We start from the raw sequence: 137416 nt of genomic DNA, 5'->3' as shown, positions 1-137416 counted from the left end.
TGTCAATCACCTCATCATTCACACCCTTATAGTTATCATCAAAGAACTGGACAGCTGACCATCATACCCACACACAAAGTTGGAAGCACATAATTATACACAGTGTCTTTGTATAGTGTCATTTTGAGGTTTCCCTCCACTGGAAATAAGGGGCCCAAATCTGTTCCAGCATGACAATGCCTCTGTGTATAAAATTAGGTCAATGAAGACATGGTTTGCCAAGGTTAGTGTGAAAGAACTTGAGTGGCCTGAGCCCTCTGTTTACCTTTGGGAAGAACTGAAGTGCTAACTGTGCATCAAGTCTTCTCACTTTAGTGTCTGATCTCACTAATGTGAGATCTTGTGGCTGAATGAGCACAAATCCCCAGAGTCCCATTCCAAAATCTAGTGGAAAGCATTCCCAGATAAGTGGGATATACAGTGAATATATTTGCTATATATGCAGAGGCACTGCACTGGTTGACCTGAGTAAACCTTCAGTGAGGCAATTACTGTATGATTCACAGAAATGATGAATCAAGACAAAATGGAGCACCATTAAATCAATTACAGCAAAATGGAAAGAATATGGCACCACTATAAACCTGACAAGAGAAGGCCACCCACCAAAACTCACAGACCAGGCAAGGAGGGCATTAATCAGAGATACAACAAAGACACCAAAGATAACACTGAAGGAGCTGTAAAGATCCATGGCAGAGATGGGAGTATCTGTCCATTGGACCACTTTAAGCCATACACTCCAGAGAGTGGGGCTTTATGGAAGAGTGGCTAGAAAAAAAAGCCATTGCTTAAAGTAAAAATAAGAAAACATGTTTGGAGCTTGCCCAACAGCATGTGGCAGACTCCCCAAACACATGGAAGAAGATTCTCTGGTCAGATGAGACTAAAACTGATCTTTTTGGCCATCATGGGAAATGCCATGTGTGGCACAAACCCAACACCCTGAGAACACCATTCCTACAGTGAAGCATGGTGGTGGCAGCATCATGCTGTGGGGATGTCTTTCATCTGCAGGGATAGGAAAGCTGGTCATGACTGAAGGAAAGATGGATGGCACTAAATACAGGGCAGTTCTAGAGGAAAACCTTTGAGTCAGCCAGAGGTTTGAGACTAGGACGAAGGTTCACGTTCCAGCAGGACAATGACCCTAAACATACTGCTAAAGCTACACTGGAGTGGTTTAAAGGGAAACATTTAAATGTCTTGGAATGGCCTAATCAAAGCCCAGACCTCAATCCAATTGAGAATCTGTGGCGTAACTTGAAGATTGCTGTACACCAAAACAATCCATCTAACTTGAAGGAGTTGGAGCAGTTTTGCCTTGAGGAATGGGCGAAAATTCCGGTGGCTAGATGTGCTAAGCTAATAAAGACATACCCAAGAGACTTGCAGCTGTAATTGCAGCAAAGGGTGGCTCGACAAAGTATTGACTTTGGGGGGTGAATACCTATGCACATTCCAGATTTCTGTTTTTTTTATCTAAATTATTGTTTGTGTCACAATTAAAAAAAAAGGTTTGCACCTTTAAAGTTGTAGTCATGTTGTGTAAATCAAATGGTGCTAACCCCCCAAAAATCCATTTTAATTCCAGCTTGTAATGTAACAAAACAGGACAAATACCAAGAGGGATGAATACTTTCTGTATTCCCTTTCCTTCTTTTGTTTGAAATTTTATGTGTGTATCCTGTCTTACATACCAATGGATCAACTGCTAAACCTCATCATATAAAATGTTCCAGATAGACTAATTAATGAATAAAACATACTGAGCTGTCCAATGAAATCCCCCACTTGAGGAGCATTTTGTTTTGATGTGGGAGTGATGTACCTGTCTGTTGTGTGGGCCATCAGATCAGAAAGCTGCACATTGCATAAGCTTGTGTACAGGGCTTTTTTATGGTTTCTGGCACGTGCAAAATCTGTGAAACTAATAAAATAAACACAAATTATTAAAGACATCAAGAGTGACGTGTCCACATGGACAGGCTCATGACAGGATAAAAAGCATTGAGTTTTGTGTTCTATGCTGCTGATAATGCTGCTCTGTTTGGAGAAGAAAGAGCTAATAAGTCCCCATAGGCAAGTATCATCCATCCGCTTATCTAATGCTCTGTTTCCTCCTTGGGTAATACCACCACCAACACAGCTAAGCCCTGTGGGATATCGCATACAGATTCATTAGTGCTGCTTGCACAGAAGGAATTACATTCTCCACTGGAATTTAATTAATGTAAACAAAGGAAGAAACCATTTAGGGCAGATTAAAATCATAAATTCACATTGAAGCATAAAAACTAGTTATGTGTGAATAATATACAATGTTATAGCAGTGAATAATCTATTTCATTAAAATATAAATATAGAAACACAAAACCTAATCAACATAAGATGAATGTATTCCAACATTAAGAAAAGAATACTATAAAGAAATATCTGAACATTAGTTTGAAATCTACATTTAATGTGAAAGCAATTTTATATGATGGAAAGGTTGGCTGTTAGAATAACTAATAAATTAATAAGCTAGATTGCTTACACGTGAAAGAGTATTTAGCATGGCCTATAACTTGTCTACTAACCCAGTATAACTTAGATAATTAATCATAGGCTGTTTACATCACATCAAAATACAGTGCTAAGATTCAAAAGCCTTTCACAATTCCTGAAGAGAACTCACGGGTGTGTTTTTCTGTAGAGCTTTCCACAGGCTGAATTCAATACCTTTTCTGGTAAAAGAAGCAGAGAAAATAATTAGATGTTAATAGTATTCATGGTTTATTCTGTCCCCTACATTAGTGACAATTAAGCCAGGAGCCTGCCTCATCATGAGTGGACCCTCAGACATACTGGGTCATCTGCATCACAATATAATCTTTTAAACACTTGCAGGGGAAAACAAAAAAACCCTACAAATGTGCTATGTGGACATTAAATTTTTGCCTACAGATTTCTGACTGATTTTGAGGTTTATAACGATCATTTCCAGGAACTGCTCAGTTGAAGTATAAAAGGCGTGGGTCATGAAATGAAGACTAGAGTGCACTTTGCTAGCTGTATATTTTACATTAATCAACGAGACCATCAATGACAGCATAGCTCACTCCGGTCCCATCTAGTCCAGAACGAATGATCTAAAGTGCCACCTTGCACAATAAATGCTGCAAGCTATATACCCTATATACAAGCTACATAGAAGCTATATATAGAAGCTATATACACCCTAGGAATACCTACCTATTTGCCAAAAAGAATCCAAAATGGAAAGGAATTGACCAAGAAGAAGCAATTTTTGTTGAACTGCTCATTAAAGGCTTAATTAGTCCATAACTTCATAAGTAATTGTAATTAAGCAAATCTGGGTCGAAGTTATAAGCACCCGAGGTACCCCTACCTTCATGCCAGAAAGAATCAAAATCGATGAAGAATTGAGGGAGAAGAAGTGATTTGTGTGGAAACTGCTTGTTAGGGCTTACTTACTCCATATCTTCATTATTAATTGCAATTATGCAAATTTGGGTAGAAGCTATATGCACCCCAGCCAGACCTACCTTCCTGCCAAAAAGAATAAAAATCAGTGAAGAATTGAGAGAGAAGAAGCGATTTTCATGAAATGTGGACAACGCCAGACGGACGGACAATACGTGATGGCATAAGCTCATCGCCTGTCAGCCAGATGAGCTAATAATGGCCACTGCCACCTGATGTATTTACACTATAATATTATTTTCACTGTTGCTTAAACCTAATGTTTTTTTCATTCTTCAAAAGCAATGTTAGATGACAAAATGCTTGAAAACATTTCAATTCCAAGTTCCAAAATCAAACGGTGAACATAAATCTAATGGCATAACAATAATAATCAAATGTTTACAGTATGTCACTGAAAAAACAATCTTAGCTTTTCAGATTGGTTGAGACTTGGTGACAGTAAAGGCCACAGCATATGATTTACATCAATTTTCATCAAATCCTTCAGTGAGCCCTTGTGCCCTGAAGATGTGGCCATTATTATGGGGACAAATGGATCCAAATCATCCCAGCATAATGTCCGCCACTGCAAACAGAGACACTGTTTTTTCCTTTGACATTTTTATGCAGCATATATATATATATGCACCATTTGTAAGAAAACAACACTTGTATATGTTTATTGTGTAAAGAAATTGAAGAGATTGAGAGAGAGAGAGAGAGAGAGGGAGAGGGGAGTAGGGAGGGATGAGTGTAGACCTGCAGTAGTCATACAACTGATATAATAGATATTGTAAGCAAACAGTGAACAGTGTATCATCACTTTCTACAAAGAATAAGCATGTTATGTAACTCTAATTGATGTATAATACAGATCCATCACTCACTGTGTCAGTGGTATAGCATCGATCTATCAAGCCACATCTACCGCCTAAAGGGTATCATTCCTTTACCCAGTGAAGTATATAAATGAGACCTCTGGAAGAATGATCACATATCATTCTTAATAATAAACACAATTAGGTACTCTTCCACCAAGCCAGGGTCTTGGAGGCCAGCTGATCTTATGAATGCAGATAAAGGAAAATTTAAAACTGTCCTTAAATAATGTGTACTGACTGTAAACACATGTCGTTTAATTTAAAATTATGTTCCTTCTAGACATATACGTGTACAAAATATGCTACATTAAGTCCATGACATAACAAGTATGAATAATGGAAAATATTTGTTCAGTTACAGTTGTCATAGCTAAAAATGAACCTTGTCCTATGCAAAAGGTCAGAACCTAGATGACAGTGCTGTGTAATGCTTTGGGTGGAGCGCAAGTACTAAATAGGAAAAGAAATCTTCCACCCATAACAGAGCGAGTATCAAATCATGGTCTGATTTAATAATCATTATGGTCCTGCTTTCCCAGGCTTTTTCAGAAAATCACCTCATCATTGCAGTAAGTATTTTCAAATGCCAGTTTGTTTATAAGGTGTCAGTTTCATGGCTTTTTCTCCCCCAAGTAGGAACTATGCCTTATGCAAGAAACTAATAGTTTATACAATCAATCAGAATGATATATTTACAGCAGCACAGTGGTGCAGGGGTTAGCACTGTTGGCTCACAGCTAGCAGGTTCCAGGTTCAAACCTGCTGGTTGATTGGGGTCTTTCTGTGTGGAGTTTACATGTTCTCCCTGTGGGTGTGTTCTGGTTTCCATCCAGAGACATGTGGATTAGGTCAAGTGGCCACTCTGTCTGACTTTATGTGGTAGCCCCATGATACACCTGTCTGGTGTGTACCTCAAGTCACCTGAGATTGATTCCAACTCACTGATGACCTGCAATGGATAAATTGCATAAAAAAAATGAATGAATGAATATTAACAGCATAGAGTATTTGCCCTGGTGCTATAATCATACATTTCCTGATCAATTTAAAATAGATCATATTGACAGAGTGCATCTTTCTAGCTTTAGGTCAAATTGTTATAGAAACAACTCTTTAGTTCAATGTGTTAAAGGCTTTGGCATCGCTCACACCAGTGAAAGGACTCATGAATGTAATTTCTGCTGAGTGGCTAGAGCTTACATACATGCTTCAACAACACCTCCAGTGTTTGTGTTTAGCCCTCATTTACTGCTGAATGATGCATCTTGTACATTAAAGGAGGATTCAGAACCTTGAACCGTGGTTAATGCTGTGGTCAACATATCTCTCTCTATCTATCTATCCATCCATCCATCCATTATCTGTAGCCGCTTATCCTGTCCTACAGGGTTGCAGGCAAGCTGGAGCCTATCCCAGCTAACTATGGGTGAGAGGTGGGGTACACCCTGGACAAGTCACCAGGTCATCACAGGGCTGATCGATCGATCGATCGATCGATCGAACTATCTATCTATCTATCTATCTATCTATCTATCTATCTATCTATCTATCTATCTATCTATCTATCTATCTATCGACAGATAGTTGAATCCGATGTGTTAGAGCAGAGTAAATACTACAACCCCAAAACTGATATTGTATTCACAATAGAACATAGACAACATATCAAATGTCGAAAGTGAGACATTTTGAAATTTCATGCCAACTATTGGCTCTTTGAAATTTCATGACAGCAACACATCTCAAAAAAGTTGGGATGGGGCAATAAGAGGTTGGAAAAGTTAAAGGTACAAAAAAGGAACAGCTGGAAGACCAAATTGCAACTCATTAGGTCAAATGGCAAAAGGTCATTAACATGACTGGGTATAAAAAGAGCATCTTGGAGTGGCAGCGGCTCTCAGAAGTAAAGATGGGAAGAGGATCACCAATCCCCCTAATTCTGCGCCAACAAATAGTGGAGCAATATCAGAAAGGAGTTCGACAGTGTAAAATTGCAAAGAGTTTGAACATATCATCATCTACAGTGCATAATATCATCAAAAGATTCAGAGAATCTGGAAAAATCTCTGTGCGTAAGGGTCAAGGCCAGAAAACCATACTGGGTGCCCGTGGTCTTCGGGCCCTTAGACGGCACTGCATCACATACAGGCATGCTTCTGTATTGGAAATCACAAAATGGGCTCAGGAATATTTCCAGAGAACATTATCTGTGAACACAATTCACCGTGCCATCCGCCGTTGCCAGCTAAAACTCTATAGTTCAAAGAAGAAGCCGTATCTAAACATGATCCAGAAGCGCAGACGTCTTCTCTGGGCCAAGGCTCATTTAAAATGGACTGTGGCAAAGTGGAAAACTGTTCTGTGGTCAGACGAATCAAAATTTGAAGTTCTTTATGGAAATCAGGGACGCCGTGTCATTCGGACTAAAGAGGAGAAGGACGACCCAAGTTGTTATCAGCGCTCAGTTCAGAAGCCTGCATCTCTGATGGTATGGGGTTGCATTAGTGTGTGTGGCATGGGCAGTTTACACATCTGGAAAGACACCATCAATGCTGAAAGGTATATCCAGGTTCTAGAGCAACATATGCTCCCATCCAGACGACGGCTCTTTCAGGGAAGACCTTGCATTTTCCAACATGACAATGCCAAACCACATACTACATCAATTACAGCATCATGGCTGCGTAGAAGAAGGGTCCGGGTACTGAACTGGCCAGCCTGCAGTCCAGATCTTTCACCCATAAACATTTGGCGCATCATAAAACAGAAGATATGACAAAAAAGACCTAAGACAGTCAAGCAACTAGAATCCTACGTTAGACAAGAATGGGTTAACATTCCTATCCCTAAACTTGAGCAACTTGTCTCCTCAGTCCCCAGACGTTTACAGACTGTTGTAAAGAGAAAAGGGGATGTCTCACAGTGGTAAACATGGCCTTGTCCCAACTTTTTTAAGATTTGTTGTCATGAAATTTAAAAATCACCTAATTTTTCTCTTTAAATGATACATTTTCTCAGTTTAAACATTTGATATGTCATCTATGTTCTATTCTGAATAAAATATGGAATTTTGAAACTTCCACATCACTGCATTCCATTTTTATTTACAATTTGTACTTTGTCCCAACTTTTTTGGAATCGGGGTTGTATTACAATGATTCTTTTGGGACATATACTTTGAAAGCTACACAGCTCCTTGGTTTAAATTGAGAACTAGACTGCTCCTCTTTTCTATGATTGTCTCTGATTTAGATATCGGAGCATTTTGCCCAACATCAACACGTGAAGTCTTTCCTGTATATATCCATCCATCTATTATCTGTAGCCGCTTATCCTGTTCTACAGGGTCACAGGCAAGCTGGAGTCTATCCCAGCTGACTATGAGTGAGAGACGAGGTACAGCCTGGACAAGTTGCCAGGTTATTGCAGGGCTGACACAGACAAGCAACTATTCACACTCGCATTCCTGTGTATATTGAAAACTAAGAAGAAAAAAAAACCAACCCTAAAATATTAAGATTTTATACACACACACACACACACACTGATCACATAAACATGGCCTTGTCCCAACTTTTTTGAGATGTGTTGTTGTCATGAAATTTAAAATCACCTAATTTTTCTCTTTAAATGATACATTTTCTCAGTTTAAACATTTGATATGTCATCTATGTTCTAATCTGAATAAAATATGGAATTTTGAAACTTCCACATCATTGCATTCCGTTTTTATTTACAATTTGTACTTTGTCCCAACTTTTTTGGAATCGGGGTTGTAAAATGTGCAGTTCAGGGGGTATGATTCATTTTATTTCCTACTTATACAGGTGACATTGGGCATACCTAACAATCTGTGTTTTCTCCCCCCCCCCAAAAAAAAAAATCTGTCCCTCTGAGTTACATGTCAGTCTTGGGATCGAGATGCTGACCTCTTCTGCTCCTCAGACCTGCTTGATCCATCCTGGTGCCCTGTGTCTGGTTGGAGTCTCATGACATCACTCCTGTGGAGGGCAGCCCCATGTGGACAGTTGGGGGTCGCGTCTGGAGGACGCTCTGGACTCTTGCAGTGGTGTTTTTGTGGCTGGGGACTGCAGTTGTCTTGCTGACTTTGGGACTGCGGTTGTCGTGAACGGTTTTGCACTCAAGTTTCCGTCGGTGGGGGGTTTATAGCATCAATGAAGCTGACTTTATGTTAGGACTGTTAATGTTATAGTCATGTTGTCTGTTGTTTCCCAGATGGGGATGGGTTCCCTTTTGAGTCTGGTTCCTCTCGAGGTTTCTTCCTCATGTCGTCTGAGGGAGTTTTTCCTTGCCACCGTTGCCACAGGCTTGCTCATTGGGGATAGATTAGGGATAAAATTAGCTCATGTTTTAAGTCATTCAAATTCTGTAAAGCTGCTTTGCGACAATGTTTATTGTTAAAAGCGCTATAAAAATAGACTTGACTTGACTTGATTATCAGAGTTGGGAACCCTCCCAGTGGAATAAAATCTAGGACAAAGCCCTCATGTTTTGTTTTTAAAATTGCTATGATCTGACTTAAGGGATGATTCATGGTGATTCTGTGACTGCTTTGAGCTAATCAATAGTCTGCACTTCTTGCTCCACATATACCTTATTCAGTGCCCTGAGAACAAGTGTCAATCAACCCAATTTCAGCATGGGTATGACTGAATGGAAATAAATTGTATGAAACAGGATTTGTTGTTGTGGCACACTATCTGTGTTATTAAAAGGTACAAGCAGAGTTCACTGGTAATCTTTGGTAGTTAGAGTTATTTGGCAATGGGCTCATATTGTATATTTATGTTTTAGTGTACTGAACCAACACATTACCACAAGCTATACACCACAGGTTTCCAACACTGATCCTAGAGTACCTCCTGTCCCTCAGCTCAGGAAGGTTAATTAGCTGATAAACTGAATCTGGTTTGCTGGGATGAGGGAAAACACTAAAATGTGCAGGAAACTGTTCTGTGAGTTTGGTCCAAATTAAAAAAGCAGGATTGCTATGCACGAGGTTACCTAAAAATTTAAAAACACACTACCGGAACAGGTGGCACGGTGGTGTAGTGGTTAGCACTGTTGCCTCACAGCAAGAAGGTCCTGGGTTCAAGCCCAGTGGCTGGCGAGGGCCTTTCTGTGCGGAGTTTGCATGTTCTCCCCATGTCCGCGTGGGTTTCCTCCGGGTGCTCCGGTTTCCCCTACAGTCCAAAGACGTGCAGGTTAGGTTAACTGGTGACTCTAAACTGACTGTAGGTGTGAATGGTTGTTTGTCTCTCTCTATGCTCTAAATCAGCCTTTCTCAACTGGGGTGCTGTGGCACCCCTGGCTTCATTAGGGGTGCCATCAAAAAATTATATATTCTAACATTGAAATAAATAAAATGAATTAAAATTCCAAAAAACAATAGTTACACTAATGCAGATCATCGCTACCTCATGCATCATCAAAATTTGTCTCATGGCCCCCTTTCCCATGTCACTGCTGGGGTCAGCGTATGGTCAACGTGACTGCGTATATTTTATATGGGGGTGCCTTGAGAATTTGCATACTTCTGAAGGGTGCCGTGACTGAAAAAAGGTTGAGAAACGCTGCTCTAAATTGACTGTAGGGTGGTAAGGTGGTGTAAGTGGTTAGCATGGTCACCTCACAGCAAGAAGGTTCTGGGTTCGAGCCCAGTGGCTGGCGAGGGCCTTTCCGTGTGGAGTTTGCATGTTCTCTGCGTGGGTTTCCTCTGGGTGCTCCAGTTTCCCCCACAGTCCAAAGACATGCAGGTTAGGTTAACTGGTGGCTCTAAACTGACTGTAGGTGTGAAATAGTTGTTTGTCTCTCTCTCTCTATGCTCTAAATCAGTCTTTCTCTACCGGGGTGCCGTGGCATCCCTGGCTTCGTTAGGGGTGCCGTCAAAAATTATATATTCTAACATTGAAATAAATAAAATGAATTAAAATTCCAAAAAACGATAGTTACACTAATGCAGATCATCGCCGCCTCATGCATCATCAAAATTTGTCTCACGGCCCCAAGAGAGTAACTTTGATTTTGACATTGGTGGGGACACAAAAGTGATCCAAGGCAGAGCTTCTGAAAGGTGTTTTTTTTTCCATTAGCAATCATAATTTCATGTCATGCAGATCTTATAGGTTAACAAGGGCAGCTGTGGCCTAATGGTTAGAGAGTTGGTCTTTGGCTCTCAGGGTTGCAGGTTCAAATCCCACCCTTACATCTCCATCCATGGCCGTGTGAGATATGGGGGGTTGATGCGCAGGTAGTCATGGCTGCTGTGGGAAGTGTGCTGCTTTTACAGCAGATGGAGTGACAGCTGGGATAGCCAACCATGTAAGTTAGCGAGAAACAGGTAGCTAATCAGAGAATGATATCTACGTTAGAGGGGGGATTATTAGCAGTGTCATACATCATTGCTTGGGTTAGGACATTGGTTTTATTGATCGTGATTCCACAGTAGCGGCTGAATATTGGTAGGGACACGTCCCTACCCAAAATTACACCCTAGCACGGCCCCCTTTCCCATGTCATAACGTCACTGCCGGGCCGGGGTCAGCGTGACTGCGTATATTTTATATGGGGGTGCCTTGAGAATTTGCATACTTCTGAAGGGTGCCGTGACTGAAAAAAGGTTGAGAAACGCTGCTCTAAATTGGTGGTAAGGTGGTGTAAGTGGTTAGCACGGTCACCTCACAGCAAGAAGTTTCTGGGTTCGAGCCCAGCGGCTGGCGAGGGCCTTTCTGTGTGGAGTTTGCATGTTCTCCCCGTGTCTGCATAGGTTTCCTCTGGGTGCTCCACAGTTCAAAGACATGCAGTTAGGTTAACATGGTGCGGCCTTGAGCAAGGTGCTCCCCGGGCACTGTGGCCGCCCACTGCTCTGTGTGTGTTCACTGCTTCAGATGGGTTAAATGCAGAGGATGACTCTCACTGTGCTGGAAGTGTGCATGCGACAAATAAAGGCTTCTTCTTCTTAACAGTACCCGTAGTCAGCTGGGATAGGCTCCAGCTTGCCTGCGACCCTGTGGAACAGGATAAAGCGGCTAGAGATAATGGATGGATGACCGGAACAGTAACATTCTCCATGTGGAGCAGCAGAAAGCATTTCAGCGCTGTTGTTAATACAGTGCATGCTTTATTGTCAGACAGTTTCCTCGCGCGCACAAACGGAGCTCCTCCAAAGCGCGTGCACGTGGGCGCGTTACTGGGAGTGAACCCGTTGCTCGTGCACGTTGCGCGCGTCCTTCTGAATGACAGCCTCGGGGAAGCAGCGCGGATCATTTACTTCGCGCACAAGATTGCGGAATCTGTTGCATTTCAGTGTCGGAAGCGCTCAAGGAACGTCATGGATCCTCCAGCGGTGACCAGGAGCGCCTCTGATGACCGCTATACAGTCATGGCTTATGATGGTAACTTTTCGGAACCAACCAGACTTCCGCTGAACAGGAGCGCAGAGCAGAGCGCAGTGAGCGAGAGGACGCACATGATCATCGCCATCTCCATCACGGCGATTTACTCGGCGATCTGCGCTCTGGGACTGCTGGGAAACGTGCTGGTGTTGTACGGCGTGGTCAGGTACTACCTTTCTACTGCACCGCAAACAAACAAACAAACAAACAACATTTTCAGATGCTTTAAAACTAAAACTTGGAATACTAGCAGAACTGAGATGTTCAGTGTGGCCTCGTTCATACAGGCTGCTTTAAACCAAAACACTGTTATTATTCACAAGTATGCCATGAAGGGTTGGTGCTCTCCTAAAGCTGAGGGTCAAGGCACTTTTCAGTAAGCCCCAGTTGCTTTTAATCTCATCTCATCATCTGTAGCCGCTTTATCCTGTTCTACAGGGTCGCAGGCAAGCTGGAGCCTATCCCAGCTGACTACGGGTGAAAGGCAGGGTACACCCTGGACAAGTCGCCAGGTCATCACAGGGCTGACACATAGACACAGACAACCATTCACACTCACATTCACACCTACGGTCAATTTAGAGTCACCAGTTAACCTAACCTGCATGTCTTTGGACTGTGGGGGAAACCGGAGCACCCGGAGGAAACCCACGCGGACAACATGCAAACTCCACACAGAAAGGCCCTCGCCGGCCACGGGGCTCGAACCCGGACCTTCTTGCTGTGAGGCGACAGCACTAACCACTACACCACCATGCCACCCGGTTGCTTTTAATGATTTGTTTAATTCTCTTTGTTTCTCTGTGAATATGAATGGAACTGTAGAAGTTCTGTCTTTGAACCAGACCCAACCATAATGACCTACTTATAAAGCATCATCTCCCACTTCAGGGGTGTAGCTGGGGGCCCGTGACCCCCTCTTTGTCAGACCATACATTTTTTCAGTAGCCGCATAAGAATCTTATAAAAGCACCCACTGCAACTTTTTTTTAACTAGATTGTCACCTCGGGTGGCACGGTGGTGTAGTGGTTAGCACTGAAGGAAAGAAAGCACAACTTTATTCATCACACACTTGTGAAATTTCCTCTCTGGATTTAACCCATCTGAAGCAGTGAACACACACATGAGCAATGAGCACACACACATATCCAGAGCAGTGGGCAGCCATGCTAACAGCACCCGGGAGTTAGGTGCCTCGCTCAAGGCCGTCCCATATTAACCTAACCGCATGTCTTTGGACTGTGGGGGAAACCGGAGCACCCGGAGGAAACCCACACAGACATCGGGAGAACATGCAAATTCCGCACAGAAAGGCCCTTCCCAGCTGCTGGGTTCGAACCCAGAACCTTCGTGCTGTGAGGCGGCCGTGCTAACCACTACACCACAGCAAGAAGGTCCTTGGTTTGAGCCCAGCGGCTGACGAGGGCCTTTCTGTGCGGAGTTTGCATGCTCTCACTGTGTCTGTTTGGGGTTTCCTCCGGGTGCTCCAGTTTCCCCCACAGTCCAAAGACATGCAGGTTAGGTTAACTGGTGACTCTAAATTGGACCGTAGGTGTGAATGTGAGTGTGAATGGTTGTCTGTGTCTATGTGTCAGCCCTGTGATGACCTGGCAACTTGTCCAGGGTGTACCCCGCCTCTCGCCTGTAGTCAGCTGGGATAGGCTCCAGCTTGCTTGCGACCCTGTAGAACAGGATAAAGCGGCTACAGATAATGGATGGATGGATGGATGGATTGTCACCTCAGCCTCATTAGGGTTTCTATAACCTTGTATGGACTTCCTGTGGTTTGGGCACGAAAACCCAGTTCTGCGCAAGCGCAACACGATCGCACTAGAAAGCATGGTCAAGCTACCAGTGTAGCTGCAGTCTTTTTAGTTACGAATTACGAGTATTTCCTCATGTTAATAATTCGCCATGTCAAAACGAGCGAAACTTTCCTCCTTCTTTCAACGTGAAGAGAGGTAAGCAATTTATTATATATTTTTTTCCATCAAAGTTGCATTTTGTGGCTTCAAAGCTAAGTTTTAGTGTGCCGTTTCTACAACACAACATCAAGAAAATATGGAAGAAACAGCGATAATGGAAGAGCCGGTTTCTAAGCTACCTAAAACTAGCAATGGTAATCTTTTTTTGTTACATAATGCACTCAGGCTGCCAGTCAGTGTGTGACCCCCCCCCCTTTGAAAAATCCTACCTACGCCTCTGCGCTTACACAACATAAAACTCGGTTAGGCATCTGAGCTGGTAACCACAGGTGTGGACATTGCAATCATTATGGTAATATGACAAATGCCAGCAACTTTACTGACGTAACGTCAAGTCATATTTGAATATAATATAAAGTAATTTATAAGAAGAAGAAGCCTTTATTTGTCACATGCACACTTCAAGCACAATGAGATTCATCCTCTGCATTTAACCCATCTGAAGCAGTGAACGCACGCGCACACACACACACACACACACACACACAGAGCAGTGGGCGGCCATACTACAGCGCCCGGAGAGCAGTCAGGGGTTAGGCACCTTGCTCAAGGGCACCTCAGCCCAAGACCGCCCCATGTTAACCTAACTGCATGTCTTTGAACTGTGGGGGAAGCCGGAGCACCCGGAGGAAATCCACGCGGACACGGGGAGAGCATGCAAACTCCGCACAGAAAGGCCCCCGCCGGCTGCTGGGCTCGAACCTAGAACCTTCTTGCTGTGAGGCGACAGCGCTGACCACTACACGACCGTGCTGCCCAGGCAATACCTCGTATGTTTTTTACAAACTTAAGTGTCAAAAAAAAAAAAGGGGTGTTAACCATAGAGCAAACTCAGTAAGGGGTGGAAACAGATTAAAAAGCTACAACCCTGATTCCAAAAAAGTTGGGACAAAGTACAAATTGTAAATAAAAATGGAATGCAATAATTTACAAATCTCAGAAACTGATATTGTATTCACAATAGAACATAGACAACATATCAAATGTCGAAAGTGAGACATTTTGAAATTTCATGCCAAATATTAGCTCATTTGAAATTTCACGACAGCAACACATCTCAAAAAAGTTGGGACAGGGGCAATAAGAGGCTGGAAAAGTTAAAGGTACAAAAAAGGACCAGCTGGAGGACCAAATTGCAACTCATTAGGTCAAATGGCAAAAGGTCATTAACATGACTGGGTATAAAAAGAGCATCTTGGAGTGGCAGCGGCTCTCAGAAGTAAAGATGGGAAGAGGATCACCAATCCCCCTAATTCTGCGCCAACAAATAGTGGAGCAATATCAGAAAGGAGTTCGACAGTGTAAAATTGCAAAGAGTTTGAACATATCATCATGTACAGTGCATAATATCATCAAAAGATTCAGAGAATCTGGAAAAATCTCTGTGCGTAAGGGTCAAGGCCAGAAAACCATACTGGGTGCCCGTGGTCTTCGGGCCCTTAGACGGCACTGCATCACATACAGGCATGCTTCTGTATTGGAAATCACAAAATGGGCTCAGGAATATTTCCAGAGAACATTATCTGTGAACACAATTCACCGTGCCATCCGCCGTTGCCAGCTAAAACTCTATAGTTCAAAGAAGAAGCCGTATCTAAACATGATCCAGAAGTGCAGACGTCTTCTCTGGGCCAAGGCTCATTTAAAATGGACTGTGGCAAAGTGGAAAACTGTTCTGTGGTCAGACGAATCAAAATTTGAAGTTCTTTATGGAAATCAGGGACGCCGTGTCATTCGGACTAAAGAGGAGAAGGACGACCCAAGTTGTTATCAGCGCTCAGTTCAGAAGCCTGCATCTCTGATGGTATGGGGTTGCATTAGTGCGTGTGGCATGGGCAGCTTACACATCTGGAAAGACATCATCAATGCTGAAAGGTATATCCAGGTTCTAGAGCAACATATGCTCCCATCCAGACGACAGCTCTTTCAGGGAAGACCTTGCATTTTCTAACATGACAATGCCAAACCACATACTGCATCAATTACAGCATCATGGCTGCGTAGAAGAAGGGTCCGGGTACTGAACTGGCCCCTGCAGTCCAGATCTTTCACCCATAAACATTTGGCGCATCATAAAACGGAAGATACGGCAAAAAAGACCTAAGACAGTCAAGCAACTAGAATCCTACATTAGACAAGAATGGGTTAACATTCCTATCCCTAAACTTGAGCAACTTGTCTCCTCAGTCCCCAGACGTTTACAGACTGTTGTAAAGAGAAAAGGGGATGTCTCACAGTGGTAAACATGGCCTTGTCCCAACTTTTTTAAGATTTGTTGTCATGAAATTTAAAAATCACCTAATTTTTCTCTTTAAATGATACATTTTCTCAGTTTAAACATTTGATATGTCATCTATGTTCTATTCTGAATAAAATATGGAATTTTGAAACTTCCACATCATTGCATTCCATTTTTATTTACAATTTGTACTTTGTCCCAACTTTTTTGGAATCGGGGTTGTATTACAATGATTCTTTTGGGACATATACTTTGAAAGCTACACAGCTCCTTGGTTTAAATTGAGAACTAGACTGCTCCTCTTTTCTATGATTGTCTCTGATTTAGATATCGGAGCATTTTGCCCAACATCAACACGTGAAGTCTTTCCTGTATATATCCATCCATCTATTATCTGTAGCCGCTTATCCTGTTCTACAGGGTCACAGGCAAGCTGGAGTCTATCCCAGCTGACTATGAGCGAGAGACGAGGTACAGCCTGGACAAGTTGCCAGGTTATTGCAGGGCTGACACAGACAAACAACCATTCACACTCGCATTCCTGTGTATATTGAAAACTAAGAAGAAAAAAACAACAACCCTAAAATATTAAGATTTTATACACACACACACACACACACACACACACACTGATCAGCCATAAGGTGAATAACATTAATTCCATTGATTATCTCATTACAATGGTACCTGTCAAGGGGTGGGATATATTAGGCAGCAAGAGAACAGTCAGTTCTCGAAGTCAGTGTGTTGGAAGCAGGGAAAATGGGCAAGCATAAGGATCTTAGCGACTTTGACAAGGGCCACATTATGATGGCTCGATGACGGAGTCTGAGCATCTCCAAAACGGCACATCTTGTGGGGTGTTCCCAGTATGCAGTGGTTAGTACTTACCAAAAGTGGTCCACGGAAGGACAACTGGTGAACCAGCAACAGGGTCATGGGTGTTGAAGGCTCGTCCATATGGTCCAATCCCACAGAAGAGCTACTGGAGCACAAACTGCTGAAAAAGTTCATGCTGATGCCTTTTTGTTTTTGTTCAGTAGCGTTCTTCTGGCATCTGCAGATTCATCCATCAGACAGCCAATTAGTGAGGCATGTTCGTGAATCACTCCAGAGAATGTTTCCACTGCTGCAGAGTCCAGTGGTGGTTTATACCACTCCAATTGACCCTTGGCATTGTGCATAGTCATCTTAGTCATGAAGTTTCTGACACGGTTTTTGTGCTCATGTTAATTCCAGAGGCAGGTCACACCTAAACGCTTCCATTACACAATAATCACACTTGCAGTTGAGTGGGACAGATCTAGCAGCACAGAAATTTCATGAACTGATTTGTAGCATAGGTGCCGTCCTAAGACAGTACCATGTTTGAAATCACTGACCACTTTAGTACGATCTATTCTACTGCCGTTTATCTATGGAGGTTGCATGGTTATATGCTTGATTTTATGCACCTGTTAGCAGTGGGTGTGGCTGAAACACAAGAATTCAATAATTAGAAAAGGTGTCCACATAGACTCACCAAAAACTTTATCTGGAACACTGTGCTAATAATGGGTATGGCCTCCCCGTGATATCAGAGCAGCCTCAAAACTCATGGAATGGCTTCTGCAAGATGTTGGAACCATTCGTTTGCGCAGTATGCAGTTTCTGCAGATTTTTCAGGTGCACTTTCATGCTATGAGTCTTTCATTCTACCACATCCCAAAGGTGTTCTCTTAAATTCAGATCCAGTGACTGGGGAAGCCATTGAAGAACACTGAACTCATTATCATGTTCATTAAACCAGTAAGAGATGACGTTTACTTTGTCATGGTGCATTATCATGCTGGAAGCAGTCTGTAGAAGATGAGTAAATTATGGCCCTGAAGGGATGTACATGGCCATGCACATAGTCTGTGGCATTTAAGTGATGATTGATTGGTATGAACTGGCCCAAAGTATGCCAAGAAAACATTCTCCACACCATTACACCACCTCCACAAGCATGGTCTGTTGACACAAGGCAGATTGGGTCCATGGATTCATGCTGTTGGTGCCAAATTCTGACCCTACCATCTGTGTGCCTCAGGAGAAATCAAGAATCATGAGACCAGGCTACATTTTTCCAGCCTTCAACTGTCCAGTTTTGGTGAGTTTGTGCCTACTGCAGCCTCATCTTTCTGTTCTTGGCTGACAGAAGGAGAACCCAGAGTGGTCTTTTGCTGTTGTCACCAATCTGCCTCAAGGTTCAACATGCTGTGCATTCTACGATGCATTTCTGCTTACCACATTTGTACAGAGAGGTTATTTGAGTTACTGTAACCTTTCTGTCAATTTGAACCAGTCTGGCCATTCTCCATTGACTTGTCTCATTAACAAAGCATTTCCATCTGCCAAATTGAATTTTCCAAAAGCCTTCTGGCTTGTCCACATGATCTTTATCAAACTGCAGGCAAGCAGCAGTGTTCTTTTTGGAGAGCAGTGGCTTTCTCTTTGCAATCCTGCCAAGCACATCATTGTTGTTCAGTTAGTTTTTTTTTTTTTCTTTTTTATCAGACATCTAATTTTTGGGTTTGTTTACCTGACATGTTTCGACGTACAACTTCCGTCTTCCTCAGAGTGTCACCGGATGTTAATTGGTGACGCATCTTTTATCAGCTGCTGTTTCTGAAGGCGTGGCCTTCCTGTCTGGTTTGACAGGTCGGTCACGCCTTATACTGTCTGTTCGTCCCCTGCAAGATGTCACTCCAGGTATGGGAGAGCATGTATGCTCCCTCATCCCGGTTGATGGTCCTCGGGCTTCGCTTACGGATCTCTATGGCCTCCCTGATCCAGCGCTGATGTTTGTTATCTTCTGTGCGGATGACTCTGGCATTCCCCCAGTCCATAATGTGGTTTTCCCTTTTACAGTGATCTGTTATAGCTGACTTATAATTTTCCTGTTGTGCCTTTTCTTTTATTGTTCGGGTTTGTCTTGTAGCTGTCTCCTTTTCGCACTCTTTCTTATGTTCATGTTTTCTTGTGTTGAAACTCCTTCCTGTCTCCCCAATATAAGTTTTATTGCATAATTTACATGGAATCTCATATATGGTGTTGCATCTGTTGTCCGGATGTATTCTGTCTTTGGGATGCACCAGGATCTGACGGAGTGTTGTGTGTGGTTTGACAGGTGTGTTAACATTGTGTTTCCTCATTACTCTTTGAATGCGTTCAGTTATTCCCCTGATGTATGGTAATGTAACTACTCCCCTGTGTTCTTGTTTGTCAGTTAGTTTGTTAGTAAGCAGGATTACAATCATTTAGTACCCACAGCCAATGTCATCCCCAGGATTTACGGTACACCAAAAATACACAAACCAGGAACACCATTACGCCCCATAGTAGATAGCATTGGTTCAGTCACATACAACTTATCAAAAGCACTCACCGAAATAATTAAACCATTACTAGGACTCACAGACCAACACTGCAAAAACTCAAAACATCTGGCAGAAGAACTAAAAAACATCAAAATGCAGCAAGATGAAGTTTTCATTTCACATGATGTCATATCTCTTTTCACCAGAACACCCACGGAAGCCACCATACAGATAGTACAAGACAAATTAAAAACAGACAGGACGCTCAAGAAACGCACAAACCTCACCGTACAAGACATCACTCAGCTCCTTCAATTCATCGCCACATCCACATACTTTCAGTTCAGGAATACAATCTACAGACAGAAGGAAGGTTTTGCCATGGGAGACCCACTATCAGCCATCATGTGCGGCTTTTTCATGGAGGATCTGGAGCAGAAAGCACTCACTACAATACCAGCGGAATACAGACCAACACTCTGGAAACGGTATGTGGACGACATATTGGAAAAAGTAAAGAGGGGACACACTCAACAACTCACCGACCATCTCAACACCATAGACAATACCGGCAATATAAAATTCACACATGAAGAAGAAACGGAGCAGTCAATAGCATTTTTGGATTTAAAAATACAACACACAGAAGATGGGGACATCAAAATAAAAGTACACAGAAAACCCACACATACCGACCAATATTTAAACTGGACTTCCGAACACCCCATAATGCACAAAATATCCGTAGTTAGAACATTACATGAACGCACAGCAATAATTACAGATCCACAGGACAAAGAACAGGAGGAACAACATATACAACACGCACTGAAGGCATGTCAATATCCACAATGGGCAATATCCAAAGGGGTGGAACAGGTTAAGAACAACAAAACACAGAAGAAAGAGAAAAAACAAACTAACAAACAAGAACACAGGGGAGTAGTTACATTACCATACATCAGGGGAATAACTGAACGCATTCAAAGAGTAATGAGGAAACACAATGTTAACACACCTGTCAAACCACACACAACACTCCGTCAGATCCTGGTGCATCCCAAAGACAGAATACATCCGGACAACAGATGCAACACCATATATGAGATTCCATGTAAATTATGCAATAAAACTTATATTGGGGAGACAGGAAGGAGTTTCAACACAAGAAAACATGAACATAAGAAAGAGTGCGAAAAGGAGACAGCTACAAGACAAACCCGAACAATAAAAGAAAAGGCACAACAGGAAAATTATAAGTCAGCTATAACAGATCACTGTAAAAGGGAAAACCACATTATGGACTGGGGGAATGCCAGAGTCATCCGCACAGAAGATAACAAACATCAGCGCTGGATCAGGGAGGCCATAGAGATCCGTAAGCGAAGCCCGAGGACCATCAACCGGGATGAGGGAGCATACATGCTCTCCCATACCTGGAGTGACATCTTGCAGGGGACGAACAGACAGTATAAGGCGTGACCGACCTGTCAAACCAGACAGGAAGGCCACGCCTTCAGAAACAGCAGCTGATAAAAGATGCGTCACCAATTAACATCCGGTGACACTCTGAGGAAGACGGAAGTTGTACGTCGAAACATGTCAGGTAAACAAACCCAAAAATTAGATGTCTGATAAAAAAGAAAAAAAAAAAAAAAAACCTAACTATATTTAATATAAGACATAATGAACGTAATCGAAAGATTGTTGTTCAGTGTTCTCCTGATGGTGGACTCATGAACATTAACATTAGCCAATGTGAGAGAGGTCTTCAGTTGCTTAGAAGTTACCCTGGGGTCCTTTGTGACCTCGCTGACTATTACACACCTTGCTCTTGGAGTGATCTTTCTTGGTCGACCGCTGCTGGGGAGGGTAACAATGGTTGTGAATTTCGTCCATGTGTACACAATCTGTCTTACTGTGGATTGGTGGAGACCAAACTCTTTAGAGATGGTTTTGTAACCTTTTCCAGCCTGATGAGCATCAGCAACGCTTTTTCTGAGGTCCTCAGAAATCTCCTTTGTTCGTGCCATGATACACTTCCACAAACATGTGTTGTGAAGATCAGACTTTGATAGATCCCTGTTCTTTAAATAAAACAGGGTGCCCACTCACACCTGATTGTCATCCCACTGATTGAAAACACCTGACTCTAATTTCACCTTCAAATTAACTGCTAATCCTAGAGGTTCACATACTTTTGCCACTCACAGATCTGTAATATTGGATCATTTTCCTCAATAAATAAATGACCAAGTATAATATTTTTGTCTCATTTGTTTAACTGGGTTCTCTTTATCTACTTTTAGGACTTGTGTGAAAATCTGATGATGTTTTAGCTCATATTTATGCAGAAATATAGAAAATTCTAAAGGGTTCACAAACTTTCAAGCACCACTGTATGTTATGTATCTTTATTCAGTATTTTATGTTTTTCTTTATATATACACAATACATGAAAAGTCTGAGAACATTGAGGAGGCCTAGCTGTAAACAATAGGCCAGTATTTAGTTTGTAAACGAAGCCCTTGATTAAGACAAGCTTTCATCTGATTAATTAGACACTCATCCTCCATTGTGTGTCATTATGTAATGATTACATCTTAATGATCTAAGAGGAATCTTGGTGTCTTAACAAAGTGCAACAGCTATCAGTTAAACAGTCAGAAAAAAAGACTTGTGCTAGATGCTAATGGCAAAACAAAAATGATGTACAGTGGTGCTTGAAAGTTTGTGAACCCTTTAGAATTTTCTATATTTCTATAGCTTCATCTCACACTGAAAAAATGAGAAATTCCAACCTTTAACTGAAATAAATTTATTCAGAGAAAAACAAATCCCTCATGAAGAAATACAGTAATTATTTTCAACAAAATACATATGCTGATATTATTGGCACCCCTGTAAATTATAGTGAACATGATGTAACTGAAGCATTTAAATTGTACATTTCTGAGTTGATTGGAGTGTGTGGGAACTTTCAAGCTGTAATCCATGACTTTCTGATTAACTGGGGTACAAATGTGAGGTGACACCAAGGCCAAATTCCCTTAGTCATCCATCAACATGGGGAAAAATAAGAGATAAAACACAAACCAAATGAGGGAGAAGTGTGTTGACCTTCATAAGTCAGGGAATGGTTATAGAAAGAAATAGCTACTTGCCTGAAACTGTCCATTTCTACTTTTCGGGCAGTAATTTAAAAAAGTGGACACCAACTGGAACTGTTGCAGACTTACCTGGAAGAGGGCGCAAGTTTATTTTGCCCCCACATACAGTGAAGGGGTGGAAAGAGAGGCAAAAAAATCCCCAAGGGTCACTGTTGGTGAATTACAAGAAAAAGTAAAATTATCAAGTGTCCAAAACCACCATCAGATGCCACCTCCATGCCAACAGATTATTTGGAAGGTGTGCCAGAAACGCCACCCCCCAAAAAAACTTTTCTGTCAGTTAACCACAAACGTAAGCACCTGAAGTTTGCGAAACACTACTACAACTTTGACTGGAACTGTGTTCTCTGGTCTGATGAAACAAAAAGTGGGGGTTAATTTCCACTTTCCCCCTATTTTTGGAGTACTCTTTTTGGAAAACCATAGAATAGTTGTGAATTGCAACATAAAATGAAGATCACACATTGAGTTGAAGTTTGGTTATTGATTAAGTTTATTATTAAGTTTGGTTATTGGTTACTTTTTACTTGTAACGGACAATAACAATTGTATCCAAAATAGTTTTTCCTGCCTTAGTCAATTTATTTCCATTTCACATGCATGCAGCTGTTGTAAAGTTCAGTGTGCTTGTGTAGAACTCTCTGATTGTAGGTTCATTACTCAATAATGTAGAAATCATAAAATAGAAATCTATAGCAAAGTTTATATGAAGAAAACAATAGGGTGCCAATACTTTTGAACAGTATTGTGTTTGAAAATATTTATATATCGGGTTTTTTTGTTATATCATCCACCGCCAGGTTTAAAAAAAAAACCGCGCTGCGTCATGACAGACAGGATAATGTTTGAGTTTAAAATGATTGTTTAGTGTGTGGGTTGTGGGTGTTTTATACTGACCTGGCAACCTGTAACTGAATCAGTGCAGCTGGTCTGTCATAACACAGCGCGTTTTTTTTTTTTTAATAAACCTAGAGGTGGATGATTAAAAAAATATATATAAATATTTTGCACATGACTGTGTTCCTCTGATAACAGAAACAAAACTTCAGCTCTCTCTGCTCTGTTCTGTTCTTTCAGGTTTTATCACGCATGTCACTCCTTGTTGAGGTTTTTATGCCTAAGTTGTTTGAAACCAATCTGGGTTTTCTGTGTCGAATAAGGAAGCGGCTTCACCTGTAAGAAAATCAAACACTTTCATGAAGGCGCTAACTCGAATGTGAGCAGAAAAAAAATTAAACGAGATTCTTAAGCAAACTCTTCCGTCCTCACTTTGGACTTTCTATTTTTGTAAAATACATTTTAAATACAATCATGAATTTCTCTGGAGTTTTCAGGCTGAGCTCCTCTCTTCGTATTCTTTAACCATTCATTTCCTTGTTGTTCTTGAAGCATTTGCTTCTACTTGTTAACATTTTTCTTGATAGTGGGGAGACAGTAATGCCTCTCATCTATTTCTCTGTTTGAACAAGCAAAAACGGCGCAAAAATTAACCATATTTAAGACAGATTAAGTCTTGCTTGCATGAAAGACGGTGTCTGTTTCACCCCAGCTGTAATTATCACGTGATGCGTGACATCATGCACAAGGGGTTGATAAACAGTACGCGTACCATACTACAACAGCGGGGGTATATAAAATAACTCGCAAAGCAGTAAATGAAACCGAGACTAAGAAAACAGCCAAGACATAATGGCGGATACATAGTGAGGGACGCTTTTAGGAACTGAAATAAAAGATCAAAAAGCCTAATTTTTGTGGTGCTAGTTCGTAATATATGCTCATTCCAACTTGCCCGGTCAGGCATGTCGGGGACATATCCCACTTGCCTGAATGCATGTTTCACTTGCCCCGGGCAATCGGGCAGTCCTTAATGTCGAGCCCTGTGCTGTATGTTTCAGAGGCCAGGTCACCTGTAACTGCAAGATAAATGAACATCCTACATGACAAACTGTTTAATCAGTTAAAAAAAGAAAAGTGGACCATTCTGCACAAACAGTTATTGCCACAAATTTTTTTTTTTCTACTGAAGTACAGTTGAAATGGAGCAAGAAACTCGTAATGAATCAAGCTCCAATGAACTGATGTCCTCTATTCATCAATATTTGCTTCTCTTTACCAACCACTTATAATTGGACAATAATGGTACCCAAATCAACAATTTTATGGTATCTCAACAGGTACACAAAGATGAAGACTGCAACCAACATTTACATCTTCAATTTGGCTTTGGCAGATGCTTTGGCCACCAGCACACTGCCGTTCCAGAGTGCCAAGTATCTGATGAGGACCTGGCCTTTTGGGGAGCTGCTGTGTAAAATAATCATTGCTATTGACTACTACAACATGTTCACCAGTATCTTTACTCTGACAATGATGAGTGTAGACCGCTACATCGCTGTGTGCCATCCAGTGAGGGCTCTTGACTTCAGGACGCCTGTGAAAGCAAAGATCATCAACGTCTGCATCTGGATCTTGTCCTCTGCCATTGGTATTCCAATAATGATCACTGCTGTAACAAGAGTGAAAGACAATGGTAAGCTATTTCTGAAATTGAGCTGAATGTCAGTGACAAGTAATAAGAGCTTAGTGGTGATTTGTTTTTATCAGTAGAGCAGCAGAGATCATACTTGAAATGACTTGTAAAGAAAACTCGAGAAGAGCCAAGATATCATCTTAAAGCCAAACAAAACCCCCAAAATAATATCCTTTATACTGGCAAATTAATATCCATACAAGACCTGCTCGATTATTCTATCCATCCATTATCTGTAACCACTTATCCTGTGCAGGGTCACAGGCAAGCTGGAGTCTATCCCAGCTGACTATAGCTACACCATGGACAAGTCGCCAGGTCATTGCAGGGGTGACACATAGAGACAAACAACCATTCACACTCAGTCAATTTTGAGCCACCAATTAGCCTAACCTGCATGTCTTTGGACTGTGGGGGAAACCAACACAGACATGGGGAGAACATGCAAACTCCACACAGAAAGGCCCCTGTCAGCCACTGGGCTTGAACCCAGAACCTTCTTGTTGTGAGGCAACAGTGCTAACCACTACACCACCATGTTTGATTATTCATTTATTCATATTTGTACCTGTATACTGTGTACAGCTTATTTTTCTTTTTAAATAAAACTTCCCTGGGCGCTGCCATCTTATTTTCCGAGGTTCAAATATCATGCTCTGAGTGCAAATTCTGTGAGAGAATCCAACATTGTGACGCACCACATGACTTTACCTAGGCTTAGATCTAGTGGATAGATCACTTCTAAATTGTTGTAAACAACTCTGAAGATGCCATAGTGTCAAGCGTTTGGATGTAAAAATACACCCGAGCATCGCAAAGGGAAATCATTTTTTGTCATCCCCAACCCTACAAAGGATATTACTTTAAAGGAGCAAGCGGTGAAATGGCTGCACTTCACTTCTGGTATCTGGAGTCACTTTCACTGTTTGTTTATTTCTTCCTGCCTTTGCTCATATTCTGGTTCAAACATATCCAGTTGAACTGCTTTTTGTTCAGGCACATTTTCCATGTGTGCACAGCAAAAATACAAAATAAATAAATTACAGAATATTTCTGAGTCGATGGCTCTGTGTTACTAAGGCAAATGGTGTGCAAACTATGTCAAAAACTTTTAAAATGGATAAATTGGTTTTATAAAGTTTTATTTTTAATGAAAACATGATGGGGGGGCAGCACAGGGGTGGAGAGGTTAGAACTGTCACCTCACAGCAAGAAGGTTCTGGGTTCGAGCCCAGTGGTCGATGGGGGCCTTTCTGTGTGGAGTTTGCATGTTCTCCCCGTGTCTGTGTGGGTTTCCTCCGGGTGCTCCGGTTTCCCCCACAGTCCAAAGATATGCAGGTTAGATTAATTGGTGGCTCTAAATTGACCGTAGGTGTGAATGTGAATTGTTTGTCTCTATGTGTCAGCCCTGCAATGACCGGGCTATTTGTCCAGGGTGTAGCCATAGTCAACTGGGATAGGCTCCAACTTGCCCCCAACCCTGCACACGATAAGTGGTTACAGATAATGGATGGATGGATGGATGGATGGATGAAAACCAGGGGGGATACTTGCCATGATTGGCAAGCAGACTTTATTTCTTGGGTTTTGTTTGGCTTTAAAGGACATAAATAAGAACATGAGATATTGTAGTTCAATGTGGGTACAAGGACCAAGAAGCAAAAATTGGGAGTTCTTGTGGCAGATTTATAATATATCTGCCTGCTTTAGAGTTGCATTAACATTTTAAAATAATACCTATAACACTGACAAAGTCACTGTCTCATCACCTTAGCCATTTTGATAAGGAGTATGCACATAATTACAAATTAGGAAGGGTAAACTCACTTTACTCTTTAGGGCAGTAACCTTTTTTTTTTGCACGATAGTGTATTAAAACTGTATGATAATTATATTTTCCGGTTAGCTTTATTTGTGAAAAGTAATTTCATTTATGGGCGGCACGGTGGTGTAGTGGTTAGCGCTGTCGCCTCACAGCAAGAAGGTCCTGGGTTCGAGCCCCGGGGCCGGCGAGGGCCTTTCTGTGCGGAGTTTGCATGTTCTCCCCGTGTCCGTGTGGGTTTCCTCCGGGTGCTCCGGTTTCCCCCACAGTCCAAAGACATGCAGGTTAGGTTGACTGGTGACTCTAAATTGACCGTAGGTGTGAATGTGAGTGTGAATGGTTGTCTGTGTCTATGTGTCAGCCCTGTGATGACCTGGCGACTTGTCCAGGGTGTACCCCGCCTTTCGCCCGTAGTCAGCTGGGATAGGCTCCAGCTCGCCTGCGACCCTGTAGAACAGGATAAAGCGGCTACAGATAATGAGATGAGATGAGAATTTCATTTATCAGCTATACCTGTATATGGTGGCAGTGAAAATAGGTTAATGCATCATGCAAGTATTCTTTATTTTTCCTTGATAAAGGGATGAAACTTGTTCATGTACTCACCTATTTCCTACTAGTCATTGTGAAGTCTTGCTCTATGTGTTTTCCCCATTATAATAAAAAGGCTATAGGCTAAATAACAACAATAAATTACAATACCTCTCTACCATTAAGGATGGATTCCAACTTAACTGGTGAGGCCAGTTTTGTCTCAAAGTGAAGCAAATATGAACAAACTCTTAAATCTGTAAAAACATTGTTACTGAACTTCCAATCTTTCCTTAGGTACAACCATCTGTATGCTGAAATTTCCCAACCCTGAACCGTATTATGACAAGGTAACAAAGATCTGTGTATTCATCTTTGCCTTTGTGGTGCCTGTTTTGGTGATCTCAGCCTGCTATGGGCTGATGATCCTGCGGCTGAAGAGTGTACGCTTGCTCTCTGGTTCCAAGGAGAAGGACAAGAACCTGCGCCGCATTACACGTATGGTGCTGGTAGTGGTGGCAGCCTTTATTATCTGCTGGACTCCTATCCATATCTTCATCATAATCAAGGCCTTCATAGAGATCGACCAGAAGAACCCACTTGTGATCATCAGCTGGCACTTGTGCATTGCTCTGGGCTATATGAACAGTAGCCTAAACCCAGTCTTGTATGCTTTCCTGGATGAGAATTTCAAAAGATGCTTTCGAGAATTTTGCCTGCCCTTCCGAGCTCACATGGAGCAGAGCAGCTTTTCGCAAGGCCACAACACCACCAGGGAACCCACCTCAGTCTGTGGGACAGTAGCTTCAGCGAGAAATCCCACATGACTAGTCTTGGTCCAGGGATCACCTGGACGACCAAAGAGAAACCAACAAGCCCTACAGTCTGAGTGCACTCAAATATCCACTACTGAGTTCTGAGTCAACTTGTACAAAATTTTCAAGATGATCACACAGTTAAAACTGAATTCACATAAGCCAACATGAATAAAATGGTCTGAAGAGTTCAGGTTAAAAGAGATATAGGGGGCAGTATAATCTCATGTTGATTCTGGGATGACGACATTCTCGTAAAAATTTAATGAAATTCCTAACTCAATATAAAGCCTACAAATTTTGGACAAGTTGGAATTCAGACCCCTTAACAGTCAGCCCAGTTATCATTCTATGATGTTGATTTATAAATTATATGGGCAAAACTTTGTGGACACCTGATCATAACACTCATGCATTTTGAGCATCTCATTCTAGATTTAGTCCTCTCTTTGTTGCTATAACAGCCACTACTCTCGGCTGGCCTTCCACTAGATTTTGGAATGTAGCTGTGGGGATTTGTGCTCATTCAGCCACAAGCGCATTAGCAAGATCAGGCACTAATGTTGAATGAGGAGGCTTGGTACACATCAGCATTCCAGTTCATCCCAAAGGTGTTCATTGGGATTGAGGCCAGGGCTCTATGCAGACCACTAGAGTTTATTCCACTCCAACCTTAGCAAACCAGGTCTTCATAGATCTCTCTTACCCCTTTTCCACCAAATCAGTTCCAGGGCTGGTTCGGGGCCAGTGCTGGTGCTGGTTCACAACTCGTTCAACTTGTGAGCCAGCTGAGAACCAGTTTGCTTTTCCATAGCTCGGGGTGCTAAGGGGAGCCACGTCATTACGTCGCTGTATACATCAGTTACGTCGCTGCGTTTGCATAAACCTTGGTGCGAACATCGAAGCAACAACAACACGGAGAAGAAGAAGAAGCAGCAGCAACAACAATAATAATGGATGACTTCGCGTTTGTACAGCTGCTGCTTCTTGTCGCTTAAAAACGGCGACCTTTTGTGGTCTTGCTATTGTTGTTGGTCTTAACAACTCCGCCCCCCCACTGACGTAAGTGGTTCTTTCCTCTGGCCCAGCAAAGAGCTGGTGCTAGCCTGGAACCGGTTTTTCTGGCCCCAGAGCCAGTTCTTTGTCAGTGGAAACAGAAAACCCGGTTCCAAACTAAGCACTGGCCCCAAACCAGCCCTGGAACTGCTTTGGTGGAAAAGGGGCATTTGTGCATAGGGACACTGTCATGATGGAACAGGTTTGGGTCTACATATGGGCACGATACATCAGGTGTCCACAAACATTTAGCCATATGGTATATGAACCTTTTTAGTTTCTGGAGGATCACTACATCTTTTCTTAATGCAGTATGTAACAATATCTATTATAACCCCAAATCAGAAGATGTTGGGACGGTATGGAACATTCAAATAAAAAAAAAAGCCAGGATTTCTAAATTTACTTTGACTTGTATTTCATTGCAGATAGTATGAACCCAAGACATAATATACAAATAACAAAAGGACCATCAAATACTGTTACCAGCAACAAGTCCAAAACACAGGGTCTGTCATGGTATGGGGTTGTCAGTGCCCTTGGCAAAGGTAACTTCCACTTCTGTGATGGCAGCATTAATGCAGAAATGTACATTGAGATTTTCGAGCAACATAGACTGCCTTCAAGATGACATCTTTTCCAGGGATATTTCAACAAGACAATGAAAAACCACATTCTGCACACATTACAAAGACATGGCTGTGGAAAGAGAGGGTGCCTGTCTCGTCTGTCCCCAGTAGAGAATGTGTGGTGAATTTTGAAACGAAAAATATGATCATGACGACCTTGTAATGTTGCACATCTTAAGACCTGTTTGCAGGAGGAATGGGACAAAATATCCATTTTATTTGTGTAATAGTGATGAAATGTTCATGAAATGGCAACATAAATTGGTAAATGCTTTATCGTCCCAGCTTTTTTTGAAATGTGTTGCAAGAGTCAAAATTAACTTGGTTTATTTTGAAAAAAAAAAAAAACGAGGTAAAACATCAAATAACGTGCTGTTGTATTGTTTTGAGTGCAGTACAAGTCAAAGATTATTTACAAATCTTTGTTTTCAGTTTTACTTTCAATATACCGTCCCAATTTGTTCTGATTTGGGGTTGTAGTTGGATACAGAGTCTGAAAACCTGCACAATAAGTAGTTAAAGAAAACCTATTTTCAAAGACGACTTGCTTTCAAAATGAAATTTTATTTCTCATTGCCTTAAGCAATTTAGTGAAAACTTGGATGCTGAAAAAAGTTTACTGTAATAAAGAATTTATACCCATCTGGACAAGGAGACTGGATTGAAGGAAATTAACGTGTCACAGTGAATCAGTGACAGTCCCAGCCATGTCAAAATCATACACCGCTCAGCCATGAAAATAAAACCACATGCCTAATATTGTGTAGGTCCCCCTTGTGCCACCGAAAACCGCTCTGACCCATCAAGGCATGGACTCTACAAGACCTCTGATGGTGTGTTGTGGTATCTGGCACCAAGACATTAACAGCAAATCCTTCAAGTCCTCCAAGTTGTGAGATGGGGCCTCCATTGATCAGACATGTTTGACCAGCAGGAAGTTGAAGGTCAAGTAAACACCTTTAACTCTATGTTCCTTAAGCCATTCCTGAACAATTATTATTGTTATTTTTTTTTGCAGTGTGGCAGGGCTCATTAGCCTGCTGAAAGAAGTCACTGACTTTAGGGAATACTGTTACCATGAGGGGGCGTACTTGGCCTGCAGTAATGTTTAGGTAGGTGGTACGTGTCAAAGTAATGGCCACATGAATGCCAGGACCCAAAGTTTCCCAGCAGAACACTGCCTCTCTGCCAGCTTGCCTTCTTCCCATAGTGCATCCGGAGGTCATACAGTGGTGCTTGAAAGTTTGTGAACCCTTTCAAATTTTCTATATTTCTGCATAAATATGACCTAAAACATCATCAGATTTTAATACAAGTCCTAAAAGTAGGTAAAGAGAACCCAGTTAAACAAATGAGACAAAAATATTATACTTGGCCATTTATTTATTGAGGAAAATGATCCAATATTACATACATGTGAGTGGCAAAAGTATGTGAACCTCTAGGATTAGCAGTTAATTTGAAGGTGAAATTAGAGTCAAGTGTTTTCAGTCAATCAATATGATGACAATCACATGTGAGTGGGTACCCTGTTTTATTTAAAGAACAGGGATCTATCAAAGTCTGATCTTCACAACACATGTTTGTGGAAGTATATCATGGCACGAACAAAGATGATTTCTGAGGACCTCAGAAAAAGCGTTGTTGATGCTCATCAGGCTGGAAAAGGTTACAAAACCATCTCTAAAGAGTTTGGACTCCACAGTCAGACAGATTGTGTACAAATGGAGGAAATTCAAGACCATTGTTACCCTCCCCAGGAGTGATCAACCAAGAAAGATCACTCCAAGAGAAAGGCATGTAATAGTCAGTGAGATCACAAAGGACCCCAGGGTAACTTCTAATGCCGCTTTTCCACTACAAACGCGGCTGAGTCGGGCTGAGCCGTGCCGTGCTGAGTCGAGCTGAGTGGGGCTGTTGGAGTTGCATTTCGACTACAACCGCGCTGAACCGTGCTGGCTGGAAGTGGGTGGACACATTGGGTGGAGTTAGCGAAAGTGGGTGGACGTCACGCGATGTCGTTAAGCAGCGCAAACAGTGACATCAGTGAGCTTTTAAGCGGTAGTCTCACCACCCGAATAGTAAACAATAAACATGGACATGGAGTCGTTAGTGTTGCTGGTCTTGGTTCTGTGGCTTGTTGTCACCGACAACACCAACAGATACTGGCAAGAGCGTATAGATGAGGCGAGGCGCATAAGGCTTCAGAAATTCTCATAATTCGTAATTATTCTTCTTCCGGGTTTACGGTGTTTACAGATCCCAGCGTGCTCGCAGGGTGTGTGTGGGCATGTGAGGACACTCCTCCTCACCAATCAGTGCACAGGGGAGTGTCTGCTCACGCCCCCAGCCTCACTCGGCTCGCTTTGGCTCGCTTCAGCCCCACTCCAAAACGGTGCGAGTTTTAGGGGCTAAGCAGGGCTGAAGCGAGCTGAGTCGTGCTGTTTTTTGGTAGTCGAAACGCGAGCCGTGTCGGGCTGAAGTGAGCTGAAGCGAGCTGAAGTGAGCTGAAAAAGGGTAGTGGAAAAGGGCCATAAGCAACTGAAGGCCTCTCTCACATTGGCTAATGTTCATGAGTCCACCATTAGGAGAACACTGAACAACAATGGTGTGGATGGCAAGGTTGCAAGGAGAAAGCCACTGCTCCCCGAAAAGAACATTGCTGCTCGTCTGCAGTTTGCTAAAGATCATGTGTAGCCAGAAGGCTACTGGAAAAATGTTTTGTGGATGGATGAGACCAAAATAGAACTTTTTGGTTTAAATGAGAAGTGTTATGTTTGGAGAAAGGAAAACACTGCATTCCAGCATAAGAACCTTATCCCATCTGTGAAACATGGTGGTGGTAGTATCATGGTTTGGGCCTGTTTTGTTGCATCTGGGCCAGGATGGCTTGCCATCATTGATGGAACAATGAATTCTGAATTATACCAGCGAATTCTAAAGGAAAATGTCAGGACATCTGTCCATGAACTGAACTCAAGAGAAGGTGGGTCATGCAGCAAGACAACGACCCTAAGCACACAAGTCGTTCTACCAAAGAATGGTTAAAGAAGAATAAAGTTAATGTTTTGGAATGGCCAAGTTAAAGTCCTGACCTTAATCCAATCAAAATGTTGTGGAAGGACCTGAACAGAGCAGTTCATGTGAGGAAACCCACCAACATCCCAGAGTTGAAGCTGTTCTGTACGGAGGAATGGGCTAAAATTCCTCCAAGCTGGTGTGCAGGACTGATCAACAGTTACTGGAAACGTTTAGTTGCAGTTATTGCTGCACAAGGGGGCCACACCAGATACTGAAAGCAAAGGTTCACATACTTTTGCCACTCACAGATATGTAATATTGGATCATTTTCCTCAATAAATAAATGGCCAAGTATAATATTTTTGTCTCACTCTTTATCTACTTTTAGGAATTGTGTGAAAATCTGATGGTTTAGGTTATTTATGCAGAAATATAGAAAATTCTAAAGGGTTCACAAACTTTCAAGCACCACTGTATCTTCACCAGGTAAGCAACATAGAATGCAAATCGCACCTGGCTGTCCATATAATGCAAAAGAGAACATGATTCTTCAAATCAGGCCACCTTCTTCCATTGCTCCATAGCCCAGTTCTGTCAAAAGCACTGGTGCTTTCGATCGTGGGTGGGGTCAGCATGGGCACTTTTAGTAGATACTAACCACTGCATAAGGGGAAAACCCCAGAAGGGGCACCATTTTGGAGATGATCTGACAGTCATTTAGCGGTCATAATTTGGCCCTTGCTAAAGTCGTTCAGATACTTACGCTTACCCATTCTTCCTGCTTCCACCACATCAACTTTGAAAACTGAGCGTTCACTTACTGACTAATATAGCCCATACCTTGATGTGCCATTGTAACAAGATACTGTTACTCACTGTTATTTCACCAGTCAGTGATTTCAATGTTATGGGTGATTGGTGTATTTTCAACTTTGTAATGAATGGCTTATTTTGGATCTCTATCTCTGTACTGGTCAAAGCTGGTTAACTTCATGTTACTGCAAGGCATAAAAGAGATGACTGAAATGGAAACAGACATACACCAAGTGTTCAAGGCCACGACCTACATAGTAACAGGCACAAAGATCTATTTCAGTAGAAGCTTAACTTGCAGTAACTGACAGTCCAATTTGTATGCATGCCAACTACAGACATGTTTGCAAATGTTAAAAGATATAAACTAAAACCTGTGGACTGCTTCATTGTTAACCAGTTATTCTATTTCTTTTGATTAAATATTCATATAAAATGTGACCATGAATACAATGAAAAAAGTGTAGTGAAAGCAAATATTAGGATACAAGTCCAAATGTTATTCAGTTACATGTTTGGTGATAGTTTCTGTGTGATAAAACTACTTTTTGACATTTTCCTAAGCAGTTTAATATGATTAGTGTGAGTAGCAAAATTAAATGGGAAGTTGATGCTGTTATTTTAAGCAATGGTGAGCTCAACATCAATTTATGTGCTGCTTTTTGGTAATGTGGTTTTAGATTGGAGTGTTTTGCATTGTGAGTATTCAAACGTACTCTGCTGAACACGTACAGCTTCAGTACGTCGTCATGGTTCTTCTGCATCTACACCAACTAGAACTGAATTATAAATAACTGCAGTGTTGGCTTGATATTCTAAGCATTTATTTTTTTTGTTGGACTCCATGTAGTTATTAAATATTGAAATATGTTTTGGTGATATAAATTAAAGTATTTATTGTATGTGACAAATGAAATTTGCAAGAATAAACCCAAATAAACCATGAACTAGAATTTTTTTTTTAAACTTCATTGTTAAAATGGGTATTTCATAACTTGATCCCATAAATAACAAAGCTGGACATCAAAACCAATCAATTCTAAGTCTTAAACAGAACTATAAACAGTTAAAAGGAACAACTGATAAGATCTTGATAGTACCTTAGAACTGGTCAGTTGGAGGTGGCTAAAACGTGGTTAAACCAAGTTAAAATGTTTTGGTTCTTTACCTCACTTTATAGGGTGGCACGGTGGTGTAGGGGTTAGCGCTGTCACCTCACAGCAAGAAGGTCCGGGTTCGAGCCCCGTGGCCGGCGAGGGCCTTTCTGTGTGGAGTTTGCATGTTCTCCCCGTGTCCGCGTGGGTTTCCTCCGGGTGCTCCGGTTTCCCCCACAGTCCAAAGACATGCAGGTTAGGTTAACTGGTGACTCTAAATTGACCGTAGGTGTGAATGTGAGTGTGAATGGTTGTCTGTGTCTATGTGTCAGCCCTGTGATGACCTGGCGACTTGTCCAGGGTGTACCCCGCCTTTCGCCCGTAGTCAGCTGGGATAGGCTCCAGCTTGCCTGCGACCCTGTAGAAGGATAAAGCGGCTACAGATAATGAGATGAGACCTCACTTTATGCTCACTCATTGAACATGTGCCATTCTCTTGCATTAGTTTGACTTGTCTCGTCCGTTTGCTACCGGCAGATGAACTAATTACATTTTAGAATGGATCTAACATGATCAAGGTATATTTTAAAAGGTCATTTGAGACAAATTTTTAAGAATTGGAATTGTTAACAGTGGAGGCATCCTTGTTAATGCTATTTGTGTCAACTTGAAAATATGAGCCTCTACCAAAGAATGGAGATGGTCCAGTCAGGTTACAAGATTTGTTTTTATCCATGGCAGTAAAGGAGCCAATTAATGGTCACTTGTATAGGATCACATTTTTGAGCAACAGAATTATGGCAACTAATGAGAATGGGGCACATGTTCAATGAGTGAGCATAAAGTGAGGTAAAGAACCAAAAACATTTTAACTCAATTGATGAATTTTTTTTTTTTAAACCAGGTATAGGACAAATGTAATTCAAATATAATTGGTTTTGAGCATGTCCAAGAGCAGAGCAGTTTTTCGTCTCACTGACCTTGTGCACGAAAACCAACAGCATGAACCATTAAAAAGAGAACCATTAAAAAATAAATAAAAACCACACACTTTACAAACTCCGGGAAGACAATATTGTGCTATTTAGTTAGATTTTATGGTTAAAAATTCTTGGATAATTTAAAAAAATAAAAAAAATAAAATTAAAAAAAAAACACCAAAATGCCATGTCAGATTTATTCAAAGAACATTGTCTGTATGCATGATGAGTGGTAGGAACCATAGCCAATCAAGAGAATCCGATATACTACAAAAGGAAAAAATATTCAGGCACGACGGATGTAGCAACTTTGTTCTTGCTGAACAGCTAAAGCATTTCATTTCCTAATTAGGTTGCAAATCCGAGTGAACACAATTCATCATCAATAATATGGAGTTTAAAACGTAACCCATTTGAGAAAGTTCTTTACACTCTCAGGCTTAAAAGTGACTTAAGGCCTCAGTTTGCATCTCATTCTCTCCCAGTGTGGGTTTGGCTCATGTGAAAACTAAATCGAGTAGTCAGTAATCCCCCCCCCCAAAAAAAAAAAAAACCACCACACATTGTTAGTAACATTATTTACCAGCAATAAGATAACATTTTACCGAACTAACTTTAAAACTAGATTGACAATGCCTTCTACAGAAGCATATACCATCATTCACCAATATGGTGATGACCAAATACTCTGGTGAAAAACTAATGGCAATGCTATCAATACTACAGATAAAATATCCAAATCTTAGACTGTGCCTTGCAATGTCCTCACCCTGCCCTTGGACAGGTACCTGCACCATTTTACACAGTGTGCTGCTGCTTCATGATTGGCTGATTGGAGAACTACAAAAATGCACAGGTGTTCCCCCACAGTGGTTCTACCAAGTACTGGCCAAATACGTCCATCTTTCAAATCTATTCTAAAATTTCTGTTCAGCCTCAGTTATTCAATAGAAATTTGTGGTCAAGAAGAGATAATGCATAATAAAGCTGAATGGAATAGCTACTTTTTTTTTTTTAAACTAACAAAAAAAAAAACAAACCCACACACAGTTGAAGTATTCAAAATGAATTTGTTGGCAACAGAAAATTTAAAAACTACCAACACCAGAAAACAAGAGTGCTCCAAGAGCACAATATCCCCCGCTGGCAACTATCTATGCAACAAGTGCTTAATACACCCTCATGAAATTGTCAAAGTACAAGTTTGGTAATCAAGGGCCATAACTCTGGTAAAATACAACTGAATTGAACAAAATTGCAATATGCATATTACCAACATATAACAAAGAATCCTGTCAAGTTACGTGAAATTCCTCCAAAAATTCTGAGAGTTGATTTCGGAAGGCAAGTACCCTTCCTGGGACGGATGGACAAACAGATGGATAGCGCCAGGATATAATGCCCCTTCGGGCCTTTTGGCCAACAGGGGATAAAAATGATGGAGGCCAATTAAGTGCTGGCACAAGAGGCTGTTAGCATTTCAAAGGTCTGACAAAATTAGCCTACAAGGGCTTTTCAGCTCCAATACAGCAGTCTCTCTATGATTTGTGATGAAACTCGGCTGAATTGCATTGTGTGCTTTCTATCTTGAAACAACGATTTGGGTCGATCTGAAACTGAGGAACAAGCCAATTTTCTGAAACAACTTCAATAATCATTAGTGTTTTCAGAACATTTTCCATGTACTCTCGTAGTGCAGCATGAACACACAAATCCACTTAAGCTCCCACACCATTACTTCATGAGCCACCCAAATGCAAACTTTTACAAAACAATTTAACATTGGTTGTGTGCAACATTATGGCTATAAGGGTAAAATACAGCTAATTTGATTTGGAAACTGCACAACTCTATACACCTGGGTACAAACAGCTTTGAGATGTGCTTTCTGAGAAGTTGTGCCATCTTTCCTGAGCAAAATTCATTAAGAAACAAAGTAAAAACTTATTTTTATTACACTTCCCATAGGGCAAGCACATCATGGATGCAACCGACAACTGGTATTTGCATTTTAAGGAACAGTCAAATACTGAAAATTATAGGAAGACCAAACAAAATTTCTTTTCCTGTAAAAATGTAAAGAACACATTGTACACATGTATTGTTCTGGGCAAAAATATTAACTTTTAAAATCCCACTGCAGGGAAATTTCCTAAAACCACCTGTTTAAACCATCAATACATTACATACATGTTCACTCACAACTGGCAAGCCTCACAATGCTCACTCCTGATTCACATTAAAAAGAACTGAGAAAAATAAAAAAGTTTAAAAAAAAAAAAAAACACACAAAACAAAAACATTAGTCTTTTTGATCATGATCCACCGGAACACACCCAGTGAACGCCTGGACTCTCCACAAAGTGGGAGAAACGTTTAATCAGATGAGACCCACCCATCTTTACACATCTCCAATCTCAGCTAGTTTGGTACAGTACAGGAAATTTAAGCAACCCCAGATTTCCCCCAGCATCCCAGATCAAGTTAAAGTTACCACCAGGACAGTAGTACAGCTCAGCTTTCAGCATTTGGGTTTAATATCAGCTCTCTTGCTTATCTTTGACCAGTAAGACTGTGTGCTGCCCTCCACTGGAGACAGATAGAACAACCCTGTTCTCTAGCTGCTTGCCCGCCATCTCCACTGGGCTCCAAGCATCATCTTCATCTCCTGTGCCCAGCTGTAAGTTGGTACCCATGCCCCAGGCATATACAGTGCCTGTCATGTACACACACACAAAATAAATAAATGGGGGGGGGGGGGGGGGGGGGGGGGGAGTAATATTGACAGTCATTACAAAATAAAGCAAAAGTTGAACACTAAGGACAGATCGGGGGGGAGGAGGAGAAGAACCCCATCCCAGATCCCCCCCCCTTCAGTTTTCATCCCATACAATGGGATTAACAATATCGTACAACATGCATCATTTATCAAATAGGACATGACCAGATACATCAAGAGCATTTAATCCACAAAAGTTTTGGTATTCATGAAAATCCTACAAGTTTAGAAAAAACATCTGTATCCTCCTTGGGCTCCTGAGTAAGACTAACCAATATCAACCCTGAGTGACTTCAATATCAAGTTTAAATAGATTACTAGCTTTACGTTTGCTTAATTAAAAAGTTGTGTGAAACTTAAAGTAGTTTCATATGATTTACCTTAAAGAAACCGTAAAAACTAAGATAAAGAAAACAAGCAAATATAAATCCATTCAGCTAAGGAATGCAGCTACATAAACGGCACATGCACGGCACAGATGGCATTTAAGTTAGTTCGGTTTGCCGTGGCACCTTTTAACGCAATGCATCTCTAACACCTTAGAGCCAGCACCAAGGCCCTGTTTACACTTGGTTTTAACATGCATCTTGGGCGACTGTTACAAGTGAACAGTTGAGACGTCACCATTTACACCCGTGTCCATCATGTGTCTCCAAGGTGCCCAGCTGACCATGTATTTACACATCATCTAGGTCAAAGGGCCCCACATTTTAGCATAAACAAGTTAAACCTGCACCATAACTTCATTTTCTTGGACTCCAAAACATGTACATCAAAGCTCCTCTCCCTTTTTTTTTTGAGCGTTGCTGCACCATCACTGAAACAACCACTATGTCCTGCACCAACGATGTATTTCCCATTACGTTCCTGTTGGGTACGCGTCAGGATCCATTAGCTACACTCATGGATTAAAGCAAAAAAAAAAAACCAGACTGAAAATTTACAGGGGGGATATGGGTGGATTTCGATGAAATTCTGAGAATGGTTAACTTAGAACTGATAACTTATCAATTAATTAATGGATTAATATATTCAATTTATTGCACTCTCTTTCCATTGCTTCCGTATATTATTTTTTTGTGGCAAACCACACAAATGCAAGCGCCTGGAATGTTTAGTTTTTTGGACCATGAACTAAATGGCTTTCCGTTTTCACCTATTTCGTACAGCCAAGCCCACCTCCACTTGTTTTTTTACACCTTTATCGATGGCAGACACATCAGTGCCTTCTTTCATGTAAAGCGCATCCATGCTGCCGAAACCGAAAGCAGAATGACATGCTCCTCTGTGCTCGACGTCAATATAGAAAAAAGTTTGGATCTTCGCTTAAATTAAAATTATAATTTGACCTTACTTTGTGTTGAATACGGCTTCAAAAACAATTCAAGATTTTATTAAGAGAAACATTGTGGCCAACATGAGTGTTAAGTTATCTAAAAGATCGTGTGAAGTTGGCTGCTATCTACTTTGCGTTCGTTCTCATTTTCCTCCATCATTTCATCGGCCAGAAACAGATGTTTTGACGTAATTTAACTTAGCAGGCTATGATTATTATTTAACCGTAGTCTTCTAGACATTTTGACTGTTTGGGGCATTGAACGCTGGTGTATGATTTTCAGGGAATAAAGTTTAGCGCATGTCGGAACATCATTGCGCTTGCAGCCTCCAACTCCTCAAACGTCCTTTAAATTGTGATAACACGTAGGCTATAAGGCACGGTTCTAACATACCTTACACATTGGCCTAACGAAAATAATAATTGTTGGGGCATCTGCTGATTTGTTAGCTATAAATTTAGGTCTAATTACTTCTGACAGTCTGCAAGCATTGCACCGTCGGGTCTTCAAGTCTGGCTGAAGCAGAGGAGCGGGCTTTCCGGGTTTATTTTTTCGTTTTTTTTTTTTTTTAACATGCTCTATTTCTATATGTCCAGGTTTGAACTAAGTCATTTTGGCAAGATTTAATTTAATACAAAACAGAAATGGTCAGACACAAGCACATGGGAATGTATTTTGCCAATTTTGACAGCGCATGTTTTAATGCCGCACCGTAGACAGCGAACGTTTAAACATGATCAAACATAGGAAATGAACGACACAAAGCATGGCTCAAAAACAAAAAAGTTAAATAAACCCTGCTGACAGTTGATGGTGTTGCAACACATCAGTGTTATAACCCAATTACCCAACCACCCGTCATTTTAATTCTCCTCGGATCAGCACCAACCTCACATTTGGCCTTGGGAGAGTTCAGTTGACGGAAAACTTTAATCCATGTACACTACAAAAGATGTGTGGTCAAATGGTGTCCCAGACCACCTCTGCAAGCAGTTTGAGTGAATGAATCTCGAAAGAACAGTGGTGCTTGAAAGTTTGCGAACTTTAGAATCTTCTACATTTCTGCATAAATATGACCTAAAACATCAGATTTTCACACAAGTCCTAAAAGTAGATAAAGAGAACCCAGTTAAACAAATGAGACAAAAATATTATACTTGGTCATTGATTTATTGAGGAAAATGATCCAATATTACATACCTGTGAGTGGCAAAAGTATGTGAACCTTTGCTTTCAGTATCTGGTGTGACCCCCTTGTGCAGCAATAACTGCAACTAAACGCTTCCGCCAACTGTTGATCAGTCCTGCACACCGGCTTGGAGGAATTTTAGCTCATTCCTCCGTACAGAACAGCTTCAACTCTGGGATGTTGGTGGGTTTCCTCACATGAACTGCTCGCTTCAGGTCCTTCGTTCGATTGGATTAAGGTCAGGACTTTGACTTGGCCATTCCAAAACAACTTTATTCTTCTTTAACCATTCTTTGGTGGAACGACTTGTGTGCTTAGGGTCGTTGTCTTGCTGCATGGCCCACCTTCTCTTGAGATTCAGATCATGGACAGATGTCCTGACATTTTCCTTTAGAATTCGCTGGTATAATTCAGAATTCATTGCTCCATTAATGATGGCAAGCTGTCCTGGCCCAGATGCAGCAAAACAGGCCCAAACCATGATACTACCACCACCACGATTCACAGATGGGATGAGGTTCTTATGCTGGAATGCAGTGTTTTCCTTTCTCCAAACATAACACTTCTCATTTAAACCAAAAAGTTCTATTTTGGTCTCATCCGTCCACAAGACATTTTTCCAATAGCCTTCTGGCTTGTCCACATGATCTTTAGCAAACTGCAGACAGGCAACAATGTTCTTTTTGGAAAGCAGTGGCTTTCTCCTTGCAACCCTGCCATACACACCATTGTTGTTCAGTGTTCTCCTGATCGTGGACTCATGAACATTAGCCAATGTGAGAGAGGCCTTCAGTTGCTTAGAAGTTACCTTGGGGTCCTTTGTGACCTTGCCGACTATTACACACCTTGCTCTTGGAGTGATCTTTGTTGGTTGACCACTCCTGGGGAGGGTAACAATGGTCTTGAATTTCCTCCATTTGTACACAATCTGTCTGACTGTGGATTGGTGGAGTCCAAACTCTTTAGAGATGGTTTTGTAACCTTTTCCAGCCTGATGAGCATCAACAACACTTTTTCTGAGGTCCTCAGAAATCTCCTTTGTTCGTGCCATGATGCACTTCCACAAACATGTGTTGTGAAGATCAGACTTTGATAGATCCCTGTTCTTTAAATAAAACAGGGTGCCCACTCACACCTGATTGTCATCCCATTGATTGAAAACACCTGACTCTAATTTCACCTTCAAATTAACTGCTAATCCTAGAGGTTCACATACTTTTGTCACTCACAGGTATGTAAGATTGGATCATTTTCCTCAACAAATAAATGACCAACTATAATATTTTTGTCTCATTTGTTTAACTGGGTTCTCTTCATCTACTTTTAACACTTGTGTGAAAATCTGATTTTTTAGGTCATATTTAAGCAGAAATATAGAAAATTCTAAAGGGTTCACAAACTTTCAAGCACCACTGCATCTTGGTGGTTGTTTGTATTTAGAGCTGTTCACCCCAAATTATTATTATTTTTTTAAACCAAGTGTAAACAGGGTCGGCGCGACCAATCTAGTATGTTTCAAGATGCCAAAGGCCATATACTCCTTATCGTATGTGCCATCATTGCCTTCTTTATGACTCATGGCCATCATACAGGGTGTATTGGTACATACTATAGATGTGCAACAGGGTTGCGGAGACACTTTGCATTGAATTTTTCAATAAAACTTTAAAAATTATAAAATTCATTAACAAATATGTTTCAGTTTAATGTGCTTGGTGTCCATGATCATCTGGGTATATTTTTCCTTCACTAAAAAGTCTTTTTTTGCTGTTTTGACACCATTTCAGCTTTGCCCTTCATGGAATTTGAGAGAGTCACTCAAGGCAAAGTACTTGCATTTTACAAGTGACTAGCAGGCAACATGCACGGGGGGGGGGGGGGGGGGGGGGTTCAGAAACTTTTGTAAATCTGTCAAATATCCTGTTCAGTTTGGCTTATGCAAACATTTACACACAACTTTTTTAAAAGATTTGATAAAAGTGCCCATTGCTTCCCCACCAACCTTCTTTAGTGACTGCATAGCTCACAGATGCTCCACATGCTACCACACAGGCTCTAGTGATTCCTTTAACTGCTGTGGGCTCAGATTTTTCCACCACACCCTCTCCCAGACCCAGACGTCCATACTCAGCACGGCCAAGGCTGTAAACCTGCCCTGCAAGTAAAACAACTCAAAATGATAAGGATTTTTAAACTCCCCGTTTTATGAACCCTTAAAAAACCCCAAACTTTAAAAAAAATTTTAAATTTCACAGTGTAATGTTTTAAAAGTGGTGGACAATCAGTGTTTAAAATGTGTATTTACCTTCTGAGTCTAAGCAGACAGTGTGGTGCTGTCCACCAGAGAAGCCAACCCATGAGGTTGTAGAATTTTTGAAGGCACTGAGCTTTACAGGAACAAAGCAGGTGTTTGTGCTTGTGGTACCTTAATACAAAAACAAATAATGGTAGAATACCATATAAATATTGCTTTAAAATTTTTTTTCTAAAAGTAAATTTTAGTTGCATGATCCTGTTGGCTCTATACTAGGGCCAGACTGATAAGTCAGCGTGCTGACATGAGCCAATAAATTGGAATTCACATTTATAATCGTCTTATCAGCAGTTAAAGACAGAGCCTTTAACCATGTTATGATGCGTTGCATAGTTTGTCCACCAGAGGGCGCACACAAATCCACTGAACAGCACAACAATCAGCTGACCCAAGAAGCCAGCAGAGTAGCAACCGATGAAATAGACTGGTACCAAAATCCAGAATTGTGACACCCAAAGGCATTTTTGAGACAAAGTCGGCAAACAAACAAACAGTCTTATTTTGTCAATTTGGGTGTGCCGAATTCAAATCTGCAATATGCCGAGCTCTATCTGACCTCTGTTGACCTCTAGAGGTCATTGAACTTTGGGCCTGTAAACGTCTCAGCTGAACCCAGTTTCTCAGCTTTCTAAGGAATGAAATGTACTAAAATGATTAATGAAGTTAGCAAATGGCCTTGCTTGTTAAATGTTTGGGTGCTGAATTCATTTTTCATTTGTAAAACGACATATGACCTCTGATAACCTCAAGGTCATTAAACTTGGCCTATTGAGGTATTTCACTCACGTGACCAAGTCATGTGATGCTGCCATTTTGGGCGGCACGGCTCGAATCAGTTTGAATGCGAGGAAGGCGACAAACGAAAAACATAAAAGAAAAAGGAGCGAGATGCAGAAAACACCTTCACTATCCAGCGACGTAGGGCATTTACAGGGCGAGCAGAGGGAGAGGCATTTGCAAAAATTGAGGTTAGCAGGCTTAGAGAACGACGTTTACCTGCTTCCACCAGGATTGTTCACTGACAGCTAAGATTTGTTCACATTTTCATTTACTTTCGGTCCTCAGGATAAACAAAATGTTATTAAATGTCATTGAAATAACTTCTTAGTCTGTTGAGACATGGCCCGTTATAAATTTTTCCTTTACTGTATTTACTAGTTTACTGAGCGTGCTCCGGGGCTGGCTGGCTGGCGCTAGCTAGCTAGCGTGCTCCGGGGCTGGCTGGCTCAGTAAACTAGTAAATACAGTAAAGGAAAAACTTGAGACTGAAAGGTTTTAACAGTCATCCAAATGACTGAACGTAAACGTTGCTACAGTAACATACTAGGTACTATGATGTTGACATTAGCTAGCTTGCCGTTCAAAATGGCAGACACCGGGGCGTCACGTGACCCTGTGACGTCAGGTGAAAAACCTCAATAGGCCTATGCATTTAACGGCATTTTTAAACTGACTTTACTCCCCCAAAAAGAATATGAACAGACAAAAAACAAATAGAAAGGAACAAATACAACATTAAATGCCAGTCCATGTACATGTGATTTACGTTTCACAATGAGAATGCCTAGGTGATCACCTTACATGACATTTAGTGGTTATTGTTTATACAAAGCTACTGAAAAAAGGACAGATTCAGCAGCATACAAAATGTGGGGGCATGCAGGGTATACAGGTTAATCAGGGTTAGTATATAGGAGAGTTTTTTTCTTTGTTGTTTGTTTTTTGTTTTGTTTTAAACGAGGTAAAGCCTTTACAAAAAACAAACAAAGAAAAAAAACCCTCAACATTTCAACATTAAATGTTAGAGGTCATATGTCGTTTTACAAATGAAAAATGAATTCAGCACCTAAACATTTAACAAACAAGGCCATTTGCTAACTTCATTAATCATTTTAGTACATTTCATTCCTTAGAAAGCTGAGAAACTGGGTTCAGCTGAGACGTTTACAGACCCAAAGTTCAATGACCTCTAGAGGTCAACAGAGGTCAGATAGAGCTCGGCATATTGCAGATTTGAATTCGGCACACCCAAATTGACAAAATAAGAGACTGTTTGCCGACTTTGTCTCAAAAATGCCTTTAACTCCTTAAATAAGCACTTTTTTGAATTTTGGTACCAGTCTAAAAGCATTCAGCTACTGAGAAAGTCAGTCTCCGCTGTACACAAATTGTTTTAAATTAAAATTCAGTTTACAGATCCTCTAAACAAAATGTTGAGTATTTCATAGTTATTGACACTGCATATATGCGATGAGTGATTGAATTAAACTTTAATTAAGTACGCTCGAAACTTAAAACAAGTGTGGACGTTTCCAGATGAATAGTTAACATATAGGTCTAATTAAAGCAATTCTGTTGAGTACATAATTCAAAAGGGTTTAAGCCTGCCTACATTTAGGCCTGCTTGACTATTTTAAATACATTTCTACTTGAATGAAGACATGTTTGAAAAGAGGCAAAGGGTGGGCATCAGCCAATAACAGTTATTGGAATATCAGACTTGATTGTAATTGGTGCACAAAATTCCTTATCCCTATACTCAACACTGTTCATTTGTGTCCTTGAATATGAGGGATTTAAAATGCACGTGTATGTGCACAGAAACGACATCATTTCCCAGAACTGTAGTTCAAAACGTCATTAGTACATGTTGATTTCTGGGAATCCCAGACATCACCGATATGAAACAGATGACCTACCCAGCTGGTGATAGTTGGAGAGACCAAAGCCATAGACATGACCCTCTTTAGAAATGGCAAACGTGAAGTATGCCCCACAGAAGACATCAGTAAATTGGACCTTCCCTCGAGGCTTCACCATGACCATCTGTGGCTCCAGTAACCTCACTTCAATAGTGGGGAAAGAGGGGGAATAAAGAATCAACTGCAAGCCTATTGGTTAGAACATTAGTCACTGTGACAGGCCAACACACAGAACTACTTTTTTTTTTAAATGAAAAAACACCCCATGCAACACATACTTAACCCCTTTCTGCCCCCTCGGCTGGCAAAGCACTCTGGCACTCTTCCCAGCTGGCCCTGGTCTCCACAGCCAGAAGTGTAGAGAGCGCCATCCACAGTAAGCATTACTACATGATCATTTCCTTTATAGCAGAGAAATAATAGCTTCATTACTAACAAAAATAATTATAAAACATTTAACCCAAGACAAACAAGCCGAAACCTCACCTGAAACTATTTTTACCACAGGACTGTCTATAGGGACTTTGACAGGCAAAGTACATTTTTTCATTGGCTCAAGAAGGCCAATGACACCATTGTTATCCTGCAAGAATATAAAAAAAAAAAAAGTTACAAAAAGATACCACAAGCATATGGTGCATAAAAACTATCAGGCATACAACCTGCACATACAGTACCCAGTCAATGTTTGAACACACCTAATTCGATGTCCCCCCCCTTTACTTTTAATAAAACACCTCATACCTTAAAGTCATTTCTCTTTACTTAGTTGAGTGGTTCTTGACATAATATTGATTATTACAGTTGTGGAATAGGGCTATTTACTGTATTACCATTTAATTAGAGAAATTAGTAAGAAACGAAATTTTAAATAAGACACAGTCAGACTTTGACCAATTCCAGTTTGCCTATAGGCCACAGAGGTGTTGAGGATGCAACTGTATCCTTGATGAACATGCTTTTTAAACATCTGGAAGGTAAGGGAACACATGCCCAACTCTTATTTATTGATTTCTCCTCTGCTTTTAATGCTATCCAAACCCATATTTTAATTGAAAGACTTTTAGAGCAATTTTATTTGAGCAAAAACCTTTTAGGCTAGGTTTTACATTTTTTAATTGACAGGATACAACGAGTGCGTGTCAGTGGAGTACTGTCTGACCAGATTTGTACCTCCACTGGCTCCCCTCAGGGCTGTGTACTGTCCCCTCTTTTATTTATTCTTTACACTAATGTGTGTCATAGTAGCAAGGAGAACAGATTCATTCTCAAGTATGCAGATGACTCTGTCATTGTCAGTCTGCTAAAAGACAATGAGACAGGCCATGGTCCAATTGTTCAGGAGTTTGTAGACTGGTGCGAGCAATCTTTCCTACAACTGAACATCTCGAAAACAAAAAATATGTATGTGGACTTTAGGAAACATTCCAGTGTTAAGGAAACGATCAGTATAAAAGGTCAGACTGTGGAATGTGTAGACAACTGCAAATATCTTGGCACTGTTATCGACAGTAAACTTATGCCGCTTTTCCACTACAAACGCAGCTGAGCCGTGCCGTGCTGAGTTGGGCTGAGTCGAGCTGAGCGGGGCTGTTGGAGTTGCATTTCGACTACAACCGCGCTGAACCGTGCTGGCTGGAAGTGGGTGGACACATTGGGTGGAGTTAGCGAAAGTGGGTGGACGTCAGGTGATGTCGTTAAGCAGCGCAAACAGTGACATCAGTGACCTTTTAAGCGGTAGTCTCACGACCCGGATAGTAAACAATAAACATGGAGTCGTTAGTGTTGCTGGTCTTGGTTCTGTGGCTTGTTGTCACCGACAACACCAACAGATACTGGCAAGAGCGTATAGATGAGGCGAGGCGCATAAGGCTTCAGAAATTCTCGTAATTCGTAATTCTCCTTCTTCCGGGTTTACGGTGTTTACAGAGCCCAGCGTGCTCGCGGGGTGTGTGGACATGTGAGGACACGCCTCCTCACCACTCAGTGCACAGGGGAGTGTCTGCTCACGCCCCCAGCCTCACTCGGCTCGCTTCAGCCCCACTCCAAAACCGTGCGAGTTTTAGGGGCTAAGCAGGGCTGAAGCGAGCTGAGTCGTGCTGTTTTTTGGTAGTCGAAACGCGAGCCGTGTCGGGCTGAAGTGAGCTGAAGCGAGCTGAAGTGAGCTGAAAAAGGGTAGTGGAAAAGGGCCATTACCTTTGTGGCAAACTGTGAGTCTGTGTACAAAAAGGCGAATCAGCGCCTGCACTGTCTAAGGAAGCAGTCATTCTTTCACATCGACAGAAAGCTGTTAACTATGTTTTATAGAGGTTTTATTGAGTCTGTGATCTCTTTTAGCCTAGTGTCCTGGTTCAGTAACCTATCTCTAAAAAAAATAAAAACTCAGATTGTGAGGTGGGCCAGTAAGTTAATTGGACAACCTCAGCTGAACCTGGAGCCCCTCTACAATGGGCAGCTGCTGAGACTAGCGGGGTCCATCCTAAATGACCCATCCCACCCACTGTACAGTGAGTTCCAGCCTCTCCCCTCAGGCCGTAGGTTTAAGATGCCTGTATGTAAAACAAAGCCATATAGAAACAGGTTTTGTCCCAGCAGCTATTAAGGCCCTGAACCACACCTAGGCACAGCCTTCTTTTCACTATTTATTTATTCTGTCTGGAGCATGTGTCTGTCTGTATGTCAGTTTGTTGTCCTTCTCTTGTTATTGTCTTCTGTTATTAGTATTGTGTTGTGTGTGTATATGCTTTTACCTGCAACTAAATCTACCCTCGGGGATAAATGAAGTTACCTTACCTTATTTAATCTCACATTAACGTGGCAAGAAATTACACTAACTTTTGACGAGGCACAACTGTTAATTGAAAAGCATTCCAGGTGACCCTCTTAACCAGCTTCGTGAGGTAATGCCAATAGTGTGCAAAGCATCAAGGTAAACAATGGCTACTTTGAAGAATCTAAGATATGACACTTAACACTTGTTTACAACATAATTCCATATACTGTATGGACTCGAGCATTTTACTGGGAAACCTACTATAAAAGAAACTAGATTTTAAAGTAGATATTTTGCACATCTAACTTCAGCAATTTTTACACCACAGGAAAAAACTTAAAACTAAAGTTGGCTCACCCTGAAGGATCCCCAGATGAAGACTGCTCCATCTTCTGTGAGAGCAGCAGTGTGGCTGTCGCCCGCACATACCTGCAGTACCTTCTCTGCCAGCTCCACTTTTCCTGGCACCATCTCGGAGCCCTCCTCTGAGGTATCCCTGCCCAGAGCACCCTCATCGTTACAGCCAAATGTGTAAATCTGCGATAGGAAACAGTAAAACACACATGAAACATGGCTTTATAAAAAGAGAACAAGCTCAATCCTTAGTGTCATGGTGGCATGAACTTTTGAAGAAATCATACATTGCCTGTATCACTGAGGCACACCGTGTGCATACCCCCTGCAACAGCCTGCACAACGCCCTCTGGAAGGATCACCACCGCTGGTTTCTTCCTCTCGAGCACATCCTCACCCAGACCTAGCTGACCTACATCTCCCTGCCCAAGTACCAGGACCAGGCCCTTCTCCTGACCGTGACTGCCGTGAGAGACTACATTAACATAGGAGAGGTGAGAGATGTCCTGAGATCCTCTCACCCGTTTCCAAAAACTAACATTAAAATGCAATGATGTAAAAATGGCATATTTAAAACAGCAGTACCTTTCACTTTTTTCAGTGGCAAGTCCTCAGGCTCATTTTCTTTTCTCCTCTTTGCAGCTTTTTTTGCAGGCATGGCAGCTTAAAAGACCAGAAAGAGTTTAAAATTAGAAAAAACAGACATGTATAGACCAGACAGCAGCAACACACTTTAAAAATCAATGTGCTACTAAAGTAAACAAAAAGTGCGAGGGGCCCCTCAGAAAATAGCATTATGCCAGTCACCAAAGAGAATCCATAACTTCAACCAGAGCCTTTCAGTGCACGGTATATTTAATAATTATCCACATTCACTAGATATGTGCAATCGTGCACTCTGATTGGCTACGCTACTACTAGGCTATCAGCTCATACCGTGACTAGAGGAAAAACAAAAGGCAAAGCATGTTGCTGAACCCAGGACGAAATAAAAACTCTACTCAACTCCCCCCCCCCAAAAGACAGCAAAATATGGAATAAAAAGTATCAATTCTTGAAAAATAAAATAGCATTTCAGAAATGGTCATTTTGCCGGTTCGTTTACATTCTAAGTGGAAGTGATGATTGGACATTTTGTGTAAAAGTTTTTATTTATCGATTTTGCAAAAAAATAAATACCCATTTCTCAAAATTCAGCAAACGTGGATAGAATAAGTGGAATAGCTGTTTTAATCTCGATATACATGGCTTATAGCCGCCATCAGCTCACATATGACTCAATTTCATGGAATAACATCCCTCATCAAAAAATTGCAAACTAAAAATTGAATGGTCAGCATACACTCACTGGAGGCAGCCATGTTTGTTGTTTACATCAGAGCGACCTTCAACCTGTGCATGTACAACAATGTACCACGCTATCGCCTGCCTTGCTAGGCATGATCATGATGCATAAATCTACACACGCATGCGCAGAGCCACAGCTGTGACTCGAGTCTGCTGTACAACTTGAAACTGCGACGTCAGTTCATGGTATATCCAGGATATACCATGACTCACTCACACCATACCCATTTTTTATTTTATTTTTGACATCACGGGACACATTGCTTAAATCAATGGTGGAACTGTTGTGTCACGTGAGCCATCCTTGGCCAATCCCTGCATGGGAAATTTTGATGAGAGACATAATTTCCCACATCACCTATTCTGCTGGTGGTGGAAAAGCCACTATTCAGCAGCCAATTTACATCAAGGGTAGAGCTAGGAGCTACTTGTGGGTGCCACAACAAAAACAAGCATTGAGGAGCATAACAGAGCAAAAAGTCCCTACAACACCAACGCGGAGCATACATCAGCCCAACTAAAACTTACCAAAAAAAAAGGGAGGCACTTCTGTCGTTTGGACATGGTTTGGTATAACAAGTCAGACACTGACCAGAAGACAGTCATTTGTAAAGTAGGTCACAGACCAGCCATGAATACTTGCAGGTATTTTGTAGAGACAGTTCCCTCCTATACGTATCGTGGTGTACCACATTTGTAGTTATGAAATTATCCATAGCACGATACAAAAGATTGACAACATCTGTGCCCTACTTGCACAGCTTTGATTTCTAGAAGGGAAACGTGTCCCATTATCTCTGAAATGTTAATGGCCAGGACTGTTCTTTTTTTAATACAATCTCTAAAGCATCAGTAGGACACTTGGGTGTAGAAAAGCATTTTTCCAAAACAGCCCTTTATTAAAAACAGGGTCACTTCACTTTCCCTTAAAAAAAAAAAAAAAAAAAAAGAATATTATGGACAGATACTTAAAATGCATCTTAAAATTACCAACCAGTCTCAGAGACAAGGATATTTATTCATACCCCCAGGCCTAAAAATAAAAAGCAAAAGTAGAAATATTTGTTAGACCCAATAGTACCCAAAAACGTACTCGAAACAATGGCAAAATATGGTAGCAGTGAGAGACAACTGTGACTGCAGAGCTTTATCCCGATATAGCAAAATCTCATCTCATTATCTGTAGCCGCTTTATCCTTCTACAGGGTCGCAGGCAAGCTGGAGCCTATCCCAGCTGACTACGGGCGAGAGGCGGGGTACACCCTGGACAAGTCGCCAGGTCATCACAGGGCTGACACATAGACACAGACAACCATTCACACTCACATTCACACCTACGGTCAATTTAGAGTCACCAGTTAACCTAACCTGCATGTCTTTGGACTGTGGGGGAAACCGGAGCACCCAGAGGAAACCCACGTGGACACGGGGAGAACATGCAAACTCCACACAGAAAAGCCCTCGCCGGCCACGGGGCTCGAACCCGGACCTTCTTGCTGTGAGGCAACAGCGCTAACCACTACGCCACCGTGCTGCCCCGATATAGAAAAATGACGACAAAATTAACCTTTTTAAGCCACCGTTTCATTAATCAAAAACAGGAGCAACACTACAATACTGTCTGATTAAGGCACACACCACACATGGCCATCTGGCTCTACCTGTTGTCCAGCAGCACAATATACTTCACTGATTATAATCATAACTAAAAGCATATTCTTAATCCTTTCAGTTTTTGGCAGAGAGAGAGAGAGAAACTGGCACCAGCATGGCACCACAAAACTGCTGGCCCCAAAGCCAGAACCACTGACTGAGGAGCTACCACCAGAAATTTTCCACCATTTTGATAAACCATGAGGGGAAATCAGAAGTCACTACATGCAAGCAACCTTCAAATACAAGATAAGTAAATTTATAAAAAGCAAGCAAAGTAGATGCATTCTATCTGCCACACACCCCCAAAAAAGTGTTACCCCAGCAACATTTCAACTGAAATAGCCCCAACTTCCTCCACACGTTTGATTTTCAAACTTGTCGAAATGCAGGCCAGATCGCAAAAGACACCAAAGCACTGGCTCTGCTCCATCACCAGCACTGGCACCGTTCCAGTGAAAGAGATGCTGTAATTACAAGCTAGTTGGCTAACCAGTCTCTGATACTCGGCAGAAACTCCTCGCAAGCCTTTAAACCACTGTACACCCATACTCTGCTCATGAGGCATATTACACTGCTAATCTGAAGTGACTTCACCACCTGTACACTTATCCCTGAAACAGTAACATGCTTTTTTAAAAACGGTTACAGCAGGAATGTCTTATTGGTGGGTTTACAGCATCACCGGGAGGCATTTGAACAGCAGATGAAATGAAATGCTCTTACTGATGGAGTTTCTACAACAAAAACAAACACAGAATTGTGCTCAGAGTCTGCAAGAGTCATGTTCCAGCATTAAAGGAACAGTCCACCGTATTTCCATAACGAAACATGCTCTTATCTGAATTGAGACGAGCTGCTCCGTACCTCTCCGAGCTTTGTGCGACCTCCCAGTCAGTCAGACGCGCTGTCACTCCTGTTAGCAATGTAGCTAGGCTCAGCATGGCCAATGGTATTTTTTGGGGCTGTAGTTAGATGCGACCAAACTCTTCTGCGTTTTTCCTGTTTACATAGGTTTATATGACCAGTGATATGAAACAAGTTCAGTTACACAAATTGAAACGTAGCGATTTTCTATGCTATGGAAAGTGCGCACTATAATGACAGGCATACTAACACCTTCTGCGCGCTTCGGCAGTGCATTGATATCTGAGCTGTGTATCAATGCGCTGCCGAAGCGCGCAGAAGGTGTTAGTACGCCTGTCATTATAGTGCGGACTTTCCATAGCATAGAAAATCGCCACGTTTCAATTTGTGTAACTGAACTTGTTTCATATCACTGGTCATATAAACCTATGTAAACAGGAAAAACGCAGAAGAGTTTGGTCGCATCTAACTACAGCCCCAAAAAATACCATTGGCCATGCTGAGCCTAGCTACATTGCTAACAGGAGTGACAGCGCGTCTGACTGACTGGGAGGTCGCACAAAGCTCGGAGAGGTACGGAGCAGCTCGTCTCAATTCAGATAAGAGCATATTTCGTTATGGAAGTACGGTGGACTGTTCCTTTAAAGAGCCCCAAGTCAGTAAAAGATTCCCCCAAAAAGCACTGGTCATATAACATCAAACTCATGAATCCCACCCTCTGTGAAATAAACCAAGATGATTGGAAAAGGTAGCCCTTTTCCACCAAATCAGTTCCAGGGCTGGTTCGGGGGCCAGTGCTTAGTTTGGAACCGGGTTTTCTGTTTCCACTGACAAAGAACTGGCTCTGGGCCAGAAAAACTGGTTCCAGGGTAGCACCAGCTCTTTGCTGGGCTAGAGGAAAGAACTGCTTACGTCAGCCGGGGGGGCGGAGTTGTTAAGACCAACAACAATAGCAAGAACGTGAGAGGGCGCCATTTTTAAATAAGCGACGAGATATCATGGCTGCAGTAAAGCAGCAGTCATCCATTATTATTGTTGTTGTTGCTGCTTCTTCTTCTTCTCAGTGTTGTTGCTTTGATGTTCACGCCAAGGTTTATGCAAATGCAGCGACGTAACTGACGTATACAGTGACGCAATGACGTGGCTCCCCTTAGCACCCCGAGCTATGGAAAAGCAAACTGGTTCTCAGCTGGTTTGCAAATTGAACGAGTTGTGAACCAGCACCAGCCCCGAACCAGCCCTGGAACTGATTTGGTGTTAAAGGGGAGGGCACAGGGAAAACACAGACAGACTGCTGCTCACAAGCTGTTACTGTTAAACAAGGTGCAGGACACAATAATACCAGACAATTTTTCCTTCTCGGTATATTCTCTGGGGCGTCACGGTGGTGTAGTGGTTAGCACTGTCGCCTCACAGCAAGAAGGTCCTGGGTATAAGCCCAGCATCCAGTCAGGGCCTTTCTGTGTGGAGTTTGCATGTTCTCCCCATGTCTGCGTGGATTTCCTCCGGGTGCTCCGGTTTCCCCCACAGTCCAAAGACATGCAGGTTAGGCTAATTGGTGGCTCTAAATTGACCATAGGTGTTTAAAAGTGTGTGAATGGTTGTTTGTCTCTGTGTCAACCCTGCGATAACCTGGCGACTTGTCCAGGGTGTACCCCGCCTCTTGCCCATAGTCAGCTGGGATAGACTCCAGCTTGCCTGCGACCCTGTAGAACAGGATGAGTGGGTACAGATAATGGATGGATGGTTTGCTGGGATAAAGGAAAACACTCAAACGTGCAGGAAACTGTCAGGGCTTGAAATTAACTTTTTTTCTTTGTGTCCCCCAGTGGTCCCGAATTCTGTGTTGTATTGTCCTGAATGGAAGCAATAGTGTCCCCATTTTTTTCCCTCTCTGAAATAACCAGTGGTTAATATTATCATATGAAGTTACTATTATATTTGTAACTATGCGATTTTGAACCCTCTATATCATTTTTACAATAAGTCACAAGACACAAGCGACACATGTCCTATACATCATCTACTTCAAAATTACAGTTGTTGCATTTTCAGTTTATTAAACTTTGGCGATCTCACTGTATGAATAGATACCCGTTTATTTAAAGGGGCCAACTAGCTCATTCAGAAAATGTTTCAACTCCCTACATCTGCAGTACACTTTAGTTGAAAATAAGACCCCTTTTATGTTCATTTCATCTACTTATACCTTGAATATCTGTTGGCACTTATAAGGCCAACTTATAATTTTCACCATTACCGTTATCCATTTTTATGAACTTTCGCTGCCGAAACGTGGGTGCAAATGTTAGCAACATCAACATAGTGCCAGGTCCGAGCCTAGTTGTGCTGCTGACTGACTAAACTTTCTGAACTAGAAAGACACCAAGAAAACTCACTTATTCTGTTGAACGGTATCTTCCGTCAATATCATCCACATCATTCCTGTTGTATTTTATAACGTGTCTAACAGTGTTCATTAAGTTCATTCAGTTGCTAGCGTTGCCTGCAGACCAGGCGATGACACTTTGGATCCTGAAGGTCCCGGAGACGTTATGTCTGGGCTTTCAGTTTCTTCCCCGCGGTCGGTTCGCTTCAACCACTTAAGCATTTTTGTTCTGGCAAGAGTCGGCGCAGCGTGTGCGGTAGCAATTCCATTCCAAGCCCATATAATGCGGACTCCGGCCGAAGATTCTAGAACAGAATGCGCTGCTCTGTAGCCTACGGATGCAGGTGCATCGAAAGTGTAGCTACTATGTATTTTTCGCTGTTAACGTTTTAAAATTAAAATTGACAAATTAGGTGAATGTCTATGTATGTGTTACGGCTTTGTAAATAACATTAATGTAGAACTTTTTTTCTAGATCTATTTTTTTCCATTGTCCCGGGATTGTCCCAGATATGATAATTTTGTGGCCCGATGACATTTTTTATGGTCTCCGGGACGTCGGGACACCGTTAGTTTCGAGCGCTGGAAACTGTGCTAGGAGTTTGGTCCAAATTAAAAAAAAAAAAAACACTACCGGAACAGGCAGCACGGTGGTGTAGTGGTTAGCGCTGTCGCCTCACAGCAAGAAGGTCCTGGGTTCGAGCCCAGCAGCCAGCAAGGGCCTTTCCGTGTGGAGTTTGCATGTTCTCCCCGTGGGTTTCCTCCGGTGCTCCGGTTTCCCCTACAGTCCAAAGACATGCAGGCGAGGCTAATTGGTGGCTCTAAATTGACCGTAGGTGTGAGAGAGTATGAATTGTTGTTTCTGTGTCAGCCCTGTGATGACCTGGCGACTTGTCCAGGGTGTACCCCGCCTCTCACCCGTAGTCAGCTGGGATAGGCTCCAGCTTGCCTGCGACCCTGTAGAACAGGATAAAGCGGCTACAGATAATAGATGGATGGATGGTGTGTATATTCTCCTAGATTTGCTGTTGTATTGGGATCGTATCAGAAGAGTAAAATACAGGGACAGGTTTGAATTCATTTTAAAGCACAATACAAACTAAACACAATCTGGTGTTGGAGGCGAGATGAAGGAGGAGGAGGAGGAGGAGGGGGGGGGTTCAAACTTAAAGTTCAGTGCGCCATTACAGCTGTTCGCAACGCGCGTGCGCACACACACTTCCTGCAGACTGACTGACTGGCACTGCTGTTTAAACAAATGCCGGACACATGTTGCAGACTATTACAAACGACTGTGTGTCGTAGAGTTTTATTCTTAGACTCTTTCTCGGTACATTTTTTTATACAGAGTGTTACTCTTCCTCCCCCCACATGTCCATGAGGTGCTCACTTCCACAGAAACACGAGCTGAGCTACACACGGTCCGGGCTCATACAAGTAGACATTATAAAACTGCCAAGTTACAATAAACACACCTAAGAAATACAGAATATTTACCTACTTGGCCAACAAACGCTTAACTAGAGGCTTAGCGCGATGTTACTTCATGTTTTGCAACTTTTCTCTTGCACTTTCTGTCCCAAAGAACACAAGACTGAAATGTTGAGCTAGCCGGCTAACTAGCTAACATAACTTCTTAACTCTAAATTTATAAGCCGTGTTACACCTCTAAGTACTGAGTAATATTACAGGACTGCAGAAGCTAACATTACTCAATTTATCTCCTACCTTCAAAACAACCTGGTAAAAATATCTTCAGGCCGAGAAATGACTTGAAGTTTCCCTTTTTGCCTCTTGAAAGAACACACGCACGCGACGCCTTTTCTTCATTTATTCCTTGAACTTGATGTGAGATAAAAGCGCACTCTGCCCCCTGGGGCTGCGGAGGGAAATTACCACCATTTCTTCCAAGCAGTTCCACTGTTTCGAGTTTGGAAGACATTTAACTCAAGATGTTTATTTGTCATATACACAATAACAGACACAGCGGTTTATTATTGGGTAATGAAATTCTTATTTTGCAACTGCCCGACCAAACTATGCTTACCAATATAAAAAGAAATATATAATATATAAAATATGAAATATAAAATATAAAGTGCATATCTCATCTCATCTCATCATCTCTAGCCGCTTTATCCTGTTCTACAGGGCCGCAGGCAAGCTGGAGCCTATCCCAGCTGACTACGGGCGAAAGGCGGGGTACACCCTGGACAAGTCGCCAGGTCATCACAGGGCTGACACATAGACACAGACAACCATTCACACTCACATTCACACCTACGGTCAATTTAGAGTCACCAGTTAACCTAACCTGCATGTCTTTGGACTGTGGGGGAAACCGGAGCACCCGGAGGAAACCCACGTGGACACGGGGAGAACATGCAAACTCCACACAGAAAGGCCCTCGCCGGCCACGGGGCTCGAACCCGGACCTTCTTGCTGTGAGGCGACAGCGCTAACCACTACACCACCGTGCCGCCCTTAAAGTGCATATGGAATGCAAAATATAAAGGTAGAGTGAAAAATGAAGATAACATTTAAAAAAAAAGAGGCAAACAAACAATGTGCAAACATAGAGGTAGATATACTGTGCAATGTCTTAAAATTTTTTTGATGAATTAATGACTTGAATTAATGACTGGTTTACAGCTCCTAACATTGTTATTTCACTATTATTTTCATTGTGAACAGTAAACAGGCTATTACACATGTGTGCATTGTGGTTATGATTAAAATGGCGTTTTGAGAGAGAGAGAGGGGGAGAGACAGAAAGAAGCAGCTAATGTATTGAGTAAAATGCCCATGGAATAAAATATCATCATACCATGTGAATGCATAATGCTACTCCTGTTAAATTCAGTTTTCCCAGAAGACAGTGTGAGGTGGTCAAACTGGTAGGCTAGTTATGAGAAACCATTCCATGAAACAGTCTTCCATTATATTATTTTCCAGCTTCCTTATTACTGACTAAATTGATCAATAATGCATACATGTCAACCTATACGGATAATGCATACACGTCAACCTATACAGAATGTCCGTATTTTATACGGATTTGATTCAATAAACGTAGTATACGGGCGTACAAATAAAGTTATATGGATTCTTTAAAAAAACCAATATTTATTTAGAGCTATAATCAATTTCCATGATGATAAAAGAGCGCATAACATTTACAAACGTCCTGTACACCACAGAAAGCACAAACAGCCAGTAAAGAGTTTTATGAAATCGCGTGTTATCTTGTGGTAGCGAGACTTCATTCCACTTTTGATCATGTGCACACCGCATTGCGAGCATCCCGCCAACCGGGAAGTAACATTTTGTTTGAAATGCGTATTTCCACCTGAGCGACTTTCACTAGCGACTGAAAAGATTCTGAATGGGCACTCCTGCAAGATCAACACAGACACTTGCTGTGACATGCAGCCTCGTGAGGTATTGGTGCAGAGTGCTAAAAAAAGCTGTCATGGAGTACAATTCAGAACATTAGAGTGACACTTTGTGTTTTTGTCAAACATTGGAGCTTTGTATTCATTCTGAAGGTTTATTGTTATTAATATTGAATAAAAAGTAACTTGGATATATCACTGTTAATTATCATTCAAATTTTAGGTAAATTATTTTAATTTGCATCTTATAAAGATTTTATAAGGGAAATACGGATTTTGGAGGTTGGTTATACAGGTTTGATTGACCAAAGGTTGACATGTATGATAATGTCTGAGATTTTCTTAAAAATAACTTGTCTACAATTTACTTGCATTATTAGCACTAATTACCAGCAGTTAGTACTTACCAGTCCAAAGACATGGAGCAGCCATGGCCTGAAGTGCCCTTGAGCAAGGCACCTAACCCCCCAACTGCTCCGGGTACGTGCACGTGTGGGTTCAATGCAGAGGAGGCATTTCACTGTGCTTAAGTCTATGTGTGATAAATAAAGGCTTCTTGTTTTGTCTTACCAGCTGGCAAAGACAATCTACCAGTTTGAGAAGCTCAGTTCTGTGTTTTGGCAGCTGGTCAGTTAAGCCGGCTTTATCAACAGGGGTGTGTCAGTGATTTGGTCTGTTCACTGCCCTCAGACCTTTTTAATATCACTTTAATGTGGTGTTTTAATTACTTTGCACATTTTGCAGTACATCAATGCAGAGGTTCCCAACCCTGGTCCTGGAATATCCACCGTCCTACACATTTTAGTGTTTTCCCCGCAACATGTATAATTCATCTAATCAGTTAAATACAGTCCTTCCCTAGTTTAAGTGGAGGAGTGCAGGAAAAACACTAAAATGTACAGTGCATGGAGCACTTCATTATAAGGGTTGGAAACCTGTGGATTAGGCTGATTTTTGACAATTGTTGACACTGCATTTTAGTCCTTTTCTTTTTTATAAAACAGTTTATACCAAGCCAGACTATTAGTCCAGAGAAAACCCATGCAGATATAAGAACATGTGAAACGCACAGTCAGTAACCAAAGCTTTGGATCGAACCCTGGGACCCCAGAGCCATGAGGTGGCAACACTACCTGCTGTACCACCATGACATTTCTGTAGTAATACTGAGTGGACTGCGTCTGATTCATCAGGATCATCATGCAAAGACATCAAAACACACCAATAATGGCAGCAGAAAAATCCCACCTCATGCACCTCAAACACTAATAGGAGATAGGATTTCTTCTGATACAGCAAACATACCTCATATCTTAGATTTCTTCCGCTACGTCGTTCCATTTGTGAGAAATTACAGACTCTGCTGGACAAGTGGGTTTTGATCAGGTGTGATCTCAACCCCAAAACAATCTCTGGTTCCTTTCTTCTATTCTTTAAGGCTGAAAAGCTGTTACTGCAAATATCCCAGTCACAAAGAGTAGTCTGGCCTTACTTTCACCAGGATATTAAAGGCAAACAAAACCCCAAAAATAAACTCCTTTATACGGACATATCCATACAAAACTTGCTCACATGTTCATATTTGTACCCATATACTGTGTTTTAAAAGTAAAACAATGTCCCTGAGCACTGCCATCTTACTCTCTGTGGTTCAAATATCACACTGAGTACAAATCGTGACGTCACCTACTCTCCACATGACTTACCGAGGCTAGAAGATTTAGGACAATTAACTTATACATTGTTGTGAACAACCCTAAAAAGTGTCAAGTGTTTGGGTGTGAAAATAAGTCCAATCATTGATCATTTTATGTGACATGCTTTTGTTGTTTGTATTCACTGGGAGAAAAAAAACCCCACAATCTGGCAAGAATCACATTGCTATGGCAACAGGATTATTTACTAGTATGTGTCAGTACTGTGTATGCGTTTATTTAGCCGAATGAGATTTATACGTCATAAAAGTGAAGTCAGTTGATTTGCGGATTTTGTTGCCAGTAAAAATCATACGGTTACAGAAAATTTCTGATCAGAGTTGTAGAATTAGGAACCTTGATTTGTCACATACATTACAGCCCGGTGAACTTTCTCTGCATTTAACCTTGCTGAAGCAGTGCACACCCTTCAGAGCGTGCGCACGCGAGAGAGAGCAAGAGAGAGCGCGCAGTGGCGCCTGGCGATTTTTTTTTTTAAGAATTAGAAACCTTTATTTGATGGCTCTGTGTAACAAAGATAAACAGTGTTCTAGGGTGCCATTAACATCATGGCCAGATATCTGGTTTCAGTGCAAATGGTTGCAGCCAGGTAAGCCTATTTTTAGCAATAACTTAAAATGGATAAATTGTTAAAGTTTTATTTTTAAATTTAAATGTGCAGAGGGAACATCAGTGCACTTGCTGTGATTGGCGAACATCATTTATCTTTGGTTTTTTTTTTTTACTTTAATCAAATTAGGAACTTTATCAAATCATAGGTTGAGTCATGGGAGCAGACTGAAAGGGTTAAAAAAAAACATTTCTGCAGATGGGTGACAATTCTTGTTTGAGAGATATACCTGTATATTGTAATGGTTTTAGGTGATCTGGTTCAGGCTGATTGTTGAATCCAAGGTGCTTTTCTCATTTACCTACTGCTCACTACTGCTGCTACTGTAATGAGATTCACTTTTTTTTTTTTTTACCAAGTTCAAACTGTCTGTTTTGCTACACAACTGACTTGACTTCACTCCACTGACAATGAATTTTCACTAACTGAAAATGACCCTTCATAAACAATGTAATAGTCATTCATTCATTCAGCTTCAGTAGCCATTTTATCCTGGTCAGGGAGTGACTGGAATAAACCGTGGATAAGGCACCAGTCCATTTGCAGGGCATCATGTACGCACACACCAATCCATCTCATGTGTTTGGCAGGTAGGAAGAGTCCAGCGATCCTGGAGACAAGAGTGCTCTGAGAGCACAATATCCCCCGCTGGCAACTATATCATGAAATTGCCAAAGTACAAGTTTGGTCATCAAGGGCCATAACTGGTAAACCGTGACTGAACTGAATGAAATTACAATAGGCACATTACCGACGTATAGCAAAGAATCCTGTAAAGTTTCATGAAATTCCTCCAAAAATTGTGAGAGGGGCTGATTTCAGAAGGTGACTACTCTTCCCAGGATGGACAGACAGACATCGCCACGACATAATCCCCCTTCGGGCCTTTTGGCCAGCAGGGGATAAAAACCCATGCATGGGTGGAACATGTGAAACTCCTGGAGCTGTGAGGCAGCAATGCCACCTGCTACACCATGCTGAGCTGTGTGTACACCTGTTCCATCATATTTTTGCTGAGGAAAAACTACACCAGAAATTAGACCAGAAACTATTTGTAAGCATTTAATTTAGATTTATAGGTGACATCTAAACAGAAAAATACTGTCAGTTCCTAAACATTCACACAGTCAAATTAAAAACCAAAACAAAAGGAGCTTTGACGCATTGGATAAAACGCTAATATTTTTGTGCTTAAAAAAATAGCAACCTATATTAAATTTTATAATATTTAAAATACAATTCCAAATAAAGGAAGGCAAGATATACACAACAGTTAGTTTTAATCTAAATAATAGATCTGTACAGCAGAGCATGTTATAGCATTCCACTGGCCACAGACATTTAAAAGGAAGAAGAAAAGGAGAAAACTAATATCAAAGCTGAAATAATTCCCCTGGAAATTATAAAAACACCAACAAATTTATTCATAGTGCTGGATCAGTACTCCACCTGTTCACTCTGGCTTCAAATTGAATTCAAAAGTCTAAATAAGAATAATTTATTGTTATTTAGACAAGTATGCAGTCCTAACCTTCAGACATACCGGTATGATTGAGCTTGTACTTTAATTGAAATGATTCGGCTCCATTTAGTAAAAAGGGAAATATTGTAGTTATATTTTTAGATTAAAATCATATGAAATGCTCACAGATTAAAACTCCAAAATAAAGGAAAAGGCCATCTCCCCCCCTTTTCTAAGAATAAGCTGCAAAGGAAGGGAAAGTGTAAGCAAGAAAGGCATAAACAAGCATGGCCATTTCACACAAGCATAATAATGCATCATAAAACCTTGTGCTTTACAGTTCCTAATAGTTAAATTTAAAAGATTCAGCCTAAGAGAAAATTACAACACTATACACACACACACACACAATATTCCTGTTTGTCCATGCAAAGTCCATCTGTACACAACTCCGCTCAGGCCACCATCAGAATCTAAATTATTTATTATTTCTTAATACTATTGTGTGTTATGGTTTATACATTTCCCTAAAAGGAAAGAAACTGAATATGTAAGCATGATGGTCACTCGTGACCTTCCTTTCCCCTTGAGGACAGACCCATGCTGCTAAAGGGGATCTCGGTTCCTGAGAGATGTTCTCCTGATGGCACACACGCTGTATATCCATTTTTGAGGCTCCTTCATTAGTGCTCTGGTTGGCACATGTCCGTCTCCCTCCAACATCAGGGAGAAATACTGAATTGTTCCAGTTCTCAGCCCTCCCATCGGTCATATTTACACGACGGCAGATGACTGAAGAAAAGTTCTCCATTTGTTCCCAGTATCTGTACAGTACATTCACTGAAGGGCAGTTTGTCAAGGAGCACAAACAGCCTGAAGTTCCTTTACTACACACACATCTGCGCCCCCCCCCACAGACAGACAGACAGACAGACAGACAGACAGACACACCCCTGCTCCCACCCCCACCCTTTCTCTCCCTGCCACCAGTGCTCAAGTGCTTCACTTTCCAGTCATTGGAAGATGTTATGGACGATGAAACCTGGGGGGGTGGGGGTGTAATAATAGTTTTATATATTTTATATATATAAAAATCAGAAGAAATATTTTAAAAACCATACTGCAACTAAATAACGAAAATGATTATCTTGTGTATTGTTTACCTTGTATAAATTCTACTTTCTTCATGTACTTCCATCTCAGAGCTTTTGAACTCATTGAGTTCCTTTCGTATTGCAGCCTAGATAAGGGCAGTAAGGCAGGAAGGTTAAACAGGGAAACAGACACGCACAGTGGTGGTAATGTACACTTTTATATAGCTGAAGTAGCAAATAACTTGTGGCTTTACCTTGTCAGCGGGTGTGAGTTTGGTCCATGGTTTGTCAGCACGACGGTCATAGTCTTGGGCGTGTGTGACCTCCACGTACTCGTGGAAGCGCAGGATCTTTCTGGCCTGTAACTCGGCAACTGTTGGCCTCTGACTTAACTAAAGAGGGGAGAACAAGAATCGTTTTCTGAAAAACCACAAGGGTTACTGAGATACATGATATTCGACTACAATTATGCAGAAAGCGAGTGTGTATAAATAAAGGTTAGGATGGAAAGCTAGGGTATTTGACTGATGTGAGAATTTACGATGAGACGACTGCAGGGTAAATATTTGGAAGGATCATTTGTGAACAGAGGCCAATACAGTACTGGGAAACATGCAACAACCCCAGTTGAAGTGCCTTAAAGGCCCAAACAAACAAAATTGTGTGCTGAGCTCTTCTTTGTTGTTTTTGTCGGTGCATGATAAAATAATAAAAGTTATGTAGTGAAAAATAATAATAATATTCTGGTTCATAAGTAAGAAAGAGGCTCAAGATTTCAGATGCTTAATAAAGTGAGATAATGATGCTTTATACCACCCACAGCATAGTTAACGTCAATTCTGATTGCACAAGTGTTGATTCATTTTCTGTAACAGTACAGCTCAGTCGTGCCAGCTGCAAGGAAACTCAAGTTAATATTAATTGCGCTCATGTTACTATCTTGCGTGCTGTGGCGATCACTACTTTGGTTAAGCTTTATCTAAGGAGGATGTATGTTTATGGAAGGAGGCATTTATGTAAATGCTATTTCTTCAGGTTTTCTGCCATTGGAAAGACTTCAGGCCAGAGGACTTTGCACTCTGCTACAGTGCTCAGCGTAAATGAGTGCACCCCCTTTGAAAAGTAACATTTTAAACAATATCTCAATGAACACAAACAATTTCCAAAATGTTGACAAGACAAAGTTTAATATAACATCTGTTTAACTTAATGTGAAAGTAAGGCTAATAATATAATTTAGATTACACATTTTTCAGTTTTACTCAAAATTAACGTGGTGCAAAAATGAGTACACCCCACAACAAAAACTACTACATCTAGTACTTTGTATGGCCTCCATGATTTTTAATGACAGCACCAAGTCTTCTAGGCATGAAATGAGCAAGTTGGCGATATTTCACAACATCAATCTTTTTCCATTTTTCAACAATGACCTCTTTTAGTGACTGGATGCTGGATGGAGAGTGATGCTCAACTTGTCTCTTCAGAATTCCCCAAAGAAAATAATTTCTTTCCACCACAAAGGTGAAGGCTACAAGAAGATCAGCAAAGCTTTACTTATCAGTCAGAATACTGTAGCAAAAGTGGTACAAAAATTTAAGAAAGATGGAACTGCAACCATCTCACAGAGATGTCCAGATCGTCCATAGAAGTTAACACCTCGACAGGAGCGTCTTCTGATGAGAAGGGTTGAAGAAAATCAGCATGCAAGTAGAAAGAAGTAGAAAGCCAAACTGGGGTGACTATTTCCCATGACACAATACGGCGTACACTGCAGAGGAATGGCATGCATGGATGCCGTCCACGAAAGAAGCCTCTTCTAAAGCCCAGGCACAAAAAAGCCCGCCTAGAGTTTGCCAGGGCCCATGCTGACAAAGATGAAGACTACTGGGACTCCATACTCTGGAGTGATGAGACCAAGATAAATGTTTTTGGAACTGATGGCTTCAAAACTATATGGCGTCGCAAAGGTGAGGAATACAAAGAAAAATGCCTGGTGCCTACAGTGAAACATGGTGGTGGCAGTGTCCTTATGTGGGGCTGCATGAGTGCTGCTGGTGTCGGGGAGCTGCATTTCATTGATGGCATCATGAATTCACAGATGTATTGCTCTATACTGAAAGACAAGATGCTACCATCACTCTGTGCCCTTGGTCGTCGTGCAATTTTCCGACGTGACAATGATCCTAAACACACATCTAAGGCCACTGTTGGATTTCTGAAGAAGAACAGGGTGAAAGTGATTCAGTGGCCAAGTATGCCTCCTGATCTGAACCCAATCGAACACCTATGGGGAATTCTGAAGAGACAAGTTGAGCATCACTCTCCATCCAGCATCCAGTCACTAAAAGAGGTCATTGTTGAAGAATGGAAAAAGATTGATGTTGCAAAATGTCGCCAACTTGTTCATTTCATGCCTAGAAGACTTGGTGCTGTCATTAAAAATCATGGAGGCCACACAAAGTACTAGATGTAGTAGTTTTTGTTGTGGGGCGTACTCGTTTTTGCACCACCCTAATTTGAGTAAAACTGAAAAATGTGTAATCTAAGTTTATATTATTAACCTTACAAGTTAAACAGATGTTATATTAAATTTTGTCTTTTCAACATTTTGGAAATTGTGTGTGTTCATTGAGATATTGTTTAAAATGTTACTTTTCAAAGGGGGTGTAATCATTTACGCTCAGCACTGTATTTGCCAGTAACATGACAGACTATTTTTTTAATTAATTTATTTATTTTACTTAAGAGACAACCAAAAAAAAAAAAAAAAAGAGGGAGTTGTGAGGGAACAACTGTTTATAGATGTTATAATTAAGTGATAACAGGAGCTAACATATCTCATACAGATTTCAACATTAAATGTAAATATAAATGGATTAAAAAATGTATGGCATGACTTACAGTAACAAAAAAAAAAAAAAATCATTGACAAATGCATGTGGTACAAGAGGAATAAAAAGCACATTTGGGTGTCAGGTGTGCTTCTGTAGGAAAACGATCAACCCTGGGCCACAACACATCCCATCATCGAATGTTTTTCTATAACAGCATGCCATATTGGGTTTTATTCCTTACATATTCCTCATTGTGTTTAGGGTTAAATGAAGTGCTGTGGCTTCCAGAACATACATGAGAAAGAAAATATTAAGGTAATGCTAGCTGAATAATTCTGTCAACTTGTAAGTAGGAATAAACAAACAATAAAAAGCACCCAATTTTAAAATTAAACACATTTGCTGTATTTTACCTTTCTGGTGAGCCTGCGTTTGATCTCCCGAACTTCTGCCTGTCGATCAGCTTCGTTTTTGGCTGGAGAAGGAGATATGTAGAAATAGAGAGATCATTACAAATAATTATGACCAAATTATCCACAAGAATGATGTATTGACAATTAAGATTATTTTTTCAAGCCACTGTTATTTATACAGCACATTTAAAAGATGTTTGTTTGCTTGTGTGCCACTGTTGAACTAAACCTACTTGCTCTGCAGTATGACTTTCAGTGTAAACAGTACAAATGAGGAGCAGAACAAGACCACACTGTAGGACGTTTAGAGAGAGGGAGAGAAAAAAAAAAGAAAGCAAGAAAAGGGAGAGGAGAGAGCTTGAAGCTGGCAATAGTAGGAAATTGCTTACGCTGTAGAATGTTTCTCTGTTCCAGCTCCTCAGCAGTGGGCCTCTGGCTCAGTCGTCTTTAGACAAACAGAAACATTACCTTAACAAAGCTATTTAAGGACACATTTATTCTCTTTCTCAGTTGGTGTGTATAAATGAATCAAGTCCGTCTCCCACTAGTACCTGGAAGAAACCCTGCATTTAGATACGGTACTCAACACAGTGTGTGTGTGTGTGTGTGTGTGTGTGTAAAAAAAAAAAAATTTCAAGAGAGAGCATGAGGACCGACCAGTACCGTGTAAGTGCTGTGCCAATCTGTGTGCGGATGGCCTCCCACTGCTCTTTGCTCTGCCATGACAGACCCGTGTACTCCATTCTGGTCTGCCTCTCAGGAGCTTGTCTGTCTGGGGCTGAGGGCCGACTACTCAGCTTCAGAGCCAAAGTGTCCTTCCTCTTCACCCTGCTGGCCAGATTACCTGCACATGTGCACGCACACACACACAGAGTTAAAAACAACCTATCACTTTTCAAATTTTTTCAATTTCTTCCTCCACGGAGGTATGTATACTTTATATACAAAAAGACGACACAATCGATCTGCAGTTTAAAGGGACCAGACACTCTTCACATACTCGGTGGACTTTCTTCCTCTTCATCCGATTCCTCCTCTTTGTAAAGCACAGGGCCATCTGAATCGCTCTCATCAGCCTGCTGATCTTCTTCCCTTTCCTCTTCCTCACTGCTATCTGATCCCTCTGGCATGATTCGGATATTTACATCACCCACGAGGCACCTGCGGCTGCGAGGCTCCAGCTCTGGCTGAGTTTGAGGGGGAGGCAGATGTTCAGGAGGTGGCTCGTCGTCTTCATCCTCTTCCTCCTCCTCTTCCTCCTCCTCCTCCTCTTCTTCTTCTTCTTCATCTTCTTCCTCTTCGTCAGAGTAGTCATCTTCAGCCCTGAGAGGTGGGGTGAAGGGAGGACGTGTAATTGAATAACATTTTAAAATAGGTCATCAAAAAAACAAAACAAAAACACCCACCCATATGCAGCTACAGGTTTGGAAAGCTTCAATCAAGTAGTTTATAATTTCATCATGCATTATTCAAAATATACCAGTGCTGATGAGTTACTCAGTTGTGTCTGCTTATATAAAATAACACAGTAAAACCGTACGTGCTAAAGGCGGCAACTGGACTTGCTTGAAATTCTTGAAGACGTTTCACCTCTCATCCGAAAGGCTTCTTCAGTTCTGTCTGACTAGTGGACCAAAAGCAACCCCATGGGGTCCACGACTCATGTGACCTCAACGACTCTCCTTAGGTTTGCTTTTGGTCCACTAGAGGATAAACACCTGGAACTCCCCATTAGTCAGACAGAACTGAAGAAGCCTTTCAGATGAGAGGTGAAACGTCTTCAAGAACTTCAAGCAAGTCCAGTTGCCTTCTTTAGCACCTATGGTTTACAATGACCTGGATGACTGAGAACCTTCACAGACAGGCTGTACAGTAGTTTGTCTTCAAGGCATTTTTGGAAGAAGCCTCCAGCATCAGCATTTTGTAAAGCTGTAGCTAAATTTTCCGACATGGGAAAATCTTCAAGACAGGGGTTTACAGTTTCTTAACCTGATGAGCTCAATTATTTTCATCTTACTAAATTCAAGAGAGCGGTGGAAGGCTAGTGAAGGTAATAAGAGTGCTCAGAGAGCACAATATCCCTCACTGGCAATGATATCTATGCTCTAAATGCTTAATACACCCTCATGAAATTGCCGAAGTACAAGTTTGGTAATCAATGGCCATAACTCTGGTGAAATGTGACCGAATTGAATGAAATTGTAACATAAGCAATATAGACATATACCAAAGCCTTTTGCAAAGTTTCAGAAAATTCCTGCAAAAAACTGAGAGAGGAGTTGATTTCAGAAGACGAGCGCACATTCATGAAGTACAAGTTTGGTAACCAAGGGCCATAACTTTGGCAAAATGCAACGGAATTGAACAAAATTGCAATATGTGCATTTCTGACATATTAAAAAAAGCATCCTGTCAAGTTTCATGAAATTCCTCCAAAAACTGTGAGGAGTTGATTTCAGAAGGTGAGTACCCTTCCTGGGACAGACAGATAGACGGACGGTCATCGCCACGACATAATCCCCCTTCGGGTCTTTCAGCCAGCGGGGGATTTAAAAAAAAAAAAGAGCAAACGTTAAATATAATTAACAAGCAACACATTATTTAATTTTTTTTAAATTATAATTCACAAACTGCTATGGTATAAACGGAATAAAGCATTTCTGGACATATTTTAATAGGAAAGCAAATCAGCTGTGTCAAGTTGCATCCCAATACCATGTTGTTGACCATTTTCCTAACTCGGCACACCCAGTCATATTTTACATAATTCATACAATGATCGTTTCTCTAATTGACACAAGTTACTCGTTTCTGTACACTTAATGAGAAATGCTGGGATTGAAACATTGTTAGTGTTGGGTACATACATTTTTAAAGGCTGGATGGTGACTGGCAGCGGGCGAGATCCTTGGTATTCTGGAGGGGTTTCAAACAGCAGTGAATGGGCACGGTGGGAAGCATCCAGATGAGGGAGGGCAGCTCCAGGGCTTATCAGTGCCCGCTGAATCATGATGTGCAGGGGCACTGGGGCTTGACGAGTAGGCAGCTCTTCCTGCGGGCTAGGAGGGTCAAAATGGACAGGTAGTGGGTCGGGGAGAGGATGAGGGTAGGAGTGTTGGTGGAGAAGCTGGTGGGGGTGTCCTCGAGGAGGGGAAGGTGGGATGTGTGTAGGGAGAGGTGGGGACGGTGGAGGCGGGGGCAGTGGGAACCCTCCTGGGATGTTTGCCCTGTCCTCAAGAGACAGTATAGAAGGCAGCGAGGAGAGGGGAAGGGCGGTGTTGTCAGTGTGGCGCTTTGTGACTGGTGTGGTTCTCTTGGGGGGCATAGGTGGCGATGGCTTAGCTGGAGCTGGGTTGGCATTTCCTACAACCTGTGAGAGTTCAGCTGGAGAAGACAGAGGATTATAAGTCACGATCAGTCTCAGTTTTTCAGAGCTAATTTTACCAATCATTCATATCAGGAGGCCATACTTGTACAAAGTCAAGGTTAGTGCAACATTACAAATCTGACATCCCCAGTTGTTACAAGGCCTTGTAATTTTCACATCATCATCAACCACAAATTATATTTCAGAAGGATACACACGTAAAGCATTAAAACTACATAGTTTCACATGCTTAGAAGCAGTAACAAGAACTACATCCAGGGTTTGTCATACTGTACATGTCCATGTGGCAGAACAAACTGCACATTGAACTGCCACAGGTACGGCACAAGGCAGAGCTGCTCCATGTACAGATGATCTCAGAACAGCTGGCAAATGCACAGAAAGCCACAGCCAGAGAAACTAGGCTTAATGGAGTAACTGCATGCATACATTTGAAATCTTTTCACTGTTAAACCCAGGGACAGTATTTGAGGTGAACAGGTTTTCAACTTCGGCTGAATTCTCAGCTTAATCAAAATTATCCGCTGTCTTTCAGCATGCGGTGCATTCAATTAGATTTACGTACTATTCTGTAATCTCATTTCAGCCAATTGAACAGATGATCCAAAAAGATGGCGGCCACAGTTTTGTGGTGTCGACAGGTCAGGTTACGGCAATAGGACTTCTTTCAACGCCATTTAAGATTGTTAATGGCACAGCATGCCCGTTTACTGCTAATCTAGTCCTATAAAAGCATGCATTTTAACAGGAAGCAGAGAAAATGTGTGTGTGTGTGTGTGTGAGAGAGAGAGAGAAAATGAATATACGGCATTCTAGCCACTCCATGTTAGTCCAGCATCCCAGCCAGAACTACAAGAGCATATGGTGGCAAGGGTGAAGAAGACGATGCCAGCACACATTCAGCAGATGGATAGGGCATGAAAAAAAATTAAGGCAGCATTGCTGTGGTTCCAGGCATGGCCTTGCTGTTACCTGTGCGCCCACCTCCTGCCCGACGGCATAAGTACACGGGCAGAGACAGGTAGACATCATAGTCAGCCTCACGCTTCCAGCAGGACCAGTAGAGGGGAAAGGGGTCACCCCCTTGAAGGGTGGAAGCTGACAGGGGTAAGAAACCATCCCAGAGGAATCAAACACCACACATAATTATGACCAAACCATCCATCGAAACTGTACAGTTTGGCAATGTCAAGGTAAATGAGAAGTACAAGCAGTAGCCTAAAATGCGCTGAAGCAAGAGAACGTAAGCTGAACAAGGCACTTAATTTAGGAAAAACTGGGTCATTTTGCTGTAATGACGTTACAGCAATGAAGAAACCAGGCAACCACAGAAAACTCTAGGTTCCAGCATTCAAACAGGTCCAGCACAGACCAGCTCATCTCTCATGAACACGCAATGCTTCAGCTGACCTGCAGGAGGCAGTGTAGACACAGCCGGTCCACATTTGAAGTGCTCTCAGGGATGACAAATAAAGCATACATCAATAATAAAAATCAACACACTGCATTGAAAGCACACCAGCATATTATATTTAAAATCTCATTAAGTTTTTCCTACTTTTAGATATACAGGTACAACAGTCATTTTAGAGTTCCTGTGAACCAAGCTGTAGTGTTACATGCTGCACCGTCCTGAAGAATCAACATTTTATTTCATTGTATAGGAGTTATACAAGAGGAATGACAAACCCACTTGATACTGAAAATATAGCCCCCTTCCCATATTTAGTCTATAAACTATAGTCAATACAATACAAAACACCCAAAACCAATTACAGTACGAATCTAAACTACCAATTTCACAGCACGAATGTAAAGAACTGAAGTTCTAGCACCAAAGAGCATTAGTGACCTAAGAAGCTTAAATTCTCAGATCCTCTTAAAGCTTGCACCGGTCTCGAGGCGACATGAGGCAAGTATCAACTTTGATACAAATGCACAAAATTATCCAACACGTGCACGTGACAAACTTTCAGCAATTCCATTATACAAGTTGCACACTAAATACTAATTATGTACAGGTTATACACAGAACTTTGAGGCTCAGCACATATTTAACACACTAGCCTCACAGCCTAAAATGATCAGCATTCCCCATAACCAGGGAAAAACACTTATCCAACATAGTAACAAACAAAAACAACAACGACTGCATCACTGCAGCAGACAGCTGCCTGCCAAGCCTGGAGTCATTAGAGATAATGCTGCACGAGAGAAGAAGGATGCCAAGGAAGAAATGTTCTTGAGACTCATTTACAATGCTTTCCTAGACATAAAAAAAAAAAAAACCTTGAACATGCTGAGACAAAGATAAATGTGTTTCTTATTCTGACACTCCTAGACAACAAGAATGAAAGCATGTAACATCTGCTGTTTGGGGTCATGTGAGAAAAGCAGGAAGCAGGAGGAAGCGCTCACCCAGCATGGCAGTGTTGGTGGTGCGGTTGACTGGTTTGGGTGGAGGGAGTGGGGGCTGCCTAGCAGGCTGTGTTGGCATTGGCCCTTGGGTGGAGGATTGGGTGGAGGAGGATGCCAGGGGCATGCTGGCCACAGCAGATGAGGCAGTCCGCAGGGTCTTTGTGGCTGCGCTGGGGATGGAGGATGACGGAGAGTTGGAGGAGCCAGAGGAGGAGAATGAGGCTGCAGGGCTGTGGATGGGTGTGTGGGGCAAGGCCTCAGTGCCAGGCTCTGTGGTGGAGCTCAACAGCCATTTAGGGGCCACAACAGGCTGCTTAGGGGGCAATGGCTCTCGCAGTGTGTCCCTCAGAGCCTCGGGGTCAGGAACATAGTGACTGCTGTCGGATTCTGAGAGGAATACAAAGAAAAAAAAAAAAAAAAACACTTCTAGTAGCTGTACCTCAGTGGTTAAGTCTTACTACTATTAGACATTGAAAAATGACCTGGATGACCTTCATAGACAAAGAACCACTATGCAAAACAAAAACACCCTGAACTATATTCCTAGTCAATTACTGTCATAAGGATTTAATGTGCGGCACGGTGGTATAGTGGTTAGTGCTGTCGCCTCACAGCAAGAAGGTCCGGGTTCGAGCCCCGTGGCCGGCGAGGGCCTTTCTGTGCGGAGTTTGCATGTTCTCCCCGTGCCCGCGTGGGTTTCCTCCGGGTGCTCCGGTTTCCCCCACAGTCCAAAGACATGCAGGTTAGGTTAACTGGTGACTCTAAATTGAGCGTAGGTGTGAATGTGAGTGTGAATGGTTGTCTGTGTCTATGTGTCAGCCCTGTGATGACCTGGCGACTTGTCCAGGGTGTACCCCGCCTTTCGCCCGTAGTCAGCTGGGATAGACTCCAGCTTGCCTGCGACCCTGTAGAACAGGATAAAGCAGCTAGAGATGATGAGAATGAGAATTTAATGTTAAAGATTTTCCAAAATGATTAAATCAAAGTAATACCCTTCAGCACTGAACACGCACACAAACACACGAGTTTCTCATCTATCTTATCAGGCAATTTGAGTTGGGTTACAAGTTGTATCATTATTCCCATGTTACTCATTGTATGTTTCTTAATCAGCTCGTTGACTGCTCTGGGAGACAAACATGCTGCCATCATTCTCTCTCTGGCTCTCTATCTCACCCCCTTCCACATTATTCCCCCTGTATTTTTCAAAGCTAGCGTTTTAAACGCCGGGTTATCTACAGCCATTTTATCGCAAGACAGACAGCAGAAAAGCAAAACGGGACATCAAAGTTTAGAAATACGTCATGAAATTAATGCACTGCTCTTCTTTTTGGGTTGGTGTACGTTGCTATGATTCATTTTGAAATGAAAATGGGGAAAAACAAGAAATCAGGTTATTTTATTTATTTGTTATGCCATAAAAATATATTTAAAAAAATAGTTAAAATTGTTTATTGGTGTTTAAATTAGCAAAATATAACTCAAATCATGAATACAAAAATGCCCACTGCAGTACATTTCAGCATGGACAGAGTCAACCTGGAAATACAAGCTGTTCCACACGCTCTTTTCTCTGGTTCAGGTGTGGAGTCTGGATACTTAATTCTGTTTACATAAAAGATAATGATAAAAATGGGATCAGCGTGTATAGAAATAAACTTTGGGTGATTAAAAATATCCTTAAGTTGCAGCACCTGGAAAATCCTGCCGATTTTTTTTTTAGCCGCCCTCTTTTACAGTCACCTACTTTCTATATTTAAAAAGCACATAGCGATTCATGTTACCCGTACATCAGGCGCTAACAGCAATCTTTAATCCATCCTCTTCCTAGCTACCCAGTAATTGTTGAGGTCAATTAATCAATTCATTTATTGATTTTAATCTCATGAATCTGAACCGATGAAAGACAATCGAGAAATGCAAGAGCTTTTTTTTTGTAATATTTACTCTCTTAAAGCCAAAAGTTTAAAAAAAAAAAAAAGCTCATTTGCATCCATTTCCCCCCCATTTCGAAATGACCGACTAATAGCATTGGGAACATGCAAATTTACCCCCACAAGTGATGTGTTCATTCTCAAGAATTGAACCGGCAGCAGCATATTTAGAAGGAAGAGAGAGAGAGAGCAAAGCTGAACTATCCCTCTGCATGTTCCTAAATAAGAATCTTAGCTAGAGCAGGACCCAGGGGAGCAGCACCGCTCTCTGCTTCAGCATGGCAGGGAGAAGAGAGGAGGAAACGCTGGTGAGCAAGAGCAGAGAAGAGGAAGTCAGCGTGATGGGGAGAAAGAGAAAGTTGATCTGCCTCACCTCTCCTTCCTCTGCCCTCCTCAGCAGATGAGTGGCGAGGGAGGCTGGGCTTCCAATCGGCCTCAGGACGAGTTCTTCTGCCATCCTCCGATGGGGCTTTGATCAGACCAGGCTTTCTCTCTGCGTCTGTGTGGATTCTGCCGCCATGCTTTATTTCCTCTCCCTGCCAGCCCACACTTGGCTTCCACTCATCTACTGCAGCCCGTCCACCTCTCCAACCCTCATCCTGACTAGTCATAGCCCGTCGCTCTGCATCAGAGGGGTCACGACCCCTGCGCTCTGGATTGATCCTGAACTGCAAATCAGGTGTCGGCCGGACAGGCTCAATACCCCAACTTCCACTTGTGCCCCCTACAGGCAGCGTGTGGCCATTCTTCACATACAGGGGCTTGGACCCATGCGCCTCATCTGCCTCTGCAACAATACATGAAAAACATGGAAATTTAGCTACAAAGCAATAAATCATCATGAAGCCAAGGAGCATCAATATACACTATACTTCAGAAGAGGCTTTATAAGGTTTATTCTATCCACATTCACTGGATATGAGCAATCGCGTGCTCCGATTGGCTACTCTACTACTCGGATATCAGCTTATATACCGTGAGTAGAGAAAAACAAAACAGCAGAGCGTGTTGCTGAAACAACTGAGTATGAAATAAAAACTACTCAAAAACAAAACCCCCAAAATTATCAAGCGTTTAAAAGAAATAAAAAATAGCCCCCCAGCCCCCCCAATCTCTCCTGTTCCACACTCCAACCCAGTCGGTGGCAGTAATGCACCTTTAAGCTGGTTTGCCAACGGCCAAAAATACCCTAAAGACGACAACGTAAACCCCCCAAAAATACAACAAAATATGGAATATAAAGTATTTCATGGTAAGAACATATCTTTATTTTTCAAGAATTATTATAGCATGTTTCACAGATTGCTACTGTCATTTCGCCGGTTTGTTTACATTCGAAGCGGAAATGATTTTGACAGACGTTTTGTATAAAGTTTATATCTATCGGATTTGCAAAAAATAAAAATGCTCTGTTTCTCAAAATCCAGTGAAAGTGGACAGAATAAAACCGTTATTCCACTCAATCTCGTCGTACATGGCTTTTAGCCAACTCGGCTCTCAGCTCATGTATGACTCGATTTCATGGAATAACTAATTACACACACACACACACACACTTTATCTAGACTTCCCTTTTTAATTCAGACTGGAGAAAATCAGAAGCAGTGTTTGAAGATACAAATAAGCCAGAGGCAGTTCATAAGAACAGGTTGTCTGTTTTTCTGATTTGAACTACCGTACGACTAGATAAATGGGCCTCCACAGCAGTGAGTGCATGACTTTCAAAGCTTTTTGCTGTAGGGCACAATCTGCTCCATTTATACTCCGCTGAAGACAAACAATATGTCGTTTCTATCCTCGAAATATGAAGTTAGACCTTCAAACACCTGTCAAAATACACCTTCTTTCTTCATCCGTTTCAGGAACTGCTGAATTTTTATTGTGCCCTAGAGACCAATGGCATAATCGCACACCAGTGACTTACCACCTTCCTTAATTGTTTCTGTGTGTCTCTCTGAATGAGACTGTTAGTCAATAAAGGTGAGATTTAAAGGGCTGATGACACGAACATGACTCTATGCAATTTCTTAAATAAACTATACAACATGGCAAACGTGTTAGATTTCTGTTATAATTACGTGAAAAGAAGCTGTTGTTACGCAAATATCCAACTTTTAATTGCACAGCGCAAGAAAACTGGGTCCGTGGCTCGCGGCCATGTTGTGACGTCAGCGGAAGAACACGCTGCGGTTCACTGGCTGTTCTACTCTGGTTCTACTCAATGGAAATGGCGCATGAAAACGCCGGTGAACTCTCTAGTGCTAGCTCTTCCTCTTCTGGAAGTCTAGAATTGTGTTGATCTCTTCCGAATAGAATCTATGATAGCCTACCCTCTTTACCCTTTGCCTCTCGTTGCTAGGCGGCAGTTACATGAAAGCCGCAAGCTTTCACAAGCAAATACATGACTGATATCACGCCGACTTTATGATTACATTTATGATTATCATGTAGAATCTATAGCTCTACGTACCTTTATCTTATGTCGTTTCACAACACATGTTCTGACAGGAGGACTGTCTTTGGATCCGGCATAGCTACTAGTAGACCCCCTCCGGAATACTGGCAGTGTTGCCAGATTGGGAGGTTTCCCACCCAGTTGGGCGGTTTCAAGTGCATTTTGGTGGGTTTTGAACATATTTTGGGCTGGAAAACTTCAGCAGTATCTGGCAACAGATACTGCTGACGTTTTCCAGCCCAAAATATGCTCAAAACCCACCAAAATGCACTTGAAACCGCCCAACTGGGCGGGAAACCTCCCAATCTGGCAACACTGTGTAGGCACTGCTGATGGTAGTAACACACGTTTGTGCTGAACTGAACACCCAAGAGATTCTTTTAAGCTGGGAAGGGTGTCAAAACAATCCAAATCGAAGTGTTCAGAGCACAGGACGGATGTTGGTGAGGGCTTCCACTTGTCACGCGTGCGCCTGACTTGCTTCACCCACTTCGCATGCAGCTCGGGATCTCTGGGAAACTTGAATAAACTTACCCCATCCTTGTGGGTTTTGGAGCAAAAGCCGGCAACACAACGCGAAGGCATAATATTATATATATATATATATATATATATATATATATATATATATATATATATATATATATAAATAAAATAATGTATAATAATGTATAATAAAAATACTAATAATGATAAACTGAACACCTGTCGCATCAACAACAAACTGGTAAGTTAGGAGGAAGGTTCTTTCGCTGACGTCATATAGCTCCTCCTTCGTCTCCTGGGTGCTGCAGCCCTGTCAAATTTGCCCAAATAGCCGCGTTTATCATCATAACTTGTAAAATAGGCGCCTTCGTGAATTAATATATGGATCATCGGGAATTACTTTTTATGTTATAAAACATTGCCAAAGATGTCAAAAACGTGTCATTAGCACTTTAATGTACATGTGTAGTTCATGCACTAGACATACAGGGACACTCCTAGTTATGTTGAATGCTATCTATATAGTCAATATCAATCCTTTAATAAACACACATACACACACACACACACAGGCTACCATTCTCTGGAAGCTCCTTCAGAACTCCCTGCTCTATCAGCTCCTCCCGTGGTCTTCTCATCGACATCTTTCTTTCCAAAACTATTGGGGGGGAAAAGAAGCATGCACACACACACACGTCCACCTAATTAAACAATGAACTACAGCACACAGTGATTAATTCCATGATATGTTCTCATTGTTATGCTAGTAAAGTCAAGCAGCAGTGATTGTGGGCTCTATTTGTACAGATAAAAATGTAACTTCATTGTGTAACTAATTTAGCTGAATGTAGACAACACTTTCCTGTTCTCACTCATCGCTCTCATTTATGAATGAGAGCTTCACCCAAATATGAACTAAATTCATTGGATTACTGTTTGCTTTATGATCACAAAAATAAGCCCGATGCAATATGAAAAATAAGATTCAGACAATTTTCAAGCCAGAAGTTAGTCTAATAACAATAACAGTGAAAGTGGCATCATCTCAGCAAAGTTTCTCTCATAATAGACAGGAAACAGAATCACATATGGCCTAAAAGATTGATAAAAGGTGCTAAAAACTAAGCACCTTCTGACGTTTCCTTAAACTTCTCACTGCTTTTCTTCTTCCTCCATTTCCAAGGTTTGAAGATTTTGCCCAGCGTCGAGAACTTGCCCTTGCGCTTGGGGGGAGGAGTGCTATCGCCCCCTTCGCTCCCCGTACTATTGTGCTGGTTGCTGCTTTCATCATCTGGAAGGAAAGTACAGGAGCAGAGATGGGTCACATTAAACCTGGATCACCAAACTGATACCAAGACGCTTTAATAGCACATTGAAGACTCGGACTACCACTTCAGCAAAGATGTGAAAGAATTTCTATAACTAGGTAAGACATGGTCAGATCAAGTGTGATCATCTCATCTCATTATCTGTAGCCGCTTTATCCTGTTCTACAGGGTCGCAGGCAAGCTGGAGCCTATCCCAGCGGACTACGGGCGAAAGGCGGGGTACACCCTGGACAAGTCGCCAGGTCATCACAGGGCTGACACATAGACACAGACAACCATTCACACCTACGGTCAATTTAGAGTCAAGTGTGATCATGTTAAAAAAAAAAAAAAAAAAAAAAAAAATCACAGCAGCACTGGACAAAATGCACAGAAATGGACCGTGAGCACTGAGTGAATGTGCACACATGCACGTCTTCCTCTCCTTGTGAAGACCTTTATTAATTACTAATGCTCACCTGAATCTCACCTGGAGGTAACCAAAGAGAAACCTTTTGGCTGCAAGGTTTTTAAAAATAAAATCTATTTTTGTGTTAAACAAAATTCACTCGTGGCAACCAGCCAATAATCCCCAAAATTAATATGGTTAGATATTTGGTCCCCACCAAGCTATGAAAACTTGCCCACATGCGTGCACACATGGCTTCAGTTCATTTCAAACAAAAATTGATTATGCTTGTCAGAAGGGCTGTTGTTTTAAACTCAAAGGCAGTATTTTAAACATGGTTGTTGTTTAAAACACAGCAGTGTTTCCTGGCAGCTGTAGTCAGAGGCAAACAGCCCCCTACACAGAGCCTCAGTTATTTGACCAGTGGCTGCCACTTCACAACTCCAAGAACTCGCATTCCTCTCACTGATAGGATTGTCAAAAGGTTCACACACACATACTAGCTGGACCAATCACCTAGTCTAATCCATTCTGTATTGAGTGTTTATGAACTTCACAATCAGATTAAAAAAAAGACATGCACAATATGTCCGATGCTAATACAGTACGCACCATTCTATTTAACTCCGAGAAAGAACAGATTAGCATTGATTGTTTACCTACTCAAGCCATTATGTGATGCTAAAAGAGATGATTTAAAAGGGACAGTTCAGTGCAAAACAATTTATATATAAAGTAAAAAAAAAAAAAACCCTCTCTCCTCATTCCAAATGTATGTGGTCAGGAAATCGTTTGGTAACCGACAGTTGTAGCTTTAGTTTTGCATGAATGTGGCCAATACAGTTTTGCCGTAAATACAGGCCCGAATCATCATACACGATATATGTACAAATCTATGTGGATGCCTGACCATAACCCCCAAATGTGGGCCTATCCCAAACTTTTGCCACAAAGTTGGAGAGACAAGATTGTCTAGAACATCAACTGTATATAGAACGAAGGCCAGTGCATCATCTCTTAAAAAGTGAAGCCGTCATAGGTCTAGCGCCCCTGCTAGCTGGTTGCAGTACAATTTTTTGCCCCGCCCATGAATTTCAATGACAAAATAGCATTTTTCCCCATGTCACTTTTCTCATCACCTGAAGTGTCTAATTTTAAGTTAGTTTTCCGCATGTTAATATCTGCGCAATTTTTATTCTTCCCCAGAATTTTGTTTTTTAAAATGTAACTAAACTATGAAGTAAGAAGACATAAATGCACTTGAGTGACAGATTTCCCAGAAGAGACCAGCTACAGCTCAACCATCACACTGTTCAAGTCAAGTCAATTTATTTGTATAGCACTTTTAACAATAGACATGGTCACAAAGCAGCTTTACAGAAAAAAAATTATGTATTATATATATCCTGAATAAATGTCGCATTACACATACAGGTAGTCGTCGACTTACGACCTATGCGACTTACGACCGATCGACTTTACGACCGCCTGGTTATGACTGGCAAGTGTTTCCCAGCTGAGCGTACGACAGTTTCCGCCCCAGCTCCCGGCAGCGCCTCTCGCCGCGTACAACAATTTCCGCCCCAGCTCCAGGCACATGCACAGTCTCTCTCGTGCTCCCTCGCACACTCCGTCATACAGTTTCCGCCCCAGCTCCTGGTTTATGAAACGATCAAATCCTCCCACCAGCCCGAACGCTGCAACAGCTGATGACGTAGACGACCCACAGCCAAGCACCAGTGATGCCAGCGGTCACTAAATTTTGTATTTTGCTATGTTTTACATTTGTATTTTGGTATGTTTCAAACTAAAACGTTTTCTATTTTTCACACCTGTATTTCGTATTTTTTGTTTTGCACATATTAAACGAATTGTACTGTACGCAGTGTAGTATGCAGTGTTTGACTTAAACCAAATAATGAGCCAAGGTAATGAAATAAGAAAATGTTGATAAAATAAGACTTTAAGATGATTACAATATCATTACACATCACAATATACTTGCGTTCATTTAGCATAGGCCGACTTACGACCAGATCGGTTTATGACCGGTCAGTTGTAACCAAACGCAGTCGTAAGTCGACAACTACCTGTACTTACTTATTTGAACTTTTCTAACTGCACCATAGAATTCACCATCATCCCTAATGATTTGAGGTTTTCTGGACACATGCAAAGTCCCTCCCATGCCAGGACCTGGTCTTCTCAGGCAGCCTTCTGTACCAGTACTAACTAGGGATGTTAACCGATGACCGTTTGACCGATGGTTGACCGAATCAACGTCAACTGGTTAAATTTTTTTTGGTTGTCGGTTAAAAAAAAAAAAAAAAAATCAATCGTTTTGAAGCTGCCAATTTTGGAGCGGAGAACCTGGAATTCTGGTGTTGTAAACGCTTGGGGCATGCCATGCGGTGTAAGAACGACAGCTGACAAATCAGAAACACCCATTCAGTCATGTCCCGCCCTCCCGGCCCAGTTGAAGACAGCTGCCACTCGGCGAAAGAAAAGTGTAGACACAGGCTTTTTAGCTTACAAATTACTATTCTGTTTTTTTTTTTTTAATTATTATTAGAAGGCACATGGAGTTTAGTCCTGCCTTGGCCAGTGCATTCTGAAAGTATGTTTCGGTCTGTAGCCAACAGTGCATGTTATTGCAGATCATATCTCTCCACACAAACTAAAGGCGCAGATGCCGACTTTTGGAGGGAAGGGGAGACAATGAAATGACAGCGGCGTCTGGAGGGGGAGTGACAAACGCAGCTTTTATGTCTGTGAGCCAAGTCGGTGACGGCTTCAGAGCAACTTCAATACCATGCAGTAATGGCGTGCTGATATTGGTAACGGCGTTATAACGATTGTAGCTAATTAATTAGATTACCCGGCATTGTAACAGCCTTTATTTTAACGCCGTTATTCCCATCACTGAATGTTATGTACTACTTCTAGCACTTGACTTTATTTTCAACGCCATCATGGCCAACTGAAACTGTCTCTAAGCTGGAGCCATTTGTCCTCCGCTCCAATACAAACCCCTCAACATCAGTGCCGCATTTGACTAAATGTTTCGTGCTGTAGAAAAGGTAAATGTGAGTGGAGGGCAGCGACTGGGACTGAATGTGCGGATGCTCGCGGTTAGATTTAGAATAGATTCTAATAATTCCAATTCTAGAATTTTAAACGGATGCAAACGGCGTGCCTTTTGGTGGATGCCGCCTTTTTCACGGCTGAATCGTGCAGATCCGATTTTTTTTTTTGGGGGGGGGGGGGGGGGGGCGTTGGAGTGTCTGAATAATTTCATCAGAGTAAATTCTGTATTAAAATTACTAAATAAGCAAATGCCATTACAGTCCATGAAACATAGGAAGTATGAGAAGAAAACAGTAAATCAGAAAGCTGCGCACATTTGCGCAGCTTCCGCGAAAACGTGTGCAGCTTTCTGATTTACTGTTTTCTTCTTATACTTCCTATGTTTCATGGACTGTAACTGCATTTGCTTATTTAGTAATTTTAATACAGAATTTACTCTGATGAAATTATTCAGACACTCCAACGCCCCCCCTAAAAAAAAACAAAAAAAAAAAAAACACAAAAAAGGATCTGCACAATTCAGCCGTGAAAAAGGCGGCATCCGCCAAAAGGCGCGCCGTTTGCATCCCTGTTTAAACTCATAGGTTAACCGACTTTAACCAGCTAATGAGGCTCAGTGGTCGGTCAAGATTTTTTTTTTAGTTTTCGCCATCCCTAGTACTAACCAGCTCTTTGAGGCGCATGGGTGCAGCGCCAATCTCCGTTTCTATAGCCCTCGGCCTCTCACCAATTATATAGCTAGAGTTACAGTGAGGGGGCTAGTCCTCTGGTAACCATGAGAGTTTGACTCCCTACTCACACCTGTATTGTAGCATGCCTTGCCAGATGGCAGTAGGTACCTTTTTTTTTTTTTTTTTTTTTTTTTTATTACCACCGCCAAGGAGGTTATGTTTTTGGTAGCGTTGGTTTGTTTGTTGGTTTGTCCGTTAGCAACATTATGGAAAAAGTTATGAACGGATTGCTCTGAAATTTTTTCCAGAGGTGTGACTGGGCACAAGTAATAATCCATTAAATTTTGGCGGTGATCCGGATCATCTTCTGGATCCCGGATTTTTCATCATTGCGAGATAGGCCCATTTTTGGAATTTGTGCATATAACTCCATAACAAAATGACCAGAGTGTTTGGTGAAAAAAAAAAATACACAAAAGGATCTCCATGAGCTCAATAAAGTATCAAAGTTTGATCCGGATCCAGACAAAATTCTGGATACTATGATCCAGAACACACAAAAATGAGGGGGTCGTTAGAATTTTTAATGCTGTAAGGTAACAAATGAAGATACAGACATGCAACCAACACCAAATTGTAGCCAAGACTCTGCTGAATCAGTAGTATGTCAACGGATTTGATGCCTCTTCAACAGCTACGGAGCGAGATCCAGAAGAAAACCACCATTATGGAAATATCATTTTCTTTCGAATAACTTTTGAAGTAATAGTGATACAAGTACGCTGATGCAACAATGAAACTCATTACAATGAAAAATTTGATACCTATTTTTATTATCCTAAATATACGGTAGATGGTGATATCAGTGCTGATATCAGCATCTCACAATGACATTTTTTCTATGACTTTTTATCTTACACGTATGACACAATATCTCGTATGTGAGAATTAGTATCTCATTTTAGGTGCAAGTCTCAATATGTGGTGAAATGAGCTGCTTGGCGGAGGTCTGCACTCTCCGAGTGCTTTTCTAGTTTTTTTTTATGATGGTCTTTGGTATGACTCAACCGCGAGTAAAACTTGCGATCTCCTGGTTAAGAGGTGGACACACTAACCACTAGGCCAAACTCGTGGTCTTTGACACATGCACTAATATAAAACTTGTCAATTTTTATTACAAACTTTTGAAACACTGAGGGGTTTTATCAGAAAATGGTGTGAGCTACCTAGCCATAAAGCAACCTTTATTTCAGTACTAATGACATCCAGCCATTCAGCTACCAAAATTTGCACAAAGGCCACGTCATTGCACTACCAATAACATTAGTATGGAGTTTATAAGTAGGCGTCTCATGAGTTTTTAACTCACCAGTTCATGTCCAAGCGTCCTTATCAGATATCTCCAGCTGAAACTATTTCAGCTCTCTAGATAAAAATGAGAATTTGAGAATGTAACCATCCATCTGATAATTTACATTGGAGAAAGTGATGTGCCTAGCAAAGAAGTGATGTTGCCCCTCAGCAACTAGGAGAAGGAGAAAAGTCTCTACTGCGCAGACTCTGGTTTCAAATTTGACAATATGGTCGAGGGATTTTGGCTTCATTTCTGTAGAATGGAAGGCAATGGAACCATGCCGTCAACTCCATACACAATTGATGGTCTAGAAGGTCTATGTATGCTGTAGCATTACAATTTCCCTTCACTGGAACCAAGAAGCCCAAACTTGTTCTAGCATGACAATGCCCCTGTGTGCAAAGCAAGGTCCATGAAAACATGGTGTGCCAAGACTGGAGTGGAAGAACTCTAGCATCTTGCACAGAACCCTGACCTTAACCCCACTGAACACCATTTGGAATGAAGTGGAACACTGACTGCAGGCCAGGCTTCCTCACCCAGCATCAGTGCCTGTCCTTACTAATGCTCTCGTGGTTGAATGAGCAAATCCCCACAGCCACACTCAAACTCCATTGAAAGCCTTCTTCAAAAGAGAACTTCATATTAAATGCTGTACCTTTGGAGTAGGATGTTCAACAAGCATACAATGGTGCAAAATTTGTGAACCCTTCCGAAAATGTTCTTCATTTCTGCATAAATACAGTGCCTTGAAAAAGCATTCATACCCCTTGAACTTTTTCACATTTTTCCACCTTACAACCATGAACTTAAAAGTTTTTTATTGAGATTTTATGTGATAGACCAACAGAGTAGCACATAATTGTGAAGTGAAACAAAGATAAGTGGTCTTCAAAATTTTAAACAAATAAAAATCTGAAAAATGTGATGTGCATTAGTATTCAGCCCCCCTGCGTTAATACTTTGCAGAGCCACCTTTTGCTGCAATTACAGCTGCAAGTCTTTTGTGGTATGTCTCTACCAGCTTTGCACATCTAGACACTGAAATTTTGCCCATCCTTCTTTGCAAAATAGCTCAAGCTCAGCCAGATTGGATGGAGAGCGTCTGTGAACAGCAATTTTCAAGTCTTGCCACAGATGCTCAATGGGATTTAGGTCTGGACTTTGACTGGGCCATTCTAACACATGAATATTCTTTGATCTAAACCATTCCATTGTAGCTCTGGCTGCATGTTTAGGGTCATTGTCTTGCTGGAAGGTGAATCTCCTTCCCAGTCTCAATTCTTTTGCAGCCTCCAACAGGTTTTCTTCCAGGATTGCCCTGTATGTAGCTCCATCTATCTTCCCATCCACTCTGACCAGATTCCCTGTCCCTGCTGAAGAAAAGCATCCCCATAGCATGATGCTGCCACCACCATGTTTCACAGTGGGGATGGTGTGTGCAGGGTGATAAGCAGTGTTAGTTTTCCGCCACACATAGCGCTTTGCATTTAGGCCAAAAAGTTCAACTTTGGTCTCATCTGACCAAAGCACCTTCTTCCACATGTTTGCTGTCCCGCCTATGGTACATGGCTTCTGGCAAACTGCAAACGGGACTTCTTATGCCTGTCTTTCAACAATGGCTTTCTTCTTGCCACTCTTCCAAAAAGGCCAGATTTGTGGAGTGTATGACTTACAGTTGTCCTGTGCACGGATTCTCCCACCTGAGCTGTGGATTTCTGCAGCTCCTCCAGAGTGATCATGGGCCTCTTGGCTGCTTCTCTGACCAGTGCTCTCCTTGCTCGCTCTGTCAGTTTAGGTGGATGGCCATGTCTTGGTAGGTTTGCAGTTGTGCCATACTTTTTCCATTTTTTGAATGATGGATTGAACAGTGCTTCTTGAGATGTTCAGAGCTTGGGATTTTTTTTTATAACCTAACCCTGCTTTAAACTTCTCCAGAACTTTATCCCTGACCTGTCTGGCAAGTTCATTGGTCTTCATGATGCTATTTGTTCTTCAGTGTTCTCTAACAAACCACTGAGGCCTTCACAGAACAAGTGACAAGTGTATTTATGCTGAGGGTAAATTACACACAGTAGGACTCTATTAACCAATTAGATGACTTCTGAAGGCAATTGATTGCACTGGATTGCATTTAGAGGTATCAGAGTACAGGGGGCTGAATACTAATGCACACCACATTTTTCAGATTTTTATTTGTTTAAATTTTTGAAGACCATTTATCATTTTCGTTTCACTTCACAATTATGTGCTACTCTGTGTTGGTCTATCACATAAAATCTCAATAAAAAACTTTTAAGTTTGTGGTTGTAAGGTGGAAAATGTGAAAAAGTTCAAGGGGTATGAATAGTTTTTCAAGGCACTGTATGACCAAAAACAATCAGATTTTCACACAAGTCCTAAATATAGATAGAGAACCCAATTAAACAAAGGAGACAAAAATATTATATTTGGTCATTTATTTGTTAAGGAATATGATCTAATTTTACATATCTGTGAGTGGCAAAAGTCTGTAAGCCTTTGCCTTCAGTAGCTGTTGTAACCCTCTTATGCAGCAATAACAGCAACTAAACGTTTCCGGTAACTGTTGATCAGTCCTGTACATCCGCTTGGAGGAATTTTAGCCCATTCCTTTGTACAGAACAGCTTAAATTCTGGGATGTTGGTGGATTTCCTCACATGAGCTGCTTGCACAACATTACAATTGGATTAAGGGCAGGACTTTGACTCCGTCATTCCAAAATATTAAATTTTATTCTTCTTAAGTCGTTCTACCAAAGAATGGTTAACTGTGCTTTGGGTCGTTTTCTTACTGCATGACCCAGTTTCTCTTGTGTCAGTTCATTTTCCTTTAGGATGCACTGGAATAATTCATTGTTTCATCAACGACAGTAAGACGTCCTGGCCCAGATGCAGCAAAACAGGCCCAAACCATGATAGTACCACCTCTATGTTTCTCAGATGGAATAAGGTTCTTATGCTGGAATGTAGCATTTTCTTTTCTCCAAACATAACACTTTTCATTTAAACCAAAAAGTTCTATTTTGGTCTCATCCATCCACAGAACATTTTTTTCAATAGCTTTCTGGCTTGTCCATGTGAGCTTTAGCAAACTGTAGTTGGGCAGCAATGTTGTTTTTGGAGAGCAGTAGCTTTCTCCTTGCAACCCTGCCATGCACACCATTGTTGTTGTGTTCTTCTGATGGTGGACTCATGAACATTAACTAATGAGAGAGAGGACTTTAGTTGCTTAGAAGTTACCCTGGGTTCCTTTGTGACCTCAGACTGTTAGATGCCTTGTTCTTGTAGCTATTTGTTGTTCAACCGCTCCTGGGGAGGGTAAGCATGATCTTGAATTTCCTCCATCTGTGACTTGATTGGTAGAGTCTAAACTCTTCAGAGATTGCTTTGTAACCTTTTCCAGCCTGATGAACCTCAACAACTCTTTTGCTAAGGTCCTCAGAAATCTCCTTTGTTCGTGCCATGATACACTTCCACAAACATGTGTTGTGAAGATCAGACTTTGATCGATCCCTGTTCTTTAAATAAAACAGGGTGCCCACTCACACCTGATTGTCATCCCATTGATTGAAAACACCTGACTAATTTCACCTTCCAATTAACTGCTAATCCTACAGGTTCACATACTTTTGCCACTCACTGATATGTAATATTGGATAATTTTCCGCAATAAGTACGTGACCAAATATAACACTTTTTTTTTTTTTGCCTCATTTGTTTAACTGGGCGCTCTATCTGCTTTAGGACTTGTGAGAAAATCCAACAACGTTTTTGGTCATTTATGCAGAAATATAGAAAATTCACAAACTTTCAATAGATATTACATCGACAAGTATTTTATTGGGAAATACACCACTCGTATTTTTTCATATGAACTATATCCAGGACATTGAGCAACATACTTTCCAATATACTCACTTGTGAGGAAATGATTTGTTTTGATAAGTGTGTGTACGTACTTTGTGAATGTGTCGATATAAAATAAAAAGAAAATTACATGTTGGCTTAAAGTTAATCTTCTTGTGTTGAAACTTATTTTTCATACGAAATGCATCACGGATCTGAGTGACAATTTTCCAATATCTTCACTCCGATGAGGTCACTCCCAGTGTTTTCTCACCGACTTGACATGCGTTGTAAAAATGTCAAACCGGTTCAAAATTTTAAAAACGTGCATATTTTTGTGGATATATCTATATAATAATAATATTACATGGTGGTATGAAGATCTGAAGTCTATCTTGTGTTGAGAAATATTTCACTCGTTCGCTTCGCCAACTTGTGAAACATGTTCACCACTCGAAGATCAACTTCATATCTTCGCACCACCGTGTAATATCCTATATATAATGCTTATACGGTACCAGTCAAAAGTTTGGACAACTACTCATAGGTGTTTCTGTATTTTGACTATTCTCTACATTGTAGAACACAACTGAAGACATCAAAACTATGAAATAACAGATGGAACATATATGGAATAAAAACAATGTGTTTCATATTTTAGATTCTTCAAAGTATGCTGGAACAGGGTTGGGCCTCTTCGTTCCAGTGACAGAAAATGTTAATGCTGGAGCATACAGACATTGGAGACAATTGTGTATTTCCAATTTTGTGACAACAGTCTGGGGAAGACCCAACACTAGACGAATTAATAGCTTGAAGATATTCTTAAAGTATCCTAAAAGTTTACGAAATACTAAATTTCAGTGCATTTCCTTATCTCTTTAAGAATTCTTGTAGTATATCTAAGTGACTTTCCATGACTTCTTAAAGATAAGGAAATGGTCTTAAGAAGAATGTTTAAGATGTCACTGAAAGTTATTAAATTTAACATTTAAAATGTACTTAGTCATGACTACTTTTAAAAATATCAATAAAAAAGGTCTTAAAGTTCCTAGTATGTTTAATAAATTTAAAAACTTCAGTAAAAGGTACTTAAATTCTCATCTCATCTCATTATCTCTAGCTGCTTTATCCTTCTACAGGGTCGCAGGCAAGCTGGAGCCTATCCCAGCTGACTACGGGCGAAAGGCGGGGTACACCCTGGACAAGTCGCCAGCTCATCACAGGGCTGACACAGACAACCATTCACACTCACATTCACACCTACAGTCAATTTAGAGTCACCAGTTAACCTAACTTGCATGTCTTTGGACTGTGGGGGAAACCGGAGCACCCGGAGGAAACCCACGCGGACACGGGGAGAACATGCAAACTCCACACAGAAAGGCCCTCGCCGGCCCCGGGGCTCGAACCCAGGACCTTCTTGCTGTGAGGCGACAGCGCTAACCACTACACCACCGTGCCGCCGGTACTTAAATTTACTATTAAATTTAAGGTTTGGTTTTAAAGGTAACAAATGCACTACTAAATTTAAGGTTCCTTGAAGGTTTAGATTAAATGCAATTAAATTTACATTTTCACCTCGTGCACATATGGGTATTATGGTCAGGTTTACAAATACTTTTGGCCATACAGTGTGGACAGGTAGCTCTGGTATAAGTGTCATCATTAGGATCGAGATAAATTAGGTTGTTTTTTTTCCATTAAATTGGTGGTTTTAAAACAAAACTTGTATAATTTAAAAGTAGACAGCCTTTCGATTTCATAAAATCTGAAATTTAGTTCCCTCTGAAATTTGGTCATTGTGATTTAAAAAAAAAAACCACACAGGCTAGTCTGTGGCTGGGAAGTTATTTAATTTGATTGGATTCTCTAGCAAATAATGTGCATGAAATTGCTCGCTTCACACAGTCAAGCAGACAGAGGTCAGTGTGCACATGTGCCCGTTTACCTTCTTCATCTTTTGGGTTTTATGGCAGCTGACATCCAGTGCTGCATTACTGCCATCTACAGGTTTACCTTGACCGTACACTGACAGTTACATCATTCCAGCGCTAAACGAACAGCTGATCACACCGAGGTGCTCGCTGACCGCCAATATTTATTAGTTTGGTCCTGCATTTCCTTTCCTTCACAACATAACATCTTTTCTTCTCGCTTTCCGTTACTGCAGTCGGTCTTTCACGTTTCATTCGCACACTCGCGTCCTCTATTTTTCTCTCCTGTTTCAAATTTGTATCCCACAACGCCTTGTGCGAACAAGGAAGGCACCACCATGTGATGCATGACGTAGTATCTTGTATTGCATCATGGTGAAGCAAGAAAAAATAATGGAGAATTTAAGGCCACATAGCCCTAAATTCATTAATTGTTCTATTAAAAAAAAAAAGAATAAAATTATAAAGTCTGTGATTCGAATTCAGTAGCTTTTGGTCCACTAAACAAAAATAACTGGGTGTCAGGGAAAATTCTTTTTATGACCTACACTTGAAAGACTGCCTTTCAGGATTTATCTTTGATATTAGCATTAGCCGTAATTTAACAACCAACCCAGGAAACACAGGATGTCCTGGCGACAGTGCTTCTGTTCTGCCCTGAATTTCCCACAATATGGCAGAGACACAATCCACCCCAGTGACCAAATGTTCATTGAATGCAAACATCCAGCCCACTCTAAACACAGCAACACATAAAACACTATCAGGAAGTAGTGGTGAGGAACATGACACACACACACACAGTCATAGGCCCGGGGATAGCTAGCTTTGTAGATTCTTAACCAGCATTTTTGTTGGTTTGAAGATGGCTATTTTGTGCCTCGAGGACATCACAGGTGTTTGCAAATCTGGTTGGTCACCTCTTTGAAATATTTCGATCGACTTTCTCCCAGAACAGCTTATCTGGGTTAAGGTTGAGTGAGTGGGAAGGCGAATTATAAAGGATAACTCTGCCACCTTCACCAAGTATCTCTTGTACAGTTTTAACTGTTGTGAAGTTGTTTAAAAAAAAAAAAACCACATTTCATGATAAATTAATTGAAAAATAGGAATTTGTTGGTAAGCTGTAGGTCATATGGTTATACAGTTAGCAGCAAACCAGCTAGTTAGAGACTAGCTGTCAGGACAGGAGATGTAAGGATACTCTACGCAATACATGTATAACTGTCTTTTTAATCTTCTGTTAGTGCTATTTCCAGCAAATTCCTGAGAGCCATACATACATTCCTCATGGCCAATTATAAAACTGGCTGCCCTATCTTCCTGTAATGAAATCTACAACTGGAAATTAGCATTGCCCCATGACATTTTGCTTCCCAGAATCAAACCGCACATTCTAAGACACCAAAACTGCTTCACAAGTAGCCTGAACCAGTAATGAAGAGTTAGAAAGCAGAGCTACCTGGGCTCCAACTGCCATGTGGAAGGGTGTGGAAACAGCAGGCCATGAGGAGCTAGGGAAAATTCAACTTTTTTTCCCCCCTTCTTCCCTGGAAGAGCCTTTGCAACAGCCCAGATGTGTGAAAAGCTGCCCAAATGGTCCTTGTGGTGAGACCAACTATAATCCTCGGGAGTTAAAAGACCAGAAAGACTTGACAGTGGTTGTTAATTTTAAATCTGGGGCTCCAGGTCCTCATGCAAAGGGGATAGTAGGAGAGAAATCTAGAGGAGCTCATGCTCAATATCCACGTCACGCTGTTAAAGTAGCAATAATGACACATGCAGTCTCTCACACTGAACTCATCCTCCAGTACAATATATTCCAAGTCTACACAGGCAGCCATCCAAATATGACACCGTTATAGTGCTGAGACAATATAGTCACTGACCAGCCATCCATCACAAAGCGCAGAGAACGAGGCGGAATGGATTCCCGGTCCTTCTGTCTCTGAAAAATGAACAACCGAGTGCTGCAGTATGCAGCTTGACCAGGCAGTTGGCTGAGTCATTAAGTAGATCATCTGGATGTATTGAACACGAAGCTGAGCTGTCCAAGCTCCCTGCTCATCGATAATGGACCTTAATGGACTCTGTGTTGCTCACAGCAATACTGATCCGAGTGCGCAGGAGAAAGCGGATCAGGCAGACCCAGATTCAGATGGAACAGCTTGTTGATAAAGGCGTCTGTCCGAGTAGCAAGGTGTGAGCTGACTTTACATCCTGCACTGTAGGGCTGTGTGCTAATAGCTGGGAGAGTCCGAGAGAGCTCAGAAAGGGGGGGGGGGAAGCTTGGGAAACAGAGGGAGGAAATAACACTCCACCCTGATCCTGAAAGAGGCAGGTGGGTGGGGGCATATATAGATGACCCACACCCACTCACCACACTAGCATGAAGTGGAAAACAGTAAAACAGATGAGCAAAAACAAACACTCTTTCAGTGAGTAATGTACTTTGTGCACAACATTCACAACCATTTTCCCAAAACTCCATGATCAAGTTTGCAGCCATATATAACTTACATAAATGTTCTTACAGAAATCAGGTTAAAAGTTTTCACAACCACTTATGCAGCCATCATAACTGTATTAAAAACAGATATTTAATACATATACTAATTTAAATTCTTAGAAAATAATCCAAATACTGTAACTGATACTTTTACTACTACTACAACAACACTGTTAGAAATAGGGGTACAGTTGGAGTCCATTTCTGTCCCTCAAGGTACAATCGACACTAATGTACCCCCTATGGCTCATGATTAGACCTCAAGGTACCAGTGTACTGTACCTTTAAAGGGCCAAAAAGTACATATATGGTCCCACGCAGTATATAAATGGTACGTACAGATAAGTACCTTAGAGGGTACTGCCCCAGTGACAAGTCATTGCACCCCTAAAGGTACAATTATATACTTTATTTTCTGAGTGTACACTACTGGCTCTAACACCTGCAGATTTAATATGGCAATGCCTCATTACCATTACCTTTTCCAGGTTTACCCAGGACAATTTATAATCACAGCACCAGATCGAAATACTTTTTTGAAAAAAAAAAAAATCCACCATACACCCACAACTGGGCGGCACGGTGGTGTAGTGGTTAGCGCTGTCGCCTCACAGCAAGAAGGTCCTGGGTTCGAGCCCCGGGGCCGGCGAGGGCCTTTCTGTGTGGAGTTTGCATGTTCTCCCCGTGTCCGCGTGGGTTTCCTCCGGGTGCACCGGTTTCCCCCACAGTCCAAAGACATGCAGGTTAGGTTAACTGGTGACTCTAAATTGACCGTAGGTGTGAATGTGAGTGTGAATGGTTGTCTGTGTCTATGTGTCAGCCCTGTGATGACCTGGCGACTTGTCCAGGGTGTACCCCGCCTTTCGCCCGTAGTCAGCTGGGATAGGCTCCAGCTTGCCTGCGACCCTGTAGAAGGATAAAGCGGCTAGAGATAATGAGATGAGACACCCACAACTTATCAGTTTAGGCCTATTCACAAGGTTGTATTCTCAGGTTTCTGTAATAAAAATGTCTCTGCCAAAACTAACACATTCGTATGTCTATAAATTAACACAGCAACAGTGAGTCCTTAGCAAGTTTCCTAACACACCCATTATTGTAATCAACTTATTTCCAGAAAGCTACAATCGTGATATTGTGGCATATATATATCTCCATCCATCATATTAATGTCCCTGTAAATCAGCCTGCAGGATTGAGCACTTAAGATTTACTGTCATTTTTCTTCCAATGGATGTCTTATGAATTTAAAGTAAAATTGAGTGAGGTGGCCTTATTTCTAATTGATCAAGCCCTGAAACAGTCCAAAAAAAATTTGTGAAGCAGATGTTTATGGAATGGGTTTGTTCAAGTTTATGAAGGGGTTCTTGGAATGTAGAAACCCCAGTGGGACCTAACCAAGGATGGTTTATGGCGCTAGATGGAGATTTTTTTAGGTGGAAGTGTGTAATAAACCTCATCTCATTATCTCTAGCCGCTTTATCCTGTTCTACAGGGTCGCAAACAAGCTGGAGCCTATCCCAGCTGACTACGGGCGAAAGGCGGGGTACACCCTGGACAAGTCGCCAGGTCATCACAGGGCTGACACACAGACACAGACAACCATTCACACTCACATTCACACCTACGGTCAATTTAGAGTCACCAGTTAACCTAACCTGCATGTCTTTGGACTGTGGGGGAAACCGGAGCACCCAGAGGAAACCCACACAGACAGCATCCAAACTCCACACAGAAAGGCCCTCGCCGGCCATGGGGCTCGAACCTGGACCTTCTTGCTGTGAGGCGACAGCGCTAACCACTACACCACCATGCCGCCCATTATAAATATATTAAAGTATTAAAATAAAACCATCTTTAAAGCTTCGTGTGTCATTACATAAGATTTGAATAAATCAGTAGAACATCCAGAAAAGAAAGTTGCAGCTCGAATGAAAACAACAGATCTTCAGGCACCGCTCAGCAGCAATCCAGCTTTAAACAGAACTGTACAAAATAACATCCAGTCAGGCTAGAAAACATTTCCCAGCATGAACACCATGTTCATCTTGAAAAGCCCCAGTCATTTCCCTCTATCAAACACATCAGAACTGCACCGTCCTCTACAGAGGGATGAAGCAGATCACCCTTTACCCATCACCTCAGGACAGAATATCATGCTGCTTAATGGAAGCCTTCTTTTCTTCACTACATGGGGTTTTGCGTACTACAAATTTCACAACAGATTTTATGTCGTGTAACACAGCAAGGGTTTAACACAATGAAAAAAATAGAAAGCAATGCTACGTCTATAACAGCACGACCACTGTGTGTGGCTGCGTCACTTGTCATTTATTTATAACCATCACACTGCTGGCATTTGCCAAGTACAGTACAGTTGCCTTAAATTATTTATTTAAATTGTGGGTTGTGAGCGTCCTAATCCCAAACACATCAGTTGAATAGTTTTGGGAAGTTCTGAGGAATTATGGCATCCAACAATTACTAGTGCATCTCAAAAAATTAGAATATTGTGAAAAAGTTCAATATTTTCCATCAGTCATTTAAGAAAGTGAAAATGTTATACATTATAGACTCATTACACATAAACTAAAATGTTTCAAGCATTTTTCTATTTTAATTTTAATCAGTATGGCATATAGTACAAAAACATAAAACCCATCTCAAAATATTAGAATATTTCATTCGAGTTTGAGTAAAACAGTATGAACACAGTGTATCTCGCGGTGTAGTTCAGTACACACAACCACAATCATGGGGAAGACTGCTGACTTGACTGTTGTCCAGATGATGATCACTGATGCCCTCCACAAGGAGGGTAAGCCACAAAAGGTCATTGCTGAAAAGGGTGGCTGGAAAAGGTGCACAAGCAACAGGGATGGCCGCAGTCTTGAGAGGATTGTCAAGAAAAGTTGATTCAAGAACTTGGGAGAGCTTCACAAGGAGTGGACTGAGGCTGGTGTCAGTGTATCAAGACCCATCATGAACAGACATCTTCAAGAAAGGGGATACAACTTTCGCATTCCTAATATCAAGCTACTCCTGAACCAGAGACAATGTCAGAAGGGTCTCACCTGGGCTAAGGAGAGAAAGAACTGGACTGTTGCTCAGTGGTCCAAAGTCCTCTTTTCAGATGAAAGTACATTTTGCAATTAATTTGGAAATCACTGTTCTAGAGTCTGGAGGAAGAGTGGAGAGGCACAGAATCCAAGGTGTTTGAAGCCCAGTGTGAAGTTTCCAGAGTCTGTGATGATTTGGGGTGCCATGTCATCTGCTGGTGTTGGTCCACTGTATTTTATCAAGTCCAAAGTCAACACAGCCATCTACCAGGAGATTTTAGAGCACTTCATGCTTCCATCTGCTGATGAGCTTTTTGGAGATGCTGATTTCCTTTTCCAGCAGGACTTGGCACCTACCCACAGTGCCAAAACTACTACCAAATGGTTTGCTGACCATGATATTACTGTGTTTGATTGGCCAGCCAACTTGCCTGACCTGAACTCCACAGAGAATCTATGGGGTATTGTCAAGAGGAAGATGAGAAACACCCGACCCAAAAATACAGATACGCTGAAGGCCACTATCAAAGCAACCTGGGCTTCAATAACACCTCAGCAGTGCCACAGACTGATCACCTCCATGCCACACCGCATTGATACAGTAATTCATGGTAAAGGAGCCCCAACCAAGTATCGAGTGTATAAATGAATATACTTTTCAGAAGTTGGACATTTCTGTATTGTAAATCCTTTTTTTGATTGATCTTAGGGAATATTCTAATAATTTGAGATACTGGATTTCTGATTTTCATGAGCTATAAGCCAAAATCATCAAAATTAAAACAAAAAAGGCTTTAAAATGTTTCACTTTACATGTAATGAATATAGAATATATGAAATATAGAATATATAGAATATATGATCAGTCTGTGGCACCTTTTTGAATTAAATTATGAAAAAAAGGAACTTTTTCATGGTATTCTAATTTTTTGAGATGCACTAGTACTTGGAGGAAGGGAGAGAAAAAATGAGTTCAAAAAGCTGTAAAGACATAATAAGAACTGCAATAAGCGATAACGACAGTACAGCATTTAGTCCATGTTGTGTAGCCAAAGACAGACATGAACAAAGCAAAAAGCATCAGAAGGTTGAGTATTGTACATGCAGAATACATCAGGGATGAAAATCTAAATCTGTATCCATGGATGCACACACAGCCTCAGGGCAGAGGAAGTCAGGTGTGCATGCTGCTCAATCAAATGAACCCAGAGGATATCTGTCAGTGGTTTAGAAGAAAGTGTGATGTATGGAGCAAACTGTGTAGTTAAGTAAGTTAAGCCGGTCTGTTGGAAAAACCTGTGATGAACTACACACTCCTCCTGCTCTCCACTCACTCAACACCCCTTTCCCCATCCAGTAACAGCACTCAGAAAAACCATCCATACAAAACACAGATCCAGATCGCACTGTCCAGAAGTGTTGCCGTCTATTGTATAAACTAGCTAACTGATCCTGAGAACAACTAACAGAGTTAATTCTGTGGTATGGCTCTACTGAAAGGTTCAGCACAACTCTTAGAAAGGTGACATTTTGCATTAGAAATAGCTGTAAGTGAATCCAGCATCAACAAGGGCAAACCTGAGGAGAGTCTGCTGACCAAACAAAGGAGCCTGTATTGTGAAATGAAACTTGGCCGTGGCGTTTGGCTGGTCATTTTGGCCAAGCAGAACTTGGCGTCTGAATGATTCCTGTATGCAGAAAAAGACCCTACTCTGTCTCCACTACCGACATCTCCATCTCGAAAACAAGCAAGAGGACATTGAGATTTCAGGCTTTTCTACATACCGTACATAAACCATGGTTTAGATGGCGGTGGGAAGCATCACCGTGTCAGCTCATCTAACACAATGTCATCAGAGCACTCAGAAAAATATCTGAAAGTATTTTAGACAGTAATGTTACAGAACGAACAAACTATGACAAACATTCCTGCAATGCTCTAAACCACATATGCTACAATAATGCTTCGCTTCAGAATGATCTTAAAATTATTAACATGCAAATGTCAATTTTGGACAAAACTAAACTATAAAACCATTAGTGGTACCACTAAAATGCCGCAGCAATGCTGAAGGAATGTTTATAGATGATGCGCAGAAATGTTCTCTGATCACCCAGAACAGCTGAAACAGCCTATAACTGGAACCTAAAATTGTTAGCTTGATACCGTTCAGTAACGAGATACAAAACGCAGCCGTCTGACAGAAGCATGGCAACTTTAACCTCTCAATTTAAGTGAAGAATGTCAAGGCATTACACTGTACACGAGATTACTCACTCACTCGCGCGCTCTCTCTCTCTCTCGCATGCACACACACACACACACCAAAACCAAAATATTGGTGGTATCAAGCAAAATGGCCAAAAAAAAAAAAAAAACTACAGATAATAATAATAATAATAATAATAATAATAATAATGAACAGTGAAGACATTAAATCCACATATTAAGAGGAGTCTTTTACCAAACACAATCCAAAAGGTACTTTGAAATTAACCACAGTCACTGCTTACAAAGAAACAAGCAGACTGAAACCTAAGCAAAGGCAGGACAAAACAATGCTTTTGGAATGTTTGTGGAACGTTTTGAAGGAAATCAAATAATTCTTTGTCAAATTATTCCTCAGAGCCAGAATAAGCGTTCAGCCCTTCTTTCTGATCCCACGCTGACAGAAAGCAAACTTTGGGAGCTTTAAGTCTTTGCTTGGCTCCCCAGTCTGTCACATCAGCTTCGTGCTGAGAGCACATCACAGAACCCTATTTCAGAAACATGCTTCAATCACCTACTAAAAAAAAAACCACATCATATACTTAAGTGATCCTTGTCGTTGAAGACAATTTTGTCCATTAAACAAATCTTTCAACAGTCACCTGATTCATATGACTTCAATATGGACAGACAGATTTAGAGTCACTCGCGTTACATCACATTTCAGATCACCCCTACCCTGTTCGGAGCGGTTTTACTCACTGCAGGAACACTGACCTCCTGTTGATGTTGAAACTACATTTATGTGGCTAAACCTCAGATAAGGTCTGGTGCGTATACATGTGACTCACCAGTGTGTGTGTTGGTGTCCTGAGATGCAATCTCCAGAGAGAAGCTCTGTCCCATACTCTTGGCCCTAAGGGCCCACGCTTTCAGCTGTGCCCTAGAAAAGGCCACTGTGCACTACGCAACAAGAGCGTCCCACCTGCTCGACTCTGGACTTGCCTAGGTTCTCCACTTCAGAAGGCTTATACTTACTGCCACTTCTTTCTTCTACCCACTGATCTTTACAGAGCTCTCCCCTCTGTTCTGTCTCTCTTTCACCAACATTCCCTCCCTTCTTCCCTTCTGGAATTCTGCACTCCTCCCTCTGCAACTCCCCACCCCTTTCCTTTACAATGACCCTCCCTCTGCCTCCCTGACTTAAGCCTGAAAGTTAGCAAAACTACAAATGGATACCTATCATTCCAGAGAGCCAGGGTCAGACTGTGTGTGTAAGGAAGAAAATCAAGAGGTTGCTCTTGTGCAAGACAAGATGATACTTAAAACAATATGGTTAACAATATGAAGAAACTGGAATGTCACTCGTTCATACAGAGGCAGTGCTTGGGGAAAAAAAAAAAAAAACTCCTCTCTTCTATTCGTTACAGGACAATAATATTAAAAACGTAAATGCAAGGATCTTTTATTTGAATGCCATTTCCTTTTCCCCTTAATCTTCATCCAACAAAACAATTACTAGCAAAGTTTTTTTTTTTTTTGTGTGTGTGTGTGTGTGTGTGTGTGTGTGTGTGTGTGTGTGTGTGTGTGTGTGTGCAGGACATTCCAGCCCGACAAGAAAAATGTTTATAGTTGTGGTTTATCTGGTTCACATCCAGTTCTTGCTTTATCCCCAAAATATTTTCATTGAATTACAAGAAAACAGTGTTGTGCCCCCTAGAGGGAACAGTGAGCAAAACCCTTTAGTGGCCATCCATTGCGAATTGCAGGTATGCAGCTTATCCAGCACAGTCCGTTAGAGGAAAATGAGTGTGTATGTGTGCCACATTTATGAATGATGCTCACAGACTTCCAGTGCAAAGCTCCATTGCCTCCATTTACCATTTCTCTAACCATGCAATTTAAAGAGGTCACCTTTCTGCAGATCCGTCCTGATCACTAGAGAACAGGTTAGGCTATATTAAACCTCGCGTGAGTCATGTCTCATTCCGTCTAAATGCCTGAAGAAATCAGTGATTAATTAAATGCACTTAAATGACCGACTCATTACAGCACTGGAAGTGCTTCCACAGTATCTCAAGCCTGAGACAGAGACAAACTAGGAGGTGGAAGAGAAGTCAAAACACACACTCAGCAGTCAAGTAGTGTAACACTTCCCACTTCATTAAGCCACATGTTCTAAAACTCATCCCAACTTGCTCAGCTGACACTCAGAAGAGGTTAGACAGAGCTGACGGTGGAAATGAGGAAGGCCCATTTGACATCCCCAGACTGTAGCAATGACACACATGAGGAGGAACACAGCCAAGAGAACCGGGAGGGTGAATAAGAGAAGAGAGGGTGAATCAGCAACCCTGCCATACTAGAGAGTGAAGAAAAAAAAAAAAAAACCTGGTGCAAGTTTACTGTAGCACTTTCATTCTACACCACTGTGATGACCGTCAAAGGGCTGTGACCATAGAAATTCACAGAGAGAGTAAATGTGCGAGTCTCAACACAGGGGAACTTTAAAGATTATTGAAGGTAATATCTGAGACCATGATGGAAGTCAGATGTAACCCATTTTCAACATAAACGTCTCGTCTAATTAGCTTTGCCTCTAGAGTTTCTCCAAAACACTACATGGGCTTAAAAACAGGGATGATCTTGCAAGAGGCTGAATTTATAATCAACATGACCAGCAGGCATGGCGGTGCCACTTTTGTCCCGATTGGCAGGATATTTTTGGTTCTCATCATGTTTTTTCCCCCGATTTAGAGATCCTGTGATGCCCAAAATATATTTTCTGTGACCCTGTAGAACAGGATAAAGCGGCTAGAGATAATGAGATATTTTATTGAAACTACCAGAATATAAATGACACCAAGTACAATGAGAAAGGGTAACGAATTAAAAATCACTGACTACAAACCGGCAGCACGGTGGTGTAGTGGTTAGCACTGTCGCCTCACAGCAAGAAGGTTCTGGGTTTGAGCCCATCGGCCAGCGAAGGCCTTTCTGTGTGGAGTTTGCATGTTGTGTCCGCGTGGGTTTCCTCCGGGTGCTCCAGTTTCCCCCACAGTCCAAAGACATGCAGGTTAGGTTAACTGGTGGCTCTAAATTGACCGTAGGTGTGAATGTGAGTGTGAATGGTTGTTTGTCTCTGTGTCAGCCCTGCGATGACCTGGTGACTTGTCCAGGGTGTACCCTGCCTCTCGCCCGTAGTCAGCTGGGATAGGCTCCAGCTTGCCTGCAACCCTGTAGAACAAGATAAGCGGCTACAGATAATGGATGGATGACTACAAACCCCAACCTTTAGGATACAGGTTTTTTTTTTCTATATTACAGTATATTACTAATTCATACTGCTCTTTATCTCATCTCATTATCTGTAGCCGCTTTATCCTGTTCTACAGGGTCGCAGGCAAGCTGGAGCCTATCCCAGCTGACTACGGGCGAAAGGCGGGGTACACCCTGGACAAGTCGCCAGGTCATCACAGGGCTGACACATAGACACAGACAACCATTCACACTCACATTCACACCTACGGTCAATTTAGAGTCACCAGTTAACCTAACCTGCATGTCTTTGGACTGTGGGGGAAACCGGAGCACCCGGAGGAAACCCACGCGGACACGGGGAGAACATGCAAACTCCGCACAGAAAGGCCCTCGCCGGCCACGGGGCTCAAACCCGGACCTTCTTGCTGTGAGGAGACAGCGCTAACCACTACACCACCGTGGCGCCCCTACTTCTCTTTATGACAACATAAAATCAATTTACATTTTAAACAAGTAGTTCCTGTGGCTGTACATGTATCAAATAAATACTGTGAATTAATTGTACTTTCAAATAACTATTTTAGTCACTATACATTTCATGGTATAAATAAAATATATAAATATTCTTACACAAAGACCTTAAGTAAACATTGTGCAGCCAAGAAGTTTAGAGACAAACCCTAATAATATTTTCTCTCCTAGAAGAGCAACTATGAAATTCCCAAGCCATTAAACCACAACAGAAAATTGCACACTGAAACCTCGGAGTTCTGAACAACAAGATAGAGGTATGAACACAAGTGAATTGAATCCTGAACTCCTGACTTTGAAGAGCTCTAACAAGTTCAGGATACACTGGAAACACAGGCACCATCCCAATACAAAATGAAACCGAATGAGCTCTAGTCATAAAGCGAGCTGCAGTCCTATTTCTCTCTGGTCCAGTTACAGCGTCTACACTGAGGCACAGATCCAAACCTGCACAGCCTGCTGGTTGGTTCTGCCCGAGCCCAGAACCTGCTGCTGCGACCTGGAAAACATGCTACACTCAACTGTGTGAACTGTATGAAGTGGACACATGACCAAGGCCACATTAAGCCTTCCTAGGGCCAATGGATAAAACACCTCCCAGGGCAACGATTTTCAACCAGAAAACTAAACACACATCAGTGATAAAGCAGAAGAAGACTGCAAATTCAACAAACAGGCCTATAACAAATGATATCAGAAGTAGAGTATGAATATGCTACAGAATGAGACTTCCAATTTAAAAAACTTTGGATGTTGTCATGCATCAAAAACCTGCTGTAAAGAAAACGTCTTTATTCCGGCACAACCGGGATGTTTTCACTCCTTTGTTTAACCCAGTACAGTAACTGCACAACCCCTCTGTCGTAAGACTCCAACATGCAATGTCAATGGCTGGCAAAGGCTCTTCATTTGAGAGGGTTACATCTGAAGATGAGTTGGTGTCAGCTAAAGCATCAGCATCAAGCACACACTTAACGATGGCAAGATAGGCTCGCGTACTTCTTCGAGCACCAATTCTGGGGAGGTGGGTGACAAGGTTGTGCTGAACATGATGTTGGGGGTACCATCATTGTCCTGGGGATCATCTAAATTCTATTTGAAGGGGGACATAAGCTTGAGTACTTTGCCATGAGGTTCTTCATTTATCTTTTTACTTGAGTTTCAGAACCACTACCATTTTCCTAATAGCCTCGTGAGCATCACTGTAAAGTGACTAGACAACAACTACCACTCTCATGACAGACTATTAATTGTTGGGACAGAACAAAAGTAAGCTACCCTGCAGGTGGTAAACTGGACCAAAATGTTCAGTGTACAATCAAAACAGCATAAAACCCCATTCCAAAATATAACGTACAGTAATCTGCTGTTCCTGGGATCATCTAGTGGCCAGGGCATTGACCTACAGCCCTTGTTGCCCAATAGGTTCATGAGGTCTTGCACATGGCCACGGCGAACTTCAGAAAAGTGTCATCCAAATGTTTTAGTGATGCTGAAACTCAATAAAACTGGCCCAATAGCCCTCCATACCAGTAACAAAGACAAAATCATGACATTAGTATTAGACGGTCTTCTCGGTCATTCATTATTCAGCCAGACAGATCCTTATAATATTCATGAAATTACAGTTGTCTGTAGCATACATATGAGATGCAAGCTAAAAACAGATCTGGCTGTCGATAATGTTTTGATAATTGATGCTGCATGATGTTGATTCAGTGAATAAGCCAATATACCCAATTACATAAATCCTGCCTTGATAACATTTATTTAAGCACCACACAAAAATACCAGCATGCTCTGGATGCAACTGACAGGAGTCTCGACTGTGAAACATTTAAGCAGCCCACCATAACCCTCAACAACGAGGAAACGCAAACCACACAATTAAGTATGTGCTCTGGGAAACAGTCACTCACCAAGATTTTCCATCACAGAATCTGACACAAACCACTGAGTCGATCCTGTGGATGCAAATGGGGAAAAAAAAAAAAGATTAAAACAGCTTCATTTATTCTTTGACACATTATATAGTCAGTGATAAAATTCTCCATGAGATCACTTTGTCAGATAATCAGTTATATAACACAGTGTGCGTCACAATAGGTGTTAATAAGACTATTATGGCTTAGAGTCCACACACTTTCAACCCTCTGCTAGCTACTCTGAAAGAACTTTCATTTATACCAACATGACTTTTTTTTTTTTTTAATGTTCCTTCATTATCACATGCAACAAAAACAACAACAACTCATGTTAATATCTTAACAGTACGAGCGAGGGATTTTATTTTTAATACCATGTCAGCACCCGAGGCTATACATCATGGCAAAAACATTTTCAGCAGATATTACAATTTCTTTATAAATAAATAATTTAAACAAATGACATAAAATATATAAAAAATAAAACAAGTGAATAAATAACTAAATGAGCTGCTTGGAAGCGGTCAATTTCTGCTTATTTTGCCTTTTGTTCGAAAATGTCGCCTTGGTGCAAGATACGCCCACGTTTAAATTTTAACATGCTGGATTTCTGCCTGTAAAACAGAGGTACATTTTCCCACCCAGAAATCATAGGGGATGCAAACTTTTGCACTTAACTATAGCTGTGCATCTGTGTGCCTTTATTTAAAAAAAAAAAAAAAAAAATTAGTTCACATCTCCAGAATGCTATGTCCAAACATTTCTTCACTCTGCGTTTATACAGAATGCTCAATATATTTCAAGCACAAACTTCTGCGTGATTGATATAAAAAGATCGTCACCCACAACACTGACGGCTAACGTTGGAAACGCACTGTGTAGAAGGTCATTGGTCTTGTAAGGGGGTGTTCGTCCTCAGTGTGTCCAGTTCACAGGTCTCAGAGCAGCAGATAAGGTACATGGGCTCACTTCCGCTCAATCTGTACAGGTCAGAAAGGGGAGGTTTAAATTAGCAGGAACAGATCATCACTTAAACACAAACACAGTATCAGAGGAAAGGGAGTCATTGATAACAAGGGTCTCATCTCATCTCATTATCTCTAGCCGCTTTATCCTGTTCTACAGGGTCGCAGGCAAGCTGGAGCCTATCCCAGCTGACTACGGGCGAAAGGCGGGGTACACCCTGGACAAGTCGCCAGGTCATCACAGGGCTGACACATAGACACAGACAACCATTCACACTCACACCTACGGTCAATTTAGAGTCACCAGTTAACCTAACCTGCATTTTTGGACTGTGGGGGAAACCGGAGCACCCGGAGGAAACCCACGCGGACACGGGGAGAACATGCAAACTCCGCACAGAAAGGCCCTCGCTGGCTACGGGGCTCGAACCCGGACCTTCTTGCTGTGAGGCGACAGCGCTAACCACTACACCACCGTGCCGCCGATAACAAGGGTCCTCAAAAAAAAAAAAAAATTAATTAAAAAAAGAAGAAAATTGTCGAATCTCACCGGGGCCTTACAATTTCTGAATAATTCTGGTTATGCTACTTAGACCTGCTAGTATAAAAATAGAGGAGAACCTGGCACTTTCAGCAATGCTTTAGACACATTTCACATCATTAACTTCAAATAGCAGCCATTTTCTCGCTCATATTTAAAGATAGCAAGCACCTGAAGGTTACATGGCTGGTAAAGTTAAAGCCTAGGAGATGAAAGTAAGAGCATGAAAATAAATTTCCTTAAGGAATCATGGCATTAAAGAAAATCTAAATGAGTAAATGGCTCAAGTTAATGCAGAGAGTTGATCAGGTTTATCAGATTATAATGAGCTGAGAGCACGACAGGATGTGGAATAAGTGGATGGATGAGGCAGAGAGGAGAACATGGTGGAAGAGAACGATAAGAGAGATCTGTGCTACATGGAGGGAGAAAGAAAAAAAATGGAAGAGTGTGTGATCGAGGGAAAAAGTGAGAATGAATGCTAATGAATCTCTCCCGAGACAGAGCGATCGATTGGAGCGAGGCAGAACAGGCTTCACAGGCCAATTTCTCTCTCGCACCACATCACAGCAGCAGAACAGGAAGCTGGTGAAAAATCTCTCCATGGAGGATCAATGTAAGGCACTGACTGACAAACCAAATCACTAAACTGCTTCGAATTCAGAACACATTTTAAACATGGCAAGTGCTCTTCAATGCCACTGTCGCCGACTACATATAGATGACTTGCAACCACGTGATCAAAATGTGCTACGTCACGAGCGTCCGCCATGATGGTCGATAGACAAAGCAACTAGGACGGCAGCTGCCGAAAGCGTGTCTGTAAACAATGCTGAATTTTCTCAGTATTACCACGATTTGAACGGTCGAGCAAAGATTCGATACAAAGGTCAGAAAGGGGATAGATACATGTGGTTTTGACCCATATTATTTAAATACTTTAGACTTTCCTGAAGACGCTTCTACTGACCATTGAGTACCAAGATATCGCATTCTCTCTGGTTCGGCTGCCGAAGAATCAAGTCCGACCTTGGACGAAACACAGCCCATGTTCTGAGTGGGTGCCCAGTCTGGATTGTTTCTATCATATAATTTTGCTGGCGCTCCTCGAAGCGAAATGGTAATACACAGGTTAAAATTATAACAACCGAGTGAACCACGACAAGAGAACGCTCATTTTATATCAAGATTCCAGCAACATGAAATAAAATTCGTCCACGATATTATTGAGAAAACTTTTGAATCTCACTTGAGACAAAATGATTACTGCAAACATGAGCTGTTTTGATTTTAGCCCCTGCCGATGTTGTTCAGCCATGTTTATCTCCTCTCCGTACCAAGTCTCAGAGTTTCCTCGCCCTCTTTTTGAATCACAGACGGAATTCTAAAAAATCGGAACGTGCCACGGTCACGAGTACTGCTGTGACCACAACCGTATACAGCACAAAGATATGGCACAGCTAAAAGAACGCTTAAAGCAGTGGAAAAACAAAGAATTGCGCACGCGTGACTATGTTTTGTATGGAATGTCACTTAACCCCGGATTTGTATATCCGCCAACATGGCAGACATCCAGGTTTCTATTTTGCTTCGACGTCACTTGCAAGTCAAGGATTGGAGTCAGGCCTGCAGGTCCAACACAGTCCACTGCCAGAAAAGTAATAGCTGGTGAAGAAAGAGTAAGCTTAATTTTAGTCCTATTTGTAGACCCATTTTTCAGGGATAATGAAGGTCAGGAAAAAGAATTCAGGTCCTAGGTGTAGATACTTCAAAGCTGGTAGTGTGTTGCTGATGTGCGTCAAAGTAACATGTAAATGCAAGTCTAATGATGATGATACACAGGGCAACTTTTTGGGCAATGGCACCAGGCAATTGCGCTTCGACACTTTCCCACTGAGATTGGGCAACATACAACCGCGATTCCAAAAAAGTTGGGACAAAGTACAAATTGTAAATAAAAACAATGCAATGATGTGGAAGATTCAAAATTTCATATTTTATTCAGAATAGAACATAGATGACATATCAAATGTTTAAACTGAGAAAATGTATCATTTAAAGAGAAAAATTAGGTGATTTTAAATTTCATGACAACAACACATCTCAAAAAAGTTGGGACAAGGCCATGTTTACCACTGTGAGACATCCCCTTTTCTCTTTACAACAGTCTGTAAACGTCTGGGGACTGAGGAGACAAGTTGCTCAAGTTTAGGGATAGGAATGTTAACCCATTCTTGTCTAATGTAGGATTCTAGTTGCTCAACTGTCTTAGGTCTTTTTTGTCGTATCTTCCGTTTTATGATGCGCCAAATGTTTTCTATGGGTGAAAGATCTGGACTGCAGGCTGGCCAGTTCAGTACCCGGACCCTTCTTCTACGCAGCCATGATACTGTAATTGATGCAGTATGTGGTTTGGCATTGTCATGTTGGAAAATGCAAGGTCTTCCCTGAAAGAGACGTCGTCTGGATGGGAGCATATGTTACTCTAGAACCTGGATATACCTTTCAGCATTGATGGTGTCTTTCCAGATGTGTAAGCTGCCCATGCCACATGCACTAATGCAACCCCATACCATCAGAGATGCAGGCTTCTGAACTGAGCGCTGATAACAACTTGGGTCGTCCTTCTCCTCTTTAGTCCGAATGACACGGCGTCCCTGATTTCCATCAAGAACTTCAAATTTTGATTCGTCTGACCACAGAACAGTTTTCCACTTTGCCACAGTCCATTTTAAATGAGCCTTGGCCCAGAGAAGACGTCTGCACTTCTGGATCATGTTTAGATACGGCTTCTTCTTTGATCTATAGAGTTTTAGCTGGCAACGGCGGATGGCACGGTGAATTGTGTTCACAGATAATGTTCTCTGGAAATATTCCTGAGCCCATTTTGTGATTTCCAATACAGAAGCATGCCTGTATGTGATGCAGTGCCGTCTAAGGGCCCGAAGATCACGAGCACCCAGTATGGTTTTCCGGCCTTGACCCTTACGCACAGAGATTCTTCCAGATTCTCTGAATCTTTTGATGATATTATGCACTGTAGATGATGATATGTTCAAACTCTTTGCAGTTTTACACTGTCGAACTCCTTTCTGATATTGCTCCACTATTTGTCGGTGCAGAATTAGGGGGATTGGTGATCCTCTTCCCATCTTTACTTCTGAGAGCCGCTGCCACTCCAAGATGCTCTTTTTATACCCAGTCATGTTAATGACCTATTGCCAATTGACCTAATGAGTTGCAATTTGGTCCTCCAGCTGTTCCTTTTTTGTACCTAACTTTTCCAGCCTCTTATTGCCCCTGTCCCAACTTTTTTGAGATGTGTTGCTGGCATGAAATTTCAAAATGTCTCACTTTCGACATTTGATATTTTGTCTATGTTCTATTGTGAATACAATATCAGTTTTTGAGATTTGTAAATAATTACATTCCGTTTTTATTTACAATTTGTACTTTGTCCCAACTTTTTTGGAATTGGGGTTGTAATTTCGATCCGTGGTGGCAAGATGGTGTCGTGGTTAGCACTGTCGCCTCACAGCAAGAAGGTTCTAGGTTGGAGCCCAGCAGCCGGCGGGGGCCTTTCTGTGCGGAGTTTACATGTTCTCCCCGTGTCTGCGTGGGTTTCCTCCGGGTGCTCCGGTTTCCCCCACAGTCCAAAGATTTGCAGTTAGGCTAATTGGTGGCTCTAAATTGACCGTAGGTGTGGATGCGAGTGTGAATGGTCATTTGTCTCCATGTGTCAGCATTGCGATAACCTGGCGACTTCTCCAGGGTGTACCCTGCCTCTCGCCCATAGTCAGTTGTGATAGGCTCCAGCTTGCCCGCGACCCTGCACAGGATAAACAGTTATGGGATAATGGATGGATGGAATTTCTATCTGAACAATTTTGATAGTTTTGGGCAACTTTTTAAAATCATCCAATCAGAGTGGGGCGGCACGGTGGTGTAGTGATTAGCACTGTCGCCTCACAGCAAGAAGGTCTGGGTTCGAGCCCCGTGGCCAGCGAGGGCCTTTCTGTGTGGAGTTTGCATGTTCTCCCCGTGTCCGCGTGGGTTTCCTCCGGGTGCTCCGGTTTCCCCCACAGTCCAAAGACATGCAGGTTAGGTTAACTGGTGACTCTAAATTGACCGTAGGTGTGAATGTGAGTGTGAATGGTTGTCTGTGTCTATGTGTCAGCCCTGTGATGACCTGGCGACTTGTCCAGGGTGTACCCCGCCTTTCGCCCGTAGTCAGCTGGGATAGGCTCCAGCTTGCCTGCGACCCTGTAGAACAGGATAAAGCGGCTAGAGATAATGAGATCCAATCAGAGTGCTAGCAGCGAATCTCATGACCACCCAAGAGCTTCTGAAATTTAACAAAGACGGCAGCGTCTCTGGTAGTGGAGCGAAAAAAAGAAAGACAACATCTCTTATGCCAGTATAAAGTTGTGTGTGAACCCAAAGTGGTGAATTTACCTCGTAAAATGCTCAGAAAACCAACAGAAATCTATTTTTATGCACTCAGGTTGTAATTAAGACATGGTTTTTTTTTTTTTTTCAGCTAAGTGTAAACTGCCGTTAGCTAACCACCGCTCCCAAGAGACTGAACGGGATTTAGCTAACTCACGGTGGGTTTTGCTAACATAGTTAAGCTGAAAGTTATAACTAGCTACATAGGGATAACATTAGCTCTCTTGCATCAAGTTAAAAGTGATGGGCAGCTCATGATTTTTTTTTTGTGTTGTAATCCAGATTGTCTAACTCATTGTCTGATCTAATTCACATACAGAGCATGACTACTTGTGAAACCCAAGGGTGAAACAGTACAAACTTCGGGATCTAAAAAGAAAGCCTTTCAGGAGCTCGGTCAGCAGCTATACTTGAGTGAAATAAAGGCTGAAGCCAAGACAAAAGTGACAGCTGCAAACGTTTCAGCGTCCATCTTTGCAGTGTCTGTCTCCTTGGCAATAGATTTGCTCTCATCCGATTGGTTGTTGCCCAAATAGTTGCCCTGCATCTCACCTGGTTGCCCATTGCCGGCAACATTGCCCAAAAAGTTGCCCTGTGTATCATCACCTTAACAGTGCGACATTACACACAGTGCATGTGTACATACAGACCAAGAGGAAATAATGATTTTTTTTTTAAAATACCACACAATATCTGAAACCGACAGCTAAACGTCAACTTTGGCATACGTTAATGATGAAAGCACACAGCTAACACAAACAGAAAGTTAATGCTAGGGTTAAGAAGGCTGCAGTTTGCAAGAATTTGACAGTAAGCCTCACCAGCTTCACATTTTTGAGGTTTCAGCCTCTAAAAAAAATCCTAAAACTGTTGAACACTTCCTCAGGAACTATCAGAGTCAAAAAAAAACCCCAAAAACCCAGCAAGGTAAAAGGGACAGACACTAGCAATGATCATAAAGGCTCTGCAGAAAACCCAAGCTTTCCAAACAATACAAACAATTAATCTACATCAAGGTGAACCAGCTTCTGAGAGATTTGGTTTGGGCAGTGGTGTAAAGTTCCATATGCTGATTTTAGAGCAGCAGTATGAGGATTGTGTATGCTGTGTAACAATAATTTACTTTTACAATAAGGTAGCCATCCTGCTAGCAGGGGTGCTTGGAAACTTTATATGAAAAACAGCCTGTGTTAATACTCTTTTGCACTCATCAACATAAAGAAGGGGTGGCACAGTGGTGTAATGGTTAGCGCTGTTGCCTCACAGCAAGAAGGTCCGGGTTCGAGCCCCGTTGCCGACGAGGGCCTTTCTGTGTGGAGTTTGCATGTTCTCCCCGTGTCCGCGTGGGTTTCCTCCGGGTGCTCCGGTTTCTCCCACAGTCCAAAGACATGCAGGTTAGGCTAATGCCGCTTTTCCACTACCAACGCGGCTGAGTTGGGCTAAGTCGAGCTGAGTGGGGCTGTTGGAGTTGCATTTCAACTACAACCGCGCTGAACCGTGCTGGCTGGAAGTGGGTGGACACATTGGGTGGAGTTAGCGAAAGTGGGTGGACGTCACGTGATGTCGTTAAGCGGCGCAAACAGTGACATCAGTGACCTTTTAAGCGGTAGTCTCACGACCCGGATAGTAAACAATAAACATGGAGGACATGGAGTCGTTAGTGTTGCTGGTCTTGGTGCTGTGGCTTGTTGTCACCGACAACGCCAACAGATACTGGCAAGAGCGTATAGATGAGGCGAGGCGCATAAGGCTTCAGAAATTCTCGTAATTCGTAATTCTTCTTCTTCCAGGTTTACGGTGTTTACAGATCCCAGCGTGCTCGCGGGGCGTGTGTGGGCATGTGAGGACACTCCTCCTCACCAATCAGTGCACAGGGGAGTGTCTCCTCACGCCCCTAGCCCCACTCAGCTCGGTTTGACTCACTTCAGCCCCACTCCAAAACCGTGCGAGTTTTGGGTGCTAAGCAGGGATGAAGCGAGCCGAGTCGTGCTGTTCTGAGGTAGTCGAAACGCGAGCCGTGTCGGGCTGAAGTGAGCTGAGAAAGGGTAGTGGAAAAGGGCCATAACTGGTGACTCTAAATTGACCGTAGGTGTGAATGTGAGTGTGAATGGTTGTCTGTGTCTGTGTGTCAGCCCTGTGATGACCTGGCGACTTGTCCAGGGTGTACCCCGCCTTTCGCCCATAGTCAGCTGGGATAGGCTCCAGCTTGCCTGCGACCCTGTAGAACAGGATAAAGCGGCTAGAGATAATGAGATGAGATGAACATAAAGAAGCACCTAAACTCGTACAGAGTTCAGCTACGTATGCACTGTGTAGACAATAAAATTAGAGAGAGAGAGAGAGAGAGAAGAACTCTTAGCAGTTTACTGAGGTGATTATCAATTCATGCTCCAGCAGGCAGCAGTCCGTCATGTAAGTGAAAACTACACATTTCGGTTTATATTCTCTTTTGCTTTAGGGTTTCCAGGCTCACCCTCTGATTTCTCACAGAATTTAATGAACTGCTTCAATTGATTCACACGAAATCGAAAAAGATGTAAGCTTGGTACAATATCAAGACTGACATTTTACAACACTGACAAAGCAATACTTAGACTGTCCACTGGAGAAAACGTTTAAGCGTGTCGATATTTAGTTGCAGATGTGGATGCACGCTATAAAAAGCAAGGCTGTGTACGTGTACGCCCTTCTACCTCAGACGCGCTCATGCTAACGATAAATGCTAATTCGAAGTACATTAATCTTGATTAAATCAAACTGATTTTTGAAGTCAGATGCTTTGACTATGATCTCTATCATTTGTTGGCATCACTTTTTTTTTTTTTAAATGAGACTGCTTTATTAAAAAAAAAACTAAGACAATCAAAATGTATTTATCTTTTGACAAGTTAAAAAAAAAATCTCCACATCTCCAAATATCATGTGCTATCGCAGATCTTTAAGGTTCTACAGATAATCCTAAAATGAATGAATTCCAAAATATTTTTTTTTCACTTTTGTTTCCGTATTTTTCCCCCATCCAGCTGAATCCCATCCAGAAGAATTTTAAATGTGCAATGTAAACTGTTGTAAAGATGCAGTAACTACAAAACCGAGTCAAACGCTGCCTTGCTATTGCATAACCTCAGTCTGTGGAGAGAACAATGGCGGCCAAAATGAAACGCAGTCAGTGGAAGAGAGACGGTGAAGTGGCAGCGTCCTGTAAGAAGGCAGAAGTCAGTATTTCAGTTACTGTAAATCTGCTTGTTCTCACACTCCATAGAGCAGGACATGTAAACTGTGGTAAATCATACACTGCAATATGGAAGAGCGTGCAGGTGACTTCCTTTATAACAACAAAGCATGTGGGTTTCTATGTGAAACGTGTGAATATGACATACCAACAATTACACAACATTCTTTCTGTCATGACTATATCATGAGTGCAAGTGATCTATGATGAATTATTTCCTTCGGCTTAAATGCAGTGCTCCACACATAGACGTGAATATGTAGTTAGGGCTAACGCTAACACGCGCACACACACGCGTCCCTCAGGATGGGAAGTGTGAAAATGGGATGTAACTGGCCTAGTTCCTGATTGAGTGTTAACTCCTGATGAACCGCCCTGCGCCAGTTGAGAGGAGACTGTTAAAAAGACGACCCTTAGGGAACAAAGAGCCGCTATACTGTAAATCAAACAAGGAACTTGTGTAGTAGGAAGAAAATTAAAAATGTTCACTCACACCATTCAGATAATGATTCAAATGCAGGAACTGATGTCGACAACACTGGTTTATTTGCTGGACATAATGAAGAGAAGCCTATGGTCATTGCATGACCTTTCCTGAGGAGTTTATTCTAGACATTGTGTGTTATGACTGGTTTAACACAGCAGCAGATTAGCAATTCAACTCAACATGAATTTCAGTAGTAAATATAGCTGACTGTGTTAATCGTGACATTTACCTGAGGGTCTTTATCGGCTCTAATTAACAGTGTCTTATCAGTTACATAATGCATGACGGTTAATAATGGTAGGTTATTAGTGCCTGGAACAAAGTAGTGACATGAAAAAAACGAAGTCAGAATACAAGCCTGAAATACACTGTCCCAGTGGATCAAACATGTCATCCATCCAAGCTGCTGCTTCCTTTCTATTCAACACTAAGAAAAGTGGCACTACATCTAACAGCGTCATGTGGTGATAAACTACACACAAATGCCTTCCTATTGTTAAATTGTTCTTCTGCCACACTGCTTTGTGCAAATAAACCAGGGCTACAATTTGAATGCCTAATAATAGCTTAAGACACATAAATGTAGGTTTACTGAAGCATATCAGGCTGCAACATCACGATGCTCCTTTAGCCTAACACAAATCGACACAAAAGGGGGAAGAAAAAAAATGCACAGCATTGCTGTGCTGACAAATCTGAAAAAAAAAAAAAGTGACATCTTCCACGGGATGTAAGAATTCGACTTTTGCAATGGGTCCAACAACCAAGTCCATCAGGCCCTTAACATTTAAATAGCATCCCGACTTGTGATTTAACAGCTTGCTCACACGTTCAGATTTGGGCACAAATCACGAGTTCAAAGAAGAGAACAACTCTAAGCCGACCCATTGCACTCATACTCACTCACAGATGTAGCTTCAGATGCTGGCCAATACCAATGGCTAGATCCAGTAAGACAAGTGTCTACATGAGAGTTGTGGAGAAAGATCAGCTGGCTGCTTTATCTCCTTCTGGCACAGTGATCTTAGCCCAGATCACGAGCACCTACACATCCTAGTCCCGATCTAGAATGAGAGGACGACAGCATTCGCTCCAATTCCGGGCCGCCTGGAACGTCATAGCCGTGCCTGTCCCAGAAAAGCTCAGCTCACCACAGGGACTGGTGGCCCACTTTACAAGGAGTCTAAAAGGCTGCTCTCTCACTGTCCTCTCTAAACTTTAGTCCTCTAGACTCTTCACATGCAAGATCATACAGCTGACTCAGTCCCAAGAGACGCGAGCCTATAGGAGGGCTTCAACCCGACGGTCAAACTGGTTAAAGCCATACGCTGCTTACCACATGCCACGAAGCAGCCAAAGTCAAGCACAAGCCGACCTCAAATATTTGCCATTTACTTTTGGTGATATAAAGCTCTGTTTCCAATAAAAAGCCTTAAAACACGGTCCGACAGCAGTTCATAGAGAGGCGTGTTTAGCTGTTTTACACATAAAATCACCTCAGACACACGTAGAAAAAAAAAATTACATAAACCTCAGGCAGTTAAACTGAACAGACAATTGACAGTAATACTACTCCACGGCCCTGAAAGTAAGTAAACACTTCTCCATTACAGGCTTACATCTAAGTAAATCAAGTGCACCGGGCCTTAGGACTGTTACATAACTTCTAAGGCTTTAATATAAGTTACTAAGTGATTTTGCCCAGCTGAACGGTTTGTGTACATTACATCTTCCCGGATTTGTTTGTGCAAGTACGGGTTGTTAGCTTACAGCCTGTGAGACTCAGCTAATGGTAGCCTCTACCTGAACGTTTATTACACTGGGTATATTAAAAGAGTGAGATCTTTGTTCTGCACATATTTGGTGTTGCTGTATTTCCCGGCCAATTTTGTTACACCTCTCCCATCTTGGGCATTTGCCATGAAAATATAATATTTAAAATGTTGTACATTTCATACCAGTACGTCTTGCAATTTGATCTCCATACCGAGATTGTATCTAAGGCAGGATTTAAACAGTAGTTCATGAAAACTGGGACTCCACAGTAAGCAATAACTGACCTCTGGTATGGCCTAATACGTCCCAGTATTATTTTAAAAAAAACCTAATAAGAATTAAATCGTTTGGGGGAGGTTTCTTTCAGTTTATAGCACACGATCAGTCTATGCAATTATCATTTGTAAGGATGAACCTCAAATTTACTCAGCAAAGACATGAAGAAATAAAATAAAGGGAGAAAAGTTTTCAAAGCAGTTTAAACTACAGTAGCAGCAGGTTTTAAATTGAGATAATTCACATAAGCCTTTGTCACATGTACATGGAATTCCTCCTCTGCATTTAACCCATCCTTTTGGACCCATGTCTACTTCTCTAACCTTCAAGCCATGGCTGCCCCCATGTTCATATTACATACGAACACAAATACAAAAAACTCAAACACGCTCAGTAATAAAGATACTTCACTGAAGTTATTTCTAAACGTAGAACGATGGATACAAAAAGTTGGTACCACCCCAGCGACAAGGAAAAGTACAGTTCGGTATCTTTATTAGATGGTTATCATGGGCTCAATAGGTTAAAGCTCTGGGTTACTGATCCCCAGGTTCAAGGCCCAGCACTGTCAAGATGTTGGACAAGGTCCATCTTAGTGGTTCGACTTATCCACATCGATCCCACACAGAAGTGGGGAAAAGGTGTAAAAAAAAAAAAATTGGACAGTTATCATTGATTATTTCCAAAAAGCTGAACAAACATTAAGGATTGAACATCTTTATTTAGAGAATAAAGCACCAAAGATTGATACATCACAAGATGGTCAAGACATGTTCCTTCATAGAATCAATGCAGTGATGTTGGTATTAATCATGTGTCCTTCAGCCTACCCTTGAATCAAGTTCCAAGAACTCACCAAAACCAGATATTACCCCAATGCAATATATTACTACTGCACTTAGAAGGAAAGCAATAGTAGCCTACACCCTTCCTATAACATTTCTGACGGCAGTCCATTCGGCCTCATTGGTTGAACAAGCAAGATGAACTGCTCACAAGGACAGATCAAGTCTGTGTATCAGAGACAGCTTAATCCTCATATTTACACAGACTGACATGAGTGATGGTTGGTATTATTGATTATATCACTGTCTTATGTTACACACAAGCTGCCCTCTCTTAACCGCAGTGTGTATGTTGGTTGGTTGGTTTCAACAGAGCGCCTGCTGTGTTCATGGCTGAGATGTGTGTTCCTTTTATTCTTATTATTCACATGGTCACTAATGGCTTGAGATCCCCCCCCGAGTTAATAAAAAAGGTGGTGTTGGTTGCACAAAAGATGATAAGACTAAATCACCAGCCATCACCTTTCCCTCTGTTCTCCCTTCCATCATTTACAACACGTTTTGTCCAGCATTTCATACTGACTGACTGACGGAAAATGAACAGAATGTCTAAAAGTAAAAGCTAAAAGGTGAGTGTTTATGTCGAGGCTGACTGGATCTAGAGCAAAGTGTCTACAGCTGCTGCTCCATTGTAGCCTTTAAGAAAGCGCAAAGCTTTTGCAAGATTGTATCGATTCATCATTAACAAGTAAAACCCATCAGCCTGGCAGTTTTCATTTGCACTGAGACAAAAAACCGCCTAAAGGATGCGCAGTGGCTCAGCCGCTCAAGCAGCCTTCAGCCGCTCACAGCCGCCCAAGCAGCCTTCAGCCGCTCACAGCCGCTCAAGCAGCCGCTCACAGCCGCCCAAGCAGCCTTCAGCCGCTCACAGCCGCTCAAGCAGCCGCTCACAGCCGCCCAAGCAGCCGCTCACAGCCGCCCAAGCAGCCGCTCACAGCCGCCCAAGCAGCCGCTCACAGCCGCCCAAGCAGCCTTCAGCCGCTCACAGCCGCTCAAGCAGCCCTCAGCTGCTCACAGCCGCCCTCAGCCGCTCAAGCCGCCCTCAGCCGCTCACAGCCGCTCAAGCAGCCGCTCACAGCCGCTCACCAAGTTTCAGTGGAAGAGGCGCGAGCGCGCACAGCATCATCTTTATTCTCCTTCTTCGCACAAAGTTTCTCCTCCATCTGTCTTTTCTTCCACATGGACAATATTATTCATCAACTTTCTTATTTAAAAGTATCATTTCTTACCTCTCACTGTGCTGTACTTGTTACGTTTTGCCCTGTTCTTTTGCCGACTAATTTTAAAGCCATGCAAACACGGACACTTCTCTGGCACTCTTTTTTTTTTTTTCCCACCCCATTGAAACTTTTTTTTAAAGGTACCGGAAATCACCCGCCAAACACTTTGGTAGTTGTAGTTTTAACAGTATTGCATTCTATTCTTTGTGTAACGCACTGCACTTCAATACCCATAATGCTTTGCAAAGGAAACGACGCCCCACACGCAGTGTCTACCGTTAGGGTCCTTATAAATCACATAACAGTCTTTACAGCTACTCGAGAGGAAGAGCTTTAAACCAAACGCGCATTTAGATTACTGTTTTACAGAATAATAATGATTATTATATATAATAATCAATAAATACGATCAATAACATATAAATTATAGTTTAACAATAATAATAATAACAATAATAATATAAAAAGAATAAAAAGTACAGAATAAAACAACAAACAAAGAGCTTCTTTAATGTATGTATTAATCAAATATAATAATAATAATAATAATAATAATACAACCCCGATTCCAAAAAAGTTGGGACAAAGTACAAATTGTAAATAACAACGGAATGCAATAATTTACAAATCTCAAAAACTGATATTGTATTCACAATAGAACATAGACAACATATCAAATGTTGAAAGTGAGACATTTTGAAATTTCATGCCAAATATTGGCTCATTTGAAATTTCATGACAGCAACACATCTCAAAAAAGTTGGGATAGGGGCAATAAGAGGCTGGAAAAGTTAAAGGTACAAAAAAGGAACAGCTGGAGGACCAAATTGCAACTCATTAGGTCAATTGGCAAAAGGTCATTAACATGAGTGGGTATAAAAAGAGCATCATGGAGTGGCAGCGGCTCTCAGAAGTAAAGCTAGGAAGAGGATCACCAATCCCCCTAATTCTGCACCGACAAATAGTGGAGCAATATCAGAAAGGAGTTCGACAGTGTAAAATTGCAAAGAGTTTGAACATATCATCATCTACAGTGCATAATATCATTAAAAGATTCAGAGAATCTGGAAGAATCTCTGTGCGTAAGGGTCAAGGCCGGAAAACCATACTGGGTGCTCGTGATCTTCGGGCCCTTAGACAGCACTGCATCACATACAGGCATGCTTCTGTATTGGAAATCACAAAATGGGCTCAGGAATATTTCCAGAGAACATTATCTGTGAACACAATTCACTGTGCCATCCGCCGTTGCCAGCTAAAACTCTATAGATCAAAGAAGAAGCCGCATCTAAACATGATCCAGAAGCGCAGACGTCTTCTCTGGGCCAAGGCTCATTTAAAATGGACTGTGGCAAAGTGGAAAACTGTTCTGTGGTCAGACGAATCAAAATTTGAAGTTCTTGATGGAAATCAGGGACGCCGTGTCATTCGGACTAAAGAGGAGAAGGACGACCCAAGTTGTTATCAGCGCTCAGTTCAGAAGCCTGCATCTCTGATGGTATGGGGTTGCATTAGTGCGTGTGGCATGGGCAGCTTACACATCTGGAAACACACCATCAATGCTGAAAGGTATATCCAGGTTCTAGAGCAACATATGCTCCCATCCAGACGACGTCTCTTTCAGGGAAGACCTTGCATTTTCCAACATGACAATGCCAAACCACATACTGCATCAATTACAGCATCATGTCTGCGTAGAAGAAGGGTCCGGGTACTGAACTGGCCAGCCTGCAGTCCAGATCTTTCACCCATAGAAAACATTTGGCGCATCATAAAACGGAAGATACGACAAAAAAGACCTAAGACAGTTGAGCAACTAGAATCCTACATTAGACAAGAATGGGTTAACATTCCTATCCCTAAACTTGAGCAACTTGTCTCCTCAGTCCCCAGACGTTTACAGACTGTTGTAAAGAGAAAAGGGGATGTCTCACAGTGGTAAACATGGCCTTGTCCCAACTTTTTTGAGATGTGTTGTTGTCATGAAATTTAAAATCACCTAATTTTTCTCTTTAAATGATACATTTTCTCAGTTTAAACATTTGATATGTCATCTATGTTCTATTCTGAATAAAATATGGAATTTTGAAACTTCCACATCATTGCATTCCGTTTTTATTCACAATTTGTACTTTGTCCCAACTTTTTTGGAATCGGGGTTGTAATATAAAAAGAATAAAAAGTACAGAATAAAACAATAAAGAGCTTCTTTAATGTATGTATTAATCAAATGTAATTATAATAATAATTATTATTATTATTGATGACCAGTCTCATAACATAATGTCTCTCAATTCCAGTTCTAGGTACCCCCATTTTAAGCAAGCAAGCAAGCAAACAAACAAACAAACAAACAAACGAATGAATTAAGTCCAGCTTGATTATGAATAATCGTAGTGAACAACTTGTTAACTGAGTAGATAAGTCAGGGAAACAAACAAGATATAATCTATGAACAGAAACGTTCTACAGTCTGAGTGACCCAAGTGTTTATCATGTAAATGTCATCAGTTTTATGCAGCTATTGTGTACAAGTTTATGCATTATTTAGATGAAGATTATTGACAGTTTGATGGACTCTGAAACTCTGAGTCTGATGGGCAACTGAATAAAAAAAATAAATTAAGATCTGAGCCTATAGCAGAGGAAAGGAAAATATCATAACAGATGTTGTGATGCCGGCGGCACGGTGGTGTAGTGGTTAGCGCTGTCGCCTCACAGCAAGAAGGTCCGGGTTCGAGCCCCGTGGTCGGCGAGGGCCTTTCTGTGTGGAGTTTGCATGTTCTCCCCGTGTCCGCGTGGGTTTCCTCCGGGTGCTCCGGTTTCCCCCACGGTCCAAAGAGGTTAGGTTAGGTTAGGTTAGGTTAGGTTAACTGGTGACTCTAAATTGACCGTAGGTGTGAATGTGAGTGTGAATGGTTGTCTGTGTCTGTGTGTCAGCCCTGTGATGACTTGTCCAGGGTGTACCCCGCCTTTCGCCCGTAGTCAGCTGGGATAGGCTCCAGCTTGCCTGCGACCCTGTAGAAGGATAAAGCGGCTAGAGATAATGAGATGAAATGAGATGAGATGTTGTGACGCCATTACTCTGGTGTGTAGAATAAAAAGTTCTGTGAATCGGACATGTCGATATTGTAATTTAACACAACACTGCCATCCAATGGACACTAAGAGAAAAGTAAGATCTATCTATCTATCTATCTATCTATCTATCTATCTATCTATCTATCTATCTATCTATCTATCTATCTCCTTGCTACAGTTAACAAGAAATGTTCTATTAAAATATTTGTATAGATATTCTGCAATATCTAAAATGACTTAGTAACTTAAAGCATTAGGACACATAAATCTGTGGAGCAATCAAAAGTAGCCTAATTACAGTTACATTAATGAAAAGAATAAAAAGTACAGAATAAAACAACAAACAAACAGCTTCTTTAATGCATGTATTAATCAAATGTAATATCTCATCTCATCTCATTCATCTCTAGCCGCTTTATCCTTCTACAGGGTCGCAGGCAAGCTGGAGCCTATCCCAGCTGACTACGGGCGAAAGGCGGGGTACACCCTGGACAAGTCGCCAGGTCATCACAGGGCCGACACATAGACACAGACAACCATTCACACTCACATTCACACCTACGGTCAATTTAGAGTCACCAGTTAACCTAACCTTCATGCCTTTGGACTGTGGGGGAAACCGGAGCACCCGGAGGAAACCCACGCGGACACGGGGAGAACATGCAAACTCCGCACAGAAAGGCCCTCGCCGGCCCCAGGGCTCGAACCCAGACCTTCTTGCTGTGAGGCGACAGCGCTAACCACTACACCACCGTGCCGCCCAAATGTAATATAACTGACAATTTTAATTTAGGATATTCTGTCCTTTATGTTACTGAGCTGCCTTTTTTCAATCAGCAAAACACTTATATACTGTGCTTATGAAAATAATTATTTATTTAACATCAAATGTAGCTAATTGTGGGCGGCACGGTGGTGTAGTGGTTAGCGCTGTCGCCTCACAGCAAGAAGGTCCTGGGTTCGAGCCCCGGGGCCGGCGAGGGCCTTTCTGTGTGGAGTTTGCATGTTCTCCCTGTGTCCGCGTGGGTTTCCTCCAGGTGCTCCGGTTTCCCCCACAGTCCAAAGACATGCAGGTTAGGTTAACTGGTGACTCTAAATTGAGTGTAGGTGTGAATGTGAGTGTGAATGGTTGTCTGTGTCTATGTGTCAGCCCTGTGATGACCTGGCGACTTGTCCAGGGTGTACCCCGCCTTTCGCCCGTAGTCAGCTGGGATAGGCTCCAGCTTGCCTGTGACCCTGTAGAAGGATAAAGCGGCTAGAGATAATGAATGAATGAATGTAGCTAATTGTCTCAAAATTCACAGCAGTATCACAAAACAATGTCTCATCTCATCTCATTATCTGTAGCCGCTTTATCCTGTTCTACAGGGTCGCAGGCAAGCTGGAGCCTATCCCAGCTGACTACGGGCGAAAGGCGGGGTACACCCTGGACAAGTCGCCAGGTCATCACAGGGCTACAAAACAATGTACTATGCAAAAAAAAAGTGAACCCCCCCCCCCCCCCCCCCAAACCTTGCAGCAATAAACATTCAGTAGTAAAATGCAAGGGGTTTTGGAAGAAATCAAAGGAATGGATGATAGTCAATACATGGATGTGAACTCATTAGATATCGCCAAATATCTCATCTCATCTCATTATCTCTAGCCGCTTTATCCTTCTACAGGGTCGCAGGCAAGCTGGAGCCTATCCCAGCTGACCACGGGCGAAAGGCGGGGTACACCCTGGACAAGTCGCCAGGTCATCACAGGGCTGACACATAGACACAGACAACCATTCACACTCACACTCACAGTCAATTTAGAGTCCCCAGTTAACCTAACCTGCATGTCTTTGGACTGTGGGGGAAACCGGAGCACCTGGAGGAAACCCACGCGGACACGGGGAGAACATGCAAACTCCACACAGAAAGGCCCTCGCCGGCCCCGGGGCTCGAACCCAGGACCTTCTTGCTGTGAGGCGACAGTGCTAACCACTACACCACCGTGCCGCCCTCGCCAAATATCTGTGCAAGTGAATTAATTTTTTTTATATGATTACTTCTGGCAAATGCATTATTTTCCATGAAAATGAATAATGTTCAACTAATGACAGTAAACACTACATAATGAACAGTACTGCTCTGGCAGTGTATGCAGAATTAGGGGAATGCTGTCATGGTGCACTAAAGCAAATTGGAAAAAAAAAAAGTCTCGCACCTGACACTGTTAAATCCAAATGTGCTCAACCACATGCCATGCTCAGTATGAGAAAACGATCCACTCAAACAGGAAGTGTCTGAAAGCTTGGTGGTGACTTGTGTTCGTAGTTAAACTCAGTGTGAAGCAGAGAAACCAGCAAAAGAACAAAGATGTAAAAGACTTTAAAGCAACATTTTGAAGAGTGGATTTCATGCTGTCATTAAATATCTCATTCCACTGGAATTATCACTGGAAGACAAAAAATAGAACTTTTTTTCATATGAATGAAAGAAAGTTTTTGTATAATATGAATGCCTTGAACTGAAATATTATGAAACTCAGATCTAATTTTGGTGCAGGTTCAGCAGTTGGTAACTGGGCTTTAAAAGACACATGCTGTTCCCAAACCAGTAGGTACAATTTTATTTTATTTTTTTGCCCGAGATTGACCAGATATACCCGTGTATAGTAAACTTATCCATCCATTATCTGTAGCCACTTATCCTGTCCTACAGGGTCGAAGGCAAGCTGGAGCCTATCCCAACTGACTATGGGCGAGAGGCGGGGTACACCCTGGACAAGTCGCCAGGTTATCGCAGGGCTGACACATAGACAACCATTCACACTCACACCTACGGTCAATTTAGAGTCACCAGTTAACCTAACCTGCATGTCTTTAGGGGAAACCGGAGCACCCGGAGAAAACCCATGCAGACAGGGAGAACATGCAAACTCCACACAGAAAGGCCCTCGCCGGCCGCTGGGCTTGAACCCAGGACCTTCTTGCTGTCAGGCGACAGTGCTAACCACTACACCACCATAGTAAACTTATAACTAAACGAAATCAAATGACTTATGATTTGAGATAGGGATGTGGTCGTCTTTTCATTTAATAATGCAAGGTAGTTTTATCTGTAATTGTTAAATTAATTGTTAGCATCGGGCGGCACGGTGGTGTAGTGGTTAGCGCTGTCGCCTCACAGCAAGAAGGTCCTGGGTTTGAGCCCTGGGGCCGGCGAGGGCCTTTCTGTGTGGAGTTTGCATGTTCTCCCCGTGTCCGCGTGGGTTTCCTCCGGGTGCTCCGGTTTCCCCCACAGTCCAAAGACATGCAGGTTAGGTTAACTGGTGACTCTAAATTGACCGTAGGTGTGAATGTGAGTGTGAATGGTTGTCTGTGTCTATGTGTCAGCCCTGTGATGACCTGGCGACTTGTCCAGGGTGTACCCCGTCTTTCGCCCGTAGTCAGCTGGGATAGGCTCCAGCTTGCCTGCGACCCTGTAGAAGGATAAAGTGGCTACAGATAATGAGATGAGTTGAGATGAATTGTTAGCGTCAATTTTTTTTTGAGTAAGCATGCATGTTTAGGTAAAACTATGTTTTACCTAAACAATTCCAAACACATTGGGTCTAGACATGAACTTAGATTAAATAATTATTTTCTTTAAACTTACAGTAAACACAAGAGCATTATAACCATTATTCCTAAGCATAGGAATAATGAGTGATCACATTATTGCATCTTATTAAACAATGTTTATAATTTAACACTTAAAGCATGACCATCAACTGTATTCCACTATATGACATAAAAAGTGAATTTTGCAGGCAGGGAGTATATGCAGAAGTGTTATCTCCTTTATTGACTTCTGGAAGCATATTTAATTTATTTTTCCAGCCAGGAATTAAATATTGGAATATGCGTAAAACTCCTTTAAAAGCCAACAAAACTGCTCTTGTGATCTGATGACATTATTGTGATTTTGTTTGTCTTAGAACATCTGACTGAGGATTCAGAGACCTTGCTAAAGATGTGGAGTTTGACATCCTGTTTGTAAATGATAATTGCTTCTGGTATGGGTTTTGTAATGCCATGTGGGTTGCATTGACATAGAAAGGACCTGACCTGTGGACAGTTTTCTGGAAATGATGCGCTTTTGTTCTAATATGCTAAGGGAAATTATATCTGTAGTACTCAGGGTGCATGCAGTGAACAGAGTGTGGGTGTGTGTAAAAACATAGCAGGGAAATGTCCTGGTTCAGCCACTGTATGTATATTTGGAGAAAGGTATGGAATATATTGCTATAGAGGTTCTTCTTCTCAGCATGAATACAGTATATCAGCTCTGCAGACTGAAGGTGCTGAAAATACCTTTATGCATTTTTTTTTTATTTCTAGTTGCAATTTTTTTTTGTGTGTGTGTAAGATGTACCAGTGTCTACAATGCTCTGTAAATAATACTTGCTAGGCAGCCTCCCCTACAGCACCGCTCTAATAATAGCTCAGTAATAGGCAGTGAGGGAGTGTGCAGCAGACAGAATGTGCAGGAATGTCAGTGTTTAGTGGACAGCTGCTTGACTGTCTAGAATGCCATTATACAGCATGTGCTGCTCCAGATCTCACCACATTTGCTTTCTTTTATACTTTATATGTTAGAAGTAAAAGGAAATAGAAATGTAGGAAAATTAGGAAAAGTTATATTCTTTTAGAGCAATGTAATCATTGCATTTTTTATCCATCCATCTATTATCTATATCGCATACCTGTCAGGGCCATGGATTTTTAAATTAATATATTCAGTTATTGAAAATGAGTTAACACATACATTGAGAGATTGGGCATCCTTTCTAGAAATGAATGATTCTCTAGACATATCAAGTCAAGTCAAGTTTATTTGTATAGCGCTTTTAACAATAAACATTGTCGCAAAGCAGCTTTACAGAATTTGAACGACTTAAAATATGAGCTAATTTTATCCCTAATCTAGCCCCAATGAGCAAGCCTGTGGTGACGGTGGCAAGGAAAAACTCCCTCAGATGACATGAGGAAGAAACCTCGAGAGGAACCAGACTCAAAAGGGAACCCATCCTCATCTGGGCAACAACAGACAACATGACTATAACATTAACAGTCCTAACAAAGTCAGCTTCGGTGATGCTATAAACCCCCCACCGATGGAAACCCGAGCGCAAAACCGTTCACGACAACCACAGTCCCAAAGTCAGCAAGTCAACTGCAGTCCCAAAGTCAGCAAGTCAACTGCAGTCCCAAAGTCAGCAAGTCAACTGCAGTCCTAAAGTCAGCAAGTCAACTGCAGTCCTAAAGTCAGCAAGTCAACTGCAGTCCCAAAGTCAGCAAGTCAACTGCAGTCCCAAAGTCAGCAAGTCAACTGCAGTCCCAAAGTCAGCAAGTCAACTGCAGTCCTAAAATCAGCAAGTCAACTGCAGTCCTAAAGTCAGCAAGTCAACTGCAGTCCTAAAGTCAGCAAGTCAACTGCAGTCCTAAAGTCAGCAAGTCAACTGCAGTCCTAAAGTCAGCAAGTCAACTGCAGTCCTAAAGTCAGCAAGTCAACTGCAGTCCTAAAATCAGCAAGTCAACTGCAGTCCTAAAGTCAGCAAGTCAACTGCAGTCCTAAAGTCAGCAAGTCAACTGCAGTCCTAAAATCAGCAAGTCAACTGCAGTCCTAAAGTCAGCAAGTCAACTGCAGTCCTAAAGTCAGCAAGTCAACTGCAGTCCTAAAGTCAGCAAGTCAACTGCAGTCCTAAAATCAGCAAGTCAACTGCAGTCCTAAAGTCAGCAAGTCAACTGCAGTCCTAAAGTCAGCAAGTCAACTGCAGTCCTAAAGTCAGCAAGTCAACTGCAGTCCTAAAGTCAGCAAGTCAACTGCAGTCCTAAAGTCAGCAAGTCAACTGCAGTCCTAAAGTCAGCAAGTCAACTGCAGTCCTAAAGTCAGCAAGTCAACTGCAGTCCTAAAATCAGCAAGTCAACTGCAGTCCTAAAGTCAGCAAGTCAACTGCAGTCCTAAAGTCAGCAAGTCAACTGCAGTCCTAAAGTCAGCAAGTCAACTGCAGTCCTAAAGTCAGCAAGTCAACTGCAGTCCTAAAGTTAGCAAGTCAACTGCAGTCCCCAGCCACAAAAGCACCACTGCAAGAGTCCAGAGCATCCTCCAGCGTCCCACACTCCTCTGGGAAACGGCAAAGGTGGTATTGAGAGGCAAAATCATTTCATTTTCAACGTGTCTATCTATCTATACTACTAAAGGAAGGCTGTCTGTCTGTTCACCTATGCAATTCGACACGGCGGGACACACATACTCTATACTTTGCACATGGATTGGTGACATACCAGAGGGGCCCAAGACAACATTTTCGATTTTCCCAAATATGGGATTAGTGCTAATCCAACACACTATTCATTTCCCATAGGCTACATGCTCACGCTAACACACTGCGCACAGCCTCGGCAGGGAATCCCCTCCCCCACTCGCCTGGGAGTTTTGATTGTACGGGACCTCGCAATCAGCACTCTTCACCAGAGACTTCCGCTATAGGTCTGAGTCTATGTCTCCTCAGTGACAGACAATAACCACTGTCTCCTCTCTCCCACAAGCAATAACCACTAGTCAAAAGAAACAAGAAGAAACAATTGAATGTGAACTGGAACCAAAAATGAAACATTTAACAAATTAATATTCTTCTAATCTTTCCGACCAAATTGACAGTGAACTCAGAGAAGCAACATTCCTTCCTGAAGACATGCTTAACAAAAAAAAAAAACATTTCTAATCCAGAAATCAAGACATAATCTCATCTCATCTCATTATCTCTAGCCGCTTTATCCTGTTCTACAGGGTCGCAGGCAAGCTGGAGCCTATCCCAGCTGACTACGGGCGAAAGGCGGGGTACACCCTGGACAAGTCGCCAGGTCATTACAGGGCTGACACATAGACACAGACAACCATTCACACTCACATTCACACCTACAGTCAATTTAGAGTCACCAGTTAACCTAACCTGCATGTCTTTGGACTGTGGGGGAAACCGGAGCACCTGGAGGAAACCCACGTGGACACGGGGAGAACATGCAAACTCCGCACAGAAAGGCCCTCACCGGCCACGGGGCTCGAACCCGGACCTTCTTGCTGTGAGGCGACAGCGCTAACCACTACACCACCGTGCCACCCTCAAGATATAATAATTTTGAATTTAGTAAGAAGTCAGGCAGATTTTAGCAAATCAACTTCAAAGAGACAAAGAAAAATAATAATCCCAGTAATTAAGGACTTACAAGGTAGCATCTTGCATTCCTTGGAAGACATGAACACTGCATTTCAGACATTCTACAGTCAACTATACACCTCAAGGACCAGGCCATGACCAGGCACACAAAAGTTTCAAGAGTTTTTAGAGTATGGTGCAAACAACAACAACAACGATGACGACAAGTGTGGCCAGGCAAAACAAACCTCGCCTGGTAGCACTTATGATGAATATGAAGGAAGATATCGTGAAAAAATGATTTTGACCTTTTTGGTGACCTTGACCTTGATTTTGACCTTGTGTATGAACATACTTGGCCAATAAACATGGTTCTGATTCTGATTCTCTGCTGCTCTCAGCCAATCAGAACACACTGTACTGCTTACTGCCCTCAGCCAATCAGAACACACTGTACTGCTTACTGCCCTCAGCCAATCAGAACACATCGTACTGCTCTCACACTGTACTGTGTGATTGTTACACTCGTACATTCTTACAGCACGATGACATAGTGGCTACTGCCTCTATATGAAGCAATAGCCACAAAAACCTTGACCTTAACCAGATGACCCCCAAAATGTTGGAGGTTCGATTTGAGACCAGTGGCCATTAATCCTGAAAGTTTCATGAATATTGGTCCAGCCATTTTCCTGTAATATTATTAACAAACAAGCAAGCAAGCAAGCAAGCAAGCAAACAAACAAACAAACCCCACTGAAAACAATACCTCACCCCCTGGTGGACTCCATTCCAGGTGAGGTAACAACAAACATCTAGCAAGCAGCAGTTCTTTGTTGATGACAGCAGTCAGAGGAAAATAGCCAAACTGTTTCAAGTTGACCAGAAGGCTACGGTAACTCAAATAACCACTTTTTACAAGCGGGGTGAGCAGAAAGTGCTCACAGAACGCACAACAAGTCAAAACCTTGAGGTGGACAGGTTACAACAGCAGAAGCCACATCAAGTTCCACTCCTATCAGCCAAGAACAGGAATCTGAGGCTGCATTGGGCACGGGCTCAGCAAAACTGGACAGGTGAAAATTGGAAAAACACCAGGCAATTTTACAGTTTTTCTCAATTGGTTTGGCTCATTTCTTGAAACTGAGATGACATTCTCAAAATAACATGGACAAATCCCCAAACCCACTTGCAATTTCTCACAACAGATTGGCATTTCTCATTGCTTTCATCAAATTGCAAATCCTTTGTACATGTCTCAAGTGTCTAGTGCATCCTTGCAAATGGTTATGTACAAGTGGCCCACAGTTAACACGATCATCCCACATTTAGCACAACTTCCAAATGAATAGATGTTCGTAATCCATCCCAATTAGCTGTTTCTCAATGTAATGGTCGTTCCCTCCAAAACATGTCAGAACAATTTCATCGTATAAGTCATCATATGCAGAATAGTCTGCTCAATTGTCAAAATTAGTCAAGGACATAATACAATATAGTATATATATTTTTGGAAGATTTTGGAAGATTTTTGGAATAAATACATGGCAGTCAGGTGAATAAGTGACGGGTGAATTCAGGTTTTGACTAACGATGGAGGAGTTTCCCACATCACAGATGACCAATCCAACAGTTTGTGGAGTTACCTGGCAGGTGTTGTGTATGACTGTGACTGCTGCCATACATGTATACTGTATATAGAGCTTGGCCTGGTGCCAGTACTATTTGCAGAGTGAACATGGAGGAACCTCAACAAGGACAACTTCCAGCTGGAGGAAGGGGAAGAGGAAGAGAAGGAGGAGGAAGGAGAGGAAGAGGAAGAGGAAGAGGAGGAGGGGTGCGGATGCGTGGTGGTGGAGTAGGGGGAAGAGGGCGAAGAGTGCGTAGGCATCACACTGTCCCCGATGAAATTCGAGCCACCATTATTGACCATGTAGTCAATCATGGCCTAACCATGGCAGAGGCAGGGCGCCGAGTGCAGCCTAACGTGCCACGCTCTACAGTCTCCTCCATCATACAACCCTTTTGCAGGGAAAACAGGTATGCACTCAGGCAGTGATGGAATTACAATTTTTTCTAGGAAAGCTGTGTGTGTGTGTGTGTGTGTGTGTGTGTGTGTGTGTGTGTGTGTGTGTGTGTGTGTGTGTGTGTGTGCACGCCTGCACGTGTGTGCATGTGTGTAGGCCCATACTGCAAAATCGTATGATGCAGTGTTGCGTATATAAAGTGACAAAGAAAATACTACAGTAAATTTGACAAAATAAAGTAAATTACAGTTGCAGTTTAGAGTAGTATTGCAGTGCAAATTGTCATGTCTGTGTCTATCTGCAGAATTGGGCGACAGCCTCCTTTGGGCGGTAGAAGGAGATTGCTCACAGATCCCCAGGAACAAGCCATCTGCAACATGGTTATACAAAACAATGCCATCACACTCACACAGATCCGCAATGCAGTCCTTCAAGATGAATCCATCTTCCACAATATCAACTCCATTAGCATCTCAACCATAGACCGGGTCCTGAAGAGAAATCATATGACCATGAAACAAATATACAGGGTACCATTCAACAGGAACACAGAGAGGGTGAAAGAACTGCGGTACCAGTATGTGCAGGTAAGTCAATTACTGTATTTGTTTTCCACCATTGTAACCTATACACTATGCAGAGGTTCAAAGTTTGGGGGGTTTTCCGTATCTTTACTGTGCCTTTGGAATCCAGTATCTGACCACAGAATTTTGCCTAACGACTGTAACAGAAAACTGTGATCAGTATTTCTCCATTTTGTGTCAAAGACCCCCTGGAGTACCTCTGCATAGGCCAGCATAGGTTTGGAACCACTGCAGGTTATATTGACTTTGTGAAGAACATATTACTGCTGTGTATGACCCATCTACATGATTTGGTTTTACCTATATTTCTCTTTTGTAGAGAATAATGGCATTGGAGGGGATTGAAACACCTCATCTCCTGGTGTTTGTAGATGAGGCTGGTTTCAATCTGGCCAAGAGCCGCAGGCGCGGACGTAACATCATTGGCCAGCGGGCCACAGTGGACGTCCTGGGTCAAAGAGGGGGAAATATTACAATGTGTGCGACCATTTCTGACAATGGTGTGGCCACACGTATTGCAAGCCTGGGCCCGTACAACATTCAGAGGCTCCTCCTCTACCTGGACCGTCTGTATATGGATTTAGTCCCCGAAAATGAAAGGGGTCTCGAAGCACCCCACCTACCACAGTTTGTCATTGTGTGGGACAATGTGAGCTTTCACCATGGCCCACTCATCAGAGCATGGTTCAACAGCCATCCAAGGATGCGTAATGTGTTTTTACCACCATATTCGCCGTTTCTCAATCCTATTGAAGAGTTTTTCTCTGCTTGGAGGTGGAGAGTTTATGAACGCCACATTGGGGATCAGAGGTCTCTCCTCAATGCGATGGATGCTGCCTGTGAAGACATCACAGGTGATCAGTGTCGGGGTTGGCTAAGACATTCACGCCGCTTCTTCCCACGCTGCATCGCAAGGGAGAACATCCGGTGCGATGTAGATGAAAATCTGTGGCCAAACAGAGAGCAGCGGATGGATGGCCAGGAGGATGAGGATGGTGACCAGGAGAGGGTGGGGGAAGACGGCAACAGCGACTAGTCCAAGTGTTTCATTTCTGGAACTTTATTGCTTTTTTGGTTCATGTTTATATTTTGCCATACAGCCTTTCAGCGCGAGGACGCATGATATCACATGCAGAAGGTCAATGCATATTTTCCTTTTACCTATATTCTCTGTACGTAATGCAGTAATGCATGCAATTTGGTTTGTGTGAAAATTGTGTGAATAAACAATTTCCTTGGCGAAATGAGTGCACTGTGTGTGGTGTCAAACTTTGGAGGCTGCTCTCACTGTAAAACCCTATTTCTCCAGTTTTATATATAATAGTATTTCTTTAGCTAGACCTCTGACAAAATGTCTAAGCATTTTGACTTGCAGTGCTTACACAATGCCAAAGGGACAATGCATTTTGGGGGCATTGACTATTTATGTGAGAAGGATATTTAGTTTTGACACGTGGGTAAACTGTTTTGGGAGAGATATGAGCATTTGCAGATGATCCATGTAGTTGTGCTGAGCCATCCAGGTCATTTAGACAGAAGCACTTAATGAACGAAAATGAGGCCAAGCAATTGAGAAGGATCTATGCCATTTTTATGGTACTGACTATTTATATGGGAAAGGGATTTCATTTTGAAGCATGAATGAACAGTTTTGGGAGACATATGACATTTTGCTGGTTATCTGAAGGGTTGTGCAGAACTGTAACACTGTTTGGCAAAATGACCTTATAGTTATAGGAATGTCATCTCAGTTTCAGGAAATGAGCCAAACCAATCGAGAAAAACTGTAATATATAAAATTCTGCGCTTTTTTCTTCTGCTTTTCTTTTCTAATCAGAAATGTGCCATCAAAGACACACAGTCATGTACTACACCCAAATACACTTATAAAAATTTACAAGAATATACACATTTAACCAAGTCAGCCTGAGAAATATCCCACTAGTATAGATATACTTTCCTTGTGCATGACATTATTATTCTTTCAGGCAGTTTTACCAACTACATTGGGTCCGTAATGAAACATGATGAAAAATTTTAAATAACACAGAATTACTCTTGCATTGAGTCAACAAGCATTGAACAATTGTGTGAATACTCCAGTGCCACACAATCCATGAAATCAAAATGATTTTCTTCAACACCCATGACAAATGGTACTTATATATCAAGCCCATGCCTAAAATATGACTTGACCAAAATGTCCCTGCCATGAAGCAACTCAAATCAAAGCCAGATGTTGCAGCTTCTCCACCTGCTACCCCTCTTACTGCCTTCTCCTAAAAGTCAACATGAAGCCAATCACATGTTTTTAACATGCAGGGGGTCACATTCTATACATTCTACTCTTTCTATTTATGGTATGGTCATTATATGTAGTGCTGAAGACCATTTGCTTCTTTTCCTGTTTGCTGTTCAGTTCCTAAGCAAGAGAAAATTGTGAAATACATAGAAACATTTATTTCACTAGAATTAAAATCACAACTGAATTTTTTAAAGCCATAGAAGCACATATTAAACAACATAATCACATCATTATATATATATATATATATATATATATATATATATATATATATATATATATATATATATATATATATATATATATATACATAAAATGGCATGCCGTTCAGGAAATTAATCTTTGAATATATGGAATGAAACCCTGAATATATTGAATGAAACTTTGAAAATATGGAATGAAACCCTGAATATATGGAATGAAACCCTGAATATATTGAATGAAACTTTGAATATATGGAATGAAACTTTGAACATATGGAATGAAACCCTGAATATATTGAATGAAACTTTGAATATATGGAATGAAACCCTGATTATATTGAATGAAACCCTGAATATATTGAATGAAACTTTGAATATATGGAATGAAACCCTGAATATATGGAATGAAACCCTGATTATATTGAATGAAACCCTGAATATATTGAATGAAACTTTGAATATATGGAATGAAACTCTGATTATATTGAATGAAACTTTGAATATATGGAATGAAACCCTGAATATATTGAATGAAACCCTGAATGGTCCGTGTATCATCCGATCATTCAAGTATTCCATTCAATCTGGAAAACGAAAAACAAAAAAAAAACAACTCAATATTTCGTTTTCCTGTTTTTCTGTATGACCAAAAAATGAGGGATTGGTGTTTGTTTTCCTTTTTCCAACTCAAAACAGAACAAATAATAAACAGGGAAAACAAAACGAAATAATAACTCTAATTTACGATTATTGATTTTCTCTATTCCCCACGCTACATTAGCCTTCCCATGATCCTCAGCGACAGTCCATCATCATCTCTGCGTCTATGAAACAGAAAAATTGCATGTGCATGTATATATCAAGTAATTTATTCATACATCCTATTCATTTAATATATTAAGCTGATGATCTCTTAATTATTATTATCTCAATATAATAGTAATCTGTACTCGAGTTGAGGGGGGATGGGGGGGATGCCATCCCCCCGGAATAAAAAAATGGTCAAAATCATCCCCCCTGTAAAACGGGCATCCCCCTCCCTTCCCTTGAGCAATTTTATCAATAAATGTGGACATTACTTCTATTTAACATTGGAATTAGAAATGCCATTCCACGCAGCTTTGCTGAAACTGCGCATACAGTAAGCTCCGCGAGAGAGGGCGCGCGCAAGCCAAGCGTTTGAGGAGGTGACATTCAGTTGGGGTTCCGTTATTTTTGACTTCATTCGGCGTCAGTGACCGCAGCGGATTGCAGCATCATGGCCAAGCGGAGTGGACAGCAAGACCTAAGCAAGTTCGGATTTAAGATCGCAAGAAAAAACATTTCAGGAGGTAAGTCAAGAGTTACGAATATCAGTCCCACTTTCTGTGAGCCCGCTATCATGCTGTAAAGTTCCCGATATGGAGCCTAATTTGTGGGCAGCGGATAACAACACAGCTATCATAATGAATGTTAGTTTGGAGTCTAGCCAGCTATCGATAGCTTACTCAGGTTCATGTTAGCTTTGATTTCTTGTATAAGGCCATTAATTTAATCAGCCTGGACGTTCGTTTGTTATTCTTCAGGCAACAAATTCTATTGACTTGATATGAAAAGATTCAGTTGTTCATTTACATTGCCTGCTGAGGTTTTAATAAATTATTTACCAAACGATTGAAAAGGAGCCCCATGACTATGAAGTTACACTTCAAATTGCACTAGTCATGGTAGGCTCCTTTTAAATCGTTTGGTAAATAATTTATTAAAACCTCAGCAGGCAATGTAAATGAACAACTGAATCTTTTCATATCAAGTCAATAGAATTTTATTCAAAGCTGAACATTGGGAACATTGAATTAAATACAGAGGTAGGTAGGGAACCAATAAGCTAAAACAAGCAACAGTAAATTGTAAATCTTCAGCTGTTGGTTCTCCTGCTTGCTCCGGCCTGTATTGTCTCCCACTCCGGGTCCTCCAGCTCCTGTCGCACTGTGTTGCAGTTGCTGCTGACTGTCATCTGGAATAAAGAGCAGTGGATAAGATAATTTAATTAAATATAATTATAATGTTATTTCTGATTTATTTATTATCTGAACGAGGATTTGAGCTTTGAAAAATGACCGGATTCTTTCTGTAACGTTGATTCCCGCTGTTATCTAGGTCACGTGACACCTTAACGTTGACGGTTACCAAGGAGCTGCCTTGGATACTTTGATACTTTGCTTTGATACATACCAGCACTTTGATACATACTGGATACAAGCTAGCAAAATGAGTTAAAAGCAGGCATCTTTGGAAAGTTTCTTTGGAAAGGGGAAAAAGGCCCATTGAGGAGACAGAAGAAGAGCCGATGACGAAGAAAAAGAAAGCTGCATTTTAGCAGACACTTTGTCGAGTCCTACACCAATCCTGCTCTGCCTTACATGTTGTGACCGGCTCTCTAATGAGGCAATGAAGCCTTCAAAACTGCTAGTGTCGTTAATTTTAGCCTTCCTGTCTTGAATAACACTTTTTGTTGCCTGAAGAATACCAAACGAACGTCCAGGCTGATTAAATTAATGGCCTTATACAAGAAATCAAAGCTAACATGAACCTGAGTAAGCTATCGATAGCTGGCTAGACTCCAAACTAACATTCATTATGATAGCTGTGTTGTTATCCGCCGCCCACAAATTAGGCTCCATATCGGGAACTTTACAGCATGATAGCGGGCTCACAGAAAGTGGGACTGATATTCGTAACTCTTGACTTACCTCCTGAAATGTTTTTTCTTGCGATCTTAAATCCGAACTTGCTTAGGTCTTGCTGTCCACTCCGCTTGGCCATGATGCTGCAATCCGCTGCGGTCACTGACGCCGAATGAAATCAAAAATAACGGAACCCCAACTGAATGTCACCTCCTCAAACGCTTGGCTTGCGCGCGCCCTCTCTCGCGGAGCTTACTGTATGCGCAGTTTCAGCAAAGCTGCGTGGAATGGCATTTCTAATTCCAATGTTAAATAGAAGTAATGTCCACATTTATTGATAAAATTGCTCAAGGGAAGGGAGGGGGGATGCCCGTTTTACAGGGGGGATGATTTTGACCATTTTTTTATTCCGGGGGGATGGCATCCCCCCCATCCCCCCTCAACTCGAGTACAGATTACTATTATATTGAGATAATAATAATTAAGAGATCATCAGCTTAATATATTAAATGAATAGGATGTATGAATAAATTACTTGATATATACATGCACATGCAATTTTTCTGTTTCATAGACGCAGAGATGATGATGGACTGTCGCTGAGGATCATGGGAAGGCTAATGTAGCGTGGGGAATAGAGAAAATCAATAATCGTAAATTAGAGTTATTATTTCGTTTTGTTTTCCCTGTTTATTATTTGTTCTGTTTTGAGTTGGAAAAAGGAAAACAAACACCAATCCCTCATTTTTTGGTCATACAGAAAAACAGGAAAACGAAATATTGAGTGGTTTTTTTGTTTTCGTTTTCCAGATTGAATGGAATACTTGAATGATCGGATGATACACGGACCCTGAATATATGGAATGAAACCCTGAATATATTGAATGGAACTTTGAATATATGGAATGAAACCCTGAATATATGGAATGAAACTTTGAATATATGGAATGAAACTCTGAATATATGGAATGAAACCCTGAATATATGGAATGAAACCCTAAATATATGGAATGAAACCCTGAATATATTGAATGAAACTTTGAATATATGGAATGAAACCCTGAGAATATTGAATGAAACTTTGAATATATGGAATGAAACCCTGATTATATTGAATGAAACTCTGAATATATTGAATGAAACTTTGAATATATGGAATGAAACCCTGATTATCTCATCTCATCTCATTATCTCTAGCCGCTTTATCCTTCTACAGGGTCGCAGGCAAGCTGGAGCCTATCCCAGCTGACTACGGGCGAAAGGCGGGGTACACCCTGGACAAGTCGCCAGGTCATCACAGGGCCGACACATAGACACAGACAACCATTCACACTCACATTCACACCTACGGTCAATTTAGAATCACCAGTTAACCTAACCTGCATGTCTTTGGACTGTGGGGGAAACCGGAGCACCCGGAGGAAACCCACGCGGACACGGGGAGAACATGCAAACTCCACACAGAAAGGCCCTCGCCGGCCCCGGGGCTCGAACCCAGGACCTTCTTGCTGTGAGGCGACAGCGCTAACCACTACACCACCCCAAACCCTGATTATATTGAATGAAACTCTGAATATATTGAATGAAACTTTGAATATATGGAATGAAACCCTGAATATATGGAATGAAACTTTGAATATATGGAATGAAACCCTGAATATATGGAATGAAACTTTGGATATATGGAATGAAACCCTGAATATATGGAATGAAACCCTGAATATATGGAATGAAACCCTGAATATATTGAAT

General features: G+C 41.7%; 3 protein-coding genes across 8 annotated transcripts; 1 reads left to right on the top strand and 2 right to left on the bottom strand.

The window, feature by feature from the left end:
- The first annotated feature begins 11703 nt into the window (after nucleotides 1-11703).
- On the top strand, nucleotides 11704-28216 carry oprd1b (opioid receptor, delta 1b). The gene is made up of 3 exons (XM_060920648.1): nucleotides 11704-11933; nucleotides 24681-25036; nucleotides 27687-28216. The coding sequence occupies exons 1-3, from the start codon at nucleotides 11704-11706 to the stop codon at nucleotides 28214-28216; spliced, it is 1116 nt and encodes a 371-aa protein (XP_060776631.1).
- A 7764-nt stretch (nucleotides 28217-35980) lies between these two features.
- On the bottom strand, nucleotides 35981-57328 carry rcc1 (regulator of chromosome condensation 1). Its single transcript, XM_060922234.1, has 10 exons — nucleotides 57230-57328; nucleotides 49831-49908; nucleotides 49533-49720; nucleotides 49249-49428; nucleotides 46605-46701; nucleotides 46397-46519; nucleotides 46116-46262; nucleotides 43408-43527; nucleotides 43105-43257; nucleotides 35981-38513 (listed from the first exon to the last, which is right to left on the bottom strand). The coding sequence occupies exons 2-10, from the start codon at nucleotides 49901-49903 to the stop codon at nucleotides 38338-38340; spliced, it is 1257 nt and encodes a 418-aa protein (XP_060778217.1). The 5' UTR covers nucleotides 49904-49908; nucleotides 57230-57328; the 3' UTR covers nucleotides 35981-38337.
- A 5156-nt stretch (nucleotides 57329-62484) lies between these two features.
- On the bottom strand, nucleotides 62485-117725 carry phactr4b (phosphatase and actin regulator 4b). Of its 6 annotated transcripts, none has more exons than XM_060922230.1 (16): nucleotides 117635-117725; nucleotides 104681-104814; nucleotides 103829-103873; nucleotides 78838-78999; nucleotides 78286-78366; nucleotides 75141-75554; nucleotides 72834-73220; nucleotides 71388-71513; nucleotides 69895-70411; nucleotides 68028-68350; nucleotides 67691-67871; nucleotides 67417-67472; nucleotides 67028-67089; nucleotides 64032-64169; nucleotides 63847-63923; nucleotides 62485-63725 (listed from the first exon to the last, which is right to left on the bottom strand). In XM_060922230.1, the coding sequence occupies exons 3-16, from the start codon at nucleotides 103839-103841 to the stop codon at nucleotides 63710-63712; spliced, it is 2553 nt and encodes an 850-aa protein (XP_060778213.1). In that variant the 5' UTR covers nucleotides 103842-103873; nucleotides 104681-104814; nucleotides 117635-117725; the 3' UTR covers nucleotides 62485-63709. The 6 variants fall into 6 exon arrangements, with proteins under 6 accessions (XP_060778213.1, XP_060778212.1, XP_060778210.1 ...); XM_060922229.1 differs by having other exon boundaries at nucleotides 104710-104814; XM_060922227.1 differs by lacking the exons at nucleotides 103829-103873; nucleotides 104681-104814; nucleotides 117635-117725 and adding an exon at nucleotides 98969-99215.
- Between the last annotated feature and the right edge of the window lie 19691 nt (nucleotides 117726-137416).

Source organism: Neoarius graeffei, chromosome 5 (genome assembly GCF_027579695.1).
Source record: "Neoarius graeffei isolate fNeoGra1 chromosome 5, fNeoGra1.pri, whole genome shotgun sequence".
Classification (NCBI taxonomy): Eukaryota; Metazoa; Chordata; class Actinopteri; order Siluriformes; family Ariidae; genus Neoarius; species Neoarius graeffei.
The sequence above is the reverse complement of the archived record's forward strand: the minus strand, read 5'-3'. Positions and strand labels throughout refer to the sequence as shown.

Excerpts from the sequence above, each read along its gene's own strand:
- oprd1b (XM_060920648.1), top strand. The coding sequence starts at position 11,704 with ATGGATCCTCCAGCGGTGACCAGGAGCGCCTCTGATGACCGCTATACA. Across the intron at positions 11,934-24,680 it reads GTGTTGTACGGCGTGGTCAG|GTACACAAAGATGAAGACTG; the intron begins GTACTACCTTTC and ends GTATCTCAACAG. Across the intron at positions 25,037-27,686 it reads AACAAGAGTGAAAGACAATG|GTACAACCATCTGTATGCTG; the intron begins GTAAGCTATTTC and ends ATCTTTCCTTAG.
- rcc1 (XM_060922234.1), bottom strand. The coding sequence starts at position 49,903 with ATGCCTGCAAAAAAAGCTGCAAAGAGGAGAAAAGAAAATGAGCCTGAG. Across the intron at positions 49,429-49,532 it reads GCCTCAGTGATACAGGCAAT|ATTTACACATTTGGCTGTAA; the intron begins GTATGATTTCTT and ends TTCCTATCGCAG. Across the intron at positions 46,702-49,248 it reads TCATCTGGGGATCCTTCAGG|GATAACAATGGTGTCATTGG; the intron begins GTGAGCCAACTT and ends ATATTCTTGCAG.
- phactr4b (XM_060922227.1), bottom strand. The coding sequence starts at position 99,023 with ATGGGACAGAGCTTCTCTCTGGAGATTGCATCTCAGGACACCAACACA. Across the intron at positions 79,000-98,968 it reads GGACACCAACACACACACTG|ATGATGAAAGCAGCAACCAG; the intron begins GTGAGTCACATG and ends CTTTCCTTCCAG. Across the intron at positions 75,555-78,285 it reads GAAGGAGCTTCCAGAGAATG|AGGCAGATGAGGCGCATGGG; the intron begins GTAGCCTGTGTG and ends GTATTGTTGCAG.